Consider the following 143145-nt stretch of genomic DNA (forward strand, 5'->3'; position numbering starts at 1 on the left):
GGTGATTCATGTTGCACCAGAACTCAGTCTGGGGCCTGCTCACCTGTGAAGGTGCAGGCAAAATAGAGAGCCCAGTGAGGACCATAATAATAATGACAGTAAGTCCAGAAAGGTGACAGACAATGAAAAACTGGAGTTGCTCTAGTGTATGTTGAGGACTTTCTGACAATGTTTTTCGAGTATCTCAAGACCTGCAGTAAAGGAACAGAATGCCCTTGCTGCCCACACAGGACAAGAAATAACATACTTAGGTGCAGTGCAGGGCTCCCACAAGACACTTGGAACACTCACTAGCAGCATGAACAGCAAGGGGCTGGAGCTGTGCTGGAGAGGTGCGTGCTGTCCAAACAGCTTGCAGAATACTACATCTAACAGGTGAGGGTGACCATACTAAAAGGCTCCTTGAAAACCCCTCCAGCCTTATTTTTGTAACCTTTCCCTGGGAAGCATGGAGAGGTTCCAGAGTGAATTAACTTTGACGACTTCAGCTCTCTGGGTATCTTTGGTTTTATTCTGTAGACTCTCCTTACACGCTATGTAAGGGTGTCTGTGAGGATTCATCCCTCTATAAAAATAGTGTCAAGTATGGGTCTCTATTATGTGGGTAGAGCTCAGTTAAACACACTAGGTCTGCAAATTTTTGTCCCAAGTCTGAATTTGATTTTTGTGAACTCAATAGAAAAGGTGTTATAGAACTGACAAAGGGAAATAATGGCAAAAAACCAAAATTATTTTAACAGAAGAAAAATCACACTAAACAGCTCTACAGTTTAACTTAAAATTCAACAGAAAGTTAATTCATTAGTAAAGTCACTCAAGCTTGACTAATAACAGCCTGAGCCAGGAAATCTAGTGATTTAAAGTAAACCCTTAGCTGTGTGCATAACTTGATGCATATGATGCCAGCTGCAGAAACCGCCATTTCAAACCTCGCTCTGGGTTGGCACAATGGGAACAAATAGCTCTCAGCTGCAGGTGAAGCCTACCAGACCTTTCTCCTCAATCTTTGTATAGTGTCAGTTCTTCTTAAAAAACAGCCATTAAATTATCGCCATTGTCTTGGGGGAATGGTGATTGATGCTTCTTCTTTTATGCTAACTGAGCTTGTCTCTCTGCTCTAAATGGCCTTGTCTTCGGCACGGATGTTGGTAGCACATCATTAGGTTTCGGAATGCTCGCTGGAAGCTCGGCAAACAGGGATGTCAGACACACAACTCTCAACTCTCCAATGCAGAAAGCCACGGACTCCCACCTGTTGGGGGGTTTAGCAGGGAGTGCCCTTCCCCCCGTGAATGTTAAGGTGACAAGGTAAAACACCAGGGATTTGCGCTCCTGTTGTGTCCATTGGGTGTCATCCCAGCTGGCCTGGCAGGATGAGCACAGCAGAGTGGGAGCTACGGGAACTCCCAGGATGGCAGTGGGGACAAACGCAACCATTTCAGGTGTTTATGCTGGCATTCAGGTGCTGTTGCTTTGCACTGAAAGCGCGAGCATCTCCCAGGTGTGTTGGTCCACTGCAGAGGATGGCCTGTGCTTGTACACAGCTTGTGAAAGTGCAGCCGTGTACCTTCAGAGAAAGACTGAACTGGGAAGAGAGAACAAGGAGAAAGAGAAAGCTCTAAAGGTTTGTAAGGACAGAAAGCCTGATCTGCTAAGCCCCTGGCAAACAGAGATACTGCTGGCTGTCCCTGTGACCCTGGGTGCTTTGTGCCGTGCTGGATTCCCTGGGAAGCACGGAGAGGTTCCAGAGGTGACCCTCAGGTTCCTGCAGGCAGAGCAGAAGGTCAGCTGCCATGGTCAGGAGCAACCTCCCTGCTGCACCTCTGTGCTGGCCTGTGCTGGGACTGTGCTGGAGCTGGGAATCAGACCTGACAGAACTGCACTTTGGGATGAAGGGAGTTTTCAGTCTGAGCTATGATTGCAGATCAAGTAAATTGTTTCACTGCGTCTTCCTACAAAGCAAGAGTAACTGGGGGATACCCATCAGGTGACTTCTGAGAGCAAATTTCTGTGGGGCTGTGGGATGTCTTGACAAGGAGATTAGGTGGGCAGGGAGGACAAAGGTAGGAGTGTTTGAAGATACTTTTATTGTGTGAAAAATCTTTCTTCTAAGACTCTAAGTCTTGCAATAAAAGGGTCAGGCTTTACATCTCTCTAGTCCCATGTGCAGCATCACCCTTCACTTCACTGGTTCTTCACTGGTTCCCCCATTTTCCTCCCTTGCCGATTTTGATTGCAAGTTCTTCAAGCAGGGAAAGCTTCTTGCGACATATCTGAATCAGCATCACATGCTTCTAGTGCTGACTGCAGTTTATCAGAATAAAATGAGGCTTAAATGGTTTATTTTTTCCTTTCTGCTCCTCAAACAGCCATAGTTCGAACTAGCTGTAATCTTCACAGTTCATAGGCTCCAAACGTCCAAGTAAAGACAGCAAGCATTAAAATAAATAGGACACATCAAAATTGTTACTTAAATGGATGAAAAAACTTGACCTATCAATTACACATCCTACCTGGGGAGTGTGTGAGGCTTACCCATGTTTCTGTTCTTCAGAGATGTGTGGCCTGAGCTCAGGGGATGTTTCCTGGGCTCATATTTTTAAGCAGCCTGTCTCAGGACTATGTGTGCTGCAGCCACCAGAACATCCAGTAGATGTCACATGGACAAAATCTCTCCCACCGTGAACCTTGTTTGAACCAAAGGTGCCCAGAGGACTAGTGAGATTAGAACTACTATTAGTGAGATTACTATGGTGTTCAAGGTATAAAACAACCCTCTATATAGTGCATAATGTAGTTTCCATTTATCTCATTTAGTATTCTTTTTCATTTTCTTTTTTGGAAGAAGTGAGATTGAAAACTTTATTTCTCTCATGCTTTGACTATTGGATGCAGCTCAGCTCTCTCCATCACAAGAAGGATGTAGTAAAGTCAGAAAACATAAAAAGGCAGTGAAAATGACTCTGGGGTGAAGCAGCCAGTTCATGTGGGGACACTAAAGAGGCTCCTTAGTTTAGAGGTGAGAGGGCTGAGGGGTTATGTACAAAGTTCATAACTCTGTCAGTAACCCCAGAAACATGACTGGTAAGGCAAACTTGGAGCTGCTGTTCAGTAAATCCCTTCATGGAAGTGCCAGAGAGTGCTGAGGGGAACTTGGGGAGATGGGTTTAAAACAGAGATCAGTGCATGGCTGGTAGCAAATACCTGGAAATCGCGTCCATGGGAGGCTGCAAAGCTGAATAGTATCAGCAGGTTCCCAACAGGACTAGACTCATCTGCACACAGCAGGCTCTTTAGCTGGGGTTCAGGATCTCTTCAGGTACCTCCCACTAACATCCCATCACCTCTGGGGCTGGGGGCTTCCACAGTGAGGGATAAAAGTCCTTCCTGTGCTTTCCCTCACAGCAGCTCCTACTGCCCACAGCAGAGGAGGAGTAGATGGGCAGAGGACCTCTGCCCTGACCCACTAGGGTGTGTTTCAAGCTCACCTTCTGCACTTTTCTTCCCCAAAGAATTCTTGCTCTCCCCAGAGCCCAAAGAAAGCTCTCACAGCAGAGGGACCACCTTGGACTGGCAGGAAAGGGGAGCATGCCATGGACTAGAAGGTTCTCACGTCTCTCAATGTGGTCCTGGAGCTACTTTTATTCTGCTCTGGTGGTCAGAAACAATACTCCTTTAATAGCAACACTGTTTCAGAGTGACCCTGTTTACAGCCAACTCCAAACAGCTTTTTGCAAATGTTTTCCCAAATACAAAATAATCAGTCTTCTTTGGTGGCATTCAACTCCTTCATCATCTCATTCCTTTCCAGAGATGTGAGGGCAATATGGTTTGTTAGGATGTTCATGGACACAGAGTCTGGCAAACATGTTCCCCCATGAAGAGTCACAGTAGGAGGGATCATCTGGTGAATCTTCAAAGCTCCAGGAATTGCCCAATTGGACATTAGAAAATAGTGTCTCTAAGTTACCAGTTACAACCCAGTCAAAAAACATAAAAAAAATTAAAAAAAAGATCTTGGAAATGTGCAAAGCAATAGACAAGGAATCTGCAGACAATCCAGAGACTGCCCAGTGCTGAGCAGAACGCTATGGGGCAATAATTAAGGCAAACAAAATCCCTCTACAGATAATTTTGCAAACAAGAAAATGTTAAATAAACCAGCTCTGTTCAGGACTCTTCTAGATTTTGGAATCTTGATTTTGGACAAAAACAGAATAATAGAAAATAATGACTCAAAGGGCTGTTTTAGATTTGGTTTGGTGGGTTTTTGTCCTTACATTTGCACTGCTTCTTTTGAATGAACACTATGCCCTTGGAAGATTTCTGTGAACAACAGAATTCAATCAACAGCCATAGAAACCTTCCTCCATATCTCCATTTCTACACCTAGCCTTTCTCTAAGATGAAGTCCTGCCTTTAGCCAACACCAAAGACTTTCCATGTGTTGTTTCTGCTTCTTCCCTTCATCTTTGAGGTGATGAGATACATGAAATCATAGTTCTGTGAACTTAGAAATAGAAGCAGAGTCTACATTTTTATAGACCTACATGAAGCGGATTTAACCTGCTCCTGGACTTTCTCTTGAACATTTAAACTCATCAGTGATCCCCATATGAGCTGCTGTGTTTACTGAGTCCATTCATTTTATGGTTTAGAGCACTGAGCTCGCCCTGGTTCTGCATCAGCTCAGAGCTGGATGCATACTGCTGGAAGCTCCTGAAAAAGCATTTAGCTTCTTCAAAGCTCCTGGGAGCATTGCTTCTCTAAGGGGACCATGAAGAGCAAGCTGTGCTCAGAGGGAAAGAGGAAAAAGAGTGGGTGTTGGGATGAGTAGGAATCCAAACACAGCACAGGCTAACATCTCTCTGCTCATTCCTTTTGCTGTCTTCCCCCTCTTCTCATACTCAGTCCCCCATCTCTATAGGCACCCACCCCCTCAGCCTTTAAGGTGAGCAGGGACCCTCTCAGTTAGGAGCTGTCATCCCCAGCCCATGGGCCTGGTGTCTGGTCTGTGAGAGCCCTGGAAAAATCAGGTTTCTCCACCAGGTTATCTTGGTTTATTCCGATTGGATTATGGAGACTTCTGCCCCGTCATCACTGTTCCTCTGCTCTGCTTTGTGTTCACAGGGATGAGTTTTCAGTCACATAACCTAATACCTCTAGGCAGCTGAATCTCACTCCCAGCGCCAATCATGAGAACAATTTCTTTCTGGAAGGTTGTGCTGCCAAATACTCGGATCATGCATGATAACTTTTATTGACATTATAAAACCACAGATCTTCCTAAGGCAAGTTGTTTTTGAAGATCTGTGTGGCCTGCCATTTGACTAAAGTTTGTAGTTTGACTCATGTTTGTAATTTATTTTTATTTCACTCTACTCTTCCCATTGTAAATAAGCCATGAACCTCTGCCAGGCAATCAAGGTGACCAGTCCAATCCAGACTCACACAATGGCATCCCAGGGGAAAGACAGGGACCTTGGTGTCTGCTCTCGACCCCTTCCCCACAGGGCAGGACCTGCCTCTCTGGCCAATCTGGACCGTCCCTGCCAGTTTACACTCAGTGTCCCCCTTCTCAAGCCCACAACATCATCTGGGTCAGCCATGTGCAGGAACATCTCTGGGTCCTTCTTGCTAGGGCTGAGTGAAACCCCCAGGTTTCCAGTTTGATGTCTGAGTCCAAGTTGAAGACTAAACTGAGACTTAAACCTATGCTTATTCTGCTTATTCTCTAAAGGCCTTTGGTTTTATGTTGTGTTTGCAGGCAGACTAAACACCAGTTGTAAAACGTGATCTCCAAATGCAGAAGAAGGTTTATTTCCTGATACAGTAAAAGCTGATCACTTCCTTTTCCCAGACAGTGCAGTTGACCCTGAGCATGGCAAGAGTCTAATGTAAAGCAACAAATCCCATCCCCACCTGTCTGTGTGCTAAAGAGATTTAAATATTATTTATCTACCCCTGAACTTTGCTATGCCCTGTTGAACGGATGACTTGGGGCAAGAAAAAATGGCCAGTGGGACTGTCTGCAAGCTTCAACTTTTTTTGTCCTCGCTTGAGAGAGGGAAAGCTCTGACGAATTCCATCAAAGCTCTTGAAAAAACTGGACAAAACTGCCACTCCAGCTATAGCCCACACTTCAAATGGCCGTGAGATGGCCTTTTCTGTATGTTACATAGTTCAAGGAGGCAGTGAAGTGCTCAGTGGAAGATTTTGTATGGGAACTTTAACTTCCCATTCCATTTGACTTTTGGTCTTTAAAATACAGGTCAAATCAATGAATTTAATGAAGGCCGTGGAACACAAAGGCTTTGCCTTGCATTTTGACCTAGATAAAGGAGAGTCAGTCCAGGTCAAAAGGCTTTAGCAGCACTTTAAGTGGTTAGTACACAAATGTGACAGAGTGTTTAGACTCTCGGAGACTTGCAAGACCCAGTGACAAGCCGTTAAAAGTATTTGAAATAGCTGCTTGAATGAACTTTGATAAGGTACCGCTATTGTCTACCATTGTCTCTTTCTTTTCATACCAAAACACCCCCAAAAGAACAAGAGTCAATGAATGTATAATGCAGTCCCACATTTACTGGATTTGGGGCTTCTTTTGGCCCTTTGGACTTTTTTTGTGAACGGTTTATGCCATTTTCATTCATTTCCTCACATTAAGCCTTTCTCAGAAGCCAGTGATTAATGTGACTTGTCAGTGAGAGCTTTTAAAGTGCAATGATACTTTCAGAAGCTATAACATGTCAATCGAATCTAAGATTAAGAACAAATTAAGAATAAATTTACTCTTAGGGAACCTTCCTGAGAGATGGAGCTACCGTAAGTGAAGGTGGTGGTGGCACTTTCCAGATCCTACCTCACAGATCCAGACATCTGAGGCAGAGCTAGCTCAGAGCAGCAGACCTGTGTATTAAATTCTGGATTCATACCTTCCCCCTCACTGGGATTAAACAAGTCGGTGAGACCATCAGGCACTTAACACATGTTCACACACTCTTATGCAGGCATTTAAACTACGTGTTTGAAATTATCTTGTTGGTAAAGGTAAGTTTCTATCATCAAAAATAAGTTTATTTTAATGGTGGAAAGTGTCCTGTCAGAAAGCACAGGATCTGCCAGATCTGCCAGAAAGCAGATCCCCATTTAAATATGTAATTATTCTTCATTACCAGAAAGCATTTGTCCAAGGAAAACTGGTAAAATGTGTAACAGTTCATTATGCAGGACCAAATTTGTCTAGAAAGACCAAAATCCTAGTTAATTTGTGCAAGGCAGAAAGGTTCAGTTTTGTTTTGCTTTTCAATTTTGTTGTAAAAAGTCTGCTTCTTGAAAGCTTTCCAGGCCAGAGATCAGGTTCCCCCTTTATAATGGGAGCTATTAATGCCTGAAATGGGCCGCTCTAAAGAACCACATGTCCGTTTCACATGGTTTGATAGCTCCAAGATTTTGCTCACTGTGCTTTTGGGACTTTTCTCAGTATTCTCTATAGTGAGATTTTTATTGTATTTTACTCTTTTGTCTGGTTTTTGTGTTAGAAATTTTTCCCTTATTCATTGACCAGCAACTTTCTGTCACCCATCTTTGACTTTTCTTCTTACATCTGCATTAAAGCTGTCATTTACTTATGCTTTTTCCCCTCTCTCCATATTTGGCAGCAAAAGCCTTCATCAGCTTTTATCCCTTTTTGTTCACATTATGACATAACCTGCACAAAGTGGCACAGCTCCCCAATTCTTGTATATAAAATTTGCAACATTTTTTGAGACGGGTCAATGCCCATTTTTGGGATCCTTTTCTTTATCTGAGTACCGTGTTAAAACTTTTTGCAGATGTGAGCTATTCAGGAGCAGCCTGCGGCTGCATGCAGAGATGGGGAAAAGAAGAAAAGGCCTTCCTATTTTGTGATTGCCATAGTAACTCAAACATTGCCAGGGTGTTTGTCGGTTTGGTAGGGCACAGCCAGGGAATTTTATTTCCTGTGCAATCAAGCCCTCTACTGGAGATCATGGCTTGTATGACACAGGGTTACAGAGAGGACAGTGGGCTTGTTAGGCCTGGGATTAAGCATTTCACTTTAAAATAATACCCATTTGTATCCATTTTGTTCAACATAACAACAGCTGCTGGCCTTCGGATGACAGGCTTGCCTTTTTAACCGAAGTCTCGTATGACATTTATGAATGAGACAGACCCCATTCATTTTCACTTTGAATTCACACTGGTTATTTTTGGGGTTTTTTTGATTCTTTCTTTCTTTAACCATGTGGTCATAGTCAACACTGTTCCTGCAATTACATTTGTGGTTCATGAGAGGGCAAAATCTAGCCTTATTCAAGGTGTCAAATTGTCACTCTCATTTGGGGGGAAACAGGTTAAAAAAGAAAGGAGAAAGAAGTGAAGAAAGCATTTTATGTCAGTATAGTGGAAGCTTTTTAAACCAATGATAGAGACAGAGAAAGAAACGTTCAGGTGCAGGAGATTTTCTTCAGATCTGTACAGGAATTGCAGACTTCAGGCAGAAAAGGTTTCTGTCTTGCTGCTCCAAGAACTTCCCGTGTTTCCAGGCTGTGACAGACACCCCTACTCCCCCCATACTGTGTTTCGCATGCGCCTGCCTGCGCCGCTCTTTATCCACAGCTGCTGCCACTCCAGAGCATCCCAGCTTCCACCTGACCATGGCTTAACTGAGGGGCAACAGCTCCCCGACCTCATCTCCCAGCCACCTTCTGCAATGGATCCCAAGAGAGGACTAGAGACAGATGCACTGGTGCAGACATGGAGAGGAAAATAGCAGCTTTTGGAGAGACTCCTACAATGTCTTGATTTCAAAGGGAGTTCTATTTCCTGCTGCTTCATGGTCATGCTTTCTGCTGACCTCAGGGCTGCAGGGAAAGGACTGACCCACCTGAGAAATTCTGATGCAGCTGAGAGACACTCTTTCTACCTCACTCCTCCAAAAAAGCCTGTTGTATTGGTTCAAATGTGTAACCTGAAGCAAGTTAAAAAGTGAGGAGCTCATTGACCCTGGCAGTAAGTTTTCCATCCAGAGAATGCAGGGGAGCTCTGCAGGTGGAGGTCTCATGGTCTTTGGTGTGTCTTCAACCTGCTGTAAGGTCAACACAAGACATTCCCATTTCAGTCAGGCAGCAACAGCATTCCTACCTGGGCTAATGCAAAGGAGCAAGGCCAGGGTGAATCATGGCTGCCCTGAAGTCTTCAAGGAACTCAGGACATGGACACAAGTTTCTTGTTTCCACCAGCTCGTCTCCTGACTTACCTGCTCCTGCAGCATGGCTTTGAGAGACTCACAAAGTTATCTTGACACATCTCTCCAACCTAGGGTTCTACATTCACTGCAGAATTCCAGCTCCATTTAAATATCAGCCAAAGTAGCTGTAATCTGGCACACTGGGAAAGCTATAAGGGAAGCCTCCCTTCTATAAAGCCAGAGGTGAAATTTGACTTTCCTTTTCCTTTACATAATCCCTAGAGGAGACAGTCACCCTGGCTGGTATTTACGATCTTCCCTGACCCAGGACAGCAGCAGGAAGCAGTTTGGTGCAGGTGACCTTCAGCAGAGCCTTGCAGCTGCCTGCAGAAACAGCAGGTGGGAGAAGGGCGAGAGTTCTTGGTAACACCAGCAAGCTCTCACCAGACCCAGCCTGAGGGAGAAAAGCTACCTTACACCACACCAGATCATTAGAAAAGCTCTTTCCCTCCTCCCCTCCTCCCTTCCCTCCCTTCTAACTCTTCTCCCTTCCCACCCTGCCCTTTTTCCCCTCTCTCCCCCCTCCTTCCCTCCCCCATAGTGAGGTTCAAATTTTTCATTCCTGATTCATAAGAAAGGTTCCAAGCTAGGTAAGATCTCAAAGCTTCCTTCAGTGTTTGTGACGGAGGAAACAAAGAGGAAAACCACTTTGATGACTCCAGAGGGGCTAAAGTCTGACTCAGACAGCTGAAGTACTTGCTTGAGCTAATGTAGAACGAATGACAAAGAAAATAATGTACATTAAGATGATGGATTGGCTGCTCCTCTTAAGCCTCTATTTTTCACAAACTACCTGCTTTCAGATCGAAAATTTTAAGATTAATATTCAGATATTCCCCTGAAGCAAACAGGACTGTAGCCCACTGCCACTTGTTTAAATATGCTGAAAAACCTGGATCCAGATCACTCAGTCCACAGTATCTTAGAAGCCTGAACCAGCACATGACCCATTAATCCATGGAAGATCTTCCTCAAGGCCAGCTTTCCTCTGCATCATCCTGCTCCACTTTCTGCACTGAGGTGGCAAAGCTAATGTGGGGACTCCTGAGGAGGCTGTCCAACATGTGCATCTCCCCTGATGTGCTACCACCTGTTGGGTGGGCTGGATGGGGCTGCAGTCCATGACTTGCCCTCTCAGTGCCCACAGCTGCACAGACCCATACTGTAACCACTTGTAACTAGTAACATCACACACAGTGAGGCAGGAACATTTGGAAATACCACCTCTTTGACTGGGAGTAAGATCTATCTATACTACAAGCCCAGTTCTGCCCTGAGATCAATCCAGTGATCTCAAAAAGGCTCATGTGCATATCTTCCTTCCCAGAGGAAGATTTTCTTCATTAACACAAAGCTGTTTACATTCTGTACTCTTGTGGCCCATCTATTTTGCCAATAAATTAAATTTCCCATTTCATCTCTTTCTTCCTCCAAACCAAAGAAACAATCCCACTGGGAGAGCCACATTAGTAAAAAAAACAAAAAACATTTATGCTACCATAGTTGATGATCATAGTATTCTTTAAGTATTTTCCCATTTCCACTACCAGGAATTTTTCTTGTCTCATTAGAGCAGGTAAAAATTATTAGGGAGTTGGCATGCTTTTATGGTGTACATGACCTATGACAGTGAAATCAGTCACACTGATAAGTAAGCAGACACAAGTAAGCAGTTGATCCAATAACAAATCATCATAACATGATGCCTGGAGATACTCATAATTCCTTGCACATATTCAGAAGTCTTCTGGGCATGGTCCTGGTCAATGAGCTTTAGGTGGCCCTGCTTGAGGAAGTGGTTTGGACCAGGTGACCTCCAGAGATGCTTTCCGACTGCAGCTCCTCTGTGATGCTAGGTTGAATGCTGAGTGTTATAATAATGCTAAAAACTCTTTATGATGTTGATAAACTAATCTAATGCAGACAGTCTTCAGAAAGGAAAGGTAATAAAAATCACAAAGGATATTGAACTTTAAGGATAAAAGAGTTTACAAAATGGCTTCACTTCAAACTTGCACCAGCATAAATTCACAGTAACTCTGGTTTATGGATTTGCACAGATGTAAGAAAAGAATCCAGACCAAGTCCTACAGTTCTGAAATAAGGTGTCTTAAAGGTAAGTTAAGTGCAGCAATGCACAGAAAACCATTATTATAGAAAACCTCACTTGGAAGCCATTTGACACCTTGCCTGCTTACATTATTTGCAGAAGAATTTAACTGCTTTTCTTTTTTTTCCAAAAGGCGCTTCATTTAGAAGTTTTACAAGTCCAAGCAACTCAAAATATTGTACCTGTAAGCAGCTGCTTCCATCGTGGTCAGACCTCTAAACACAGCTCTGGTTTGGTGGGGGCATGGTCTTTCCTGCAAGCGAGATGCGATTCACTGGGCAGCAACTTTTCCCTTCTTACAGCACAGGAATTAGATGGTAGAGGTATACATTTGCCTTTAGGTTAGGAATATTAAAATTCAGGGAGTGGTGACCTCTGAAATAGAGAGTTAATATGCCTTTTATATGAATTCCCAAATTTACTCTCCCAAATTTATTTACATAAAATACCTACTCAATTCCATAACTAAATGATAGGAAAAACTTACTGAAATAACACAACACATGGTATGATCTGGTTCTAGGGTGCGCACTGACACGTCTCAGAGCTGTCTGCAAGGTACGCACATCTTCTTCACTACAGTTGCCACATTAAGATTGTTATGTAACAGCTAAAATACAGGGAAAATCAGTAGACTGCTACTGTAGCTCAGATATTTTGATATTTAGAGCTTAGAAGCTACTTCCATGCTTTTATCCTTCGCAGAGAGAAGCTTGCCGTGGGATTTAACTAAACCTCAGTACAATTCTTCACTTTGTTATTGCTTCACCAGGTACTTTAATGTGATATAAGCACAATGAAAGCCAAATAAAACCTGCAGCCAACTCGTCCTCAGCAAGGTACACAGTGTGCAGCTCGGTTGCTGCTGCTGATGGAAAAGGATGCACAGAGCAGATGCCTAATAGCACAGGAGATAGGAAAAGAGTCTGTGCTAGCCATGGCACGGCCGTAGTTGTCGCTGGCCCTGGAAGGGTTAAATTCTTTGTGGTGAGGTAGGACAAACTTCACTTAAACTCAATTCTGTGGCCAGTCCGATTGTTTTGACACCTGCACTATGTGAGGGATGGCATGGTCTCCTTTGTGGTGCATAATGACACATCTTCATTATTGTTCTAATACTCTGGAAAAAAAAAAAAAAAATCCCTAATCTTTCTGTGGTGCCAGTGACTGTAACAATGCCGGGACGTTTTATTTTCCTCCTTGCTCTCTCTTTCCCTTAACCCGCTATTGTTGCCATAGCCACGATGGTGCAGTACTGCTGGTTCGGGGAAGTTTCTGTACTGTACCGCCCTGAGCTTATTGTTTAAATCTGTATTATTCAACTGTTCTGAAGATTTACATTTTTAATGGCTCATTTATGTAATCCCATAAATAAAGTAGCAGAAAAGCATCCCACACAAATGAGTGAATTGGGGTTTGAAAAAAGCTGCTGAAGCAGGTCACTCAGGGTCTCAGCTGCGGGGCCTTGATTGGTATCAGCGATATAACCACTGTGGCAATGGACTTAAGACCACCCAGTCAGCCCCAAAATGGTGCATTACCAGGGAATAGTGGAATAGTGCTATAGTTCAATCTCCCCTATTTAACAGGGAGCAGAGTTCTGCTGCAAAAACCATTTCAGCCTCAGACTCATTTACCTTATAGCTTTGACAGCTGCACCTCTCCCGCCTTAAAGTTTAGATGATTAGCTTTTCCCTCCTTGCAGCTGATGGCGATAGGTTTCTTTTCTTAGCCAGTATATTCCTGAAGGCTGATAAATTCCCTCTGAAGAGCCTGTGAATTCAAGCACCTGTCTGAAGAATTTGTTTTACTAACTGTGCACCGAGATGGAGACACATTCTAACAATTCTAAGCTTCTGCCCACTGCTCCCCTTGCTGGCTCCCTCCCCGCGTACAAATCCTTCATGAACTGTAAAACCTCTGAGCGCAGCACATCTATTTTATTAGTCATGCTAATGAAAAGATGGGGAAGATGTTTTGTTTCCAGTCAGTTCTCACCCTTCCAAGTTGATTTTTGGTTGTTAGCTCATAGAGCAGCCTCAGGGCTGCTGCGCATTTGGGGAATTCTGCCTCAGGGCATCCACCGCAGCTCCCGAAGCATCCTGCTCTCCAGGGCAGATACCAGCAGCCAGCAGCATGGCTGACACCTCGCACCCTTACACTACTCGGCTGAGTCAGTAGGAGAAACCCACCTAATCCCAGGCTTGTGACCCTGGCACAGCTTTGGCTGCACCACGCAGCCCCGCCGCAGAAGGTGCCAGGCTCAGCGCGGGCAGCCTGCCTGGGGCTGCCCTGATGAAGGTGCTGCAGGCAGGCAGATGTGAGGCAGCATTCCTGGGGCTGAAGGATGAACCGATGTAACTGCAGAGAGCTGCTCCTCAGCACATGCCCTCATCACCGGGACAGTCTGGCCTTCAGAGGAGCTCAGGTCACAGCAAGACTGGATAGTCGGGCTGGGGAGACAAGCATCACAAATGGACCTGAGACTGGCACTCCTCATCACCCCAAGAGCTCTGCTGGGGATCCCAGTTGGCACAAGACATTTGGAGGACAGTTTGCTCTCCTATGCCCTCGAGGTGGACACCCCTGCAGCTGCAGCAGGGAAGCTTGGCAGAGGCACGAGCTGAGACCCTGCCACGGTGAGCACCTACCCCTAGGGCCTGCCAAAGCCCACCTCCCAAATGGTAAGAGGTAACAGTGACAGGTAACAGTGACAGGTAACAGTGGGCACCATCCTTCCTTTGGCAGCCAGGCCCGGTCCTCACCACGCTGCTCCCACACATTCCCTCCTCCAGGAGAACTGTGGGAGCGCACGGCTGTGAAGACAATGCCATCCATCCTCCTGGCTCTTCCCAAGGCGTTCAGGACAGGTGCCAGCGAGGACAGACGATCCCCACACAGAGCGGGAGCGACGTGACCTTGTATCCAGCACCCCATCTGCAATACCTGGTCTGCTGTTAGAGACACACCCGCGCTTCCCTCCACACACACAACTATTTCAAACACAAAGAAGAAGGCGTTTTCCCTAACTCTAAAGCAAAGCAGCTCTTCACAGAGAGAGAGCTCTCCACTTCCTGCGGGAAGCTCTGCTGGCAAACTGCAGCAATCCACAGGCGAGGGGCAGACAGACAACAGCCCTTCCTCAGTTTACCTGCTGGATCTTGTTCTGCCCGGCTGCATGGAGCGGAGTCAAAGGAAGCTGCTCGGAGGCAGGGAGCAGGCAAAGAAACAAAGGCAGGGAGAATACCAGCCAGCCCAAAGGAACAGTGGGGAAGCTGGTAATTGGGCCATGTGTGTTTGGCTTTCGCCAGACTAGCAGGTTTGTTTTTCCCAGGCTGGAGCCTAGACTGAAAGAGACACAAAATTATTAAAGAACTCAACGTAGAAAAGAGGAAAAAAAAAGGAAAAAATGTTAGCAGCAACGGCTGGAGGTGAATCTCAAGTAGTGGGAGTGCGGTGGGGGCTCACTGTTCCTTTCCAAGGGCATAGATGCCTGGGAAATTATTTTCAATGGGCAAAGAAAAATGAAGTTTGGATAAAATTCATTCCAGTTGACTTTTATTGGTAGTTTAACTCACTTCTTAGCTGGGAGCTTACTGGGCAGGATGCAGAAAGGTAGAGCTGTGCCTTCCTGGTCCCTTTCTTGTTGCAAGAAGTTTCCTGCAGAGATCCAAGTCTAAATGAGACCTGTTGATGAGGGAGATGCAGAGCCACCCTCAAGGATTCCCCCGCAGTGGGGCTGATCCTCAGTCCTTTTACCAGGCAAACATTGCAAGGAGCTGTACATTTACCTGCAGGTCTGTAACACTTTTGGCATGCAGGATGTGTGCAGGAGCTCAGCACAGAACTTCCCTGACCCACACCAGCTGAGGGTTTACTCATTGCCACACTCAGAGCCACTTCCCAAGGAGCCTATGCTTTCTCACAGAGATTTATGTAACTAGACTGACTCAGGTGCTTGACATGAAGGAGGTCTTTCCAGTAGCCATGCTCCACACAGCATCTTGCTGGAGTCCTCAGGGAGGGAGGTGGAGAGCCAGGGCATGGGAAACTTCACCTGCCTCACCTTGGGACATTCCCCAACTTAGTAAACTGATACTAGGAGAGAAAGAAGGGGTAACACTCAAACTTCTCTAGACAAAACTTCTTCTGTTCTCCAGGGATATAGCAAGTGCCCTCTGTGCATGGAGGGGTTCAGAGAGGCACTGACCATGCAGCACTGGCTGGAGGAGCAATGGCAGGTAGAGAAAACTGTATTTGAATAAAATATACAGAATCAAGACAATGTAACAGCTCATGTAGAGCCTTGGTTTTCCTTCATGTGTTTTACTCCTTCCTCAATACTCTTATTATTTAACTTAAACAACAGTTCATTACCAGCAACTGTCAGTTGTTGCTGGTCCTGATGGATTAGCTGCTTGCTGGCATTTTTCTCTGAGAAATTTTAAATGACTAGCATTAGGCAAACTTTCATCCCACGAGCGGTGCTTTAAAAGGCACAGGCAATTCTTTTCCAGGAGAAGCTGGAGAATTCAGAAGGCATAGTCTGAAGCAGAGCAGAACACCCACTCAAGTTTCCCAAAACCAGACTTTGGTTGTAGTTACACAATTGATATTGAGATGAGTGGTCATATTGCTGCTGTAGCACTTTCTGCAGGCAAAATTTTTAAGGCTTTCTTTTAATCAGTGCTATGTGCTCTTTAACATCTACCCTTGATTATTTCCTATTGACAGTCACTAAAACAAAGTGTATATTAATGCAGACAGGATTTTCATTCATAGATGGTGAGCTACAACAGGATTATTTGCAAAGTGCAAAGATCACTCACATGAATAAAGATTTGGTGGATCAGTGACTCCACTGGTAAAATGACTAAAATCCTTCTTCAAACACAATCCAGATATGTTTTCTTGCTACTTATCCAAGCAAGTCCACTTTTGTTTGTTCCAGCTTAATTAACTGAAAGCACATAATTATTTGTGAGAGCTTTAACAGGACAGGAGAGGAAACACGCTTTTTGGTGATCAACTTGCAGCCACAAAAAAACCACCCCAAAAAACCCAAACAAGTTCTGTGCAGGAAAAGCAACCCCCTCCTGCTACATTATTCCATTGATCTACAAACATTTACATCTTCTTTGTTAACTAGTTTTCTGCAGAAATTTCGTGATCACTAAGGAACACTCTTTCAACTGCACCTCAAGAAACTCCTGGTTTAAAGTGATCCAGTCTAAAAAAGAGGGTGTGTTTTTGGCTTTAAGTCATGTTATACATTAAATCTGTCAGGCTTTTCTTGGACACTCATGATTCATTGTAAATAATTCAAAATGGATTTACAAAAGAGAAGAGGCAGTACAATGAATGTAAGAACTGCACGTTACTATCTCTCTGACAGCCAAAAGTAACAAAAGCATTTCATGAAGGCTACATAAAACGTTTTCTCCTCTTTCACATTGTTTTGTGATCTACATTCAGTACCAGATTGATGAAAGTGAAAAGTTGGAGGATTTATATCCAACATAATAATAAAGTCTAATGAGCAAATTTTCTGGCTATGGCAAGAGAATAATCTCACCTGAATAAACTTTATCCACATAATGTGCACTGAAACTAAACACAGACAACATTGGCAGCTCACAGATGAACAGGGAACACCTGTGAAGTATGGATGCAGCAACACTAAGGTAAGGTACATTCCCTTCCCATAGGAGTAACTAGGGAACCTGAGACCAAGAACATACATTTTATTCATGTATTTATTTAATGACAAGGCACTTTTACAACTAACAAGTGCACAGCAGGTAATAACACATTTGGAAAAGTCATGTACATGTCTTAATTTTCAGGGTTAAATCCTATCTTTAAGTTGCCTTATAAACATGATGCTGGAGCTGCACAATATGAACAACTGCAGACAAAATACAAAACCAGCTTTGTGCACTCAAGTTCTTATTAAAAAAGTAATCACTGTGCTCCATTTCAAGTTTACCCATTCTGTGATTCTATAAAGAATTAATAACAGTTAATGAGCAGCAGAGGATTTTGGTTTTACTAACTACACTTACAAAAAACAGCAGTAAAAGATGGAATTAACCAATGCAAGATTAGTAATTCCTGTGTATTCTGTAAGTTAGAAAAATGTGGAGTTAAATCTGAACCTACCACCACCACATATGAAAAGCTTTCCCCAGTTATCAGTGCAGGCCATGTCAGATCCTTTAGCTGAGCATTTCCAGTAGGCAAACATTAACAGCAATTCAGACTAATTTTGAGAGCACGCTCTAATCAGTTTCCCTGCGTGAAAATCTGGCATAAATTAATACAGCATCAACAACAACCCTCATCCCAAAGTGGTGTTTGAAGGTCTGAAGAGCTGAAAGCTCTCTGGACAGCATATATCAGCACAAGGCAGACCAGCAAGAATTCAGAAATTTTTTTTCTGTGGAACATCTCCAGTCCAAATCCTGAACAATGGTGAGATGAATTCTCTGCTTCAAAGTCACATCCATCCAGCACTGTCACTGCAGCAGAACTCAGTCTGTATTATAGCTGCTGTCCTTCCAAAAAAGATTATTAAGGAGTGCACAACAGTGCATATAAGGACTATTGCATATAAGCAATATAAGGACTGCAAACATCATCTGTTTATTTAAACTGAAGACAATCCATATATTCTCCAAAGATACTACTTTTTCACTGATCCCACTTAAATATTTGTAAGGTTTCTGAAAGGCTGAGAGTTCTATTTTAGTGCTGTGGGTCTTGCAGGGAAATAGAGACGCTGTACGTAACTCCTCAGGGGAAATGTCCAAGTATGCCACCTGGTTGGATATGCTGACGCTGGCAGTCTCCAGAGGGCTCAGCGCCAGTATAACTACCTTCCCACTACTCAGAAGAGCAGGACCAAATCCAGCTAGAGCAGACCTCGACTTTGTCCCTCCCATGTGGCAGCCGACACAGCTCTCCGAGAGGCAGGTAAGCGCAGAGGCGAGGTGCTCACACGTCTATAGGTGGCACTCTTGCTCTGACTCAACACGGACGGGCCACGGAGCCCCGCTCCTCCCGTCCCTTAGAGCCCCTTAACGTCTCAGTTAAGACACCCATTAAAAGCATTCATTCCACACGGCACTTCCCATGAACGTTGTAGATTTTATTGTCAACACACTCAAAAACAAACCTATGTTGAAAACAATTATTTCTGAGAACAGTCAAATACAAAATATTTCACACACAGAAGTTAGTTAATGGAACACAAACAGAAGTGAGACACAGAAGATGCCAATGCCTATCATTTGTGCTCGCAGTGACAAGTTCAGGAACTGTACCACCACAGAATTGTCACATAGGCTTGGAAGTGAGCATTTGACAGTTTAAGCATCACCTCTGTATTTCTGGTATTACATATTTACTTGGAAACTTTCTAGCAGTAGACAGAAAACATGAAGATTTTGTCTTCAGGGTTTGTTTTGAAAGCACCGTGACAACAGACTGTTCCAACTACTTCCTTACAGAGGGAAGTCTAAACAGAGACAATTATTGCAGTTGCAGCTTTTTAGGGGTAATGTTTATTGTTATCTATGATAGGTTTGTGAATACATATTAACAAACAAAAACAGTATTTCCCAGAAGTCGCTCCTGGAAAGCAAAACCAGCATTGCCCATTTTAAATTTGTTCTTTTTACATTAAAGGAAGCAATTTCTTATATTCTATACAAAATGCATATCCTTGGTCAGGCACCGACCAGCTTTCTCTTCTTCTAAATTCTAACCCAAATAAGCAAAACTTCTTCATTGGTTAGCAGCAAAGAAGTTCTGCAGACTTCACACAATAAATATAATTCTGCTTAATTAAAATTTATTTCCAAAAGAGTGACATGATTTATATTAGACAGTGACACACATATCACGCTCCATCACCAGGACCCTAAGCTTAGTCAGAAGGGGAGAGAGGAATGGAGTAAAGGGAATGTCTGTTCTAAAACAATTGAATGCTTTATGCTGTACTTTGCTTTTCTCTTAAAGGTCCCAAAGAAAAGTTCCTAAAGCTACCTCAAGGTTACTTCTCACACAGGCAACTTGGTTCAAAACTCAAGTTTGAACATCAACTCTTCTTGAGAAACTGAGACACCCCCGCTTTCCTACACTTAATGACGTTCCTGACTTGTAACAACACATACTTGTCCCTCATCTCTTGCTTGATCGCTTTTCATGTTTATCCTTCGTGTGCTGGTTCCTGCTCTGGTGCCTTGGAGGAGAGTAGCTGACTCTCCTTCTGGACTGAAAGCTGGGTGTATATGGGTGAATTCTGCGTTTCTTTGGTTTTTCTTCTTTCCTGCTTTTGTTTGGCTCAGACTCCTTGTCATCTTCCTTTTGCTCACGCTCTTGGTCTTGTTCTTTTTGAGATGGCAATGTATTTTTGATGGTATTAATAAGAAATCTTTTGTTTGTACCAGCAAGAGGACATTTCAACCTGTAAAGACATTTAAAAGTTATCAAAAGAGAAGGTAAAAACATCCCAAAACAAGACTGAGATTTTAACTTCAGCGATTTTAAGACAGGTTTGTGATTTTGGCTTTCCTTGCATGCCACCTAGTGTAAACTCTCAGTACAGAAAAATAAGTTCCAGATCATCTCCATTCTCCTTTTGTCTTACTCTTTATGGGAAGAAAATTATTTTACTTCAACACAGTGAAAATCCACATGATTTTCACAAGGTAGCATGTATAGGGAGAAGTAAAGGATGACAATATGTTTTAGGTTGATGGTGCCTAATTTAGGTATTCAGAAATCAAACATTTAGTAACATATTCTAAGCCAAATCAGAATGGCTTACAGAGATCAAAGTCAACATTATCTAGTGAACTGCAATATTCAGAAAGAAAGATACACATGCATGAAGAACCCAAGCAGCTGTAGCATAAACATGTGAGACATACCAATTTAAAGTTATACTTAGCAACCACCAAAGTATTTTCTTTTTCTTAAACAGTAAATATACTTATCCAACTATTTTCCTTTTTTTCTTTTACTTTCTCCTCTCCCACCTTCAAAACTTTTGCACATAATTAATCAGCCAGTTTTAGGAAACGAGTATTGTAAATTTAATTTATCCTGTTGGTATCAGCTGTACTCTACTTACTCCCAATTTATCATCTCTTAAAGAAAGGAATAAGAAAAAACAAGTTTAAATATGTTCCTACAAAAAGAAGAAATCACTCTGAAGAATTTGTTTATAGTTGGAGTCACTGTGGTGTTTCTGAGACAGGTTATGGGACTGCTTTTAGAGATCACAGCCACTTACTGAATCAACCACAGAGTCATGGAATCCTAACACCACAATGTAAAGAACATCTATTCTACTTGAATATTTTGTTTAAGTGTAGAAATGATATCCTAACTACTCAAAAAAACCTTTGACACCTCTAAATCATCAGAACTATCAGAACAACAAGAAAGCTACAACAAAGATCACGTATGATTATTTAGCATACTTCATGACTTAACTGAACTTGGAATTTACCATGGTGTTTTGCTTCAGGTCTGCCTACTAAGCATTCCTGATAATTATTCTTGTCCTAAATCCTTCAAGAACTTAGGAGAGCACTTTTAGAAGTATAAGCCATACTGTTTTATTTCCACAAGGTATTTTCTGATACACTTCTATTGCATAGAATTTTAGAATGTTCTAAACTTTCTTCATATAAATTTACACTATTTTTCTCAAATCCCAGTTTAAAATAAATCTTTAATCTACTATAACTCTTTCATAAATTAGAGAAGCTATTTATCCATTAACTGTGTTACTGAGTAAAAACACGAGGCTAATAAATGTCAGAACAGGGTTTCTACTTCAAGCTACACCACCATGGTGCTGAACGAGTCATGGCACAGGTTACACTCAAGACATAACAGAAACCAGCCAATATTAAAGTCCTTTGTATGTCTCATGAGTGCATTAAACTATTGTACCTCAACATTTCCTACCAAGGAGGGCAGCCTTCTCTAGGCTGCATCCAGACAAAATATATTTCACATTTGTTCTTCCTCTTGCTTTTTCTTAAGAGCTAATGCACTGATTTAAGCACTAAGATATATAATGCTAGAATGAGACAACCAATCTGCCCTAAATAAATCCATCTGGCTGAACCATTTCTTTTCAACATCCTGAGTGCTACCTCAGCTATACTAAGAATGAAATCTGATGAGAAATGCTGGACTTGAGAGTCAGGTAAGAGATGCCATTAGTTTACCATCATACTGTGATTAAAGTGAGCCACCAGGCTTTCACGGAGCAGCAGTAAGTCATGGTGCTGAAGAAAAACATCAGTTCTTAGTTCTATTGACTTCAGACTTCAACAAAGCAAATCCTGTCTTTAAATCTTAAAGCAAACAAGATGCATGGTATCTTGTGCTACATTATATGCATACACAGAGCACACATTTACATATAGCCATGGTATACACGGAACTGTGCAGATTAAAAGTGAACTGTATGAATCCACTGATACCTTTGAGAGTGCCTATAATGGTGAGGAAACTGACATCTCCAAAGATCAGCCTTAGGTTTGCTGTATGGTCTGATCCTGCAGTGCTCAATTCACAAACAAGTTGGCCCTCAGGTGAGTTCTGAAGGGCTGGGACTCAATCTCAGCCTGGGCACGGTGGAACACAATACTGTTGTGATCAGCAAACAATGCCACAGAACTGACTTGAGAAGCTTTGCTTTAGAACAAACAAACCAGCCAACCAACCAGCAAAAACCAGACAAGTTAAAAGAACATTAAAGTTCAGAATTGAAATATGCCCCAGACAGACATGTTTGAGGCAAGCACACAAGCTGCAGTCTAGAGCTGTCCTGTCTACCAGACTCCAGCTCTGTAGCAGAGTATTCACCCATTGTAAGGTTCACTTTTTGCTCTGCGTGCTCCAAAAGTTAGACCAAGCTATTCTCATCAACAGAATCCTGCCTCCCTCCACAAATAAATCTCACATCCTCCAAAAGCTCTCCACAACACAATAACAAAGACAATGCAATGCATTGCATTTTGACAATTGCCTTTTCAGGAAAAAAAATTAAATCCATCACTGTGAACCCAGGTCAAATATTAACCCTATTTTTGACCCTTTAAGTCAACTTCTGTGCAGTAACACAGTATTTCCAACCAGTGCCTGTCATCCAGTGCAGCAGTGCAGCTCAGCACAGAGATGTACTACACAAGTTCTTAAAAGTAAAAATATGCTGACACCATTTAAGACCCGAGAGCACAGTGCCATGTGCCAGTCTTGTCTCTGCTGAGTAACTGGACACACCAAATAGGATTGGCACAGTCAGCCTTATCATACAGAATAAAGCACATCTTTCCAGGAAAAAAGTTCACTGTGGATGAACTGACAAACACATTCCTACCATTTCCAAACCGCGATAGAAAATATCATATTTCAATAAAAAACCAACTGAAAGGGTTGGGGGGAACCAGCTTGAGGTTGTTTTGCCAAACCAAGTAATCTATGCTGTTACTCTGTCACGGAGAACCTTACAAAAGAGGATGCTCAGAGGACACTAAAAGCTTTGAAATACTGTCTTGGCAGCCAAGTACAGATGGGAGGACTTTGTAGGATCATAGAATCATCTGATTTGTAAGGAACCTTAAAGATGATCAAGTTCCAACCCCTCAGACAATGGCACCTTTCTCTAGACCAGGTTGCTCAGAGCTCCATCCAACCTGGTCTTAAACACTTCCAGAGATGAGGCATCCAGAGCTTCTCTGGGCAATCTGTTCCACTGACGACTTAGGATGTGCCCTGATTACAAGATTTTAACATATTTACTATTCAGACTCTATCTGTACCCTGTCCCTGCTCCTCCCCGCCTCATATTCAAATGAAAGCTGAGGGGAATCACATTGCAGTGTTCCTGCACAGTCAGACAACACCCATCCAAAGATGCAACACAGCACTTCACAGTTACAGTACCCTCATCATCATGATCATTTTGCATTCTGCTGCACTTCTAACAGATTTGGTATTGAATAGAAAGCTATCTATAGGAATGAAAGCAATTTTAGGATTGCTTTACAAAAAATAGAGTTAAAAATAAATTCATGCTTCCAATTTTATTTTTTTTTGTAATTTCATCTGCTCTTACAATGCAGAGTTGAACAAACCATTCAAAAATATCCTGTTTTCCAGTTCTTACTTTACATAAGCTTTTCAAGTAAGATGAGAAGCCACATTTGATTTAGCTTTATCTCATGTTATCAGCATCTTTGAAGATCAGACCTATACACTGGAAAAAACCACATCTAGAACATTTTTCACACCTTAACTTTTGTGGCATTTTAACTGCCTTTCTTAAAGTAGAACAACTGCTTAAAATGGGACCTAACTTCACTGCTATAAAGAAGCTTATGAATTTCTCTTGGTACATAGAACCAAGAGAAAAACTTCAGGGAAGCTGAACTTCTGGCTTTATTTTAACTAGGCACAATGGAAACCCCCAAATATCCTATTTCATCTATGTCTAATAGCCTCTGATGAAACAAATTTATCTAACCATTTCAAATGTTCTTACACTATTTGTTCACAACTTCTCACTCTGGATCCAACTGATCCTTCAAATGTTAGCTTCCAGACAGCTGCTCTGATGACTTTCTCATCTCAGAAGCATCACAGCATCATCACTAGGATTCAGCGAGATTCTGCTCTGTTCTGATTAACATTTCCAGGATTAAGACACTTCAGAGAGTGTCTTAATTAAGACTTCAGAGTTCTTCCTTACCCTTCTCTCACACATTTCCTTATTTGTGATTAGCTGTACTAATGCCTGAGCCAGACACATTAGCAGCAGGATCTACATCATGTGTAAGGATTCAGGGGATTCAGGAGATTCAGGATAAGGATTCAGGAGACACCCCCCAACAAGAATCACCATGGCCACAGAGTACATACAAAAGGAATACTGCAGGAACTAGAAATACTACATTGCTGAATGAAATCTACAAATAAGAATATCCACCATTTCCTGGATAAATTTACCATGGATCTACATACTGCCTGAGCAGTCCTGAGAGTATAGAGTCGAGTGAGCAGAGAATCTTTACCAACTAAGAGATCATGCAGCCCTCTGGCAATACTGACAGTTGCTCCATGTCCAGAGAGTCTCAGATAATTTCCCTTCACACACGAACTCTTGGCCAATGCCACTGCCAACCTCCCTGCTGGTTACTTGTCCCAAACAGGGACAAGACTTTCCTCCACTAGCCTCTAAGGTTGCAGCACCTTCCCATGTCACCCCCATTAAACTTGTAAGACAATGTAAAACCAGAAAAACATTCCCAAACTGGAAGAAATACTAACAATACTGTCCCGTATTTCAAGGCTCAGTCTTTGTATGAGAGACTGGGCCATAGGTCAATTGCTTTGTACATTTTTTCTGTACCTGTCAGGTAAGCTGGCTTGGATACTTGTATTTTAGGCTCCAGCAACAGCTGATATCCATCTCAAATGATGAGACAGCAAAAGGCTAGGCATGGGTGCTTGGGGAACTTTTTCAAACAGTGTTTGAGCTATGGCAAACTAATCACTCTGGACAATAACACAGCAATGGCTTGAACCTGAAAGCAGTCCCAAAACAGTTCTGAGAGGTTGTCTGGCCAAGGTTTTGCTACCATCAACATCCACCAGGAGACACTAGTCCTTGGTAATAGCATGCACAATACAGTCACCCCACCCAGGAATGCTACTTCTCCATATACCTCCCTTTCACCAACTTCTGTCAAATGCCACTGATTCCAGAAATGTATTTCTCAGTATTCAACAGCTGCTCAAGAGCAACATAAACTGGAATCAGTGAAGTATGAGCAGTAGTAGCCTCTGCTTCTCCTTACCCAAAGACAGATAGCAGAACAAATCTTTTCTTCATAGGTTGAGCTGCTTCAACTTTCCAGTGCCAATGCAGGACTGATGGCCTTACACTAGATGTCTCCAGGATTTGTGCATCTCTTCTCCAGGACTCCTCTGACAAAGGGCTAAGGAATCCCAGAAGTCCTCATGAAACACACCTGTAAGCATTTTGAGTTTGGCAAGGAAGGAAGGTTTTGTGTTTTACCTGTTAACACTGTGCTTTTAGACAAGTTGGTGATGACCTTGTCTATGCTTCTATCAGTTATGGTTTCCTCAATCTGGTCTACCAACAAACATTTTCGTGAACTAACTTTTCTGCTCATTTCATTTGCTATCCACAGAGCTTGGAGCAGAAGTTACCTTCCTCTCAGTAGGTTACACCTAGCAAGGTTACAGGTCAAGTCCTGGATGTAATCTCTCAAGCCCTTCAGGATCAGTTACACTTGACAGCATTTTGCTAGAGTGTGATACTCAACTGAGCATAGTCAAGTTTTCTTCCAAATACCTTTTCCATTATATCTCCCATGTCTTTATGCAATACCTAGCTGTTGGGCCAGTTTAAAAACACCAGAACAGGATAACAGGGCCAGTATATTTGAATAAAAAATATTAAAGAGGTGACAGCAGTGGCAGCTTCCAGCTGCTATTCTGTCTGTTGTGCTGCAGAACTAGACAGCAAAGACTTTTGGAGAGTTTGCCTTTGGAAGGCTTTACACTTTCCTTACAGCCACATATGCCAGCCATACACTAGCTTATGCCAAACCCTACAGCAGTAGATTTGTCACAAATGGGATTGCTACCAGTCTCTCTAAAGACGAATTCAGTGAGGTAAAAATCCCTGGAGATGCGTTACATACAAAGAAATCATCTCTAAGAGCATGATATCCTGAGCTGCAGAAGAAGTACCTTGAAGAAGGTACTAGTGAGCCTATTCAAAGATATTCAGCAAAGCACTTCCTAGGCACCAGGTATGGGCCACTGATGGACACAGGGCACTACAGAGATGGATCCTTTGTTTGACCCAGTACAGCTGTTCACATGTACCTCTGTAGCTGAAAGTACTTCAACAGCCTCAGCTCAGGATATCACCATGCCAACCCCTATGTCAACAGTCCTCCCTCTGCCTGAAGCCTTCTTGACAGTCCTCTTCTCCTACAATGGCCTGGCCAGACACCATTATCCTGTGACTACTCTGAAGAACAGGTCACTCTTGCCTATCCCATTTCCCTGGCAGGCCTCAGGCACCAGGCTTCAGCAAACTGCATCCCCAGCCAATCATCATAGCCAGCTGAACAGGACCACTACCCTCTTACAAACAAGGAATAAGAAGGAGCCACAATCAGGAGCAGATGCCCATACACTCTCCTGGCAAGTACTCCAGACTGCACAAGTGGCAGCAAAATTGTACAGGGACACCTGATTACCTCCCTGCAGAAATCTTTAGTTTCCATATCTAGAATCAACTTGCAAATTCACAGTAACTCGATGCATATATCACTTCATGGTGCTAATTATGTGCACTGGGTTACCTGGCCACATGGCTAGGCTGACAGAGTCAAAGCAGGGTGGATCAGTGCAGCAATCAGTATAGCCACTCTAGGGGATTAAACCAATTAAACTATTTTAACAGGTAAGTTATGACCTGCATCCCTAGAAGAAATACTGAGTAAAACATACAGAAAATCCCAAACCTGTTTGAAAACATAAAGGAGTAACTTTATTTTCAGCAAGACACTATTTTAATCTCTTCAGAGTTACTAAAACAGACAACTGAGCTGAAAACTTCATGAACAGTGCAGGCTTATCTCTTGCTAATTGTTGATGGAGGAAGCCAAACCTTATCTACAAGTGCATTTAGTGCAGTCAACTGGTGCACTACTTGTGTGAACATGCCTAAATTAAATAGCTTCTTATCAAAGCCATATACAATATTTTATGATGAATGACTCTCCTCTGCATGTTATTACTTCTCTAATTATAATTACATGCATTACATTCCATGACAATCTAGCTATAAAATCTGGAATACTTCATTGAAGAATTAATGCTGGATTTAATTTAAGATTTAAATACTGTGATTTTTTTTCCCAGTTACAATACAAATTAGCTCCTGGGTTTTAGGGTTTTTTAGTATTAAAAAGTAACCCTCTTCCAAAACTGGATTATACTTCTGAGCTCACTGAGTCCTTTTTTTGGCTACAATTTACACATGAATTATCTACTAAAGGATAGTTCGTTGTTTTTTTAATATAAGGCTTTAGGTTTCTTTATCCAGTTATGAATTCTTTTCACTTAAAACAGTGTCCAACCCAGTAACATGTAGCCAGTATATAAGTACATGCACAATGAAGACAACCAGCGTTTTAAAGACTCATGAGATTACAACCCAAACTTTGCAATTCCATCTATCATAAGAACATATCCCAAATTTTCCAATTGCTATGTCTTCAACACATTCAGACAAGCAATTTCAGGGAGACAGAATTTACCTGACCTTCTTTCTTATTTAGACTGGGATTTTTGCCAAAATTAGTATGTGGAAGAAAACAAATTATTTAAACATGAAACACATAGAAAGGTAGAGACTTCTGTCACACATTAAAGATAAGACTGATTTTGGCATCAGCATTAATTTCCTCTTGGCATGACTTACCAACCCATAGCTCCCATTGTTTCAGCTCTGGTTCTCCCACGTTTTGCTTCTTTAAGTAACTCTTCCACAGCCTTCCTAAGTAAGAGTAAAAGAAAAAGGTCGTCACTTGTGGAACACAAGAACTTGCCACTTTATGTACTTAGGCAAATAAAACAGATAGATTTATTCACTGTAGTAAATTATATAGGAATAATATAGGAATAAAGGAGCCGCCAAAATCACCTTGACTTTAAGATAATTCAAATTCCTATGCACCATGATTAAGAGAAACATTCTGAAATATTAAAACCAACTAAAGCTGTTGCAAATACAAAAACTCTAACACTGAATGAAGCACCAGGCTTGGGGCAATTCAAATCCTTTTTAAGCAAACTTCTGCCTGTGAGTACAAGTTGTGTATCCCGTCACACCACAGGCACTCATGGAAAAGGAGTAACTCCCAGGTAAGTCATCATCTGTCAGAGATACCTTCTCCAACATGCCAAGTACAGCGTCAGCAACCTCACCAGCTACTGCTGCCTTCCCAGGTAAGAGAATTGATGGGTGTGGGATGGCTATTTGCAAGAACACCAGAAAAAGGGTGCAAAACACAGGCTGTAACACTGAAATGTGAGATGTTGCATACACAGGTCTTCGTGAAATTACAGCAAAATTTGTTTTTTCTCCAGACCCGGAATTTTCAGTCTGAGCATCCTGAGCTAGGTTATAGTGATGATGGCAGGAACATGTGGCTTTTACAGAAGCTTTCCCTGAGCCTTCTAACAGCAATGTCAGACATAGGTGAAGAAAGAGGGAAAGAAAGTGTCTGACTTTTAATTACCAGTTACCAAACTTGGTGATTCTCTTTTTAAGAAACTTGACTAAAAGATTAAAAGTCTGTCATTATTATTGTAACAATTTATAATTGAAATATAAATTTAATAATTAAAATACAAATTAAATATAAATTTAATAATTAAAATTTAAATATAAATTTATAATCTGTAACAATTTATAATTGAAATAAGAAACGAAAAAATCTGAGCTACAGAGCACTAATAAAACACACATATAGGTATTTTAAACAGCTATGATTCACTTTTAGGGAAAACATCATAATAAATTATAATGGTGACACCAATTCTATTAACTTAGGTAGGAATTACATGCCTTTAAGTAAGTATCTGAGACTTTCTTTTTTGTTATATCTAAGCTCAGACTGACTTGGTATCCATCTTAGCAGCCTTCTAGGTCCACACCTTCATTATCAAATATTGTTGCCTAATACCAGTCTTTCAACATTGCCCTTATTCACCACACCTTTACAAAGCCCTTTCAGCTTGCCCAGACAAATGAAACACAATGCCCAGATCCTCTCTGAAATAATGTTTCCACTCACTGAACTTATATCCTCTACACAAGCCAAAAGCTACTCAAACAAGTTTTTAAAATTTGCTTTTGAAGGCCTCACGGGACTCCACATTCCTTGCTCTCTTCATTTTTACAGCTTGGTTACAATACAAACAGTTCTGTGGCTGCCAGCTTCAGTTCTAAGGGCAGTAGCATGAGCAAAGGGAATGCAGAATGCAACTTTCACATGAGAACTATCCAAACTGGGGGACTGATATGAGGGAAAATTAGGAACAGGGGCACATTTAAGAATTCTTGTCATTCTGACATCTTTTATAGCAAGCCCCACTTAAAACTTGCTGTGGCAATTATTTTTGGGCAATCAAGTTGCAGAGTTACAGTAACATGAAGGTACAAGCAGTGATATTTTTATCTTCAAGAGTATGGTACAAGACCTATTTACATTTCTGAGGGATTAGACTTTTTCTCTCTATATATTCCAAGGTTACAGGCAAAGCTCCCATTTCATCTATCTTAATAACCGGTATCACAAATGCATGTGCCAAAAATATAAAATAATGTTAAAGACTCCTAGTCAGGCAAAATGAGAAGCATTTTCTATTCCTCACTCAGGGGAAGAGCTTCATCATTTTTTTCCAAAAGGTCAAATGAATAGACTGAAAAAATGAGTAATTGGTAATAAAGAGGTATGTCTGACAGTTAAAGGCAATGAAAACTCCATGTTATTACAGAGACCACCCATGATTTGTGATTACAGATGACTGTCAGGAGAAGACATATGACGCTGCATCTGACAGCCAAGAGACCAGGCAGTCACAGCTCCATGTCCAGGTCTAACCAGTAACAAGGCTGAAAATCAGCTCCTAGGAGGCAGATGCACACACCAGGCACTTAAACTGCTGGCCACATCCATCACAGACAGATACACAGCATGCTCACACCAACAGCTTCATCCTGCTCTTCTTTCCAGTTGTGTGTGGGAGCCCCCAGAACTTCAGCCCAGCTGCACTATCGGTACAGATTATCACAGAGGAGTGACTGGCATATCCTGGTCCCCCAATACCCAACCCCACTTCAGTCTTGCCTGTAGAGACACACAGGCACACATACACATCTTGCCCCTGACCCTACAGTCTCACCAGCAGATGGCCAGGACTCCCTGGTGGCCCCAACAGCTCACTCCTCCTGGCTCTTGGAGATACAAGCTCACGCTCCAGCTCTCTCCTTATTCTCCCACTTGCCAGCTATTCCAGCTTGATCTTCACCAGCAGCCACATGGTCCCTCATACACCCTTACTTGCTCCAGTACTACAACACAGATAAACACATGGCCCCAACCCCATTTCAGGGGCTAACATTTGGTTTTACTCACCCTACAAAATGTCCCCAGCTGCCAGCACCCAAGCCTCCAGCCCAGGGTCCAAGCCCAGCTGCTGGCATCCAAACCTTCACATGCTCCAGTTGTGGGCACCAAGGACACATGGTTCCTCCAACCCACAGTCTGACTGTAGCTGCTAGCAGTGAGGCATACACCCTCTCCCCTCAAACAGAGTCCTCCACCCAAGACAGAGCCAGAAAGGAATTTAACAGGAAGACAGGACAGACTGTGACGACTAGGCACAGGGCACAGCCAGACGACAGTACCAACCAGCAGCCCATACACACATGACCAGACCTTTTTATCCCCTCGTTCCTTAAGCCTACTTCCTGAGGCACTCTAGGTCCTGACAGCAAGCCACAAGCTCAGGAAAAACAATCAGCAATTTTAAAAATCAATTTTCTCAAATAAGTTTAATGCTAACTATACAACTTATTTTTAAGTCTGCATAGGACTAGAAATAGAAGTGAATGCTGGTATTCCAACTACAGTTGAATAATGAATATCAAGACCATCAGTCAAATAAGTGGCTGAAGACACTGACAGTGTTACTTAAAATTAAATCTCATGATCTGGTCCTGTCTGCTCACCTTTACTAAGAAAGCTGATAGAAATTAAAGGTAGGAATAAAGCCTAGGCCACAACTACAAGAGCAAGAATGAAAAGAAGCACAATACACCACAAGCTTCCTGACATTTGTTCAAAGGCAAAGACATTTCACATCAGGGATGTGAATACTCTCATTCTTTGCTGATCAGGTTTTGTACTTATTTAGGTATTCTACTTGTCAGTCTTGTGAGTGCTATTTGCAGTACATTTCTGTGTTGATATTCTCACCAGCCTGCCTAGTGACTGTACCACTCCATTCCAAACACCAATCCTAGCTGCAGACCACGTTTTTTTGTTTGTTTGTTTGTTTGTTTTTTGGGTTTTCTTTGCCAAGAGTATGGAATACTGAATCCTGGCACTTGACTTTAACTGTTAAAATCAATAGTAAGAACCATCAGTTTTCTCCAAGGCACAAAACTTGCTTGTTAGAAAGTGTAGCTGGGCTGCCTGTGCAGCAAAAATATTAGATTATTGATTTGTAACTCAACTACAGGCCTCTTGTTACAGAATTATAGCATTCTTTGGGATTCAGAGCAGGATCTCCTTAGGAAACACTTAATGCCAAGTAAATGATGCTCTAAACAAGCTTAGCAGGCACTTCTAATAAAGTATGATATCCAAGGTTGTGAAATACTTGTAGCTACTAAAAGACAGAATGGATTATGGAAGGATTTAGACACACAGTATAACAAAGCCACTTCCTCTGTATTTGAAGAGAAATTATGCATCTTCTGTGCTTCAAACAGACAGAACCACCAAGACAATACTTTAGGAAGCAGAATGGGAAGAAATTTTTAATTTTTTAGATAGGAATGAAATAACATATAATATCTCAATGTATATTTAGTTGAAATAAACTAGGAAAAGCACTCAGGTGCTTGCAGAGGAAAAACTGAACACTCCTACTAGCTGATTTGCAACGTTTTCCACCTCCTTCCTGGGTCATAACTTCACAATACCATTAATTATATGTTAACATAATTTAGAATTTTCTTTAGAGTCACATGGAACCTCAAGGCTCAGAGTCCTCAGGGTCTTCACTGATGTACCAGCAAATTCACAGGGGAAAATAACAGTTCATACTTCTATCAAAGGTTATTGGGTGAGATGGAGCTGATGTAGTTCAGTAGAATGTAGCAAATATTACTGCTTTACACTTCTGTTACAGCTCTTAGAGTTTAAAAATCCACAGAATGCAACAGTCAGACAGGAACTTACAAGTTAATACTCAGCTTTCTAGGCAAACTTCACTTCATATTAAAGTGAGGAAAACATCAAAAGCAAGAACAAGTGAGAGTCAGACATGGTAAAATTGAAAAATAATATCAGGAAATGTGGCAGTAAGGATAAAATAAAAGAATCTAGATGAAGAGGCTTCTCCTAAGATAGTAACAAAAATAGGGCAACTGACTTAACAGATCACTTTTTGGAATACTGGGACACAAAATTAATTTCTGACCTGAAAAATCATGCACAAAAATATTACACTTCTTTTTCCCTCCTGATAAGTTAAATAAAAACCACATGTACAAAAATGGTAAGTTTTTATTCAAGACTTGTGCATTGCAAGACAAGTCTGAATTCAGAGACAGACTGCTCAAAATATTCCAAATAAACCCATTTTTAAACACTAAAAATCCACCTAAAGTAGTTAACACTGTGGCTACAGAACATAAATGCTTTTTTTTGTATACTAAAGCCATACTATAAAACCCTTAAAAATTATAACCCTAGACTACCATTGCTACACTATTCACAGGAGAATATGATCAATAAGTTATTGAATATGAATCTGAGGCATAATGTCTGTATCACAAAGGATAAAGAAAGGTCTGTATTAGACTGGAAGGGCTCTGTACTCAAGACTGTACAGGGAAGCACTATTTAGAGTGAGTAATACCAAAGGACACCCTCTAAATGCACACAAGCTGAATTCAGGGTGCTACTACCAAACTGAGCTGTTACCAAAACTTAAGGTATGAAAAAGTAACTAATGATAGATGGATCCAGGATAGAAAGAGCTAATCATCAAATGCACTAAATTGCAGTAATAATGTGTTTGGGGCTGACTAAACACACTCTGAGGTGAGTAGTGGCATGGATTGGTGACACCACACAGCTAAACCTTACTGTGTACCCTTTGATAAGTGACACTGAGTTTCATCCTCATTGTCTACCACGCTGCCCATGGAACAGGAATAGCAAATCCCAACTTGGACTGAACCTTTGAGGAAGAGTAAAACTTGGAGTGTAGTCCCTGGGAAGAAGAGCATCAGTCAGGAGATGACTGTGGAGTCACTGGCTATAGCTGGTGAGTTCAGCTATGCTCTGCAGTGCCCAGAGAACCCCAGGTCCCCAGCACGGCAACAGCAACCATGAAGCAGCATGCAAGAACAGTGGCATAGCTTCAACTTGCCATGAATGAAAAAGGTTTAAGTTTGGAATGACACCAGTAAAAATAACATTCATGCATACACAGAAAGAAGAAAGAAGCTTTAATTATTAAACTGATGATCTGAGAGCAGCAGTAGCTTAGCAGGAATTAAAAGCCTCTTAGAAAGCATTATGCTCTCTAGCCCTTCCACTGTCTCAGTGCTATTGCTTTTGGCACATTTCAAATACATACCAGATATAAACAGAAAAAAAGTTATTTTCTGTAAGCATGCCCAGATACAGTTTCTTAAAGGAGAAAACCATGAGAAGAACAGTTCAGAAAGCTTCTGGTCATTGCTTCACTGTAACAGTTTTTTTTAAACAGCCATAGAGAAAGTGAACCACCCAGAAACAAGCTTGCCAAAAAAAAATTAAAAAAATAATCCAATCCAACAAGTAGGACTATTTCGCAAAACATTTGTGATATAAACACCAAAAGTCTATTCCTAAAACAAAGGTAAAAGGGGCGTACTTTGAGTATACAAATATAGAAATCAATGTTTTATTTGTCAGTATTTGCTTGGGAGCACTGCAAATCAAAATGCGCAGCAAGACGAATCCACTGGTCCCAATGAAATGCCAAGTGGAAAACAATTTTATTCTTTTACAAAATAACTGCCAAGCATTTTGCATTTTTTTGATACAAGAACACAATCCTAACAACTGGTCAACGGGCACATACCTAGCACTGAAAACTGAAATTCCTAACGACAGAAAGTGTTTTGGGATTTAAAAAATTTATTTCACCAAGCACGCGACTCATCAAACTGTAACTGATGAGGGGTGAACCTCTCAAGACCTTCTAATCTTGTTTCTAAGCGACATCAGCGCGCACCCGATGTTCTGTGCGGAAGACAGAAGCAGCCCCAGGCCGCGCTCCCCTCGGGGCGCACCCTGACCGCACACCCACAGGAGGGGCTGTCTGGGGCCAGCGGGCAGAGCCCGGCGGAGCCCGGGGCCCGCTCAGCACCGCGGAGCGCTCGGGCCGGGAGGAGCCGCCCCACGGCCGCCGCCGGACCCAGCCCAGCGCTGCCCGGGCCTCGCGGCGCGGGAGGCGCTGCCGGGCCCTCAGCGGCGCAGCAGCCCCGCAGAGGCCGCTCGCTCTCGGTCGAGCTGCCCCCGCTGTCACTCGTCCCTCACCTCTCCAGCTCCGGGTCCTCCTCCATGGCTCCCCCACCGTCCCCCGCTGCGGCTCCTCAGGCGCAGGCCGGCGCCATCACCCGCTGTCGGCCGGGCGGGGCGGGGCAGCGGGGCGGGCGCAGGGGACGGCGAGGACCCCGGCGGGAGGGGCCGGGGCGGTGCCAGCCGGGCCCCGCCACACCCCGCCGGCACCTGCAGCACCGGTGGTTGTGCTCCCAGCCAAAAGGAGAGCGGGGGCGGTGGGCTCCCTAAGCGGGCAGGACCCCCGTGAACCTCCGACAGGGCCGGAGAAGCAGGCGCGGGCGGCGACTGAGTGTGGGGAGGGTGGGAGCGCCTCTGGGGCTTTTAGTCACGGAGCCGCCGGGGGTTTGCTCCTCGGGCACGGCCGCAGGGCTCGGGCAGGCGGGGACAGGTCCGCGGGCAGTCCCGGGCGGGCAGCGCCCCACGCGGCCCCTCCTCCGCGCCAGCCCCGCCCGCGCTCCCCAGCGCTCCGGGCTCCGCACAGCCGATCAGGCGAGCGGCGGGGACACCCCGGCCCGGGGCTCCGCCGCGTCCCGCCCCGGCCCCGCTGCCATAGGCTGCGGTTCGCCCGGCCCCGCGCCCGGGGCCGCCGCCGGAGTGGCGGAGCGACGCTGTCACTTGGGCCGCGCCGCTGCCCGCGGCGGGGGGTGGAGGCGGGAGCACCGGCCCGGCCCGGCCCGGCGAGACACGTTCTCCAAGTGCGGCTGCCCGGAGTTTGCTTCCCCTGAGGCGGGGCGGGCGCAGCCGGCGCGGCTGAGGAGGAGAGCGCGGCGCGGTGAGTAACTTCCCTGCCCCGCGCGGTGCCGGGCGGCTCAGCCTCCCTCAGGGGCAGCGGCGCCGGGGGTCCCCGCGGGGGCGGCGGGGCCGGGCTGAGCCGCTCTGCGCGGGCAACAAGTACGGGAGAGGGGCCGGGCCCCGGAGCGTCCGTGCGGGGCTGAGGTGGGAGCTTGGGAGCAGCGTCCCCGCCCTGGAGCCCCCGGCTCGGCGGCGGGGCTGAGCTCGGCGGCGCCTGCTCCTGCAGCGCGTCTCTGCGAGGCTGAGCCGTGGGCTCGGGTGCTGGAGACCCACTCGGAAAGCGCCTGGTTCTTGGTCCCCCGATACACCTATGCTGCTCTCGTGTGGCTTCATTAAAGAAGCTCCTTCCTGGAAAAGAGTCAGATTACTGCGTGCGGGGGAGGCAGAGGAACAGCTGCGAGCGAACCCCTGCTGCAGGAGCGGGTTTCAGGTTGTGTGTTTTACAGCTGCGCCAGAGGAACTCGGGGCTGGCTGCGAAATGCCGCTGGAGTCCGTGTGGTTGGCAGCTATTTTCAAACGTTAACTCTAGCCCTCGGAGCTCTCACCCACACTCCCTGGTTTCCCCCTTCATTTGTTAGCTCTTCGCACTGGAAATGTGGTTCGAAAACTTTTCGTCTTCTATACTTTTAGCAAGGCGTATTTTAAAATTCTCATTGCTCTTGACGGAATCATGGTACTTAGTCAATTAACTGAGAAAACCGTTCCTGGAGCTCTGGTAGGAGTGAATCTGGTAGTCCCTGCTGACTTTTCTTACCGTGTTCATAATGCATAGAGCTGATTGATTACGTCTCAAAAAATCTATTAAGTACTTCTGAGCTTCCTTTAATTCCTTTTTTAATTACACGATATTAAGGGTTTGGTTTTTGTCTGTTGTGCAAAGTAAAAAATGTCTGTGAGGGATTAGCTTTGGACTACATTTGATGGTCTCTGGAAATAAATTTCCAGTCACAAATACTTTCGAACTTCTGTTCAAAATAGGACTGGTCTGAGCTGCACTCTCATTAAATAAGCACTTTGATTTACTGATTTTAATTTTTTATTCCTCTACCCACTTTTTCTGGCGTTGTAATGCTTTATTCTAAGCTGCAATCCAGCAGCAGATCAAGGAGGCTTAGGAAGAAACATCAGATGGTTTTGGTTAGTGTCCCTACCACTTGGAAAATAAACATGCTAGTACCATATGCTGCCCCGACTTTATTAAAACAAATTTCCTCAAAATGGAAACAAGTGTTTCTATATCAGTGTACTTGCTAGAACTGTAAGACTTAAGAGGAGTCCTTTATAATTACTCTTGGTTTTGTTTTTTTTTTTTTTTTCTTATTATCAGATCACTGAGTAAGAAATCCTCTCTCTTGAACACAGTACAATAGAAAATTATTAACTCCAGAGTCAGCAGGCTGCAAGAACACTATTGTGCCCCAGTAGATTTTTAAAATAAAAAAAAAAAGGTTGTAATATTATGTTTTAAAATGCTTCTACTGCTGCATTTCTAAAATCTGTGGATATTAAAAAAGCTCATAATTTTGCAATGTGTTTTCAGTACTGGATTTCTGTTTTCACCCTTAACTTTGCTTGGTGACTTCAGCAAGAGGGAGCCCAGGGCCTTGGACTCATGTCTGAGATTTGCAAACGCAGGATCTTTTTGTAACACTGCACCTGAATTTTCTGTTATCAAAACAACAAAAAATTGTGGCAGTTTAGGGACAAAACTTTGACAGAGGAATGTAAGCCAGTGATTGGGTGGAAAAATACTGTTCTCCTGAGATAGGTTAAAAAGTGAGCTTACTAAAACCTGTCTTGCCAAAAATGGTGGCTTTGACATTGCAACATTTGGCGTTTGTTTGTTGTGCGCTCCCATGGAGGCACCGATCACCTCGGTGAAAGTTTCTGTCTTTGTGAGCCTTTACCTATACTGAGTGGTCTCAATCTTGGTATATATTTATGAGCCCTTATTATTAAAAAAACCCCAGAAATTTGTTAAGTACTAGTTAAAACTGTATACTTGAAAATATGCCAAAATATCCCCTCTTCTTTCATCTCATTTTTCTATACTTCTAAAAAATGTTAACATATTTGAAAGCAACTGGCAAGAAGTTATACCAACAATATCAAAGAGAAATGTGTAAAGACATGATGTGTACTAGACATTAAATTAATATAAATCATTGCCTTGCATCAGCAAAATGTTGCTTGTTTAAAGAGCTACTAGACATTAAGAGCTGTAACTAATAAGAAAACAACATTCATTGGGTGTTAAAATTCTCCCTGGTGTACAAGGCACCAGAGGATGGTTGCCTGTTGATATGGCAGTGTCTCTGATATTTGAAAATTCTTCGTTGATTTGCTCTGCAGAAGCATTTTTAGTGTGACACCACTGAATTCCATGCTGTTTAATTGCTTTATTAGGTCAGTGGAGCTTGTTCTTTAGAAATTGTAGCGCCTTTTGAAGATGAAAATGCTTTTAAATATTAGTATTAACTTATATAATTGATAGGTCAAAGTTTCTATGGAGCAATAAAAATTAGTGATATTGTGGAGTGTGCTTTTTGTGATTTTTTTTTTTTGGTCCTAGTTCTATAGATGTTTGTGCTTGCATATGCTTAATTTAAACATCCAAGTATTCCTTTGGGAATTAGAGGGCCTGTTCTTAGGCTTAATGATAAACCTGCCTGTAAATGTTTTCAGGGTTGGGATTTATGTTCGCAAAATTCATGAGCTGAACCTGTCATGTGTTTTCCCACTGACTGCTCTGTATTCTATCATGAGATAGTGTAGGTGGCTGATAGGACTGGTCTGCACCTCGACACGTGTGGGGATGCCCCCAGCTCCACTGTTGTGTTACAGGGGATATCAGTGCTGTACCCGAGCTGACTTCATCCTTGCAACGTGCTCTGCGATACCACGGGCGTGGCTTTTATTTCTGAAGCACTTTGGTGGTACCAGAGATGTCAGTCCTTTATGTTCTCATAGATGCTTATTTCAACTGATGTCAGTTTAGCAAGTAATTTGCGGGCTGGAACAGGAGCAGAATCTCTTGCAGAGTCTCTCCTGCTGAGCTGTGTGTTAGGTGGTGAACACAAAAGCCAAGGTATGCAGCTGTTTGATATAAAGTTAGATAACTTGTGAACATACAAGATTACAAACTGCTTTGCATTTTTTCCATTCAAATAGTGGGAACTATTTTTGGCTGGAAACTTGGGGTAGCATAGCTCAGTATTTGCAGTCTCATTTTTGCTTCAAATAAACATGTTGATATTGCTCTGGAGTTGTGGCATGTTGTTAAGAATGTCTAGAATTTTCTCTGTCATCACAATAAACCAGACCAAATAGGGTAGGAAAGTAGTTGTTAGATTATAAATGAGTCAGATCAATGTTATACGGAAGGTAATTTTTACCCAGGAATAGTTGCTTCCCTTTGGGATGGAGTGGTGGTGTATTTTGCCTGGCTGTTTTTCCTTCATTCCACAGAGAGGAATCACTGAGTCATCACAGAATGGTTTGGGTAGAAATGGACCTTACAGATCATTCTTTTTCAATCCCCCTGGGAAGAGACCTGCCACTAGACCAGGTTGCTCAAAGACTCTTTTTGTTGGAGTAGGTGATCCTTGAATATTAACCAGTTTCTTTGGGCTCCTCTTCCCTCAAGGACATTATGATCCCATGATGCTCAACTGAGCAGAAGAGGCCAGTCCACTCTCTTGAAGCCCAGGGTACTGACCGTGCTATGCTCCCTGCTCGCTGCCCTAAGGTTCTCAAGCCCCACTATTCCAAGTGACTTTAGGAGGCTCCACTGTCACTGCAGCCAAGGCTCCCTCCTAGCTAGCTTCACATTTCGTACCAGACCTTCTTTGTTGGTGAGAACAAGTTTCAGCATAGCACCTCTTCTTGCTGGCACTTCTATCATTAGGAAGAGGAAGTGTTTTTGTATTTCATTGGAGAGATTTGACACACTTAACCACTGCTAGATGGGCTTTACAGAAGAACTGTTATTCTACAAACAAAATGCAATTTGCTTAAGTAGCATATCCAATATATGAACTAATCTATTTTGAAAATTTAAATGGTAGTAGTAATTAGTTCTAGATAATGAAACAGAAGGAACTATGTCTTATTTATCCTTTTTCTAGCAATAGAGCACAATGGAAAGTGGTCCATATTAAAAGAGAACCCATATGTGCCAAAGGGACAAAGGGAGGCGCCTAGTAGTTGCAGAAAAGCAATCCAGGGCTTTTGGATTGTGTTGCATGGAGTGGTGTAGTGCTGTCAGATATTATTCTGCACTGTGAGGAAAAATGAGCTACATGCTTCCTGCTTCTGCTTTGTACATTCCTTGCAGTGGGAGTGATTTTGAAGTGTGATACAGGCTGTATTCCCCAGCTCCCAAGATCACACTACCACTGCATGTTCCCATGACCTTCTCCGAAGAGGTTGCACAAGCCCAGTGGAAGATGTCAGGATGCTTGTGCTGTGCATTCCCAGGGGCTGGCTCTTTAGAAGACAATTGGGAGTAAGCACAGTTTATTATTGGGTTCCAGTCAGTGTTCTTAAATGCTGTTATCGACTCTTGCAGTTGTATGCATTGTGTTGATTTTTGTTATGTTCTTCACATGCAATTTTTGCTTGAATCTGAGCTCTCTGCCACAGACAACCCTCTCTTACTGCAGTGTCGCTGTCAAAAACTTTGGCCTTAAAAGACCAGAGAATACTGGTGATGGAGGATTTTAAGCTCTTACCTTCCTGTGGCTTTCTTTGTTCTTCACATTGGTGCTAATCCTTGTTTCAGAGTTCATACATAGGAAGAAGAAAGCTGGTGCAGCAGAGGCTTCTTGGCACAACAGAAGAAAATTGAAATTCAACTAAAGCTGATAGAGGCTGCCTTGTGTACCAAAATCGATTTGCATAGAGTCATTTTCTGTGGTTGCTGTCTTCTGCTCGGACAAGCTGTCGTGTTCTGCCACAGGAATGTTATATTTGCTTTGAAACGACCAACCCAGGACGCTTTTATTATGATACAAAGTAACATTTCAGAACCCAGGTGTCCTGATTTTTCTGGCCATCGAGTTTTGGTTGGCATTCCTGGACGAGGTCTTAATATTGAAAAACAAACAAAAAAAGCTTGGCTGGTATCAGTGAGCCACCTTTGTTGGTGCATTTTACTTTGTCATAAGTGAAAGTGCTTTTTGTCTCCATACCTTGCAGTCCCCAGATGAAATAGGCTGTATTGTAATGGCAGTAGACTAGAGCCTCTGGTGGGGGTTTCTGTGGCTATGTTATCCAAATAATTCCTCTAATTGACCAGCAAAACCAGAACACCAGGAAGAAAGCCCATAACACCTACAAGCTAACCACGTTCTGACTTCAACACAGCTGGTTCTTCCACTGCTATCTGTAACAGCTTATGCAGAACAGTACATTAGAAGTCCATCCTGCAGCCCAGTAACCTCCCTCTAGAGCAAGTCCCATTTCAAGGAGGATGCTGTAAACATTAATGTCTGGATGTGCCTCATGGATAGTGCACTGAATGTCTGTGATAGATTAAATACTTAAGTATGCATCTTACTAAGTTGCCTCTATGTGTTTGGAGGTTAAAAGTTACAGAAAAAATCCAAACTAGTTCCTGCTATTGCCACTTCATGCAGAGGAGAATTCCTTATTGTTCCTTCCAAGTTCATGCATTCATTTACCAGTGGTACACACTTCTTTGACTTCTTGCCTCTTCTTACTGGATCTATTGCCCTTCACATGTAATTTTCTCTTACATTGCTTTTTTTAAATCGAGTTGTTAAACTCTTGTTTATAACCAGAATGAATTAACCGTAAGTGGAAGTTGATCAATGTATCACAAGACCACATAGATCCTGATGTGTTGTGTGATTGTTCTGATGATGTTGAAGAGTTTCCTGTAAACCCTGTCCTGATGGAGCAGCTCTAAGGACCCTTGGCACAGTGTGTTTGCACCACAGCTCTCAGCCAAACCCACACTCTGTCCTCCTGGGGGCTGCCCCAACTCTGAATTGAAGTAACTTGCTTTTTTAAACTTGAAAAACTTTTTCAGTCAAGCTTCTTCCAGAGCAGGTTGATGAGGGTTTCCTTCTGTATGGCCTCTTTTTCCTGTTTCTTTTTAATGTCTTGTTTGTTCTAGAGCAGTTTTCTCAGCCTTTTATTGTTATTGACAGAAGCTAATGAAGGCTCACCCGGTGAATTAATAAAATAGTTCTTTCCTGCCTTTATGTTAATTAAAAATTAGTACCAGTCAATTCTTGGATTATTTTTACAATTAGTCCATAGCTTAACTGTAATTTCTGCTTCAAATGAAGACTGAAGGTTTAAAATTCACAGGGTTTCCTGCCTAGTATTTAACCAATATTGAATGCCTTCAGATTTTAGGTGTGCTTCTTAACTATTTTAATTCCTTTTAGATGTTAAAGATAAATCTAGACTCATTCAGATTCAATATTCTAAAAATGCAGATATGTTTGTGTACTTGTGGATCTGTCACGCATTTCATGCAAATGTCTTAAACCTGTGTGTAAGTTAGGTCTGTACGTACACGTAAGAGCTCCCTAAGAATGCAGTGACAGCTGCCAGAAGTTCCTTTATTTGAAATAACTAGTAAAGAAGGTATCTTTCTACTTTGGCAAAGTAACTACTCTTCTTTCCTGTTATCAGGGGGTGGCTCAGCATGTCTGTTCAGCACTGATACTTTTATATTCTGTAGCTGGAAGGGACATGAGCTGAATTGGGCTTGACCATGCGTGTAGCAGCAAATACACCTGTCATGGTGTATTTATACAGCGTAGGAATGATCCTGCATAAATAATCCTTAAGGTTTTAGTTGTGAAGAGGGGGTTTTTCCCACTTTGAAATCCATTTTGACTGTAGCTGCTAACTTTCCATTGAATGTGGCTCTCCTGCTTTTTTGCAGGGAAAATAACTTTGTGGTGAAGCAGAAGTGAAGGTGATTCAGTGGTGGTAAAAAGGAGAATCAGCAGCACAGCTTGTCTGAGCACTTGACCTGAGCTGTCTTGCCGTGTAAGCAGAAAAAGAGAATCTGTGGGAAAATTAACACTAAAGTGAGTGGTAATACAAGATTTTGGGTTACTGGAGTGTGAAATGAAAACTGTTAAGTCCTTTCTTCTGCAGTAAGGGATGTGTGCCATTGACCAGAGAAATGCTGTAGAAGTGTAATGTTTTCCTAACTCATATTTTTAAAAGTTTGGAAAGGTGTGAAGCCAGGAAATGTTCCTAAGTGTTAGGCTGTTATGAAGTCGAAGATACTTGACTAGGAATTTTTGGGTACAACTTGACTTGTTGCCTTCAACAAACAATCAGATGTGAGTTTCACAACAGGTGAAGCCTTTAACTAAGCCTCAAGTTCAGTGAAGGCGACTTATTTCACACAGTAACGTCTGCATTGTGCTAAGATTTTTATATTTGCCTCAAATTGACAAAGAGGAGAGAGTTATGTTTTAGCTGATACTGACTTTGAGGATAAAGAAAATGGTTTGTTTTAAAGTGTTCCTATAGGTGAGTCTGTCTATGCCTAATAACCTGCTAAGCAGGTTAAGTTGATATGCAGGAGAGAAGGGACTTCACCACAATGCACACATGTGTGTTAGGAGCAATTGCTATTCTGTATATATATTTTTTCAGGTGATGTATAGCATGTTGAGTCCTATTTTGGCATCCCTGTAGCTTGACAGTACAATTGAATCCACAGTAGTGACTCCATAGGGTTCTTTATGGGTGTGAGAGTCCTTTTGCCTGCTCCCAAAGAAGTCACTGAATTCAGCACAGTTATGATGATATGGTTACAACAAGGCATGCCTGATGGGCTTTCTGTTCTAAGTCTCAACTCTGTACAAGTTGCTTGTACAGATCTGGTTAACATTCTTCTTGTCATTGAACTTTACATGTGTGTCTGTATATATAAAATTAATTTCTGTAAGAAGTAAAACAGTGTAAAAAGGGGAAAACAAACCCTGAACTTTGCTTTCTTTCTTTTTCTCCTTTCAGATCTTAAAAATCCTGCCAGATTTAGCTCTAACATTAAGTATTTTTATGGAAGAATGGACTAGAAATACAGTAGTGAAAGAAATTACAGAAATCTGATCCAGGATGTTTTTAACAATTTAACTATTGTTCAGTTTTGTAGGTTTTATTTTTCAGTTGTGAAGTAAGTACTCTTCTGATGCTGTCAGCAGTTACAGCAGTGAGGAGCTTCAATCATGCACTGTTTAAATAGAAGAGCAGTACTGTTAATTGTCAACACTGATTATAGAAATTGTCATGAGCAGTTTATGGGTTTCATTGTGAGGATTTTTCACATAAATCTCCACACCAAAGCTTCGGAACACAGTAAATGGGTGATGGAAATACAGGAACCTTTGTAAGGTAAAAGGAGTTATTTTCTTAATTTTCCAGCTGATGAGTAAACATGAAAGGAAAGACATCAAATTGCTTTTGCTATCATGATATATTTTTCTTAGTACACAGGCTGTTCTGTCCTTATTTAATATTAAACTTAGTTTTCTGGCATAAAATTATCCTGCTTCTCAAATTTTAAATAAATTGGAAGCAATTAATAAATGGAATAATCAAGCAATCATTTAATCAGAATTAAAACTGCATGTAAATGTATTTAAGTATTCATCTATAAAATTGCATTTTAGTATTGTGATAACAGTCTTTATTAGAAAAAGTGCTGTAATTTAACATGAATTGACAAGGATTAGGATTTAATAATGAATTAATCACTGTTTCCTGTTTGAGGGGGAAGATGTTTTCCCCAAAGATTTTGCTTTTAATACTGCCATCTTTTTTCGCAGATGTTTTTGAATACATTCTGCATTGTTTTAAAACAACTCTAATCTTTAATGCGATTATCTGTAAATTTCCTTTGTTTACTGAGGGATTTTTTCAGATTATCAAATCATTTTATATACAAATCCTTCTTTCCTTGGTGCATACCATAACTCCCCATTGCATGCCCAAGGCAGTGCCCCAAATGAAACCAAGTGACATCAATTATTGATGATTACTCTGCCTGCTGGGAAGTGAAATCGAGTCTCCAGTCTCAATTCGAGGTTTGTTTCAAACACGAGGTAATGAGAGCAGGTGCAGGGAGACACTGGAGCGTGTGCATTGATTTGCAGTGTAAGCATAGGCAGGTGACTTATGAGTACACAGGACTGAGAAGAGAAAATGGGTAAAGCCAGAGTTCTCATTGCTTCTGAAGATCTTGGGTGGTTGTGTTTTCCTGGTACCAACACACCAAAATGAGAGAAGCTTTTTTTCTCATCATGGTGGCAATGTTTCATTACACTGGGACATGTGATAGCATTTAACAGGAGGGGAGAGTCCCTCTGTCCCAGTTCTCCATCCCACCTAAAAGGGCCTTGATTTGATTTGCTCTGACTCCATCAGGCTTCACAAGCTGAAACTGTACTCCCTATTTCTCATGCACCAATAACTGTCTTTCAGTAGGTTTTCCTAAGTGAAATCAAGCAACCTAACAGCGGAGGTATGCTTAAGCATCCCTTATGCCACTCCCTTTTTTGTCTGTCCTTTGTGTGGGATTGGGTTGCAGGGGAAAAAAAGCTTCAGAACAGAAACCAGCAACTGGGTTACAACACAGATTCAGGAGAAGTGAGAGAAAATTGAAAGGCAGTGAATGAGCTAAAAGATGGCATTTCTTAGTTTTGTAAATTAGCTCCATGTAATTGTAGGCATTGCTACGTCTCATTTTTAAACATCGTCATTTTAATGGAATAGTTGCAGCAGCTACATCATTAGTAAAATCCTTGTTGCTTATGAGGTTTAGAAGGAGCTGGCAATACTGCCTGAGCTACAAGACAGCTTAGAGACAGCTGAAAACTTTATTATCCTTTTGGGGAAAATAAGTCTGCTTGATTTTTTTTCTGGAAAACAAAATCATGAGTGAGGATTTGGGTCCAGCCAGATTTCCCACATTGCAACTTCTTTCCAATGCTGGCAGCCCCTTATGGGCCTGCCTGCCTGCCTGGGTTTCCCTGTTAAGCATTCACTCTTGCATGTTGTTTCAGTAAGCTGTTTTCAGGCTTTCAGAACAACAGATAAAAGAAGGGAAATACACATTGTTTTCAAAACCCAGTGTGGAATTTCTTGGGACAGAGCAAGCTGTGCAGAAACATAAGCATTTTCCGTGTTTGAGGTTGTCAGAATCTGTTGCAGGGGAAAAGTTCAGATATGAATACAAGAGTCTGATGTTTCCCCATCAGGACTGTCCCTCCATTCTCTGGATTCAGGAGTTCCAATTCCAAATGTTAGGTGGGAGTAAGAAGTAAGTGAAAGAGGATGCATCCTCAAAGGACAAAGCAGTGCAGTGAGAGCTTCCCTTGTTGGCAAAAGCCTGAGTAAGCAGGTGGGGCTGGCAGAATGCCCTGAAGGTTAATGCAGTCGGTCACCAAGCTGGCGGGGAAGGTGAAGCCCTCCCTTCTGCCCAGCTTCTCAAGAAAGGTGCTCTGAGCAGGCTTCTGGCTTCTGCCTCTCATTTCACCTTGGGTGCTGGGAGAATGAAATGGTAGCTAGGACCAAGACAATGCAAGGCTAAAAAAAGCCAACCAAAAAAATCAATGTATATAGTATTGATGGCATTTAGAACTGTGTTGGTTTCTTTCTTTGGTGAGCTCCAAGCATCAGCAGGGCCAGTGTTTCCTTCCTTCTGCAGCTGAGCTGCCCCAGTGGGCTGAGAGGCTGCCGTTGGCCCACCCAACTGCCCCAGCTGCCTGCTGTGCTTGCTGGGGTTTTATGATGTCTCTGAGGCTATTTCTGGATGACACGACTATATTAGAGAAATACTGACAAATTTTTTTTAGTGCTAATGCAGGAGCTGTCTAGCTGAGCACAGACAGTGGTATTGTTAATTTTCCAGGCTGTTGCTATCTTGCTCTCAACCGTCCCTAGACATCCTCACCATTTTATGTTTCCTCTCTAATGGCATGAGCCAGGATGTCATAATATTCAAAATCAAATGTACCAGAAAATATAATAAATTAGAGTTGGGCTAGCAGAGTAATTGAAGAATAAACTGAATTTAAACCGAACAGGATTGTGTTATGGACTGATTGCTATTCACAAAATGCACCAGAGGAGTGTGATTTCATCTAGATTTACTATTGATGGCAGCATTTCCTAGATGGCTATTGGCAATAAAGAAATGAAAACGGTGTGAACTTTTGGGTTAGTACCAGAACATAATAATGCAGTAAAGGAAACGTACCATTCTCGTTACACTGCAAAGTGATTCTGGAAGAAAAATTTTCCTGTGTTTTATTTATTTATCTGTTTAGGTGTATTTAGAAATCATTGAGTTTATAAAAAGGGAATGCAGGCCTTGGCATAGAAAGAACTGAATTTTCCCTCAACTCTTAATGTAATTCTTCTGTAAGAAACTACTTAGGAAATGTAGCAGTAGAGTGGGTTCCCCTCAATTCAGAAATTTGAGGTTAAGGACATTTGATGTTCTTAAGGAATTTTACAGTTGTTTACCCAGACAGTTTTACAGCAGATAGTCTGCATATTTTTCTTTGCGTAGAATTCTCTATTTTTTATTTCATTAAAACCAGGTAGTGTGCATACGCAAGACATTTTAAAAATAACCCTCCAGCTGTGATGTTAGTAGAGATGTAGGGAGATGGCATAAGATCTGAATTTGTGAGCTACAGGCTACCTGAGCTGAGCCCTGTGTTCTGTTCTCTTGAAATGTGAAATGAGATTGAGCTAGTGAAAGGCACCAGGGAAGGTTGCTCATACAACCAGAAGCCAAGGGAAAGCCTGTGGAAATGGAAGCAGTCAGCAGCAGGTACTTGCTAAAAGATAGTAAGTGTTGTCTGAGCTGCTGGGTTGAGGAATCTGCTTGGGTTGTACGAGAGCAGGCCCTGTGCTGAGCAGGGCTGTTGATGTTAAGGTAGTCAAACTCCTGGTGTACAGAGAAACTGAAAAACCATGCTGGACAATACTTTATTTTCTATTTATTCTTATTTTGAGAATGCAAAAGAAATTTTGTAAGGATGAAATTTTTGGAGGCAATGATCCAAGCTCAAGGCAAGACTCTGCTGCTTTCAAAATTATGTGCTGTGGTGGAATACCAGCAAATGTAAGGGCTTTTCAGTGGTAGAAATCAAACAAGCATTTGGTGGCAGTAGGGACAGACAGAAAAAGAGCAATATTACTTTGCCAAAAGTATTAATTTTGTAAGAATAAGCAATATGATTTGTTTAATTGAGCTGTTTTAGATTTAAAGGTTTAAGTTGTATTTAAGTGTGAAATGGTATTATTTTGATTATTCTTGTAAAATTTAAATAAGGCTCTCTACCACAAATGGTAATGAAATCCATTTGATTTTTAAACTAATACTACAGAATGATAAAAGCAGCTCTTGTGAGTTAAATACTTGAGTATATACAGTAAGGTTTAGCATTATTAAACTAATTCAAAATGCTGTTAAATCCCTTGATTTAAATTACTTCACTGTGCTATGACCTGATGGAATTAGAAATTAATCTAGAAGATGCAATTAATAGACTACTTATATCCCTCATGTAATACTTAAAATGAATTATTTTTCTGTGTGTATTTTGATCAGTTATAACTTATCTCCTTGCATCCTTTCCACTTCCTATAGAAGTAGGCTGAGGGATCACCCTGGGAGGGAGGACAGCCCCCTGCTGCCTGTCTTTCTGGGCTGACTGGGGACATAGTGAGGGCCAGTTTTATAAACAAGCTGCTGACCACCTTGGTTCTCTCTTCAAACTTGTGTAAGAGAGAACTTGGGAGAATGCTGTTATAAAGGAAAAAACAATCTTCCTAACAGTAGGGGGGAAATAGGCAGCATTTAACGCACTTAAAAAGGAACAGGCAGTTCAAGAATTCCTACAGGAAGGTTTTGAGGGAGGTAGCCTTCAAGATCTGGTATTTTTGCTTGCTGCAATGGGAAGTTATGGTATTTTGTGAAAAATTAAGAGCTCTTCTGTACTAGTGAGAACTCCCTGTTACTTTCCATCTGTCCTGCATCCCAGGTGACTTTTGGTGAATTACAAAACACTGTTTATCTTTGAGAGTTTTCCCCAACGGAGCACAACACTTGTAACGAGTATTGTATGATTAAGGTTTTTTTCTAGCTGTGGTCAGTCTCTTTCCTAATGCTTCTTACCTCGCTAACTTAGTACGTGGAATCTGTGTACTGTGGGTGGGCTCTTACTGCAGGTCAGACCACTGGAGAAACTTTGAGTGCAGTTGTTAGGGAAAAATATGATGGGTAATTGGTAAATGGAGTTGTTTCAGAGGCTTGTGGAGCATGATTTTCTTTCAAAATATGTTTGTGGCATGGGAGAAGGTAACTATTATAAAGTTCATTTCAGTAGTAAACATTAGAAACAACTCAGTTTGAGCAGTCTGGATTGTTTTGGAAGATGCAGGCAGTTGAATGATGTATGAGAATTTAAGCAGTATATTTTCTATAATATATAGAAGCAGAAAATATAAACCATTTTCACAGGGTGAATGCTTCCTAGAAACATGAAGCAGTTACCATGATGAACCACTGGAAAACACTGCTGTGCTCAGTCCTGTAGTAATGTGCCCGAAAGTCCTTTGAGGACCAAAGGAATTAGTAACAAGGAACCCAAAGGTGCTTTTGCTGGGGTGTGGGGCACAGGTGGTACCTGGGACCTGCCAGTTTCTGATGTGAATGCTTTCAGTTAGCACATGAAAGCTGGAAGGACTTTGAAAGGAAAAATACTTAGAAAAAAATATTAGACTATGCTTTATGGTATTTATTCAAGAACTCCTCTTTCTTCATCTGATTGGTAAGTGATAGTGCATAAATGTAATGGGAGCTTTCATCATATACATCTGGTGGCACAGCTGATGGGCAGCCAATCCAGCTAGGTATGCCTGGTAACTGTTTGCTACAAACTGAGTAAATATCATAAACACCTAATGATGGGAAGCCCTCAGGAGCAGTCAACATGACCAGCTAATACCAGCAAGTAAAGATTTCAGTCTTGGGTCCAGAATTACATAAATCTGTATTTAATGTGTACACATGAACTAATCCAGGTAGTTCCATAGTGCAGTGATGCTGTTGGGATCAGCATCCAGCTGCAATTTCTATTGAGGAATGCTTTTCCTGTATTAGGTGTGCAGGGAGACAATGTTAAGTCACTGATGTCATTGCATGGCAGCTGATAAGGGGGACAAGTGGGACGAGATCTGAGACTGATGTACAAGGCAGCCAAATCTGTGTACAAGCCAACCTGCTGCTGTGGTGGTGTTGGATTGCTGAGGATCATTGTATGATATGTTGTTGAATCCTGTGAAGAAAGCCTTTTAAAAGTCTGGCAAGTCAGCTTTGCCATGGAGACTTTTATGCCTGAAGAATCTCTTCAGTCTGTTATTTTAAATTATGTATGCCCCAAAGCAAGTATAAATCAGAAAGTCAGAAAATACCAGGAAGGGACCTCAAGGATCATCTGGTCCAACTTTTCTTGACAAAAGTATAGCCTAGACAAGATGGTGAAGCACCCTCTCCAGATAAATCTTGAAAATGTCCAGCATTTGGGAATCCACCATTTCCCTGGCAATGTTATTCAAATGGCTGATTGTTCTCATTGTGAAAAAATATTCCTTTTGCATCCAGTCAGAATCTTCACAGAAGTAGCTTGTAGCCATTGCCCCTCATATTTTCCATGTGTCTCCTTGTGAAATAGGAGTCTCCAGCCACCCTCTAAACACTGGAACATACTGATCAAGTCTCCCCTAAGCCTTTCCTCAAGGCTGAAGAGCCCCAGTTCTCTCAGCCTCTCCTCGTATGGCAGAATTTCCAGTCCTTTGATCATATTTCCCCTCTCTGGGCCTTCTCCAGGTTCTCCACATCTCTTTTGAACACTTCTAATGTGTCCATTAGATAGGGAGATGAACAGCTCATAAATTCAGATGTTGCTCTGTTTCATGTTCAGTCAAATAGACTTTGATGGTTGTAACGTAGTAGCACAAAGGCATTTTGAATTTTGTGAATGCAAAAAGGAATATTAATTCCAGCTTTATCCCTGAAAAGTTCAATGAAAAAGCCAGGGAAGAGCCTTTCACATGTTTTGCTACATTCTTTTCCTACCTTGGTAAGAGCTGCTTCTCTTTAGCCTTTACAAAGGATGTGGTAGCTGAAAGGAAGCTTTTTTCATGTGAAAGAAAAGAAAGTGAGAAAATGAGTTTAGAAGAAATAGCAGAAATATTTCATGGGGCTTACAGAGGATCTCTTTGTACGAATATGGGAGAACTACAGATATGAACTAAGTCCCTAAATGAGGCAATAGTTTGTTTGAAGTAGCATACCAGTAAAATTTGGGGTTTTTTCCATCTCAGCTCTTCCATATTTCTGAAGAGGGCATGGAAAAAGCCCATCAGAAAAGTTTACAAAGGTTAAAACCTTTATGATTGTCAGTGACGTAGAGATTATTGGGTAAAGGCATTAAATAAGTGGAGTGTACAGTGGCTGTATCATGGGCAGTATATTGTTCTGTTACACCTTACAAAGTTAAAATGTCGTGAGTTGAAAATGTGTTTCCTCATATTTATGCACAACATAGACCAGCACAATTGCTCAGCTAAATAAACAGGACATTTTCAATTATAAGGTGCCATTACCTTTGTGTGTTCTTGTCATTTATGAAATCAGTGGGTGGTTAATTAAATTGCTCCTTTGGACTCTCCTGAAGGCTGTGTATTAATTATATTTTAGTGGTGGTGTGCACATTTCTCAACTTTTTAATGAGGGTAAAAGTTGTTTACCTCTTCCTTTATAAATGCATTTTTTTTTTTTAGGTTAGTATAATATGGGGTTTTGTGGTAGGTTTTTCCTTCTTTCCCATAAGTCTCATTATTCAGCTACTGTTTGCAATCATGTGGCATGCCTTAGTTTAAATGAAATCTTAAAATGTTATATTTTGTATTGCAAAATAGTACTGAAGCTGCAGAGTCTATGCATTAAACCCCACGTTGTTGTAGGGAACAGGTTCAACACTCAGGAGGCTTCCTTGAGCCACTCAGGTCTTTTGAAGACACGGCTTCTGAAGGCAGTTCTGGGGCTCACACCCAGAATTCTTGTTCAGCTGAGCAGGCAGATTTCAGCTGTCCTCCTCTGCTTTCATCAGCAGAAGGAGCAGCGCTGATGCTTGTGAGTTCAGAGAGAGGGCTGGGTTGGGGAGCAGCTTTCGTGTGGCAGGGTGAGGGCTGTGCTTACACCCCCTTCCTTGGCTGCGTGGTGTTTCACCACGCCATTCCATACTGCTGAGATCCTCACGGGGAAAGTCGTGCTATTTTAGCAAATGCCATTTCCAGCTATGACTTAAATTAATGACACATGTGCCGAAGGAAGCCCATGTAGGTGTAGTACTGGTGTGCTCACAGAGGAATACAGTAGCTGGGATTGGTTTGTGTTGGTTCTTCAGCTGAAATGGGGCATTACAAGTAGATGTAAAATCTCAAAGAAAATATGGCTAGCCTAGCATAAATATTATTGACATTGTTGTTTTAATGCTGTTGGAAATGTCTCTAGCAGAGGTCAAAAGTTTTCTTAGTGCTATGTCTTTGAAATACCATCACAGGTTTTATCTCATGGGAAGCAGCAGAATGGGCCTCACTTCTGACTGGACAATTTATTTAACTGGTCTGATGGTCTCACCAGGGGTGATGTCTCATCTAGGCCATGTAGCTCTTCCGTGAACCAGAACGACATCAGTCCTCTTCATTATGCTGTTTATCCAAGCCTGTTTGTTTAAAGCCATACCAAGCCAAGAAGAGGCAGGAAAAACAGTTTTGCTGCTTTTTCATGAGGATGATTTACTTTGCAGTCATGTTTTCACAAGTGGAGGGTATTATAAAGGCCACCCTGAAGTCTTCTGAAGCATCCACTGAGACCTCAAACTGAACCCTTTGCTGCTGGAGAACACTCTTCTACTGCTCATTTATAATGGTATTTGTAGATTTGGGGGGTTTTTTCCTTCATGGAACTAAGTGAAGGAAGAGGATAGTTGTGCTGGTTTTGCATTAATTGACATTTGATGAGGAGGGAAGAAGCCACAATCCCTGGTTTAGGATTGAGCTTGAGGGATATGGTGGTTCATTTAGCTGGTCGTTGACTCCCCTGTGTGTAATTCATATTATGTCCAGTATAAGGGAAAAATAATGCTAAAGTATTCAATTTGCAAGTGAAGCTACTAGACTTTATATAAACTGCTGTGGAAGATAGTTGTTTGTAGTTTGTGAGTCTGCAAATAAGCACGATTTTATAGTATTTAAAAAGCCAGAAACTTAGTTAATTTGAAAGAATAATAATTTTTTCCCTTTCTTTTTTATTCAGCAAAAGCAAAGCAATTTCAGGATGTAAAGTGGACTTTCTGGGTTGAAAACACCTCTAGTATTGTGATACTGAATTATAAAGCTATACAGAAATTGAGACTTTTTCAGAAAGCATGTGCAGTTTTGAGAACAGTTTCAATGTTTCACTTTAAATTTCTTATTTAAAAAACCAGAATTTTCTTAAATAGAGGAGTGTAAGAAATGAAAAGAATATTACATAATCTGCTTTGTTGTTTTTCTTGCAAACATTGCATTGCTTTACATAATATTTATAGCATATAGCAGGACTCAAAATGTTCCTTCTGCGTTTTAAAGCCACCGTCCGCAAGGAGCTACTGCAAGGATTCCTGGATGGGTCATCCCTGCACACCACCAGGATGTACTGTGATGTGCTATGTGGAGTAGGAATGTTTCATTATGCATTCAAGAGAAATTGCTGGGGACGTTTTAGCCCACCATTAATTTTAATGTTAAGTTTAGGTTTTGAAAAGGACACTGTGTAAGAGAGTGCCTGCAGATCTTTTACTCTGACTTCTGCTCCGGTTAGTATTTGCTGAGACACAGCTGTTAGGGCTTCACTCATACTCGTGTGAGGTTAGGTGATTAATTTACTGCTTTAAGAAAATTAAACCCCAAGAGCTGCTTAGTGGCTTTAGGAGGAACTGGTCCTGTTTTAATTACCCATTGGTGAATTAATTTGTGTATACCAGCATGCCAACAACCTTTTTCCTTGGAATTCCCTGTTGTCATGTGATACCCCCTCCTCCAGGAGACCAACAGTATATTCTTATTTTCCTGTTGGGCAGGTGTTCTGTGTTGCCTTCTCCCCTCTGCTGGGATGGAAGGCTCAGAAATGTAATCTAAAGAGGTGATGAAGGGAAGGTGCTGCCGTGCTCCGTGTTGCAGGTTTTGTAACAGATCCTGGGTTCTGGCTGCCAAGGAATCATACCAGGGTGTTTCCAGGGCTCGGCTTGGCGTTTTAAGGATGCTTCTCTTCAGAGGCTGGGTGCCGAGTCCTTAACTGCAGGTTAGACCCTGTGATGAGAATTACAAACAAGAAGTGAGGGGGATGCTTTTGATTTAGCTTGTTTCAGATGTTAAGGCTATTCATACATGAAGTGTAAAGTGAGTCTTTTTTTAAATTAGCTGTTTTGTGCTTTTTGTTTATTTTTTGTTTATTTCTCTTTCCTAGGCTTTTTCCTAAATGAAATGGTTCTCTGGTATGTTGTTTTGTTTTTTTTTCAGCAGACTGATGCTTTGCAAAATGTTGTGGTCAGGAATCTGGATTTCACTTGACTAAATACAAAGGCTCTTTCTGGTGATTTGTATGTACATGTGTGAATTTTTAAAGATTAAAAAAATTACAGCTTTGCACAGTTGTAAAATTCAATTTTCAAAACATTTAATGAATTACATGAGATCATCTTACAGAGTATCTTTCTAGTCAAAATGTGAGAAGAAGTGAAACAAAATGAAACATTTATGCAAATACAAGCAGAGGTCTGTGTACCTTCTGCCTGAAATTAAACTAACGTCCTCCTTTCTCATGGCTATTTGTATTATTTATAATTGCATGAGATGTGTATCCAGAGGGTGGCTGGGAAATAAGCTTTTAAATGTGAAAGCTCTTTGGTCTCCTAGGATACGTATGTAGTAATAGTTGTACAGTTATCCATAAGGTTTTCCAGTAGAAACCCTGTAAACTTCCAGGTAGCCTTTATTAACCACCTTGCGAAAAAAAGGTTGCTCATTTCAGTGGGCACTGTGCAGAGCATGCACACTTTAAGTAACACAAGTCCTTTGATTAAGACTTTTTTTTAAAACCAGGAAGGGATGATATGCTTCTGAAAAATAGAATGAGAAACTGGAGATCATTCAGGCATTTTTTCCTTCTATTTTCTCTAAATCTGTCTGCCTTCAGGATTTGTTGGTGTAGGAATTTTGAAATAACTGCACTTGATGTTTCCAAGTAAAAATGTTTGTCCCGAAGAATAATTTCGCTGATTTTTCAGGATTTGAGGAGGAGAAGGAAGGGGAGGAAAGAAATGGGAGAGCAAGTGGGTTGTCAAGTCTGGCTGTCAGGAATTGTCCTTTTTAATTGAGACTGAAAGTTGGTGAGGTTGAGTGGTTTTGTTGGTGTGTTTTCTTACCCTAAGCATACTGTGTATCAATGTTAACAATAATTATTTGAGATAAGGTTTTATAGCTACTTCGTTGCTCGCCTTGATCCCCAGTTCTCCACTAGCTAGGAATCTCTAAGCCAAAGTACTTGATTGCGTTTGCAAGCTTGAAGGGAGTCAGGAGGGCTAGTGGAAAGCAGGGGTCTCCAGCAAGATGGAGCCTCAGCAGATGTGCTGTTCTCCAGATCCATCATCTAGGAAAAAAACATACCTTTTATTATATATGGGAAAGCTGCAGTGATTTATTTTCATGCAGTCAGTGGAAAAAAATAGTCTTTGTAAACTCTGTTTTAGATTCCATTTAGTAATAAGGATTGGCTAAAGCTAAAGCAACACAACGTGCTTTAACAGCAAAGTATCAGTTCAGAATTTAACTTTATTGAAACTTAATATTCAGTTAAACTGGTCTGTGTCGACAAGCACTAAATCTGAGTTCCTACATTTCTAGTCCTGAAGTTTACAAAGGGAAATGTATGCAAATTACTCCCTTCAGCCAAAGTATGGTATATTATTGCAGTAGCTTTCCAGTGTAACTCCTTAGTTCCATGAGCAGTTTTATCTTTTCCATCTTAAAATTCTTCAGCTGGGATGGCTTTTTCATGACTCCATCCCCAGTGTATCTTTTATTTAGTGTCAAGTTGCTTGGGATATTATTTATTGTTTCTGTTTTCTCATCCCATATGACTGATATTAAGAGGTAGTGTTGCTTGGAGTTGAGTCTCCTGCTTTTACAGCAAGTTGTCTCCTTTGAATGAAACTCTCATCATGTTCTTGTCTGGACTCCTGGTTTTCAGATTGCACATAGAAAGGACAGGATACAGGCTTTTAATTACCCTGTTTGCCCTCCTCTTGGTTCATTAAATTGAAATTACTAGGTTTTTCACTCTGAAAATCAGTGAAAATCAAGACAGTTTTCTTACTGCAGTAGTAAACAGTTCTTTACTGATGTGTGAAAAGTTGGGTTTCTGACCTAAACGTCTGTGTCTAGGTGGAAACTGGTAACTGTAAAGCAGATTGTTTGGGGGTTTTTGTGTGGGTTCCCTCATACTTCCCTGTATTAGAAGCTTGATGCAGAAGGGATCCTTCTCAGGATACAGCACACTTGTTTTCTGGGTATTCCTTAGCTTTTTTAGTGACTGCCAAATGAAGATGATTTGTGGCATTGTCTGTTTGACTCGCTAGCCCCTGTTCCTCGGAATCAGTGCACTACTCTGAGCTTGATGGTAAGTTTGAGTTACTTCTTAAAAGATCTGGATTTTACAAGCAGGCAGTTTGCAGGTGAATTTCTGAGTAACTCCTTGAATCCTTGTTGCTGCTGATAGGAGCAAAAAAGCTTGGAAGTTTGCTGTTTCCAAATAATCTGATGCATGAAGATATCCTGGCCTTATGAACGCAGCAGCTACTGCTGCTGCCACCTCTGTACAAAGGCTAGGCAGGTGTCTACAGCCCCTCTGGTCCTTTTGTTGCATTTCTGGCGTCCTACAGTCTGTGCATGGCACTGCTCCCTTTTTGTGTGAAAGGAAATGCATTCCATGGGAATGTGCATCCTTTTATTGGAGACACCATAATATTTTGGGATCGCTTGCACAGCTCCCAGTGGAGCAGGCGTGCTGTCTGGGGTGGTTTCTGGCTGTTAGACAATGTAGCAATTAAAAAAAAAAAAGTTTATAAAGTTTAAAAAAAATGTTTCATATAAGCATCTGGCATAAAACATGTGAAAGTGTTCAATATGAGCTGGGAGTAAAAAAAAAAGTATGGAAATAAAAGGTGGTTTGAATTTTTTATGTCTGTGAACCTAGCCTAACTTGTTGAGAAGTGCTTGGTTTGGGAAAATGAGAATTGTGGTTAGGGAGTGCAAAGAAGATGGATACTCCAGAGGGTGAGTTGTCTGCCTCTTAAAGACCTTTTACCACAAGCACTGCTAATGAAGTAATATCCTTCAAAGCAAGACTGGTATTTTAAAAGCTAGCTCTTAAGGGTAGAATACATAGAATAAATGAGGAAGCAAAAATTGTATCATCCCCCACAGATGCAAAATTTCAGCCTGCTGAGAAGAGATTGGACAGGGAGGGGGAGGAGAAGGTTGGCTCCTTCCCGATGTAGCATGTTTTTGTCAGCCTCTGTTGCTGCATCCATTTTGACCATGGATACAGAAAAGTGGTGCCTGAAGTTAGGAGTCTGAACTGGTATGGCTCTTAGCACGCTGCTCTTTTACTGCTGTCTTTCCCAAAACATGGTGAATCAGAATTTCTTGGTGATGTGAGTAAATGTCTTGTATATATTTTTCAAATCCACTGTTAACTATCTTAAGAACTGAAATGCATTTTTCTTTCATAATTGTGTGCCTTTGGTTTTTTTAAGAACTTGGGCTTTGTTTGCTTTATGAGTGTAGCAGTTGGGAATCCTGATGCCTCCTCACCTTGGCAAACTTCGGAGCTTCCCCTCTGTTTGCTTGTATCCTTCTGTGAAGACTTTACTCTTTTATTGAGCAATTTTATTCTGGTTTACTTCTTGATTTGTAGTTCTATTAATGTATCTCTTCTGTATAATTTCTGCATGTTGCTACCAGTTTGATGTTTTACATAGATGCTGCCACTTACCTGTTTTTAGTGTCATTTTTTAAATTTAGTTTGAACTTCTGCTACTTATTTAGATTGTAATTATTTAAAATTTTTGCCTTTTGTTAAGGAATGTTACCTTTTAAGGAGAACGAGACTGCCGAGAAAAGTGGACAGAAATGCTGTAACAGCAGTTCAGCTTTCCCTCTTCCACATTATTCATTCTGCAAGGGGGAGTTAGGAGATTGCTGTTTAATATTTAGCCCCTGTCACACATGTGAAAATACGTAGCAGGGCCTGCTGGCCTGCTGTGTGTGTGTGCGCTACTATGCAGCTTTGCTAACATTTCTCACTTGAATCTTAAAGAGCTGTTTTTCAACAGTGTTACCACTAAAGTAGTTTATTTCTGAGGGCACTAACAGGATTCGGAGGACTTGCTAAAGCAGCCAAACTTTGCACCAAACAGGTGAAGAGCTGCCCCATAGAAACCTCCCATGTAATAGCGAGTGAAATTCTACTTTTTAACATATGTGTGTGTCTGTATATATAATGTGCAATTAGCCAAGGTAATGGGGAATGTGAAATAAACAGCTGGCAAACATGGTTAGGGGATAGAGAAGTGTTTTGGAAAAAAAAGTCTGTTTTTTAATTTTTTTTATTCAATAACTTGTCTCTACTTTTTCTTGGTGGCTGTGTAGTTACAAGGGCTGAGGTAGAGAATATATGATCCCTACAGCAGAACTAAAAACAAATGCAGTCTTTGCTTCCATATTTTTTGTGTCTGTCAAATATGTATAACCAGACTGGATTTTACATAGTCAACTCAATGTCCAGTTCCTTTTCTGAATCCTGTCTGGAGGCCTCAGATCAAGCGCTAGTCTACTGTGTATGTAAAGACCTGTTTACATACAAAGTATTTAAATGGGTTTTATTTAAGATAATATTTGTATACTTTAAGACTACAACTTCTAGATCTGACATGTTCTTGTTATGTAAATTTTGCTGATGTGTTTTATTTTCAGTATCTGTACAGTTGTTGCAGTATGACAGGTAGCTTAACTAGAAGGTCTCAGTGTAAAGCTTTTAATTTCTGAAAAACATCATACAAAATAATATGGGGGTATTTTGCACAAGTCATGTTCTGCCTTTTTTGTGTGCCCAAAGCTGGGTCAGGCAGCTGGCTCTGAAAAGTACATTTTTACATGCATCAGAAAGAAAGTTCCTCCTGGAATTTAACTGGAAATTAAGTGATGTACAGCAGCAAAGTGAAATGTCTTCAGCCAACTTAATAGGGAAAGGCATGGCCATCATCCTAAAGTGTTAAGAATCAAAGAACTTGCCTTTATTGTGGAGTTAATTCAAGTGATGGCTAGTGCATGGCATCCTAACATAATTCCCAGGCATGAGTAGAGACTGCTCAGGCATGACAGTATTTTTGGAATGAGTCACCTACTTGTCAAGGGGTGGCCAGAGCCAGCCTAACTTTCCCTGATCCCTGGTTGTGCTGGGCTGCAGACCAATTGGGGCAGTTGGTGGGGAGTTGCATGTAATACCCCTGCTCGTAGGCAAGTCGTAATTTGACCTGCATGTAATTAGCCTGAGTTAAATACTCCTGATTATGGGCTCAAGAAGAGTCTTATTTTTCTCTTTTCTTTGTGAGTTCTGATGTGGTGATACTTGTTTTATTTCATTAGGAAGAAATAAGCATCTCTAGGCAGGGCAGACTGGTTTAGGGGGTTGTCTTAGCTCAACAATTGATGTTCCTTAGCTGCTGGGATTTGGCAGGTTGAGGCTGAAAATTGAAGCTGCAAGCTTCAGACCAAGTCTAGACCCTTCTCTGTGCTCTTTCTGCTGTACTTTGAAGCTTCTTCCTCTGGCCATGGGTTGTCATCTGTTCTTTGTGGGCCACAGGCACTCACTCCTGCAGAGGACTCTGCCTCCTTTCCTGCAGGAGGAGGACAGCGTGTGGCTTATCATGTACTTGAGCTGTCTCTTAACTGTGTCCTCTTGGCTCTGTCTTTCACAGATCTTAGAAATGCTTGTTTTCAGAGAGATTGGAGGTTTTTGTTAGCTTAGGAGGTAGTTTCATGTTTTTTTACACTAAGCTAAAAAACTGCTTAGTAACAGCATAGTTTACCTTTGAAAATAGCTTTCACCGTCACTCAAGTTATGATTGATGGGGGAAACCAGCTGTAACAAGTTATGCAAGGTGGCATACGCCTGAAGGGAGAGATGGGATGGTGTTTCTTCCTGAAAATAGTTAAGTCCTACAATTTAACTATTCAGAAAGTTCTTTTATCCTTTCCACCCCTCCACCCCCAGCTTCTCTCTGTCATCAAAGCCATTTCATGATTAATCCCAGTGCTCTCTCCCTGAATTTCCTCCATGCACACCCGTAGGGATGGGGGCTGGTTATAAAGAAGTGCAGAAAAAGAGAGCATAGCTCTCTGATTCCTTTATTTTCTTTGAATCACTACTGCTCCTTAAAATTTGAATTAATCAAATGAAATTCTCTCTGTACATATCCAGGAATGAGCTACATTTAATCTAGTTAAGTGTATTCTGTTCATCCACAAAGTCCCCTTTTCAGGGCAAAGTGCGTAGGGGAGGGCTTTCCAGAAGGTTTAGCATCTTGATGGACAGCTTTCTGCTGCCTTCATCTCTCCCAGCAGAAAGGGTGGCACATATGGCAAGGGCTGGTGGACAGATTGCACGGCAGAAAATATCCATGGCGGATAAGCAAATGTTTTATTCTTTCTTGCTCTTCTCCTCTACTCCATCAGCAAGAAGAAAGCCTCACTAATTGTCTCATTGTCATGGGTTTTTGACTGTTGGGGTACTTTTTTCACTTTCCACTGGATACAAAAGCCCACCTGTTACAGCAGCAGTAATTAAATACTGCTTTCCTTATTCTTTTTGTGCTAGGAAAGAAATTTGTCATTGGGTCTCCTGGCAGGTAAGTCTGTGTTTCTTCACTTCTATTTAATTATGTTTCTTTCTATTTACTTTTTCACTGCTGCAAAAATCCAGAAATAAGTTAAGGAACTTTGAGGTTTCTTGCAGATTTTTTTTAATATACTTAAGCCTAAAAGTTGCATACCTTCTTGATTGTTCAGAGTCCTGGGAGTATCTTGAACACCCCAGGTGCTTGACCTGTGTTTGGGGGTTCCTGCCATAGGGTGATACCTGACACAAAGCAGGGTTAGCCCCCAGAAACAGTGACTTCACTTTATTTCCACTTAAGAGAAATTTTAATGTACCTACAGAAAATAGATCTTCTTGCAAATTGTAAGGGCAGCTCCCATCTCACTTATGAAACATGATGGCAGAGAAAGGCAAATACTTGAGTAACGCTTGGATATGGTGGGCAGCAGTGCCTGCAGAAGGGAGGGTGCAAGTTCAAGTTCTTTAGTGGGGTTTGTGCTTCCTGCAGACCAGGACATCTGACTGGGCATCCAAACCTGGGTGACTCTAATCTAGCTTGGTTTGTGTATCATATTTCCTTTTTCAGAGTTACTCTTGTTCAGTACGACTGTGCAAAATTTAATCTGTAAATGTGTAGCTCTATCTTTGTTCATACTTGTCTCCTTTTCTTCTATTCTGAGATGATTTATCGGATGTGGCTCAGTATTTGCTATAAAGAGTGGCTATTTCATAGCAGGGACCTCCGTACAGTCACAGTCCTTATCTTTCCTGTCTCGTTCGAGACCAATTTGACTAAAGTAAAGCTATTTTAATCTCCTGGTCCCAAAATAGAAGCCATTCCATTTGTGCCATAGAAGATGGCTGCAAGCAGGATCTTTGCCTGTTCGAGCAAAACCTGCTGCCTGTTTGTTTTATCTCTGGGCACTGAGTCCCTCTTTCCTCCTGTCGTCCCCTGATGTCGAGCATCCCTGGCTTTGAGGTGGTGGTTTTGGGAGGTGGGCATCATCTGTCATGTCTGAAATCGAAGGATGGTCAGTCTAGTGTCTCCCCTCAGTTTCCCCATTCCAGACATCTCTTCGCTCTCTGGTGTGCTTGTTACTCAGATCCCCTTGAGCTCTGGAGGCAGCTGTGGGGCAGAGAGGGGAGCACAGGCGCTGTTCCTGCGGTCCCCCTGCCTGGCGGCATCTCACACCCTGTGCAGCAGGGACCCTTAACGTTGCGATGGTAATTAAAGCCCATAGCCCCCAGTTGCCACGGAAACGCAGCACTCCACAAATACAAAACACAACTTACAGTCCCGTTAATTTTCCCAAATGCTCCTTATTTGTCAGATTTAAGCAGGGTTTCATGTTGCATCCTTGAAAAATGCTGGACTGTGAAAATACCTGGCAAGGGAGTGCGTGTGCACTTTTTTTTGAGGAACTGCGTATAAAAACCCTCACCCCTGGGATGGGAAGGGAAAACCGTCACCTGTGACCTGTTGTCTTTGCAGGGATGATGCCACATCAACACCTGCTCTAGGGCTGACTCCTTGTCTATGAGGGCATTCCTTTGATGGAACAAAAAGACTAGCACACAGGCAAAAAAGAATCTCTGGAGAGGTGGTTTTACTGCAAGCCCAGCGTTGCCAGGTTGTGGTTCAGTGGAACAAAGTCACCATTCAGGCACTATATTATTTAGTTTGAATATAAAAATTCCAGTCATTCTGCTGAACCACTTAAAAATACGGAAGAGGTTTCTCATCGGCACAAAAAAATAGGTGTATTGGGTAATTGGCATGCAATGACAGTGGAGCTGCAGCTTTAGCAGAAAGTGTCCCAGGCTAATTGCTGTGTCCTGTGCATCTCTTGTAGATTTTTGACTTGGAGATGCCAGGTGTCATGTTTTGACAAAACTTTCATTTGTTTGCATTTTCAAAAGAGGAGGAGTCTAACAGAATTATTGCCTTATCACCTCAGACAAGGATTGAATCGGGGTTTGGTGTTTCAAGGCAGTGTAGCCCTTGGATATCAGTATAATTAACATGGATATTGTAAAGTCAATACATGTTGCTACTACTGCTTCACTTGTTTGCTATATGGCTTTAATATTAAAGTAGAGATTGCATCTAATGAGCTAGGTCATGCTTACTGGGAGATGGGAAATAACACTTTTCCCCTATGGTGATGTTTGCTAGCTATTTATTCTCATTATGGTTTTTATTAATTTCTTCTGTCTTTTATTCTTTCACTTAAGCTAGGGTCTGCTTTGAGAGTAGTTGCAAGTCATCAGCCTGATGCTGTAATTCCTGTGAAGAATACTGGACTGGGAACTAAGAGCTAATGTTTAATTAATGTTATGATGTGGTTTTAAGCAATGGTTTTAACCACTGTCTAGTTTTTCTTTCCTGGGGCTTGTGTCAATCCACTCCTGACTGCTCAGAGACGCTGTTCACAGCTGTGGCATTTGAATAAAGCAGGGGAATTTGGGAATTATGAGACCCTTCCTAGCTAGCTTAGGCAGTCAGGGACTATTGTCCATGGAGAACAAATTGTGGAAATCCTGTGACACTTAAAAATTAAGCCAACCTTTGCTGAAATCCAGGGTGACAACCATGCTGTTGTTCAGAGTTATTGATTGGTGTGTGTTATGTATTGCCTTGCAAGGTCAAATCTGCCTGGCCAGGACAAGACTGCCTCAATTTAGGGTCACACGAAACCTTTGCCATAGCTCTTACAATTTTTTCCATATGCTCCCTTGCCACACTGGAGAGGGAGAAGGAAGAATTAAGGCATTGCTGTGATGCCAGCAGGCAGCAAAATTTTTGTATCTCTTCTCCCCTGGGATGAAGAGAAGAAGCAACCAATACCCAGTGGCCTTTAATCAAGGGGAAAATACAGGTGGACAGTTTTTCACTTGCAGCTGCTTTAAACTCCACAGAAGAAATTAATCATTGTTTCAATATTAGATAGATCTCGGTGCAAATACATCCCTCTGGTTAGAGAGTTTTTAGGTGCAGAACTGAGATTTGCATCCCAGCCATTTTGGGATACAGGGACAATGGAGTCCTCCAAAGGAACAGGGTTGTCATTCATCTCAGGGTGTTCTTTTGACATTTGCTTTTGGTTGAGAAAATTGCATAGACAGTTGTAAGCAAAATAGAATATAGAAAATATTAAACATAATTTTTAGGGAGATTAGTTGGTAACATGGATATTTTTCATTGTTGTTTACTACTGGGGTGTACTTTTTCTATAAAATTTTGAATGGTCAGTTAATGGGCTGTAAATCTCTAGGATCTTAATAAGATAACTTAGAAGTAGATTGAAGCAATCTCTGAGGGCATTAATTGCAAAATACACGTTTCCATTAACTTCAAACTGGAACTAGTGTTAATTATTCATGACTTGTGTAAAGGCAACTACTGTTAAAAGGTTACCTTCTTCCTACAATTCCAGTTTGCTTGTGGTTTTCTTTTATTTTTTTTAATAGTGCCCATTCAGACAGAAGGAATAAACATTGTGAAATCTGATATAGGTATAAAGCCTGACATCTAATGCTTTTGTAAAAATGTGTTGAGCTTCTCCAGAGAATGTTTGTTCAATCAATAAATCAGAACTAGAAGAGACCTAAGGATAAGGCTGTCTTTCTCAGTCTAGAATCACTCTTGCGCGTACTTCACTTAAAGAACTAAAATAAAAATTTGCACAGTTGGATGTCCAGTCTTGCCCAGTTCCCAAGTGGATTGTAATTTAAAACTGAAAACAGGGCACCACCTGCACTATTTGACTGTTTTAATGAAGTCCTGGGAAAATTATTTTCTAGGGAATTATATGACTTGAATAACAGGCCTGGCTGGCTCTTTTACCCACTTCATATTTTTTATAATTCTAGTTATTTTTCTTGCTTGCAGCTTTCCTGGGCTGTTATCATCCCGTGGAGCTGGTGATCTGCTATGATAAGAGATACAGAAAATAATATAAGGGGATACAGTAAGAGAGTTGAAGTAGGGTAGTATAAATGGCAGTGCTCTGTTACTGTGGATTTCAGGGATATAGTACTTTGCATCAGGGAAATTTAGACCTGACCTGTCATCCCAGCTGTTGATCAGTCCACAAACTCTGTGTTTGTGAACTTTGTAAATAAATTGATATTTTGCACTGGGAACAGACGGTAAAATGTCTTGAAATCAATAACTGGCAGCCACAGTATATGCTCAATAAAAATCCTGATGATTGTTTCCTTGGTCATGGAATGGGCTTGCCCCAAGTACAGTGCAGCAGTGTGAAAGTAAAGAAACCTTGATTTTTATTTAATTTTATTTTTTGGGGGGTGGTGGGAGTGTCTTTATTTATTTATTTTTGTTGGTTTAGCGGGGTTTGGGGTTTTTTTGGTGTGTTTTTGTTTGTTTTTTTTTTGTGGTGGCAGTGAGATTTTGTTTTTCTTTTGAATCTTCATTCTGTAATGTGTCTCTTTCTTCCACAGCTCTGCTGGCAGAGGGGTGGTAGAAGGATGGTCATGTCAGCTGCAGAAGAGGTGTTGGGCTTAATTTATATGACATTTATTGATGGTTTAAGTTACCAGGGCAGCAGCAGCACGGAGGCAATGTCAGCTGTCGCCAGGAACAGCTTAGCCTGTCTCTGGCCCAGGATAGCACCTCTGCAGCAAAGCACAGCCCAGGGCATTTGTACCTGCACCAACAGCATTCAGACACTGGGATGGGTCAGCCATAGGAGCAGGTGTGTCTGCTCACCTCCTGCAGTGGTGGGCAAGCACTTGTGATCACAGTAAAGAAAGCCTGGCTCTGGGTATACCTTTCCCAAGAGAGAAGGCTTGTCATCATACTTTTTTACATGGCAGTGAATGGCTGATTGCTCAATAACTTCTCTGGTTTTACATGAAAGGAACTGGTTAAAACAGACAAAAGGATTTAATTACAGCCTCCTAAAAGAGAGGTGTGGGTATCTTTGACTATAGCCAGTTATTGAGGTCAAAGTATCTCATGGGTATATTTACTGTATGACACTGACTCATGCTCTGTCACAGGCTGCCACGTGAGTTACACAGACTTCAAAGGATAGAAATGCTAGAAGCCTTCAAGGAGGTGAATTTGGGATAGCCACACTCAGGAGTGTGTCCTAACTGGATCTCCATTACAGTAGTGCACAGAATGGTGTTGGGTTTTTCCATAGCCTCACTGATGGTCTTCAACATGCTCATGGTGGGAAGTGGAAGAGCAAGTTTCAATATTCACACTCCTCATGACCAATGACAGGGCTCAAGGAAATAGCATGAAGCTGAGGCAGGGGAGGTTTAGGCTGGATATCAGGAAAAAGTTTGTTGCCCAGAGGATGGTTGGGCACTAGAATGGTATCCCCAGGGAAGTGGTCAGTGTACTAGCCTAACATAGTTCAGGAAGTGTTTGAACAATGCTCTCTGGCACATGGTGTGATGCTGGGGGTGTCCTGTGCAGGGCCAGGAGTTGGACTTGATGATCCTGATGGATCCCTTCCAACTCAGAATATCTTATGATTCTGCATATTAGACTCAGTCCTGTTTTGGGTTTTTGGTTGCTTGGAGAAGTAGAAAGAGTCCTGGTTGTAGCCAGTAGTAGGAACAGATCTACAATTTGGGCAGCACATTTGTACAGTGGATTTTGCTGCTGATTCTTTGTGTTACTTTGCTTTGCAGGGCCTGTTGGTGTTGCAGGTACCACCAAGTACAATATAGCTCATGCCATATATTCCTCCCCTGGTGCCTTGACTGACAAAGTAATTTGGTAAAGTCACAAATCAATGCTGTGTTTTTCTAGAACATTTATCTGGTTTATTTTGCATTACATAAAGACCAGCCATTAGATGGGTCTCATCCCTTCTGCGTTAATCCAGCAGTATGAATGCAGAGCGAGAGAGCTGTGGTTTGAGCACGAGGGCCCTGTACACTGCTCAAGTCCTTATCTGCTCTCCAATCTTTGAGCTCTTACATAATATGTTTAAGGCTGTTTTTTTGACTAATCTCTTTTGGGGTCTCATTTTGCGTTCTTAGGCTCCAGCAACAAAGAACTGCTATGCTCTTCTCTTGTGAAATCCTTTCCAGAAGGTGCACATTATCTACTACAAGACAGGGCAATGATGAGCATCAATTTCCACAGCAGAATAGAAGCCAGGATTACAAATTACTATTTAATCCTTTTTGCGTCAAAGGATATAATAATCCTTGTAAAATGTGCTCTAAGTCTTGTGCTTGGCTGTGTGAGGTTAAGGGGCAAAAATCAAAATAGCGAATCTTATAAAAAGTAAGACATGGGGAAATGTATGTGTTCCACATGAATTTCAGAATGTATGTTTAGAACTGCATTTCTCTGTGTCTTTTCTATTGCTTTGCTAGAAAACAGTCTCTGTCATGAGTGTTGTTTGCTGAATTGCAATAAAGAATTTAGGTACAAAGTAAGCATTGCTCTAATTTGATTTTTTTTCTCCCCCCACAAGTGAGAACGTTTACCAAAATTAACAAATATGGAGGTGTCTTAAGACTGTGAGGAAACTTGTTTTATTTTCTAAATCATCACGTTATGTGTGTCAAGCAGTGTGATTCTGTAAGGGAGATAAGGGTAAATAAGGTTGGGAGGGATAAGGATTTAGTGTTTGAAATTGCAGACTGATGGCTGCACAACTTCCTGCCCAAGCAGCTATTTTAATAGGGGCAAAGTTTAATAACATAAAAAGTTTAGAAAATAAATCTTACGGTGACAGACCTAGAGTCCTTTCTTGCCACACTGAGTGTGTTTTTCATTAGGTAAAAAGCAAAACAAGTAAGTTGTTTGAAACCAGTTGTTTCATATGAATAGTTTATTCCATATTTTTTCTACTGGCCTCTGTACTAAATCAGATGGGGCATATTGGATAGAATCTGTCCTTCTTACTGTGTAGCAATCCACAGAGAAAACCTAGAAGTGAGTGTTGATATATCCGCAATATTACTAATGGAATGAACTGGGGTAAGCCGTTAGCTGTTATTTTCAATGCAGTGTATTTAGAACATTACTAATAACCTAATATTCTGTATAGCCAAAATCCTAAAAACAAGAGTAGGACCAGATTAAAATTGTTATCTCTCATTAAAGAACACATTTCATTATTTGATCATATAACCATCGTTCCACAATAGGATATTTTGTGCCAGATGCTAATTGCATGCTTCTAGTGTGACAATACATAATGCGATGCTCTTGCTGTCACAGAATGGTCCTCTTGCAGGTGAAGGCTGTGCACTGCACCAGCCCTCATGAAGCCATAAAATGTTTGTAAATGTTGTAAAAGGATTTGTATTTGTAACTGTTTCGTTGTTCCCCTGATCTATCTTGCTGTTGTATTTTGGTAAACCCAGAAGTCAAATGTTTTGAAGAGAACTTCCATATTTCCTGCAAAATGTATAATTTCTATTTATTTGTTTCAGAAAATGACTGAAGAATACATATAAGTCACCCTGGAAGAAGTAGCTTTGCTGTGAGCATCCCAATCCTATGAGAAGGAAGAGGAGAAGGATCCGTCAGCCTTCTTAGGTGTAAAATGGGGACTACAGGTGATGACATGGCTGCAGTGGAGCAGAATGCCTCCTTGAACCCTCTGTGCTTTGAGTGTGGCCAGCAGCACTGGACAAGGGAGAACCATCTCTACAACTACCAGAACGAAGTGGATGATGACTTGGTCTGCCACATTTGCCTTCAGCCCTTGTTGCAGCCGTTGGACACTCCCTGTGGACACACTTTCTGCTACAAGTGCCTAAGGAACTTTCTGCAGGAGAAGGATTTCTGCCCACTGGATCGAAAAAGACTCCATTTTAAACTCTGCAAAAAATCCAGTATCCTTGTTCATAAACTGTTAGACAAGCTCTTTGTTTTGTGCCCTTTCTCTTCTGTGTGTCAGGAAGTGATGCAGCGATGTGACCTGGCAGCACATCTTAAGAACAGGTGAGTGCTGCAGGTGCTTGCATTGCATTTTCCCTAAAGACTTGTTTGTGGGAAGTTTGTATACCAGTAGAAATTGTGGGCAGGAGAGGGCGAGAGAGTTGGTGGTGGCTTTTAAATTCACAGTAGAAATGGAAAGTCATTGGTCAGTCTGTAACTGTGCACAGGCAATGCACTGGATTACCCTTTTTTTGTACATCACACCAGAAAATAGCGGACACTGCTTGGTGATAGCCATAAGGAGAATGACACGGATCATTAGAGGTCTGAAGAAAATTATTTATCAAAAAAAAAATAAATACAGTGACAGTTGATTACAGTAGAGGAAAAAAGGCTGAGGAAGTGGGAAAATTAAAGATGTGCAAACTCTGTCTGCAGAGAGGAGAGAACTGGTGCATTAGGAACAAAGAAAATCAAGTTCAGATTTTAGGGGAAAAAGCTTTATAACGGTCGGGTACCGGTATAGATTGGTTAGGTGGTAATTGTCTATTCCCCATTTTCAGAAGGGTTAATAAACATGTTAAACAAACTTTCATCAGGAATAGTTACATCAGAATTGATTCTGCTTTGAGGTAGGCAGATGGACACGGTATCTCTCAGGACTGGTGGGCCTTCTCTGCCTGCCCTCAGTCCAGTCCAGGGACACTGGTGACCACTCAGACAGAAAGGTTCATTTGAGAGGTGCATGGACCTACTCCATGGACTTCTTTCCAAGTCTTGGTCTTTGTCCATTTGGAGCCTCTTGGAGACCATCTTCAGGTAGAGAGTGATGTTGCAGAGGAGCTGGGGAGCATGTGTGTGGTACAGGTGTGCCTGCTGGTGGGTGCTCTGCAGAGAAGGGGAAAAGGGCAGATATCACCTGCCTTTCATTTGTTCACATTCATATTTCCATGTGCCCTCTTTTTCCACATGTCGTGAGGGCTTCTGGGGGTTCAGAGTTTGGGAGTACCCTGGCAATGCAGAACATGCAGCAGCCCTGTTGACTGTGATGAACATGGAGCTGCCTGGGTGTTTTTGGTTGTTGTGGTATGGTGTCCATGTCAGGGAGGTACAGGGACTAATTAGGAGCCTTTCTCTTTAGGTTTTTATCTTTCTTTTTTTTTTTTTTAATTCTCCACATTGCTTCCATGTTATCTTAAGCACTTGCTTGTTTACTTGTGGCAAGTAATTTCTGATCTATATGATGACTTGGAGGTGGTGAAGAGGCCTAACTGTTTTATGATTTATAATCCTGATATTTAACTGATTTGATTTTAATGAAAGGCAAAATGCTAGCAAGACTACTACTAAATCTTCATCTTCTGCTTTCCCACTGTCATATCCCTCACCTCTTCAGTCCTTTTTCCTTGGTTGACATTATTTTGAGCATTAGGGCTGTTTACAACAGGGTCATGTAACTTATTTGTACAAAGAACACTGTGTATGCACTCTTTAAGTATACATGAAATATCCATTTACTTAATGCACAAGGTTATCATGGAATCCAAGTGAGCTGAGTCACAGGCTTTTCCCGTTTGTCGGCTGGGAAAAAGCTTTCAGTTGCAGAAGGCTGCTCATTTTCAATTCCTTCTGTTGCCTCAGTTATCTTGGCTGATACACATTTTGAGTATACGGTGATTTACAGTTTTCAATTAAGTTTATTTGCAAACATCTGAACACCCATAAATTATCACTGCTGACATAAATGGTGGCAGCAACTGCATAGTTTGAATTTAATTCTATATGGATTAGTGAATCCAGTAAACTTCTACTATTGATCATTACATTTAGGAAAGAAATAGAAAATTCAGTATTATTGTAATTGTCACAATTGATTAATACGAACCAGTTTCAACAAGCCTTTACATGAGCTGGTTTCTGTTTCTAAAGAAAGCTGTATGGTTGGTTAATTTTCACTGTCTAAAAACCTTCACACTGGGGTTTTCCAGTGTTTTTTTATTGGCTTCATTTGAGTATAAAGACTGGAAGAAAATGTCATTGTATCCACCAGGTGCCTCAGAGTGTAAGGAGCATTACTGCAGGATGTTCCCACAAGGAGATGAGAGGCATCAGACGCAAACCTGATTACTTCACAGTCGCTAATTGCACTCCGTGATACCTCACTGCACACAGAAAATAGTCTTGATTTCTCAGACTCTTGAGTTTCATTACATTCACTTGCAAACTTGGTTTTTTAAAGTTAAACACAGTGCATGTAATACAGTTCAAAGGGAAGAACCATATGAGTCATGTTGTCATGTTTTTCAGTCACTCAGTATAGAAAATTTGTTAATGTTTGGTAAAGTGTCAGTTTCATTCCCTGGAGTTCTTTTAAGGAAAGACTGGATATGGCTCTCAATGCCATGGTCTAGTTGACATGGTGATGTTTGGTCATGGATTGGATTCTGTGGTCTCAAAGGTTTTTTCCAACCTAATTGATGCTGTGATCCTGTAATTTCTAAATATCAAAGGTACATTTATGAGAAGAAAGTCTGAAAAAAAGTTAATGAGATTTTCTGTGTATGATTTTTATTGAGTTAATTCTTACAGCTTTTTCAGAAGTGAAAGAAGTCTATTGTACAAAAACATACTATGAAATTCTTACACTATATAATGAGGGGGTTGAGTAGTGTGTTTATTGCTTTGAGTTGCGTTTCAGCTTTTGTCTCCTGTATTTCCCTATGGCAGCTTAAGTTACCATTTTGGATGGAGACATTTTTCCAACTGGGTAACATTATAGATAATTTTATGTCAAATTAAGTTTGGACCTTGTATAGGATTGCATTTTTTGGAATTGAAGAAACAGTTGAGCTATTGTCCACAGCATGCCTTATATATGGATTTAGAGTAACAAAATCCATGGGAAGACAAGTTGTAAAGGTACAGGTTTTCATCATTCAGAATCATGGCAATTCCACTTATTTTGGCGTTTATGACAGTGCTGGTGAGCCCTGTTCTTCCCACTCTCTCCCATGTTAGCTGCAGGTACTGTCCCTGTCTGGCACTTTGGAGCACCAGAAGTGAAGAGGATCTATGGGATTTAACCCTGCTTTGAATAAGTGGATAGGCAACAGATCATAGTTTTTACATTCCCTGTGGACTCTACCCATTGCTGGAAAGGTACACAATCGGTGGTTGTTCTCTTCTCTGAAGCCACTTGACTCCTTCTCACCTTGTTGGGTGGGAGAGAGAAGTATGTAACAAAATCACTCTTGTTTTATTTTTCCTTAGTCTTCTCCTATTCCCAAACCTAGATAATTGCTGGTGCCTCATTTTCCCCACTTCCTTATTTTTTTGCTTTATTTTTTTTTCCTGTCAAAAGAGAAAAACTAAGACCCAGATATTCAACTTTCCAAAGCAGGACCAGGTTTTACTTTGAATTGCAGCTGTAAATCTTGCCAGAATTACTGCTTAAGGTCACTTTGCTTGCAAAGTTTTATGAGCAATAGCAAAGGCACTTGGTTTGCTTCTTTGCAGTCTTTGCTTAAACACAGCTCCTGCTTGGAAAATGATTTAGTGCAACTGCTTGGAGGTTATTTAGTGTGTTTGCTTTTATCAAACCACTAGACTGGGCAGAAGCTGATGGCGTAGGTTACAATGAATTCTTTCTTTCAGCAGTCAGTGAGCAAATGTGCTTTTCAAGCTCCTACTGTTATTCCACAGAAATACCCTGTAAACTACATCTTAATTTTGTATGAAAGCCCTTTTTATCAGTGAAGAGGGATTGCTGATAGTGTTCCAAGAAGTCAGCTTTTAAATGAGAAATCCAGCAGACTTGGCTGTAAAAAAAATACAACAAAACCCCAACCAAACAAAAAGACCCATTTTTCTTCTTTGTCTGATATGAATTAAGAGAAATTGAAGGTAAAAGCTATGCTTTGTTACCTTCCAGAAGTGAGCAGAAGCAGGTGCTGAAGAGTGTAGAGGAAGAAATTGAATATAAGCAGAAGCTAATTCTGCATTTCTAGAATAACTGCCCTTCAGTCTTCCCATTAACATCACTTGGTTGCTTTAGCTGGGTAGTTTTACTATCATAGAATAGTTTGAGTTGGAATCTTACTCGTGAGTGTCCTGATTTATGAAAGAAATTAAAGAATTTCTAAAAATTCTTAAAGCAGTCCTGCCTTAGTTCTTGCTCCTAGACAAGATACTCTGGCTTTGTATTTAGGTATGAAATACCATTTCTCAAAGTTTGAATTCAACCCTTATTTATACCATTTGTTTTATGAGAGTGTTTTTATGAGTAAAGGAATCCAGTCTTCAAAGCTTGTTTTGATCATGAGATGCCCGTATGTGTACATAAGTTGTTACAAGGTTTAGACCAAAATGCTCTTTATCCCAGATACTTGGTATTAGTGAAAGTGTGCATAGCTAGAGATTTATTGGTGCTTAATTGTTACAATTGCTATATGATTTTGCTTTTTGTGAATAATGCATTCTTACTGCCAACGAAAATCTTTTTTTGTTGCAAGTGGAAAGAAAAAAAATCTCCATATAGCTGTGCTTGAATACCAAGACAGGGCTTTGCTGCTTGGTAGGTGGCTGTTTAAAGACCTAGGAACTGGATGTGAATTAATGTCTCCACTAGACTGCTACTTTCTTGGCAATGCAGTTGCACTGTACTGGACTGAAATTCAGAGTCTTTAACAATTACCAGTTAATTTGGGGAAGAATCTGTGGAGTTTTGCCCTTTTTTGCCTCATACAGTACTGCATGAAAGGGATTCCGCTGAACTGAGTAGGTGTACTCAGGACCCTGTTTACATTTCTTGTACTAGCTTTTGAAATGATAATTAAATATCATTGGCCAAAATAAACCTCAAATCTATTTCTGTTTTGTGTGATGACTTTCATCAGCTGCCAGGTAATGACGGGAGAATGTGCTCTGTGAAGGAGGGTGGAGGAGGACCTGGCTGTGGTTTTGGAGGCTTTGACAGAAATAGGACGCTTCCAGGGATGAGTTTTATGCTGTCCTGGTTTGACACATCTTACAAAAACCCCAGAACTCTAAGGTGTGCTTTGCCACCTCGAGCAGGTCCTTTGGGCTCCTCAGGCCTTGTGAGAGATGGCTGAGTCTGAGTCAACAGCAGTACAGTGGTTTGTAGGAGGTATCTAAGAAAGTGTTTGGCTCTCAGAAATAGTCCACTAAGGCTGGACTGTGCTGTCAGGCTCAGAGGGATTGAAGCATGGTTCTCTGACAAGTGTTGGTTTTGAACTGTTTATTTACCTCTTTGCTAAGAAATCACCAGTTCTATAGCACAGCAGTTCAGGGACAGCAAGGACATGCAGCTTGGTATGGTTTTGTCCCAAATTCTTGTGAATCAGTGTGGGAGAGCATGTCTGTCAGAGCTCCCAGCAGACAAAAGTTTTTCTCTGCAAAAGCATTTACCCCTTGCTGTGTTGCTGCAGAAGTGTGTGATGTTGAATATTGTTCCTTTTTTTTTTTTCCCCTGTTGCCAATGTTAAGATTTGAGGGAGCAATGAGGCTAACCCATCAAGTTAAAGTATGTTAGAAATACTGAGGGAAGTGACAGCATCTTTCCATTTCTTGGTCTCTTGGGACTGTTGTTTTGAGGTTTGCATTGTGAAATGGTCAATGATAGAAATTTCCTGCTGATTTTCACTTGTAATTGTGTCTCTGGCCACCACACAGATATATTGGCCAATCACTTCCACTATACCAGTGGTTTTCTGTCTGGGCAAAGCCAAGAAACAGGGTTGTGTTCTATCTTTAAAATAAGAGAAACATTTTCACAAAGCAAAACCTTTCAAATAATTTTCTTTATTTCTGCTTACTTTCTTAACTTGGAAGAACAAAATTACCAGCAGTTGTTTTGGGAAAAGCCCCAAGGAGTTATTGCTGAAATGCATCATGTCATAATATGAACTGTCTCCAACATATGTTTTTATGCATCTTTTACAGAATATTTGGGTTAGCTTTCTCTAATTTTTAAACACAGAGAACACAAATCTCTGGGGAGGCCTTATAGCACCTTTCAGTACCTAAAAGGGATTCAAGAGATCTGGAGAGGGATTTTTTGTAAGGGCATGTAGTGCTAGGTAGGTTGAGGGGAATGACTTTAAACTGAAAAAGGGTAAATTTAGGTTAAATAATAGGATGAATTCCTGTATTGTGAGGGTGGAAGTATTTCTTAGAAAAGCTGCAGATGCCCCATCACGAAAAGTGTTCAAGGCCAGGCAGGATGGGGCTCTGAGAAGCCTGGTCTAGTAGAAGATGCTTCGTGCCTGTGGCAGGGGGGGTTTAAACTAGATATCTCTAAGATCCCTTCCAACCACAATGACTCTATCATTCTATGTATATAATTAAAAGAAAAAAAAGGTATCTTCAGGTATGTGTGTGTGTATATATATATATATATATGTTATGTATGTTTAACATGTCTGGGGCTCACAGAAGCTTTAACAACATTCTTTGGATCTGAAAACTTTGTTAGCAGGTTATCTTCAAAATCCATGCTGAAATAGTCTAACCATATAATTACTAAATCCCTTTTACAGAATGTCAGAACAGAATCATGATTCTTAAAACATTCTGCTTTAATAAGTTAGGATGTCATTAGGCTTCTGCTGTCTTTTGCTCTGTTAACACATTTCTTCTCTTGCAAGAATAAATAATTTCTTTTTTTGTTACAAAGATCTGCCAAGTTCCCAAACACTGAATCCTTTCAAGAATGTGGTACCTTTTTTTCTGACTGCTACAGTATGAGCATTTTTAGGTGGTCAGCAGCTTCAGAAGCAGGAGCTTTAAGGGCATCAAATACCGTAAGAAGTGATTTATCAGACACTGGCAAAACTGTCACAGGGGCAGATGTGAGATTGATGTCCACATCTAATTACGTGCATGAAAGTGCAAGACGATTTGACAAATGAAGGCTTTCCATAAATTTGCATCTGACAGCCCTTTTTTGCAATAAGCTATTGTAGGCTGTTAAACATAAGCAAAAAAAAATACTGCATTAAGAGTAATGGAAACTTGCAAAGCTGTGTTTTGAAAAGCTGTGTAGTGAAAAGCATCAAATGCTGAAGGAACATTGTTGCATAAGGGGAACAAAAATTACACCTGCCATGTGAAGTCAGAAAGAAAAAACAGGAGACAGTAGGGAGATGAGAACACCCAAGAGATGATGATGAACAGAGCTGTTACTTTTGCTAGACCTCTCATACAGATTGCTAGAGAAGCAGAATTTTCTTTCACTATTTTAACACTTAGATTGCAATATAGATAAAATTTTCATCTCTTTCCTCCTTTGAATGAGCCCAGGAAAATAGGCTGCTTAGTTCTTTTGGCTTACTAAGGTGAAAGGTGATCACTTCAGTGAGTCTCCAGTTGTGTCTTGGAACAGGGCTTCTCTTACGTGGATTTTTTTAATAATCCTGTTTAATTTTTCCAGAAGGTTATCTTCCAGAAACTGAAATGTACTAAATCCACCTTCTAGTGGAAGGTGTCCCTGTCCATGGCAGAAGGGTTGGAACTAGACGATAAACTTTAAGGCCCTTTCCAACCCAAACCATTCTGTAGTAACAGAGTAAGTCCACATTCGGAAGTTGTTACAGCACATTGAGTTCATGGCCACAATACTACCTAGTAGAAGTTTTGTGAAAAAAGCAATATTGGGATTTTGTCCACTAAAACATATTTTGGCCTTAAAATTCAGTGTGTTTGATATTTTTTTATGCTGTGTTTAAAGCTGTGGCTTTGGTTTGACTGATTTAACTTGATGAAATATTTGAGTGTTTTGGGCTACAAACAGGGCTGCAGGCTTGAAGCATGATATCACTGTTGTCTTTACAGGTGTCCTGGAGCTTCTCATCGGAGAGTTGCTCTGGAGAGAAGGAAAACGAGCAAGCTACAAGCTGAAGCAGAGGGTGAGAGTGGTCTTGGCGGGCCAGAGCAGCCCGGCAGTTTATCTCCGGACGCTGATCAGGGAATAGTGCCAGCTGAGCCGAGCTTTACCTCGCCCGCCCTGCCCGCCTGGGCAGACGAGCCCGGCATCGACAATCCGCCTTTTGAGGAGAACACAGTAACAGACAGTATGTCATCACTTATCTTCTCAAGTCTCTTTTATCAGATGTGGAAACATTTGTGGTGTCAGAGCTTGTCTCTTACCAACTGTGAATGTGCATCTTCATCTTTGGCTCTTTTCCTTTGCAGTTTCTGGAGAAATATTAGTGGGTTTTGATTATGTGCAAGTTTACAACTGAGATAAAGTCACAGGAAGGAAAGAAATATCTCAGAGTGTATGCCAGCTACTGTGGTGCTGTATCATGATTGATTGTGTCATGGTGCAGTAGTTCATGTTAATCTGTTAGTGGGACTGGCCTTACAAGTGAGATGGAAGGAGTGTAGTTCCTCTAAAATTCCAAAAGTTGTTTTCTAAGATGAGATTTGTTTTTCCCTCTTCACCATTTCTCCCCAGCTGGAGCAGCAGCCTTCTCACACAGAGTGCTGTCCTGCTCAAGCAAAAAGGCAGCTGAGGTACTCCTGCACCCATCTGCACCGAATGAGCAGTAACACCTTTAGCATCTGGGATTTTAGAGAGGAAGTGCTGAGCCTTACCACAGAGGAAGGTGGTCCCATCCCCTTTCTTCTCCTCTATATTTGTGATCCTTTAACAATCTCCTTTTTCTTCTCTATGTTTGCTTCAGAAATGGGCTTCAGTTGATCAAGTAACTCAATAGCAGCTCTTCATGCAGTTGCAAGACAAAGAATTTGTAAAATACATTTTTATCATCATCACCAAGTGCAAAAAAATATGAAATTTATTATAATGGATGGGATCCAAAGGGTTCAGAATATCCTGTTCCAATCCAAATTACCTCATTTCAGGAAGCATGGATGCTACTAAGTCATCAGTTCCTTTCTAACAAGCTAGGGGTTTCAACAAGTAGTAGAACAGATCCATTTGCACTGGTTTAGTTTTTTGTGAAATTGCTGCTTTGTGGCCTGTCTACATTATCTTTTGGTGATTTATTTTATTGGAAGTGAATGAGGTAGAAAATATATTAATTGTCTTTCTTTTTAAAAATAATTGGCAGCAAATCAACAGCCACCTACCTTGCCTGAAGGAGAGATCACTACTATTGAAATTCATCGGTCCAATCCTTATATTGAATTAGGAATTAGCATAGTGGGTGGCAATGAAACACCTTTGATCAACATTGTCATTCAAGAGGTTTATCGAGATGGGATCATTGCCAGAGATGGAAGACTTCTTGCTGGAGACCAAATACTTCAAGTATGGAACCTAATTACATATTCTGTCTGCTTGCTTTCTATTCACTCCTTGCAGAATTGTTGTTAAAATGAGATGGAAGATTTTCCTTGTCAGACTATGTTGTGTCAATGTTAGCTTTGCAATTATCAGTTGGAAAGCAAATTAATATTCAGAGCAGAGCCTGTTGTTCTAACACTTTTGGCTATCATGCTTTGTGTTGTTTGTCAGACCAGTCACTGGAATTAGCTCTCCTCCCTAGCATCTGTTGTCAACATTTAAAATACAAGTTTATTTTTCTGTTTTTAAATGTTGTGGGACTTGGTCCTTATTTCAACTTTATGCATGCATTCCGAAGGAGCCCAAGGTTATTTCTGGCTGGCAAGTTGGCGTAACTTGTCCTATGTAAAAAGCAATTTGTGGATTGCAAGGCTGGTTTCATCTAAACTGTTATTTTAATCTGGCTTCACTGGTGCCTTCCAAAAGCTGAGGCAGTTGACCAGCATCTTTCAGTATGTGTAAAAGACTCAATGATAGGTTTCAATGGAAGGATTTGAAGCAAGGTGCTCTAAGTATTTAAAGGAAAAAAAATCCAACAAAATGTAAGTTGGTTTTGACTGTGTATTTTTGTTTTGGCTTTAAGTAATTAGCCACAGGCAGTATAAAAAGATCAAATTCTATTAATTTTGAAATTTTAGCTTTTACATTATGGGAAGGGGTTGTTTATACAACACTTAAGAATGGCAGTAACTGAGTGCTACATAAACAGAACAGTCATCCAATTTCTATTTTTAATCATTCCACCTGAAACAAATACATTATTGTCAATTCAAAGTTACTTCAGTAAGAATGTTTGCTTTTGATCTGTCAGCCTAAGATCAGTACAAATGTAGTTGTAAGCCTTCACTTCACTGTTTTGAAATCAAGCCAATAGAAGTAGCATAAATACCGTAGTTACCCTTGGAATAAAATTAGTTTGCACTTCAGAAAATAAAGTCCCTTTTGAGAAATGTGCCTTTTTCCTCTCTTGGAGTGTAAGCATAGTGGCTGGCCAAGAAAACAACCCAAGAGGTTTCCAAGATGTTGCCTTTTTAACAAGTAATTGCAGACACTGGTTGAATGCTGCCTCATTTATTTTTATACTAAGGGCTCTACTGTTTGACAGAATAGGGAGCTTGAGTTCCAGTGAAGCTTTGGAAATTCCTGCTGTTTGGGCAGGTGTCAGTTACAGTTTCCAAAGCCATAAATGGCAGTGAATTGACTGTAAACAGGAATTTACTAGCTGCAGTGAGTCTTCCCTATCAACAGCCTGGCAGTGGGGCTGTCAGATGCTAAGTGGGTGTCCATGCAAGTCCTTCTCTCATGCCAAGGGAGAGGTACAGATGGTAAAACATAAATTTTGGGGGGAGGTAGAATATCTTTATTTCTTTGAATTTACCTGTGCAGATGCTGAGCTGTTGTATTAAAATGATAAGGTTCAATCTCTGCCACCTATAATTAGGTGAACTTAGGTGCAGCTCAGCATGCAGACTTTGGTTAGATGTATCTGAAAATGTCTTCCAGGGCTTTTATGAGCTGTAAAGGTGTAAAAGAAAGAACCAGAAAGGACTGTGAGATGAAACTCAGCATTTTCTTGCCCAGTCAAACAAGAAGTATTACCCTTTTAAGAGCTGTGGGAACAGCATTTAGTAACAGCTACATAAAAGCTTGTGTTGTCTGGAAGGTACAGATAGGAGCCTAACATTTTCAAAGTGCTCTACAAATTGTCTCTTTTTTGTGCTGGACTGTGACTGTAATTCATGTGAAGCATGTCCTAATGAGAATCTCTTTCCCCAAGAAGTGCTAAGGCTGTTCTATTCTGAAATTTTAAACTGCCTTATAGAAAGAAGAATAACATTTTATTGCATATATTCTTCTGTGCCCCTTGAGTGCTCCCATACTTTATGTATTTACTTTAGCTAGCTATAGTTAAAAATAAAAATGGATTTAATTTAAGGGCTCTGATGGATAAGTCCTAGTGGTTTTTGTGGGAGGCAGCTCTAAATGTTATTTCTCCTAGCTGTGCCTCTTTTCCCTCTGCACAAGGTTACAGCCTGTCCCAGGGCAGTAGCAGAGCAGGATACCAGCATGGTTTCTGTCTGAGCTCATGGTGCTGCCAGGAGCAATGGCTTTGTGCTGGGTTTTGGGCTGGAGGTGTCTCAGGGAGGGTACAGTCCTCCTTCACTGTCGGAAGCCACCACAGCCAAATGGTTCAGCAGAGACTTCTGGGATCCCCTCAGTTCAGATGTGTGGTGTAAATGTGGCAGCTGTTGTACATGAATTATTTTGTATATTTAATATTGCTGTTAGATGGTGAGAAGCAGTATGTTTGCTTAAGTTACAATGGGGAGTATTAAAAGGCTTAGGTAAGGCACATCAATCAGTATAGACCATTTGGTGTTAGTTTCTATCTGCTGAAATCGTGGGGCAGAGATTTCTCCACCAAGGCCAAGGATGAGATTCTAATGTTAACTTTGAATGCTTTCTTACAAAACAAGGCAAACACAGCTTTTGTGCTGCATTTTTTTCATACTCCTCTTTTCTGCCAAATTTCATTGTACTGTCAGTTCTTATTTTTACAGTTGCAAGAAATGACTGAAGATTACTGATCTTTGTATCATATATATGGACCATATAACAAACAATTTTTAGTTCTAGGTAGAGAAAGTATAATCTGTTTTTAATTTACAACTGAATTTTGGGTGATACAGGTTTTAAGTCTGAAACTCTGGCCGAGTTGAAATCTGTGGAAAATCTAAGTTCGTGCCAAGACTTGACAATTAGTACAACTACCTTTTTTCTACTGTATTAATGAACCAATTTCATTATTATTGACTTGAGTTTTTTTATTTTTTCACATTATTAAGGTGCTGCATATTTTAAGACACAAGCTTGCTTCAGAGATTTGGATGCATTATTTTTATAGCTATTATTTTGCAATTTCAAGTGATGCTGGTCTTGACCTTGAAAGCACATGCCATGTTCTTCTCCTGGAGAACAAACAATATAGAGATCTAAGGAAGACAAGTATAGACCAAGAGGACAAAAGCCTTGGCCTGTGGTGGCAGAGGGTGTTCATTTTTGGGGACATGTTGTCACCTTTGTGGGAAAACACGTAAAGTAGTGCCTAGGGAAAGCTTAGATTGGATATTGGGAAAAGATTCTTCACAAAAGGGTTGTTAAGCACTGGAATGGGCTGCCCAGGAAAGTGGTGGAGTCACCATCCCTGGAGCTGTTTAAAAGACGTGTTGATGTGGAACTTGGAGACATGGTTTAGTGGTGGAGTTGGCAGTGCTGGGTTAACACCTGTGCTTGATAATGTTGAGGATCTTTTCCAACCTGAAAATAGGTTGTAGACCTATTGTAGACTGAAAACCCAATGTGAATTTGCAAGAAAGAATGGAAGGACAAGAGAGGAAGCCTAGTAAGATCAGATGCATAGGTTACTCCAAGGCTGGTTTTGCAGCGAAGGAATTTACTTTGGAAAGGACTTAACTAAACATATGAAAACATCATTGTGACTTCTTTTGTTGTTGTTTTGCAGGTCAATAGCTTTGACATAAGCAACGTGTCCCACAACCACGCTCGAGCCGTGCTGTCGCAGCCGTGCTCGGTGCTGCACCTGACGGTGCTGCGGGAGCGGCGCTTCGGCAGCCGCACGCACAACCACGCGGACGCGCCGGGCTCCGGGCGGGAGGACAGCTTCCAGGTGACGCTGCACAAGCGTGACTCCAGTGAGCAGCTCGGCATCAAGCTGGTGCGCAGAACGGATGAGCCGGGGGTTTTTATCCTCGACCTCTTGGAAGGGGGTTTGGCTGCTCAGGACGGCAGGCTCTGCAGTAATGACCGTGTGCTGGCCATCAATGGACACGACTTGAAGCACGGCACACCGGAGCTTGCTGCTCAGGTTATACAGGTAATTTGCTTTCCCTACCTGAGACCTTAGCTCAGCTTTATTTCTAGAGTCTGTTCCCAGACTGAACAGCTTGTGTGAGGCCTAAAAGCCTGTGTCAATGTAACTTACAGTGATTTATGTTCTGAAAATAATAGTGAAGAACAGGATCTGCTTTGGCACCTACCAGATGAACTTCACCTCCTCAGAAGTGAAAAATACATTAGTCTTCCCTGGAATGCAGCCTAAAGCTTAGAAGACGGCTCATGTGAGCAAGGAGAGTAGCCTATTGTAGCCTATTGCTTAGCAGCAAAGAAAAAAAAAGGATGATGATTATTATTTTATGTATGTATTGTATTTTAATCTTTCAGTAAACTCTATAGAAGTGGACTTTGATTTTTATTGATTTGCCTGTGCATGGAGTTGAGTTAAAACAAGGAAGTAATTTGTCAGATGTTAGAGTCAGCAGGTAGCAGCTGGGAAATCAAATAGACATTTCCATGAGTTCTGCATGGTACAGCTCATTTTCTGAGTGTTCAGAAAAGGGCTGTTTCCAGTGTCTGGTTATGTTTTGGACACAAATATTACCCAAAGCTTGTTGCAGTGTGGCATATGACCCTTCTATGCCCCTGCAGGAAAACCTTTACTCCATGCCTTTCTCCCAACCCATAAGGAAACAGATGTAGCACTTTGCTACTTCCTGCTAATGGGATGTTGGTGAAAATGGCTCTGTTTTTAGGAAAGCTGGATTATACCATTAGTATGTTTCTGCAGTCTAGTGCAGTCATCTTTGCTTAAAGCACCACACAGAGAACTCTGATACAAATGAGTAGTGAATACTTGTTTCAGGAATAATTTCAAGAGTTCTTGCAGTGAAATTAAAATAGTCGTCTTGGGAATTGTAATTTCAGTTTCCCAATCTTTGTATACAGTGATTGGAATTTAGCATTTGGCAACTTTTACCTTTTGAGGTGTGGCTTTGCAGCAATAAAAAGGGTCGATGCTTTATTAACATCTGATAACTGGGTCTCCTAATATTCCCCAAAATCCAGAATATGATGGTATGCTCATGTTTAACATCTCCCTTGCAAGTATCTTTGAGAAGTACCAGAGGTGTTCAGAGCTTCTGGTCAAAAGCTGCAGATCTTGGAGCTATCACATAGGCATTTCTTCCATTTATTGCTTTGTGTTGCTGGAATTCACAGAGTCTGCAAATGGAATGGGATGAATTTTAATGTTTGAAGCTTTGAAACACAAAGTGAAAAATGGTCTTTTTGACGAAGGATTTTTAGCTGATGTAAAGGTAACATCAGAGGTGAAGGAGGAATATTAATTTCCTCTCCATTCTGGGGGTAATTGCAAAAAGAAGCAAGTAAGGGAGTGTGCAGTCTAAAAAGGAATTGGAAAACAAGGTCTGCTGTTGTCTTGTTTCACATTCTTATGTTTTTCTCCCTTTCTAATAATCAATATCCTGTCAAACTTGATGACTTTTGATGACCTAATGTATTCAACAGGCAAGCGGGGAGAGAGTGAACTTGATCATCTCTAGACCCCTGAAGTCACAGACAGTCAGCATTATCCGAGACACCGGGACTCACAACAGCAACTCACACCAGCACCAGTCCCAGCAGCTGTTCCACAGCAGACCTAGCTCACATAAGGTTGGTGCTTCTCCTTCTGAAAGAAAAAAACACTGGTTTACTTATGTGGTGATGTGTGTAGCAAGGCAAAGCTGGAAGGAAGGATTTTTTTTTTTAACTAATTAATAAAAAAGTGGTGATGACTTCTAGGTACTCAAGTCCTGCATCATGTCTGGAGTAGGAGCAAAAGATACACAAGAGGTTTTCAGTATGTTTTCGGATTTCACTGACTACAGTGAAAGAAGCAAGTTCTGTGAGCTCATGCAGCTGTAGTTGTTAGACCTTGTCTAAGACAGTGGCTGGTACTCCTGCATGGAAGGGCTGTCATTCAAGACTGTTACAGTTTTTGTTGCTGTTGTGCTGGCTGCAGCCAGGAAAGAGGTGTGGTGCCCACCATCCAGCACATAAAGGCCATGTTGGAGGGATGTGTCATCTCCTTAGTGAGTCAACAGTCCTGGCTGCAAGGCTGCTGAGTACTGCAGGATCTCCAGAAGGGAGAGGAAGGAAAAATGAAGGGACTTTCATGAAGCCTAGTATCAAATTATTTGGAAGACATGCAAAAATGGAGTTTGTGCTTGAGATTTTCTTCTAATTAGAAAAATACAAATCCTCACTCTTAAGAAGTTGACTTTGTGAAATAATTAGGTTGACCCTGTCAACAAATCCACCTTTCCACCTCTCCACTCTATTTGCTTTACTATTTAGTATACTTCTGTTGGGATAACTTACATGCATTGATAGTGTTTTCTTTTAAAAGTGGGGATCATTTCAGAGAAGAACAAATGAGGATCTAGGAAGGTTGTTTTCCTCCTGATGGGCAAAGGTGAGGCTCCTGAATACCATGGCTGTGTGTACTCACCACAGCAGTGGGCCATACCCACACAATTAGTTTGTTGAAGTCAGAGCTTGGAGCAAGTTTGCACATGCCAGCATGAGCTATGCTCTTACCACAGTTACAAAGCTGATCCAAAGTTTGATAAGTGGATTTCCCTCATGGATCAATGCTATCTGTGGGCTCTTTTAAAATTGGAAGTCCCATGTAACAGCAAGTGGACGTTTCTCATGTTTTGTATCATTTATCTTTCTCTCATTAACATGTGGTTGGCTTTGAAGCTTTGTGGCTTAAAATATGTTTATATGATTGTGTGGCAGCAGCCAGTCCTGAAGCCTGAAGCCTCAGAAATTAGCTGTCTTTATAAGCTATGGTGTGTTTACATATAGCTACTTCCATGATTAATGTGATTCCATGATTATGTGAGGAGGAGTGCCAGTCAAAAGAAGCACAAGGTATTGGAGGTCAAAGAAGACAATGTTGTCATTTTCCAAGAGAAGGCAGGAGAACATATACACATATATACTTTGAAGAATATCCCAGGTTATTTCTTTCATTATTTTGGATTCCTTGCAAGTATTCTGTCAATTTAAGATGCTACCTTAGGTGTATGTGCAGTGGTTTGAATCTTTTACTTAATAGCCTGAGGGAAAGGCTTCAGCAAATAAAATTTACTTTGATTTAGATTTAGTTCTTTTTTTATTGGGCAGAACTAAATACAGGCTGAACTTCATCATTCAGTTGCTGGAAAATTTAATATAGGATCTCTTCTTGTTTCAAGCTTGAGTCTTCATTATAATCATTAGGGAGACTACCCAAGGTACCCATTACAAGCCATTAGCATCAATTGGCCTTAGTTTGTGCTCTGGGAGGTTCTATATACCAGCTGCAAAAGAGAACATGATGCATAAAGACTTTAAAGGGTCCCTTACTGTCATCATGAAAACATGTTTTCATGTCTTAGGAGCTTCTTTGTAGTTCTGAAGCATATGCTACTGACAAATGAAGTAATGCTGATGTTCATGAAGACATCAAAAGATTTGTATCTGGTTCGTCTCCAGACTTTTGACCATATAGTTTTGTAGCGCAGTCCTGAAATTTAGCCTCTTCCAGTGTAAGATGTTAAGAAAAACTAGGGTAAGATTTCAAGATGGGCCTTTATAAGCTTTCTATCTATGTTTAAGTATCCACACCCATAGGGTTTTTGTTGGTGATTTGGGGTTTTTTTTTTGAGGGAGCAGGGATCTGACCTACAAGAAATCCAGCCAAAGCTGGCTTCCACTACTTAGTCCTTTTAAACTGCTCCATTAAAGTGTCAGTGTGGCTTTGGGGTGTATTTAGTTGGTTTTGGGTTGCTTGTTTTTTTCCTTAGTTTTAACAATGTTATTTATCCTTATTAAACAGGATCTGTCCCAGTGTGTTACATGCCAAGAAAAGCACATTACTGTGAAAAAAGAGCCACATGAATCTCTGGGAATGACAGTGGCAGGAGGCAGAGGCAGCAAAAGTGGTGAACTGCCCATCTTTGTGACAAGTGTGCAGCCTCACGGGTGTTTGGCAAGAGACGGCAGGATTAAACGAGGTGGGGTTTGGCTTCCCTGGTCGTGTGGCTACCTCTGGTTGCTTTTTGATCACTGCATTCTCGAGCCAGAATGTCAAAAAGTCTTCTCACAGATGTAGGAAAAAGCTTATGGATGTTTTTCTTCATGATTTAATAATGGAAATACAGTATTTAGTGTTGCACTTTCACCTTTTATTTTCACCTTTTATGGGAAGGGGATGTTTACAGCATGATAGCAGGGGAAATGGATAAGATCAGGAAATGTATGGTTAAATTCTTTAAAGCTGATGGTAATCCCCTGAGCTGAGGGTCGCTGTGATGCAGACACATCCTGTTTTTGTGTTCTAGTGGGTTGTACCACATCTCTGTCCAAGGAATTTCTGCTCCCCAGTATAATATCTGAACAGTAGAGAAGCTCTGATGACAGGCCACAGCTCACCCACACAAAATTTTCCCCAAAAGCTACCTCAGTGTTAATCCTGGTTCCCAAAGGCTTTCTTATCCTCTGGGACAGCAGGAGTTTGCTGGTCTTCAGGGGTGCTGCAACACCTGTCCTTGGTCCTTGGCTCTGTAAAAGGGAAAGAGGTGGTGGAGGTTAGGCTCAGCATAGGTGAAGGCAGTCCTGCATAATTGATAGCAAAGCATTTGATGATTAAAACATATTATGTCATATGTGAATCAGAGACTGCCTATGGGATCTCTGTGATTCACAGTTCACAGAACTACAGAATGTTTCAGGAAAGAAATTTAGGAAAAAAACTTCACAGATTGTACATTTAAAAGAACAGTGTGGGAGCATCCTTCTATGCTGAGAAAGGGAGATTTACACCCACACACCAGCAGGTATGCTTTCTTTTTCTGTACTACTATGAAAAACATACTTGATAGAAGAATCACTATTGTTCTTTCATTGTTTAACATTAAATAGCCACAGAAGCTACTGGGAGGAAAAACCTTCTGAAAACTGAGTCTCATACCAAATGTGACCCAGGTGTTTGCACTGTTGCTCTTGTTTTTCTGGCTTTCATTGGTGAGACATTGTGTGAAAAAGGAGTCTGCCACTGGATAGTTAATAACATTCTTGTTTTCATCCTGGGGCTTTTAAAAAATATAAAACTAAAATTGTGGAAATCTTTTTCTGTCTTTGACTCTTTCCAGATTATCTTTGGAGAGATGCTCCATTTCTTTCTTTGAATTAACTGAGTTTTGTGTGAAACTTCCCAGTAGTTCTTGAATTTCATTTTCTTCTCCCAAGTAACAAGTTAGTAAAATCAGATGCATTAAAGCACTCTGTGGAACCTCACCTGTCTACAATAATTGGCTACTTTGAGGTGTCTGCATTGTTCCTGCCATCATTCTTCCTTCACTTTTAAAGCTAGGGTGAACCCAAGATCCACATCTGGAAACAGTTGTGTCATGGCATCTGCAGTAGCAGTTGCAGCCGAGCTGGTGAGGTACTTCAGTGATTTGTATTTCAGATTTTTCAGGGCAGTATACGTAAGAGTCACGGTGTTTGGTGTGTTAACGTGGAAATAAATTACACTGATCCAACTTGATACAAGCTCAATACATTAAAGTTTCAAGCTGACAATATAAAGGCTTCAGAGCTATTAGTCTGTTAGTTCAGACTGTCTCAGGTCCAAAGAGTCCAGTATGGAATGAAGCCCTGGCATGGGAGGTGCTGTGGGTGGGCAGGACTGTCAGACTGATGTGCTCTCCCTCGTTGTTTGGAACAGGTGATGTGCTGCTGAACATCAACGGCATTGATCTGACCAACCTGAGTCACAGCGAGGCCGTGGCCATGCTGAAGGCTAGTGCTGCCTCTTCAGTAGTTGCCCTGAAAGCCCTGGAAGTCCAGATTGTAGAAGAGCAGCCCCAGGTTAATGAAGAACAATTGAGTACCATCAGTGAAAATGAATATGATGCCAGCTGGTCACCGTCCTGGGTCATGTGGCTGGGACTTCCAAGGTACAGAATTAATCGATTAAGTACTTACTTAGCTGTTTTAAGCTAATTCCTTCAAGAGACTTAAAGAAGCAGAGACCTCCTTAGTTGCAGCACATCTGCCCTTATTTCTGCCTGGCCATCTCAGCTGTATTCAGCTGGCAGTATGCTTAGGAAGTGGGCTGTGAACAGGAGCAATGTTTCCTTAGGAAACTCGAAGATGAATAGACTGGATTTATCCCTTCACAAACCATAGTAACTACCCATGTGGAATCTTCTGTTCAGGCACAATTGATCTTTTTTATTGCTTTATTGTACTGTAACTTTCTTTAGAATATCTAATACCAGAGCAATTGCCAATAAAACCACAAAGTATATATCCATCTGTCTCTTTGCTAATCTGCTACCTAAGTTCATGAGGCCAAATACTTAACTTCAGAATATTACATCAGATTCTGGCTATTCTGACAGACTCCTGACCTGTCCTGTGCCAAGACTGTAGTTGTCTAGCTATAGGCTCACACTGTTTTTTTTTAAGAATTCGCTACTATCTCTACCAAACACAAAAACTCTTAGAGATTTGCAGCAAGCTCCCTCACCTTAACTAATCTGCAATCTGCTGGACATCATTTGTACTCCTCACTCTCTTGAGGCTGCAGCTATAATCTCATTCTGGCATCACTTGTTATCAAGAAGAGCTCCAACTGCAGCTAGTAGAGTTGTTAACTTCAGTCAGGGCATGCAGGTTAATTCCTTTACCTCTGATGGATTTACCAGGTCTATACTTCCAGTGTAAAACTACAACACAAACCAAACAAACTGGGAGCAGAAAGCAGCTGCAGATAACACAACCATGCATTGGCCCTCCAGAGGTTTCACTTTTTCTGAGTTTAACTGTCAATTCATCTTCTGCTAAAGTATTAACAAGTAATCTCAATAAATGGCTCCCAGTGTTGGTAAATATACTTCCTTTTCATGCTTTAGCAGCAGTTTATTTCTTACCTAATGGTTTATTTCTTTCATGCTACAGATGCCTCTGTATGGCTCCTAATACTACGTTATGCATTGTGCTTTAAAGCACTGTCAAACAACGGTAAAGAACTTGGCATCTTTTTCCTGAATAGCTAATTTCTATGTCTGTTTGTTTTTTAAATTACAATCATTGCCAACTTCACTCACAAGAATTAATTTTCACTAGGGTTGATAACATATAGCAGTAGAGTGTGATCTGAATTATTTACATTCTGTGTAATAAAATGGTTAGTCATTTATATTTTCATTACTGGTGATGAATCAGTACAGAGGTAATGAAGATTGTGCATGGATTTTTAATTTTTACTTAAAGTAGAAAAAGCTTAAACTAGCTGGGGGTGGAAGACAAATGCTCTGCATTTTTGACTTGCAAACTGAACACATCAGGTATTGATTTTCCACCCACATTGTTGCCACCTGTGAAATCCCTAAAATGCAGTTCTACTACTGTCAGTTTGCAGAGTTAACTGTATTTAAGTAATTACTCAACCACTGCATTACTTTTGTTAAAACACTTTTCTGTCTCAAGATCACGGGGGATTTTTGCCAATTGGTTTGAATATTGCAAAATTACTCTGGGAACAGAGGTCTAATCACCATCCCTCCCCTTCTTTTCCACACTTAGAGCAGTGGTAATGATGAGATAGCAGCTGTTGTGCCTACTGTAAAACTGTACATGGCCTTTTCTCTTGGTATCCTGTGCTTCCGTCCCACAGCTGCCTGCACAGCTGCCATGACGTGGTGCTGCGGCGGAGCAATTTGGGGAGCTGGGGCTTCAGCATCGTCGGTGGCTACGAGGAGAACCACACAAACCAGCCTTTCTTCATTAAAACCATTGTTCTTGGAACTCCTGCCTACTTTGATGGAAGATTAAAGTAAGCCAGAGTAACAATGGGAGAAATAATAATAATAGAAATAACATCAACAGTTAACGAACCACTTTAAAATAGTTATGTGCAACTAATTGCTTAAGGAAATATACGGTAGGATCTTGTGCTGCTGGATCATGCAGCCCTGTAGTCCTTTGCCTCCCTGATGAGTGGCATGCAGACCAATAACAGGGTGTTCCTGCTGGGGAAGGGGCATCTCAGAGGTGATTGCATCTCCTGTACCCTTCCCCAGCTGTGCTGCTGATGTCACCTGCTGTCTCCCTGTTGAACTCCACTTCAGGCCAAGAGACAATGTACACTGTATGTGTGTAGAACTAGCTAGTTTTTGTCTTCCTCTAGAACAGCTGAAAGTTAGAACTTCTGCAGAATGGGAAAAACTGCTTTATGCTTTCACATAGCCTTCTAAAGCCACTGCTGGAAACTGATACTGAAGATGGGTGCTGCTGCTTTAATAGAAGGGCAAGAAAGTTGATAATAAAGATTTCTGAAAAAGATTGTTAGGGAGCCAAGTCCCCATGGCATTACCTTGTCATTAGTAGGCAGGAAAGTCACTGATAAATGAAGGAAGTTCAGCAGAAGCCCCTGAGATGGTGGAGATGGAGCACTTGCCCCACAAGGAGAAGGCTTCAGGGGCAGCTAGCAGCCCCTTCCAGTACTTACCTGGACATTATTGAGGAGACAGAGGCAGGCTTTTCAGTGGTGCAGGGTGAAAGGATGAGTGACAACAGGCACAAATAGAACAAAAGAGCTTGTGACTGGTTGTGAGGAGAAACCATTTCCCTATGAGCATGGTCACGCAGTAGTGTAAGTTGCACGGTCTCTGCCCTTGGAGGTTTCTGAGACTTCTGGGTAAAGCCCTGAGAGTCCTGGTCAGAGCTTACAACTGACCTTGCTTGCAGTAGAAGGTTGGGCTGTAGACCTCCTGAGGTCCCTTCTGACCTTAAAGATCATATGATTTTACTTGAATGTTACATTTGGATGCAGCCCCCAGGTTTAGTATCCAGATATATATACTAGCCTCATGTAGGATTAGTTCAGAACTAGGACTTAAAATATTCCCATTAAGGGTGCTCTTGTTCATAAACTTGATTTTTTGTGAAGGTGGCAGTCAAGAATATGCAACTTGAAGTTTAGTGGCATGATTTTTACATGCAGATTTTCATAAAAAGTGACTTAAGAAAAGAATGTACTTATGCCTAGAGCCTTGACAGTAATTGATTTTTCAGTTCAGTGACTAAATAAATAAATGAAAAAATAACTTGGTTGAACACAAAATTACTTTTTTTTTCTTTTCGACTGTGGAACAGTTTGGATTAAATTAAAGATCTCAGTTCAACTCAAATTAAATAATTTCAGGTTGGGGACTTAACAACTAGAAGCCTTCACACAAATGGAAATTCAAGCATCATTCCTAAAAAGAGTGGAAGAATCATCATGGTCAAATTTACCTCCTTGTAACATATGGAAAATACACTCTTGTGTGATAATGTGACATAGTACTCTCTTTTCAAATGTACTGTTCCACTGAAAATACAGACTTAAAAACGGGCCATCAGCAAGGGAGAGCCCCTTAGAACCTGTACCTTGAGTTACTGTGGGGCAGGTCTCTTCTAAACCTGTTCTGTTTTTTTCTGTAAATTATCTAAATGTTGGTCTGGAGAGGAAGGGAGTAAATAACTTCACAGTTCAATAGTTCAGACAGTTTTCTGCTTACATGATCTGTCTGGTGGGTTTTTATAGAAGGCAAAATTACTTCCTTGGAAAGGCTGTGGGAGTGAGATGTCATTCAGTGAATTGCAGCACTTTGGTTTGGGTGATGGGGTTCCTTGGTTCAGGCAGAAAAGGACTTTTGAGTGCACATTTCACTGGTGTTGATAACTTTGCCTCCTCTGCTCTTCCCTAAGGAAAGCTCGGGAGAGCATCTTTTTGCCCCCATTTTGGTGACATCAATACTGGAGTGGATCAGTTTCAAGAAGAGTCCTGTTTGATCTCCAAGTCACATTTGACTGCTTTGGGGAATGACACGCACTCAAGTTGCAGAGTTGTCTAGAGAAAGAATATGCTCAATACACAATGAAATTAGGTGCATTTTTGTAGTTTCTCTTAAGGTTTTAAAAACCAGAACTTAACCCTTCAAGGTCAATTTTCTCAGGGCCAGGAAATGGCACCCTCACAAATTTGTTACCAATTTCAAAATGCAGAGATGCTGCAGTTGAACCATCTGCTGAGGGAGATTTCAAGCCAAATGGTTATATTTGACAAAATCATAAGCCACTGAAAACAAGGTTCTTAGTTGGAATGTGGTTGGTTGGTAACCATAAGTATCTTTACTTACACCTCCCACAGTAAAGGCATGTTTGGTATAAATGTGTTATAATCCACACAAACAAACAGAAATGCTTCTGTCATGCACATGCTATCTCATCTTCTCTTGACTCCATTAGGTCTTTCCAAATGTCTCTTCTCATGTTTCTGTACAGGTCAGCTCTTAATGCAGAACTATCTTGATACTAGAATTGAAATAGAGTGATTTGAGAATTTCCCAGATGAGTTCTGTATTAATCCTAGAATAGCTGGATGTTGGAAGGGACCTTTTTAAAAGTTATCTAGTCCAACGCTCTTACAATGAGCAGGGGCATCTTTCAGTAGTAGGACAGACTTCAAATTGAACTGCTTTGGGAATTTTAGCGACACTTTCCAGCCTGATGCAAACCTACCACCCCAGCAGTGACATGCTGTTTGTTGGTGTGTGCTAATTACTGCAGAGCAGGACTCCTAATGTGTTCTTTTTTCCTCTTGTGTTTTTTAGGTGTGGTGATATGATTGTTGCTGTAAATGGACTATCCACTGTTGGAATGAGTCATTCTGCACTCGTTCCCATGCTGAAGGAGCAGAGGAACAAAGTGACTTTAACTGTGATTTGCTGGCCTGGAAGCCTCATATAGAGTTGTGAATCACTTCGGTTCAAGCAGCATCTTTCTCTAGATAGCTGGCACAAATCTCCTCTATCTTTTTTTCCCTATTGATACAGCTGGTTAAAAACAGGGCCAAAACTGCTGTATTTTCCTTTTTTACAGGCCTCTCAGACTTACTCTACCTGTTTTGCCATCCTGAAATAGCTATTTCTGTTTGCTTTGTCTATTGCTGACACAAATGCAAATATACTCAAGCTCACAGAGAAACCCCCACTCCAATATGGCTATCATTGAGCTTTTCCCCATTAGGCTTGTAGGGTGTGCAGAAGAACTTAGGGGTTCTTTGGGTTTCTCTGCAAAGTCCTCAAGTTGTATTGTGATATATAAATGTAACATTCGTGTGTCCGCTCTTCCCGGCAAAGAGACCGTGTGTCAGTTCCAGAACGACACATCTGTCTGCTGCTATGAACCAAAACGTGTTTCCAAAGGTTACATCTCTTCATTTCGTAAACCTTTCCATTTTTGATTCCATATTTTGGACTGATTCAAGTATTCCATCTTACTCATCAGAAATTGCTTGGTCCCCCAGATTTTTCTTGCAGAGCATCAATGTTCATAGAAAAGTAGGACAAAAGCCTGATACTAGTAGAATTTTTATAAAGTGCAATAATTGGACTCTTTGTTAGGAAACTTTAATATATTACAGAGTTTGTACCCTATAATGGCAAGAAATATGGAAGTAATTCCCGTTGCAATGCTGGCAAGGATTCATGTGCCCAAGGTCGCCTTTGAGTGAATGGCTTGCAGTATTAGACTTTACTTTACAAATGAATGTTTTGCTATGTCAAAGAATTTTGATGAACATTTTTATGAAGATCATTTTTACCGTTTCTATTGTAGTTGTCAGCTCTCTTTATTCAAGTGTGGAAACAAAACTCTGACTTGTACTTTCTAAATGAGAGAATTATTTCCAGGGAAAAAAAGTAAGCATTAAGAAACTGTATGTTATGGTTTACAGGTGAGCAGACTAGAAGGAAAGCTCTTTGATTTCAAGTCCAACTGCAAATAAGCTGCAAAGTTCACTCTTACTGTCACCTCCTGACAAATGTGCAAATGCCTTGATATCAAATGCTGAAAAGATCGCTTTTGCATTTCAGGATTTTTTATTTTTTTTTTCCTTTAGAGGGCACCTGCTATTAAGTTGTCAGTAACACTGTTTGTCTTGGATTGTATTTAGTATTTTTACAAACCAACCTGTAACTTCTAGACTTTGCCTTTCCATGTGTACAGGCTAAGAACCCACTCGTTTAAGAAAAGACAGGTGGAGCACAGAAAGAAATGTGCTGACCTGGAGCTAACCCTGTGTGTTGTCAGTGTTCTCAATATTTGAAAAGAGCTTCATTTATAAACCAGGTTCCCAACCTGAACTGATTCTATGAATGACCTCTGTATTGTATTATTAATTACCAGAGAATGTATTTGAGAGTCACAGCATATTTCAATTGTGAAGCATGAACTTTGTTTTCAAACTTAGCTGGTATAATATCAGGGCATATTATCGCATGTCATTAATTCCAGTAGCTTTGTTTTCAAAAGAAATAAAGTTACTCTTTTGCAAAAAAAAAAAAAAAAAAAAAAGAAAAAAAAAGTTAAAAATATCATATGAATGGTTTTATTCCTCTCTGTAATGTATATTATTGGTTTGATTTCATAATATTATAATACAGAAGATTGTCCTTTCCAGTATATTACTGTAGTGAAAAATCCTTGTTTCTGAAGCAAACACCAAATTTATTTGATACTCTAACTGATTTAAAAACCAGTTTTCTCCCATCCCCAGATGGTGTTTAACTGTATGCTTTGCCCTTAATGCAGACTTTTTTGTGAAGTACATCTTAGTGCGTAGGCTTTAGGGAAGTTTTTGACATATGTACTAGATTTAGTGTTTTTTATTTTAAAAATCACACTTTTCATTCAAAATCCTGCAAAAAATATTTTTAGATCTTTTTTCCCTTTTATATGTTAAGTGTAATAAAAGCATGGGTTAGTTTAAACTGTGCAGTTCTGTTTCTGTGTGCTGTAGCTTTTGATCAGAATATCTAAGCGATAAAACTTTTCGGAATAAATTCGCTTCCTGAATAATTTTTTACCCTTTCTCTTGTAGCAGCATAGTTGGGTTTGGTTTTCTGTGCCTTCTGTTTTAAATTATTTCAAGATTATTTTTTTTCCAAATATTGCTATCTAATTGTATGGTATTAATGAAGGATGAATGAAAATAAAAGTTCATTCTACACATTGTAATAACTCCAAAGTATCGTCTCACTCTTTGCAAAAGATATGGGGAGCTTGGTACAAACTCAGTTTAAAGATAATTTTTTTTCTCTTGTGATTTATCATAAATTACAATTAGTGAATGTTACCATAAGGGTCTGAGGGTATGCTCAGCCTGCCAGGGTGACCTACCAGCTGTTTAACCATTAATCCCAGCACTGAGAAGTCTTCCTAAAGTGGAGGTAAGATCTGTGCTTTATGGTGCTTTGCCACAAGTAGTGCTTCCTCTTTCCCCCTCCATGCCAGCTGGTACCGATCAGCTGGAGGATGTTTTCACAGCAGAGACTTGATGCAAGAAGACAGTCTTGCTGGAAACATCAGTTTTACAACTGAAACTTGAGCCTCCTGGTTATCAGCTCCCATCTCCATCTCCTGCAGGCAAGGATGCTCTATCCTTAGATGTCTGCAATGCTAGAATGAATCTAAAAGCAATTTCTTAGTCATTTGCAGTAAAGTTGCCCAGACTCTGTACTGTTGCTCCTTGCAGTAGTTATGAATAGTTGAGTTCCTTTAAAATAGAACTATGCCTGTGTAGAGAAATGCAGAAGAAATCTGCCTTGCCTGCTGGTAGATTATGAGGCCTTGTATTTCTTGTAAGGTAGGAGCCAGACCATCAGAGTTTTGATTTACAGACAGATGAAGGAGTTAATTGCTGCAGGGGGAGGTGCACAGAGCTTTGTGTAAGGTGGTGAACTTGGTCATCTGCATGTTGGAGCTTCATGGGAGGAACACCTTTCCCAAACAACCCTGGGGATCTCTGGTTAAGAATGTAAAAGTGTTTATTCTGCGTCACAGCATGCCAGTCGAGTGAAATGTAGGAAGCTCGTTTGCCACACTAAACTTTCTCTTTACAGTCATGAACAACCGAGGGGAAAATCAGTGTCACAGAAGAATTAAAAATATATATTAAGAATATATTTCTAAATTCTATAATAGGTCTGGGGTGGATATGATTAAAATATCTGATTCTGGTTCTCAGAATGTGACCCAGACAACATCAGAAGCAAGGCAAGTTCCTTTTTTAAAAGAAACTTGACCATTTACTTCTGAGCCAATTTCAATGGGTCATAAACGTTTATTAACAAACTGAGGTAGGAGATCCCGATGGCTTAAAATTTATGTGTATGCCAGGCAGGGACAGCAGCAATGGCAAACACTGGATGAAGGCAATACATGCAACATGACCCGAGAAAAAAGGTGGCATAATGCCGAGGAAGGTCAGTGAACACCCTCTTCCCAGGTGTCTCAGGCAACTTCCAGTGTCAGGGTGTGACATTGGTGGCTTGGTTCTGTTCCCCAGGACCGAGACTGACGAGAGAGAGAGAGACTTGTTTTCTTGTGTTTGGGCTCAGTTGTTTATTCTTTTATCGTTATTACATATTTACAAAGAGCTATGTACACTAAGGAAGCAAGGTGCAAAATGGAGAATGAAGAATCTCCAAGGTCTTTTATGTGTCTATTTGTCCAAAAATGAAGTGCCAAGTAAATTATTTATTTTAGCGACCCAATGACCCAACACCTGTGTGCTGCACTGCCGATTTCTTTGTCCAATATCTCATTATTACCCAAAACCCCTTAGAATAAGAAAGAAGAAGGAGAAAGGGACAACACCCTAAATCCTCCATATTGTCTCTTATTCACTAATACCTAAACTCTAACTTTCTCACCCAGTGACTTAAGAAAACTCTAACTTACATTATTAGTTTAACTTAGCTTTAAAAGCTGTCTCCATGGTTTTAGGCTAAACTCAGCACTCTCCTGGGTGTCAGAACCAGGCACCACAGATAAAGGCCTATTTTCTGTGTCTCTGACCCCAACATCTAGGTGAGCTTACTTACCTAAAAAGTGGTTCTTTGTAGACACATGGAGAGGGACATTGTCACACCTGAAATAAATCTGTCTCACTAGTGAAGAACAATTCTTAAATCACTTGCTGCTCAGAAGATAAGAAGGGTTTAGACTTTTTACTTCTGGAACAATTCAAATAACATTATATGGATAGGAGAACTTACTCTTCACTAAATGTTGATGTTATCCTTCTGTTTGTTGGATGAGTCTCCTGAGTACCAGCAGAGCAGTATGGATGCAACACCCATGTCAGTGATGCACTGCAGCTGATACAGTGGTGATGGAATCCCATCTGTAGAGCCGCACAGGAAACTCAGAAATCAAATTGGCTCAAGAGTCTGGTTACAGGCAGCCTGCTCAGCATCAGCTGTGGCATCCACTGGGCCTGAAACTGGTTAGAAGGAGAAGGAATGTGTTGGGCTTGGGGGTTGTTTTTGTTGTTGAGCTATGCTGGTAAAGGCTGGCTGGGGAATTCCGTGGGTTGCGAGCACAGCCAAACCAACAGCGTGCTCCTTAGTGGGGAAAGCCAAGTTTGTTTGCACAAGGGGGGGGTGAGGGCCAAGTGCTCCCATCACAGGCTGGGGAGGAATTGGGCAAGAAATAGCAGGGCAGAGCCTGTGGGGCTGCCCCTTTTTGTTCTCCCCTTTGTTCTCTCCTTGCTTAGCAACATCAACCAGGTGTAGAGACCCTGTAGAGACTCAGGTTTAGAGAGAAGAGGCAGTAGCTTTGAGGCCAGTTTGTATCCCATAGCAGCCAGCCATGCTGGCAAATACCAGCTTCACCTACATGGGAGCTGGTGGTCCCCGTGGTGACCCAGTTTTGGGGGATCTTGGAGAGAGGTGGTCTGCAGAACGACCACCCCCCACTTTTAAGATGCAGGTGCAGGGGTTGATACAGACGTATCAGGAGCACTCGGTAACTCGGGTCTTGGAGCTATGCTTGCTAATCCTATGGATCCATAGCACACAGAATAACCTCTGCTGTGTAGGGGGCTCATCTGCAACTCTCTTTTAACCCCAAAGCACAGTGCATGGTGATGCAAAACCATCAGGCAGCAACACCCAAAATGCCTTTTTGCTGCCCATGAACAGGCAGCTATTGAGCCTTAAGCAGCCTTGGGGCAAGCCTGGGCATCTGATTCCACAGCCCTTTCTCAGTGAACAGCTCCACTAAAGCTAAACAAGCTGGGCTTGCAGTTTGGACACAGCTTTGTAGGGTAAGGAATTAAGTACACAATTAAGGAATCCATTTGATATTTTGTTTGATCTGGGACAAACCAAAGTGCTGGTCGCTTTGCTCCTAGGTTTTGATATAAAGTGATTGTGGAAAGCTACAGAAGAGAAGCCTTTTAATCAGATTAGAATAGATAAAGAGTATAACCCCTTGGTTATACAATTGAGCTTTCTAATCATATTAAACTTTAATACCGGCATCACTGCCATATTGGAACAACAATAGCAAAAAGCTGTAAGCATAAAATATTACAGATCCTTAAACATATTACAAAAATGTCATCCACTAAAGTTAAAAAATGTTATCGTGTTTGGAGAAATGTGCCAGCTGAAAAAAAAAACCAAACAACACCCGCGAGGCTGAAGTCCTGTGTACATGTGCAGATTAAATGCAGCACAGCAGAGGCAAGGCTTGACCTTTTTGTTTCTTACATTTTTATTAATTAAATTGCTTCCCAAGCAGCTACTTCTGTCGTGGCTATTACCCACCTTAGCCCTCATCTACCAAGGTGCTAAGTACACTTAACTCTTTTTGCAATCAGTTAAAGTGTCCCTTGTTGTAGGATGCAGCGAAAGGTGGCTCCTCTTTACTGGTGAAACCCCTGGAAAGAAACATCTTCAGCTCTCTTGCCCCTCCACTGCTGCAGCCAGTGCTCAGCATCCAGCAGTGCTTAAAGCCAGAGAGGACTAAAGCCAAGAGCCAAAGGAAAGGGATGTTAATGCACTTCAAACGCCTGATTTAAGCGGGTTGATTTTCTGGCATCTCTGTGTTCCTACAGATCTGAATTTCCTCTGTGAGTCAGGTTTGTGAGTACAAAGGACCCTGCTTGGAGTCAGTGGTCTTGCACTGAACCTCTGCCCGTGGCTGCGAGTCCTGCCAGGACACCTCCGGGCTGCAGCCGCCTTGAATCGTAGCAGATGATTGTGGCTGTGCCTCCTTGGCTGTGCCAAGCAATAATTCAAAACTGAAGGTTTTCCTTTCGTCTTCCCTCCAGCTGGAGTTGCCTCTTCCCCCAGACGTGCCGGAGGTGCTGCGTGGTTTGTTTGGATTGAGCAGAGTCAAGGCACCAAAGACCTCAGATTTCAACCAGGCAGTCCCTTCTGGCTGTGGTGTGAGTGTGGCTGGCAGCTTGGCACGGGGTGATGGCTGAGAGTGGCCAGGAGCCACCATGCCACTTCAGCCCTCATCCCATCCTGTGGAGCTGGTCAGGGATGCTGGGTCAGCTGTCCAGGTGCAGCAGTTTTTTCCTGTTTTCACCCCAGGGTGAAAACCACATCAACCCATCTGTGGTTTTCACCTTGGGGTGAAATTTTATTCAGCTGGATATTTTGCACCTCACAGAGTCTTTCTCACCCTCCAACTAAGTAGCATTTACCTTCAGATATTTCTTCCCAAACTTTCCACTATTTCTTCTGTCCCTTTTGAGTATTTCTGGACCACTGTCCCTCTGCAGTCCCTCCAACTGCTGCTTCCCTACAACTGCTGCTTCCTTTCATCTTCCCTTGGCTGCTTCTCTACAACTGTCTCAAGTGCTTTTTTTTTCCAAGGCATCTTCCAGCCCACTAATGCCTCCTCCAGGCTCCCAGGGTATCTCTGCACCATCCTCTGACACGTAGCACACAGGGAGGTGTAGAGGCTACTTTGGCCTAGGGGTTCAGGGTGGCACCAGGACAACTGCTGGATCTTCTGCTCCCCACCCAGGGGAAGACTGGGACCCATCACAGCTGGTTCTTGGAGAGATCCCCCACCTCTGGTGCCCACCCCAGAACCCCACACACCAGTGGCCCCAGGCCTCTCTAGCAGCCTGGGAAGTTTGGCTCTTTGTGTTTCTTTGCCATTGGCGCCCTGGTAATTATGCACCTTATGAAGATATCTGATGTAATCATACCCTTCTAAAAATGCCTCGGATTAAAAGCTTTTCCTGGGTCTTTAGGTGATGGGCCTGCAATTACAGAAAATGAACTGCATTTTAGCTTTCCATTGAAATTAATAACAGTGCTTCTCCAGTTGACTCTGTGAGTAGTTAATGGAACAAACTGGATGCTCCACTACAATGAGGGTTTTAAAGCTATTTGAGAGAGATTCTGTGTTTCAAATAGGAAAATAATTCGCACGATGCAAAATCATTTTGTGTTTGCATCTTTGAGAAATAATGGCTCTGTGTAGATGCAACTATTTACCAATAATTGTTTCAATGTGCTCTTCCATCCTTTGCTGCACTGGAAAAGAATGACCTGCAGAGAACTCTGGAAAAAGAAAAACAAGTCAAGGAATTAATGATGCAGAAAGGAGCTCCAGCCTGGGCTGAGCTCCATGAGGGGGTTTTACCACAAATCTTGAAAAACAGATTTGTGTGAGTTCGTGCAGGGTGGAACAACAAATATTCTGAGACTTGTTGAATTTCAGTTACTCCAGCTCAGCTCAGTTAAACTCAGCCTCTGAGAACTGGCAAATTTTGGAGTGCTGCTGGTGAGTTGCAGCCCATATCAGGGAAAAAGGAGGCAGCCTCTCTCCTGGTTAACCCGCCCCACAGGCAGGGGCAAAATAGCTCACACATCTTCTGCTGCATCAGCTTCCTTTCATAGATCCTTTCCCACAGAGTAGAAGTGCATTTAGTGCATCATTCTCCAGGGGAGTGGAAATGCAAGTGGTCCCTCTGTCCCCAGTGCTTTTTTCACATGAACTGGGTGGAGGATGGACCAGGATCCAGCTCTGCACCTCTCACGGTGAAACCAGTCCCACTGCTCCTCTGCCCTGGGGATACTGGGGGTTCAGAGCAGGTTCAGACCATTCTTCCCATGGAGCAGATGTACTGCAGAGCCACCCTATCTTTACAGACACGATTTCAGTGTCCCCAGCTTTATCTCCCACCCATTGAACACCTTTTCGCCATGATACTGCAGCAGAAAAGGCAGCGAGTGCCACAAGCAGCTCCCTGGGATTGACACCAGGGCTGGCTCCCTGATCCTGGGTCCTTTAGCAAGGCAAGAAGAGCTCTGGGTATTCCCTCCTCCTGCCCAAGCAGTCCTTCCCTTGGGCTCTCCTCCCAGCCCAGGGTGTGGGCTGGGTCCTTGCTCCCACATGCTATATCCTGCCAGCAGCTGCTCATCTCTCAGTAGTGCCAGTTTTACTGCCTTTTCCCTGGATGATGGCATCACCTATGTAAGTTTTACTACATCCCTGACATCAAAAATAGTTCTCTTGTCAGGGCAAGACTCTCAGCTGTGCAAAGCAACCTGAGCTGCAATCTAAAGAAACTGTATTTTGCATGGAGTTCCTTGAATTAAACATTCACTCTTTTTTGTCTGTTTTTTTTCCCCTCCAAATCTCTGCCAGAAATCCAGTGAGGCAATCAATCACAGAGGAATTATTTCCATCAGCTGAGTCTCCTGGGACTCACACAATCACAGGAAAATGTTCCCTCTATCAGTGCCCATGTACACAAACCTGTAATTCACCTGCCTCTTCAGGTACTCTCGGGAAAAGGGTGAGAGGCACCAATTTCTAGCAACAACCTAAAATCTCTGGCCTGGGCCCAGAACCACTTGTAACAGCAGTTCTTGCACAAGAACAGGTTTTGGCAATCTCTTGCTTCCCAGCCAGGCTGGATGTGATCAAGAATGAGGTTTTGTAATTAACCAAAACCTCAGGACATGAGAGTGTAGGTATTTTTCCAGCACGTTCATAGGTAATATATTTTCATGGCCTATATATTACTTATTACCCATATATTACAATTACCCCTAAAACTACCTAAAACATATAGGTTACAAATTGTGGATAATTACCTAAAGGTTTGCAGTTTTGGTGGCTTGGTGGGCACAACAGAACTTTGCTTGCTTGTTCTCCTTCCAGACTTGCAGCTCCTCAAGGCTCTGCTTCCTTACCCAGCTGTAAATCAGCCTAAGCTAGGCTAAAAAAACCACCCACACTCTTCTTTCCTTTTTCTCCTTCTCTCCTAATTCACCTTTCCTTCCCTATTTGTACAGCCTGCCTTTTCCAAAGGACCAAGACCTGGGAAGGTCTGACCCCACCACCCTGGCCCAGAACTGCTGCTGTGAGTACAGCCAGGACAGGTGGTTCAGCCCCAGCACAGGCTTTGAAGGCATCCAGCAGCAATGCTTCTGTCTACACTTAATTGATTTTACGTCTGTGTCTCATTATTTTTGTTGGCAAGGAAGGCACAAAGAGGGGTTTTTCATCAGGAGTGGAGTCAATCAAGAAGCACCACAGAAACATCTTTTGGCAGCTGCTGCTGCTGCAATCCTATCTTCCATGAGGCAGAGGAAATCTTGCCTAATCTAATGAAGTGTTTACTTTTAGAAAATCCTTTATTGCTATGATTGGTTAATTCTGTTGGCAAATAGATTAACTACACCCACGTCTTCATGTGTGTGTTACGGTCTCGTGTGCCACAGGGCTACCCTGCACCTGGATTATCAGCAGGAGGTCTCTGTAATGTGCCTTAACTCATGCTCTGCCAGCACAAGGAGCCACAGCTCCCCAGCTATTGCTGGTGGTCATGGCTGGAGCACTCCAATTCCTGTTCTTGGAGATACAATTACACAAATAAACTCCTCTGTGCAGAGCTCAGAGTAGACCAGCCTTTACACACATGTACTAAAGTCATGGAAGAGGAGGTTTTAGTGGCAGTGCTGCCAGTGCCCTGCTCAGAGCCACTCTGAAGGCTGGCCTCACAGTCATGACACTGCCCAGTGCTGGTGGCCTTGTGGTGGCCATTGGCCGCCCCAGGCTGGCAGGCTTTTCCTGGGGACCAGCCACAGCTCCTTGTCAGGCACTCCAGGTAGTCAGAGTGAATGAGAGGTGAGGCTCAGGCTCATCCCTCGGTTGTTATTTTCCAAATGAGCAGGCAGATGGACATCTTCCGTGGTTTATGGTAAATGCCTTGGCAGCCCTTCCCTTCAGATGCTGTGTTGCTCTCCCCCTCGGCTCCCATTCGCAGGAGATGCTCACCTGAGCTTACGAGTGTTTGATTACCAATCCTACGGGTTCTGATGCTGAAATGGGAAACCTATCTACTTTATCTCGGGATGGAAGGCTGAGCACAGAGATGCATCTTTGTGATGCAAATTTCCCCTTTGTTTAGCGTTATTTTTCATTGTGGAACAGATAAAAGCTAAGCAGGGAGCAAGGAGCAAACCTGGCATGTTGTGACAGGCACTTGCAAACAACAGACAAAATGTGCCGATTCCAGCTTCAGCCAGGTGTGTCTGACTGTCACTCGGTGAGTCTTTGGAATCTTTGAGTAGCAGATATTTTAATTACAAATGCTCAGCCAAGCCAATACCTTTCTCAGAACAAAAGCAGTAACAGATAAAAAAAAAAAAAAAAAAGGATTTTCTTAAAATTCATCATGCACAGCAACATCTGCAAAATTTAAAAAAAAGATAAGCACAACTTTAAAAAAAAAGGTAAATTAAAACTCATATAAACGAACCAGAAAGAGCAAAATACACCTATAGGGAGGCTGCAAGTAAGCTTCAGCCCAGACTTGGAAAGATACATAAGCCTTGGAAGTCTGGAAAAGCTTGCCATTGTGTAATTATGCTGCACTCCCGTACCTAGAAGTAAAACAGAGCTGTGCAATCTTTGGGCTACCCAGGACCTTCACAGGGTCATCTTCTCATGACGGAGAAGAATTGTAGCAGATGAACATCCCTCCCACCCACTGCCTGGGAGGGAGGCACAAGGATAGAGATGCTTTGCCCAGGCACAGGCATCTGTCATGTTGGTGCCCAATGTTTATTGGAGCTTGTGGGCTCCCTTTCTCTTCAATGGACAGAAGCTGGCCCTTTTAGGTGCTGTTTGTCTCATCCTAGTGCAGCTGTCTAAAACAAATCAGATGACTCACACTGTGGGCACAGCTTTTCTTCTCCCCTCTCTTGAAAGGGAGCGAGGAGGAGCAGAGCAGCTTTTGCACAGCAGTGTCTAAAGCTCGCTGAGAGGAATCCTACCAAAGACAGCAGGAGTTTCCCAAGTGAGTCAGATGTAGAGCCCCTGAGAAGGGCTGCTTTGAGAACAGCCAGGAAAGCGTGCCCTCTGACTGATGAGGGGGTTAGCTGAGCCCTAAACCCTGATGAGGGGGGCCCATCATCACACTGCCACAACCAAGCAACAGTGCTGGGATGTAGGCTTAGAGAGCAGACATTTACATCAGGAATAAGCAGTGGTTGATTTTAAACACAAAAATAATGCATTGGTTTGACTATGGTGGGCCACATGTTCTCAGGGCCACATGTTGCCTAAACTGAAGAAATATCAACTTGCACCTTGAAGATATTCAGAAGCTGGCTGGACATGGTTCTAGAGAACTGGCTTGAGGTGCGGGACTGAATGACCTCCAGAGTCACCTCAAACCTTCTGTGATCCTTTGAAATAAAGTAATTTCATTATGAAAAACAGTACAGAAATTAAGAATGTTCTCAATCAGGATTTTTCTGAAAGACAACCGAGGTTTTCAAAAATAGTTCCATCACTCGGGAGCACTTTGTGTTTGGAATTTCATGAAAATACACATGGAAGCCTGCCAAGATCCATAGCTCACTGAGCACTTTCCAGCAGAAGGGATCATCCTCCTCCCACCTGGCAGGACAGGGGGTCATCACCTCCTGCCCAGCAGGGAGGCAGCACCAGGGCATTGCCCCCTCCCCAGGGCACTCCCTCCCCTCCTGGCCCACCCCTGCTCCCTGCCACATGAAGGTGCCAAGCATCCCCCCACAGTCACCCCACAGCAGCCAGCCTCCAGTCTCCCTCCTTCTGTCTGGACAGCAAATCCTCATCCCTTCCTCTCCTTCCATGGCTCTGCACCTGGAGGGGAAGAGGATTCTGATGTTGTTTAGAGACAAAGGTAAAAAAGAAAGAAAAGGAGCAGGAGGCAAAATTATTCTTCCCCGATGGAAAGCTCTCTTGTTTGTTCAGATCATTACCATATCAGCAAACCCACATAAAAGTACAGTTGATTTTAATACTTTCCCAAGACTAATTAGGTTTAAATTGGGTAGAAAATATTGTGCAAATAACTAGCCATGCATAAAACCCTCGGTGAAGTTTAATCAGGAGGAGGAGAAAACAGGGAAAATAGTTTTTATTAATGCATTTACACCATCTTAGAATTTCTCTGAATTGTGTTTTACCTTGGCTATAAAAATGAAAACATTTAAATTTCTTTAAAATTACATTTGACTTAATTACAGCCAATCCCTAATACCAGCAAACAACCCATTTTGCCTACTTTTCAGCATAAATAGCCACCAGCCTCATCATTTCATAAAGAGTTGTTTTCCTACATGATGTTCTCTATGTGCAGAATGTTAATAGCTACTATAGCTGAATATGAATAGGCTTTGTAGCTCCACTTGAAATATAGAAAAATGGCCCAGACATTAAAAAAGATAAAAGGGAAAAGGGCAGTAATGAATTTAGAGGAAAATGAACATTAATGGTACTAGCATTACCTCATGTTCCACATAACAAATTATTGGAAATCTGTCAAGCACACCAAATTATCTACTCATCTGCTGTTGTGGGGCCCTTTGGAGCCATCCAAAACCAGCAAAAGCAAGACAATTTAAGCTAATTTTACTATTTATAACAATAGAACAGACCATTAAGATAAATTAATGTCATTATCAAGTTTCTATGAAAATGACAAATACCGCTATTTCAAGCAGCTTTAGAAGCTGTTGACTATAATGAAATCTGCTGTACAGGTACTAAAAAGAAACACTCCAAGTAATTATTTTCTAGTAGCTTGTTTGTTTCCTTCACATTCATTTACTTTCACCACAATTAGTTCTGTACACAATATATGGTAACTAAACAGTCAACACTACGCAGCATTAGGACTAATTAGACAATTATGATGCAGTTTTCAGCCTTTTAGGTCCTAGAGAGAGCCAGGAGTAAACATTTTAGAGGCAAAAATAGCGGCACCGCATCGATGTGCGGGTTTGGAGTTTGAAGGAATACAAAGCAATGCGAGAAATAAAGCCAGGTGAAATGCTTTGCACAAAACAGCCTGAATTGAGATGGTTATTGAACGATCTAATTGCTGAGGCTCCAAGCACGAGGCTGGACATGGCCACCAGAAGCCAGCCGGAGTGCGGGTGCTGGAGCAGGCCGGCTCCCAGCGAGGCTGTGGAGCTTGGGGTGAGGGCAATGCCGGGTCAGTGCTGGCAGCACAGGGCTCGGACCAAGGCAGCCAGCTGACCAACAGCCAGTGTGGCACCAGTTGTGGATGGTGGGTGGAAAAAATGCACTTCCTGGGAAGATTTTCATGAATTCTTTCAAAACTTCCTTGGTGCTGTGACTCTGAGTGTCCCATAGTTACCTCCCCATCCCTCCAAAGCTCTGGCACCACTGTGCTGGACAAACAATTCTGCAAAAAAATTTATTTTCTTACTGCCAGTCTTGACTTGCTGCTTCAGAGGATAAAGAAAACAGAAGCTCCTGGTGCCTCCTTCTCTACCACTCAGGATTTCCTGGACAAGGCTGGGAAGGATCCACGTGAACTGCAAACACAGCACAGATGCCACTTGGTGCATGAACACATTCCAGCCAAAGTATCCCTGTTCAGCTGCATTAACCAAGCACAGTGGAGGTAGACATGCAGTGCTAGGTGGAGATGTCACGCTTTCCCTGGCCAGCCTTGAGTCTTTTTCCCCACTTCACTCACTCACACAGAGGGCAGAAATAGGATGAGGAAGCTTAGCATCCCTCTTTGAACTCCTTTTCACTTTCACCATTTCTGTAGCTGCCAAGCTTTTATCTGCTCTGTGAGTGCCACTTCGTGCCAGCAACATAAGGAAATAATTTGCATATTTGCACATAATTTCCAGGGAACCATCTCCAACTTTGAAGCCCCTGTAGGGCTGGGTTGTGGGGCCAGGGCAAGTTGCAGGAATTGCTTCCCCAGTGCAATGCCCTGGGAGCAAAGCTCTGCCTTCATCCCTGCTTGGGGACAAGCAAGTTGTGCCAGGAGCCTCCTTCTTGCTTCAAACACAGCAAGGGGCTGAGCTGGGCCCCCCCAGATTCCTGTGGTGCACACCACAGTCCTCGCTCTCAGCTCCCTGCTGCAAGGGGAATGCTGCACAGGGCAGACCACACCTGGGGACAAGCTGTGCCAGAGAACTCCCAAGAGCCTGAGGACAGGGTCCCCTCCTCCCAGGGCCACAATGTCATCTCCAGCCCAGAAACCAGCAAGGAAGGCACCAAAACCAGCTGCTGGCAAGAAGATCCCTCCTTTCTCCTTTTCCTCCCGGCCTTTTCCTGCCCTGCATCTGGCAACACCACCATGACACCAAGATATCTTAGTTTGGGTGCTTATCAGTTCTGTGCTAATGATAATGAAAGGTAATTAGTCTACAAAAGCATTATCACAACATTCATTGTTATTTATGACATTTTACTAGAACTATCAGTCAGGGATTTTATGAAGCAGAGGTTTTCTTTTTCCTTAATTAGACGATTATGAGAGAGTATCAAATGTGACAGTCCATTTAGGAATTTATTACAGAATAAAGAGCTGAAAGCCAGATTTGGTTTATATGACTGGTTTTGCACTGGATTTAACAGAAGCTGCATCTATCTGCAAATTTGACTCAATGTCCCTGTGATGGACTATGCATCCATCAAATTAAGGAAGGCTGAACCATCCACCCTGCTCAAAGCTGCTTCTGAAGGCTGGAGATGTTCAGTTTGTGTGGGCATGTAAGAGCAAAGGTCCTGGGAGCACCTGCACCAGGATATTTTCTAATGCTTTTTTATTTTTTTTACAGTAAGTGCCCAAGTAAGTGCCTTAAAAAAGTGCTTAAAACCTTCCTAAAGCTCTCCCAGGAGCAGCTGGAGCTCGGCAGCCATCACACAGCAGGGGCTTCGTGAGCTCAGTCACTTGGATGGATGCCTGAGACCTCGGGACCTTCACTTTGGTTTCTGTCTTGTTACAGTCTTTGGTCCCTGTGCTTTGTCCTGCATTTTTCATTACCTGGACAGATACTTGCATTGCTCCACCTCAGAAAGATGCTAAAAGGAATTAAAATTCGGCACCTGAAAGGGGTGATGACCTGGCTGCTGGTCCCTCACCCAGCAGCTGTCAGCAGCACCAGGACACTCGGCAGCCGGGGGCAGGATGGGGTGGCTTCGACAGGAGACAGCAGGGACTGGCAGCTCCTCTGGGGACCAGGAGAGCAGCACCTTTCCAGGAGGCTCAGGAGCAGCTGGAAGGCACAGGACAGCCAAGCTGGACTTCTCAGTCTGCCAAGCCCTCTAAAGAAAAGGCTTTTGAAGCCTGGAATTAGATGCAGAGCAGTGGGGAAGGGAGCAGGACAGCAGGACATCCCTGTCCAAGCAGGGATGAGGAATTCAGGGAAAAAGCAAGAAACCATGTCCATTGTGTGCCTACATGGTCTCCGGTCTTGTGATCCAAAGGAGCTGAAAGGGGTATTTTAACTGTGCACATTGATCGCTGTATCCACTTCTCACCTCTGCAATTCTGGAAGCTGTTCAATATTTAAGAAGTTACAGTAAAAAAAACAAAAAACAAACCATAAGCATTTCAAGACTTGGAGAGAACACTACTGTGAAAAACCCAAAGTGCTTATAAAGGATAGTGAGAGCTGACCTCGCTGCAATTTGTACGAACTTTTGTTCAGGGAGAAAATTGAGGTTGCGAAGGAACAGATAGAGAAGAGAAAGTCATAACAAAAACAGAGGAATGAAGCTGCAGCCACACAGATTCAGCCTGGAAGTGGAGGGCAAACCTCCACCAGCCAGGATGCTTAACCACTAACTCTCAGTGCCAAAGGCAATAGCTCTTGCCAGCTCAAGGCTGGATGCCTGTATTCCCACACAAGTGACCGACAGACAGAGGTGAGCAAATGAAATGTAATAGCCTGTGATGGACAGGCAGTCTGCCCAAGCCATTTGAGGATCTGTTCTGCCCTTAAACACTGCGGGTTTGTGAGAAGGATCTGCAGGCTGGAGAGCTGGGCCAGCAAGGAGCTCACCTGGGCACGCACTGAAAACAGACACTAGAAAGGACCGGGATGGAAATACCACAACAGTCACACATTTGCCGATGTTTCCAGAATTTCAGCTCTGAAAATAAAATACACCCTGGGAAATTTCTGAGAAAGCAGGATTTTATTATTATTATTACTATTATTATTATTATTATTATTATTATTATTATTATTTTTGTGTGTGGTCCTCTGTGTGGAGGATTGTGGCAGAGGCAGGAAGGGAGAGATTTACCACACGCTTCAATTCCAACCCTCCTTGTTCCACTACAAACAGATGAAACCCCACCGACACTCATCTTTGCCTCCGATAAAGGCAGCTGGAGGTCAGCTCAGCTTTGGCAGCCGCGGATGCAGCTCCTGCCGTCGGTGCAGAGCAGCAGGCCCAGCCAAAAAGCGTCAGATGCCCGACAGGCGACCAGCCCCATGTCTCGCACCTCAGCTGCGCTGCCAGGCGCCTGGGGCTGCTCTCTCCTCCCGGAGGCTGCTCAGCATCTCCTTTATGCAATAGTAATACAAATTAACACTTTTTCCGCGGCAACAGACCCGAGTAGGGAAACGAATATTCTTCTCCGATCCTTCATCTCGCCTCTTGACAAAAGTGCTTTTATCTGTGCGTGTGTGTTACGGAGAGGGACACAGAAAGACGATGGAAAAAGCTGCAGGAGCACTGGTGAGGATAGAGAGAAGGACAGAACAGAGCTTCTCCCCATTTCTCTATGCTTTAGCAGGAGATGCAGGAATGCAGGACACCATGGCTGGCTTTTTCCTCCTGCCCCCGCCTTTGCTTGTGCAAAATCCAGAAAGCCCCAGTTCACCTGGGAAGTCTCTCTGCCATGACATATAGTACAGAAAATTATCAGCAGATTTCCTGTCCATCAAGCTATGCTTTGCAATAGATCCAGACTGAATAACCCAGAAAACCATGTGCTCACTGGTTTATGTTGTTCTGGACTTTTCTGAGTTTGCACTTAAACTTTCCCTCTACACCCCAGAAGCACAACCTGAGTAGTGACAAAGAAATCTCTTCCTCCCACAAGTATTTGTTCTTTCCCCCTGCTTATAGATATACAAGCATGCCAAGATGAAGGGAAAGAGATGGTGGTCAAAGCCTGCAGGCAGCCTGGCACGAGCCACTCCAAGGCATGGGCTAGCACAGTAATTTAAGCAGCAGTGCAGTAAAATCCAAAGTCACCTATGTGCACCTTACTGAAAATGGAAGCTTGTGAGCACAGAGACAATGCAGGAGTGCACTGGCAAGCCAAAGAGCATCAAACCGATCCTGTCACATAGGTATGGTCAGGTGAGTATCATCAGAGCTCTCCACTTTAAGAAACAGATGGATTTTCAAGGACTTTTCCATTCAAAGAGCGCAGGCAGCAGGAACCTGGTGCAGAGCTGACAAGCAGCTCACTGCGGTGCTCAGCAACCTGCAGACATGATGCTAATAGCAGCTTATTACATCTTTCTCCAGGCTGGATGCAGACACTCAGCCTCTTTTGCAGGAAAATGATCCATAGTACAGGGTGTGCCAGTACTATGTACTAAAGGAAAAACTCTAGTCTCCTTAATTGTCTTTAAGCATCTCTCCTTCTTCCAGGAGAAATTAACCACCATTCCGTTCTGAAGACAGACAAAATTGTGTTCCCTACCATAAAACCAACAAAAGATTACAACTACTGAACACAGTTGCCCCCCCGGATGAAGCAGTCACCTGGCAGTAATTGCTGTCCCTGCACTGATGGAGCTTTTTAATCCCAGCTATTCTTCCTGCTCCCTCCAGAGAAGCCCCCTGAGAAGGCTGCCGAGCTGGGTCTCTAGGCTACAGCCCACATTTGCTGCCCCTGTGAGCAGGTGACCTTGGAGAGGCTTTGCCATGGAGTGTATTTCATGCCCAGGGAGTGACAGTGGATTGCCTTTTCCTTCACAGCCTCTGCCTGCAGGCAGTGCCAGGCTCTCCAAGCCTCTCTCCAGTGCCCTGTTACCAGCAGGAGCTTCCGTGCCTTTGATGGCCACGCCATGCCTGGGATGTCCCAGCACTTCACCCGCACTAGATGCCACTGGGCTCTGCAGTCCTCAGAGCTGGGAATGCTCTCAGAAGGATCCACCTGGGTGTTCTTGGCCTGAGAGAGATTTGGGGGACTGCACAGTCTGTGTGACTTATAGCCAGCTTGGAACAAACTACTTTAAACTGAAAAATTATTTGGTCCAAGAGTTTGGGAGCAGTGTTGGGTGACATGGGGATTATATATGACTTCCTCCAGCAAGTTAAGGAAAGGAGCTGGCACAAAAGTTGTCTAGAGAAGCAGATTTCTGATGTACCTGCCTGTGGGGAGATGAGCAGCTCGTGCCATGCCTGAGGGGACCCTGACCTGCCTGCTTCAGGGCTGTGGGAGGGACCTGCAGTCCCAACCCCAGCAGAGCTCTGCTGGCACGCAGGGTAGACACCTTGCTGAGACAGAGGGCTCAGGGGCACCCACAGGCTGTCAACTTCCACAGCTTATCTGTGTGTGTGCCTGAGCTCATGGGGAGGGCTGGGGCACCGACTGACCCTGCCCACAGTGAGGGGGGAAAGGCACACACACACACAGAAAGCTGACATGGAAACCTGCTAAGCAGCCTTGTCTTGTGTCTCGTGTCCTGGAAATGGCTTCTGCCTGAAGAGCAGAGGGAAAGGCGCTGGCATGGCCACATCAGTGTGCCACTGTGGTATTTGAACTAAGCACTCTATCACACAGCAGCTGTGGGACACAAGAACATGTGCACAAAGACTCTCAGGCATCAGGGGCAGCCACTGATGTGTCTGGGCTCCAGAGGAGGGATGGGGGCACACAGATACCCTGGAGGTATCACAAGTCCAAACATTCCTGATACCAGCGCTGCCTGGGGGATTCTGGCATCTCCATGTGAGACACGGTAGGACCTTGGAAACACGGGAAGCACAGAGTGTGATTCCTGGGTTGTACACATTTGAAATGTATTTGTATTGTGTGCATTTCTAATTGCTACTAACAAGACAACGAATCCATACTTCCTCCCAAATCCATCTTCAGCCTTTGCTTCTGCTCCTGGTCTCCCCACCAATTGTGCCAGCGTAGTCATTTGTGAACACAGGGTGAACAGGACCACTGTACTCACTTGGATGACAAATAACCCACCTTTTTGCAGAGTCATTTTTCAGCTGTTTGGCTCAGCAGTCATGAAGCTGCTTGTGCCAGTACAGCACAGGTGGTAGCATGGTGGGTGGGCATGAAAGGGCAGGGAAAGGAGAGGAGAGCAGCGGCTGATGAGAACTGTCTCCGCATGAGGCTGCGGCTTTGTGGCAAGCAGCAACGCATCTCTGCCCCCTCATTCCTGCAGCACATTCCTTTGCCCACCTGGTACCCTGGTACCTCATGGATCTGGAGCAACAATTTTGCAGCCACGCTGGGAATTGAGTCGGTGCTTTTTGCCTTACCTCTTAAAAAAAAAAAAAACCTGCAAAAAATATTTCTTTTTAAACAGGATCAGCTTTTTAGTCACGATTCCCAGCACAGACGTAAGTTTCCCACTCAATTCAATGGGTGGTGTGACATAGCATGAGCTGGAACAAGGGAAATGCAATTTACAGCAGCTGCCGAGACTGCTTCATAGAGTAACACCATTGAGCACTCCAAGTCAGGACCAAAGTGGGACGTGTGGGTCCACAAAAGACTTCACAACAATAATCACAACATTCTTCAACACCCCCACACCCCTTTAAGCTTAGCAAGTGCAATCTGCTGAATGGCTAATGATGTAAGGCTTCTTAAAGGAGTCTGTGTTTCTTTTAAGATTGGTGTGATAAAAACAAAGGAAGCAGGAGATGTACATTGTCACACTTCGTGACAGGGCCTGAAGAGATAAACATGGAATATAAATTGTTTTGTGAAATTGTGGTCCCTGAACTTTATCTCAAAAATCAAGCCCTATAAATAAATAAATAAATAAATTAAAATAATAAATAAGCCTTAACAAATAAATCTTGTCAGCTCCAAGATGGACCTGCTGCTGACCAGGGCTGAGCCCATCAGACATGGTAGTAATGCCTCTGTGATAACATATTTAAGAAGGAAAAAGTTATTTTGCAGAAGCAATTGCAGCCAGAGAAGAGAGGAGTGAAAATATGTGAGAGAAACAGCTCTGCTGACACCAAGGTCAGTGAAGAAAGAGGGAGAGGAGGTGCTCCAGGTGCTGGCACTGAGATTCCCCGGCAGCCTGTGGTGCAGACCATGGTGAGGCAGCTGTGCCCTTGCTGTCCAGGGAGAATCGGAGAAGAGCTGATGCTCTTTCCTCAGTGGGCCTATCTGCTCACTGCTGTGCCCTTTCAGTTAGGAAATAAATCCTCCTCTCCACTACCAGGCGTACCAGAGTGATGAACTGCACCCCGGAGCCTCAGTCCCACCTGGGGAGCTCACCTCACTCTCCAGAACAGAACATTTTGCACAGCACCTTTGCCACTGGCCTGAAGGACACAAGCAAGTCATGACTAAATCATGAAATGGCAGCTTGAATTAAACATTAATTCACTTTCTTAGAGCCCATTAATAGCAGGCCATCTCTAATTGCGATAATTTGTGGTAATAAATGACAATTAATATCAGATTTGACTGGGAGAAAGTTAATTTTCCATCTAAAATGAGGGACATGAAATAAATTATTATGCAGGTGCTGCTCAAAGATATGATTTGGGTTGCTCATGGGCACCATCCCAGGCTAGGCCAATGCTATCTTCGGTCAGGACAGCTACATGACAAATGAAACATTCAGAGTTGCAACTGCTGTGGATGCAGCCTATGGACTTTGCACTGGCTGCTGGAAAGTATGATTTAAAACATGGATCTTAGGGCTTTCTTCAACCAGAGTCTGAATCTCTGCAAGGACTGAGATTTTCTGGCTGCCTGGGAGAACATCCTGTCTCCATGGAGCATCTTTACATCCAAGGAGTTGCCTTAGATATTTCATTCCCCACTTGCTTTCATCTCAGTTTGGGTACAACAAGGCCAGTTAGGAGCTTTGCTTCACCCACCTTCATAGTACTTTTCCCTCTGGGCAGAAGGAACATTGTGCTGTTACCTTTTTTTTTTTTTCTCTTCTTTTCTCCAAAAAGCTCCCACTCAGGTCCCTCATGAAGAATCTTACAGAAGTGGGGCTGTCACAAAAGATCCTCCTATGAGGATTAATGACTAATCTAAAGTGGTTAAAAGAAGTGAAACAAAAGGTGAAAAAGATGAGACAGTTTTTCACAGTGAAGGAGATAACCACTGGGGAGATGTGCTGGCCAAGATTTTCATAAGTGATTTGGACAAGGGGTGAAAAGTGAGGTGACAAAGTTTGCTGATGATGCAAAATTGCCTGGGAGTAGCAATGACAACTGGGTATGAAGAGCTGCAGATGGATTTTATGCTGTGCAGTGACTTTGAGGATAAAACAGAAGATGAAATTCAACGCTGAAAAACGCCAAGTAATGTGCATGAGGGGAAAAAAATCCTAACTATGGATGCTCAGTGATGGGCTCTAAATTATGTATTATCACCAGGGAAGAGATCTTTGAACAGCTCTCTGAAATAAAAGCTCATTACTCAGTGGTGGTCAAGAAGGTAAATATGATGTCAGGAGTTATCAGGAAGCAAAGAGACAGCAAAACAGAAAACACCATTATGCCCTGGTATGGATGTACTCAGACCCTGGATATTCTATCAGTTCTGTCTCACTACCCTAAAAGCATGTGCTAGAGCTGACAAATGATAAGGATATTAAAGCTATGGAACTACTTTTATGGGAAGTGACTACAAATATGAGGACACTGAAATTTACAAAAAAAAAAAAAAAGAAGACTGATATTGATAAATTATTAATAAATTATAATTAATAATACCATTGAGTAAACAAAATAGAATGGCTATTTGCTGCTTCTCAACAGATTTTGAAAGGAACAGAAAAATACTTAAAATTTGGCAATTGCCACCAGATATGAGATACATAAAGGCACAGATGTGTTGTAAAAGGGATAAAATACAAATAACATCAGAAAAAAATCAAACTCTATTAAAAAAAAATAAGAAGAAAATGCAATTTTTAGCTCAAGAAAACAGAAATGGACATTTTCACAAACAGGGATGTATATGTAAGTACAAACATGTACGTGAATGCACACAAACACAACTATTCCGAAGCCAAAAGGGTACACCAAAGGAAGAAACACCATGTACTCTGTCAGTACATCCTTCTGTAAACATCCAACCTGAGCACTGTCAGGAGCCTCTCTCTCCCAAAACTCATCCCTGTGTCCCTCCCTTTTTTTTCAGGATCACTGTCACAGATGTCAAGCACTGTTCTCTGCCCTCAAGTCTCACTGGAATTGATTCTTCACATACAACTGCTTCCTGGGACACTGGCAGCTGCCTTGAGCATTTAGCAAGAGAAGGTGCTTTTGTTTGTGACCATCTTTGTTCACAGAACAGCATCTGTGCATTAATAAGAAGGGAGTGGTAAAAAAGAAAAAAAAAATCCACAATTTATTCATTTGCTGATTACTCCTGCCAGAAGGACACTAAATCACAAAATCCTGAATTCTGCTGTGATCTGACAGGTAAGAACATTGCTTTTCTGTCCTCATATGGAGATTTGGAATCTTGTATGACAAAATTAAGTCAATAAATACCATGTTTACAGAACAAAGAGCTAGCAAACACCAGGAGGAGGGTCCAAGTCTCCTTGGACCTGCAAGGGCAGGATTGATGCTTGCAAACAAATATTTCAGTCTATGTCACACTCCCAGCTTCTCTTATAGCCAAAGTGAGCACCCTGTTGCTCTTTTCCTTTTATGACACAAAATAAACCTTGTGACTGGGAGGTGCAGGCTGGCAGGAATGTCAGACTGCTCTAATGACACTGCACGTTCATTCTTTCCTCATGATTCAATGGACAGGTCTGGAAAAGGTGAACATAAAAAAGGGCACCGCAGTTCCATACTACTGAGAAATGAATAATGCATTGGAAAGCAAGTATAAGCATCATTTCTCTTCTAATCAGTATCTGGTGATTTGACCTGGGCTGGATGCCAGGTGTCCACCAAAGCTGCTTTGTCATCACCCTTCTCAGCTGGGATGGGGAGAGAAAATATAACAAAAGACTTATGGGTCGAGATAAGGGCAGGGAGGGATCACTCACTGGTGACCATCACGGGCAAAACAGCCTCAGCTAGAGCGGGGTGGGGGGGAATAATTTATCACCAATCAAGTCAAAGTAGGATAATAAGAAATAAACACAAATCTTCAGACACCTTCCCCTGACCCCTCCCTTCTTCCTGGGCCTAACCTTATTCCTGATATTCTCTACCTTCCCCCCACAGGTGGCTCAGAGAGCTGGGGAATGGGGGCTGCAGTCAATTCATGTTGTCTCTGCCACTGCTTCCTCCTCTGGGAGAGTACTCCTGCAGCTCTTCCCCTACTCCAGAGTGGGATCCCTCCCACAGCAGACAGCTCTCCATGAACTCCTCCAGTGTGAGTCCTTCCCATGGGCTGCAGTTCTTCACAAACAGCTCAGGCATGGATCCTTCCACAGGGTGCAATCCTTCAGGAATTGCTCCAGCGTGGGTCCCCATGGGGTCACAGCTCCTGCCATCAAACCTGCTCCAGCGCAGACCTCCCACAGGTCACAGACTTCCCTGGGGCACCCACCTGCTCTGCTGTGGGGCCCTCCATGGGCTGCAGGTGGGTCTCTGCTCCACAATAGTGTTCACCACAGGCTGCAGGGGAATCCTTTCCCTGGTGCCTGGAGCACCTTCTACCTTTCCTTCCTCACTGGCCTTGGTGCCTGCTGAGCAGTTCCTCCTCTCTGCTTCCTGTTTACTTCTGCCCAGCATCTTTTTTGTCTCTACTTAACTGTGTTGTCCCAGAGGCACGGCTGCCATCACGGATGGGTGTCAGGTCTGCTTGGAGCTGGCTGGCATTGCCTCTGATGGACATTGGAGAAGCTTCTGGCAGCTCCTCACAGACACTCCTGTGGGCCCCCACTACCAAAACCTCACCATGCAAATCCTACAGAGTGTCATGAAGCACACTACAAATTAACCACTTTCCCCAGACACTTGGTGTATTAAGTAGCTCTAGGCCAGGCCTCTGTTAGGGTGGACCATGCCATCTGCATTTAGAAAATTGCCCATACATTTACTGAAGTGAAATTCACCCATAAATTAGTCCTGTCAGCGTTTTCCCTGGAAACTGTCATTAGCACATTGAGCTAATTACTACAACTAACAGCACTAGTGGGTGTGTGTATGTGCAGGGTGGGGAGGAGGAAAGGCTATTGTAACTAAATAATGGAAAGGACACCTCATTCTTACATTTACATGAAAATCTAAATTCAGAATAACATTGGAATGAGATAAACCCGCCATTTTATTTACCTTCCATACTGGAATCTGTGCTGGAGGTAGAAAAAAATATTGAAAGCATGGCAGAAATCTTCTGCACCTGATAAATCAGAAGGAACAAGATTCATCTAGTTATCCATTCATACAGAACTCTGTGATGCTAAGTGTATTTTGACCTAAGAAAAGGAAGCTGGATTTGTGTAACACTACTGGGTTCAATACCACAGCAATGCTCCCCAGGTCCTTTTCTACAGATATCCTTGTTCAGGATGTTTTCCTACTTGCTTGTGTGAAGACCCTGGCTGAATAGGAGGACTTGAACGTACCACAGAGTTATCTTGATCTGCCCAGCTCCTCCTGAGAGGTGAGCCAGGGGGGAATGTGGCAAGGTCTTGGTGTGGTAGAACCAACCAGCAGCATTAACATGAACCTTTTTCATTGAAGTGTGCATTAAAAGATTTTCCTTGGGCATCCCACAGGTTAGGAGAGGCTGTGTAGTCAGGGAACTGTGGCTCAGTTGATGGACAGCCTTTTTTAATGCCAAGGCAGCTGTGTATCCCTATGATGAAGGTCACTGCATGAACATCAAGTGAAACACAGTGAAAACTCCTCGGGGAGCCTGCTGGCTAACCCAACAAGGCAACAGGTGAGAGGGGAAATAGCACTATAGAGAAATTAAATTACTTTTAAAGACCTTGGGGTAAGAGGAGGCAAATACTAAATCCAGGAACCTTAACTTCTCATTGAGTCAGTGTCATGGTTTTGTCTGGGACAGAGTTAGTTTTCTTAGCAGCTGGTACAACTCCGTGTTTCAGATTCAGTGTGAGAATGATGTCGATAACGCAGCGATGTTTTGGTTGTTGCTAAGTAGTGCTTACCCTAAGTCAAGGACTTTCTCAGTGTCACATGCTGTGCCAGTGGGGAGCTGAACAAGAAGCTGTGGAGAGCATGGCCAGGACATCTAACCTGAACATGCCAAAGGGCTATTCCATACCATGGAGCATCATACTCAGTATATTAACTGGGGAGTGTTGGCTGGGAGCGGGGTTGGCTGCAGCTCAGGCACAGCCAGTGGGTGGTGAGCAGTGGTGTTGTGCATCATTTGTGTTTCTCGGGGGTTTTCACCCTCTCTCCCTCTCCTTTCTATTATTAATTGAATTAGCATTACCATTATATTTTATTTTGTTTCATAATTATAATTTTTATTTTATTTTGTTCTTATCTCAGCCCACGAGTTCTATTTTCTTTTCTTTCCTCACTCCTCTCCCCATCCCACAGGTGAAGAGTGTGTGTGTGTGTGTGTGTGTGGGAGAGGGAGAGGGTGTGTGTGAAGAGAGTGAGCAGGTGTGTGGTGCTTAGCTGCCAGCTGGGGTTAAATCACAGCAGCCACCTTGCCAGCACACACAGTTGCCCACCCTAAGCAAGATTTTTTCCTTTTTCAGAAATTCACCTTACGCTGCACGTGGATACAAAGGAAAAATAATTTTAGCAACTCCTCTCCATCACACTCTTGTGGTGTAATTGCAAATACAGCTGTAGCTGCCAGCATTGCCCCCAACCTTCCACATGAACAGCCCTCCACCTGCAAAATGGGAGCAGTTGGGAGGGGAATGGCAATAGTCAGATGATTCACAGCAAAATACAGATGGCAGATGGGCCCAGGACATGCACGGGGAGAATGCCACAGCAATACCCACACATGTGGGCTATCCAGAGTCACATAACAAAAGAGGGAGGGATCTGAAAGCATTTGGTAAAAGTGAATGTTTAGAGACCCAAATTCAGAACTGATGTGTGTGCTGGGAACTATGTCAAGCTCCACAGGCCTGCATCCTCAAGAGAGAGGAATAACTGCTGGTCATGCTATCCATGGATTACACAAGAGTCAGGACTGAGGATCCTCTCTTCTCAAGACACTGCAGAACACAGCCCAGATTTGTAAGCAAGAGACTATATAAGGTCATTGTAAAGTACCATTCCACTCCAGTTAAACATCATTTGCTTTTACTAATTTCACTGTAGTACAATTCCTTGTAACTACAACTATCCTAAGCTCCAAGCAAAGATTTGTGCAGGTACATGCCAATGAGCCCCTCAGTAGTCCCAGCTCTTCAGCACTCTCCTGCATACATAACTTTTCTCAAGCCTTTTATGCCTTCAAAGTCAGTAGGACAGTCCCTATGTGTAAAGCAGTTCTAACACACAGAATCAGACCTTAAGTAATGCTTTGTTAACCCAAAAGCATTTTCTATTTGATAAAGACTAGCAAAAAGTTTCTTTTTCAATGAAAAATACTTTTCAATACAAAAATACTTTAAATGAAATCAGATCTCTGACCTCAAATTGATTACTAAATCCTCAAACTGGATTACTTAAACTTGCTAGGATTTTCACTTGGACTCCCTTGCCTTCTAATACTGACAAATTTCAGCTGTATTCCTACAGCAACAAATTGATTCTCCTGTGGCTAAAATAATTGTATAAATAGGGTTGCTAATGTACTCCTTTCAGCTGATTAATACCAAGTCGTAGAGACAGTGAGTTCAGCTTGTACTTGTGTAATAAGATCTATTAACTTCTGCCCCCAATCTCTATGTGAAGATACTCCAGAAGAGAAGTAACATGAAATAAGCACAAGGTGCAAAACAATTCTGGCGTTGAAAAATGAAAAGAAGAAAAAATTAAGGAAGAACTTAATCTGTGTCATTCATGCCAGATGGCTGCTTATTTAAGTAATCAAGTTAAGCAAGATGTATTTAGGACTATCTTGTTTAATTTGATTATTTAACTGAATAAACTGCCTTTAAGGCAGTGGGGCTCTGCACATACAATCAGGTCACATTCAACTCTGGTTCATATTTGCTGATTTTGATATGGTTAGTTTATAATTTCTCTATGTAGCCAAACTGTTTTGCTTACATGAGGAATGTTTTAGATGAGATGAGAATTACTCCGAGGCACCAACAGATATTATGTTAATGCCTAGCAGATTAATGCTCCAGCAAATTTGCATATAATGAACACAGATCATAACCCTTTGCTGAAGTGCACATCCCTGTGTGCCTGCCCCAGGTAATGGGCCCTTTTCCTATCAACAGGGAGCTGGGAAGGGACGAGAAGGAGGTTCTTTAATTCCTCTTTTATGCATTCAACAAAACTACCACCATAACTGCAGAGGTATTGAGTAGTTACTGCTACAGGAGTGATTATGCAAATGACATTATGCAATTCCAGTGACTGAAGTAGGAATCCATCCTAGGACTCTACATTTGTTCAGTCTACAGCAGATATTTCCAACCCATATAGTCTTCAACAAAGACAAGTGCTTATATGGTCAATAAACAATGATGTTCTGCCCTTTTTCCTGGCAAACTTTGTGAGCAGTTATTATCATGGGGATATCCAAATTTTCCACTGAAACTGTTTTTATGAAAAACTTCAAGTTAAAACTGAACAGCTTTTTTTTTTTTTTTTTTTTTTTTTTTTTACTGAAAGGACATGTCCTGTCTGTGGAATATTGTCCCCCTTCTGCCCCAGTGAACTGTGTCCTAAACAAAGCACATTTTCATGGGGATATGCTATTCTGAATATTCAGAGAAACTTAGAGTTTGGATCCTTTGAGCTGAGTGGGTTGACTCACCACAGGGTGGTCAAACACTGGAGCAGGTTTCACCTGCTGGGAGGTGAAACACCACCTGGGAGGTGGCTGATGCCCCAAGCCCACCAGTGATCAAGAGGCATTTGGACAATGCCCCTATAACATTCTTTAACATTTGGTCAGCCCTGAAGAGGTCAGGCAGTTGGATTGGATGATTGCTGTAGGTCCCTTCCAACTTAAATTATTCTATTTCTATTTCTATTTCTATTTCAATCTTAATCTTTTCAAGGCTCAGCTTCACTACTGAGGCACAATTTACTGAAATTAGTAATTGGTTTACTTAATGAAATTTAGTTCAGCTAGAAAACCCAGCCTGCAGAGGGCAATGACGGTATGAAGAGCCTCAGGGGAATTTCCATATCAAATCATTCGGCTCTACACTTTGACAAAATCTGTTCCAGATTTTGTCCACTGTACAAAAATATATTGACTGCCAACCAAAAGCTAATTGCTTAATTTCATTGACTACATCCAAATCTGGAAATTGTGGATGCTTTTTCTGTTTCTCCTGCAGTCAGTTTGTGAACTGTGGGAATGTGGAAAACTAAGTTCACCTAGCCTGGAGCAATGAGAGATCACAAATCTTGATATGAAGCTGATAGAGTGAAAACTTGAACCTATCTTTTGCTCCTCTTGAGCAAAGCCTTTGGCTCCATTGAAATGTTACATCACATACTATATTTAATTTTATCAGAAATGCACCAAAGGATCTACGATCAATACAATTAAAACTAAATAAAATACAGTGGGACAGACTCTATATATTTATTCAGACATTTGTTACATTTCCTCTATATAAATCACTTTTCTTGGCTCATGACTGGAGTTTTTTGACATAATTGGAAGAAACTGTTTACCTTTAAGGGCATCAGTTAATTATACTTCAAGCTCACAAATTACAGTTGTTTTTCATTATCCACATATGGAACTGTAAAAGCAAAGCAAATGCTACTGTTATAACACAGCATTCCTCTCCAAAGTTTACAAAAGCAGGGTGAGCTAATGGAAAAAGAGCCACTAAATAAAGCACCAACTGGCCCGGTTTCTAGGCTTGCTTTTAACTTTTTCCCTTTTTTGGCCATTTCAGGAAAGATACTGTGATTTGTCCCACTTTATTTTTAACCAGACATGAAATAGCTAACAAGAACCCTTATCTTTTTCAGAGACATGTTGAAACATGTTGGTTCAGATTAATGAGATTTGCATCTTAAAAAAATTATTCCATCTCTGTTGCTCTACTTCCTTGTAAATAAGCAGACAAACAAGAAACTTCAGTTTCTCTATGTATGCTCATGCCCATACTTGTTAGGGCCAGACACTAAATTTACACTACACTGAACACACAGAAATGCTATATAGCTGCAGATTAATAAATTCAGATAGTGTTGTGGTCAATAATACTTACAGAACGTCTTATTAGCATATTTTGCAGAATGATTTTCCTTCTACATATTTACACAGAATAAATGTACGTGAGCCTTTACAGCATGAATAAATGCTCAGTCCTTCCAACACCATCTATGTTTGATGGTTACTTGGTCTTAGCTGAATATGGAAATAATTTGTTTGATTTCTGAGTACAATTACATGTTCTGATGCAGAGCTAGTTTCTGAATTCCTTATAAAAACAATTACCTCCTGCTGTTCTTTAAAGAAAAAATTATGACTCATTTCCATGGCTCCATCATCCATGTTTAATTTATGTAAATAACTTATGGTCTGATACCATGCAAGCATCACTGGCATATGAATCCAAATAAATATATAAACTGACTGGAATGCAGAGTTGTCTCTGCACAACTAAAGTACTTCAAAATTATTAACAAATCTTCAATGTCCTAGCCAAATGCAGATTATTTTCTTATTTTGAGGTGGACTGAGCTTGTAGGACTGTAATTGCTTCTAAAAATATATATATATACATAAGGGTCTCCACCCTTCATTGGAATGTTACAGGGTGGCATGTAGAATCACTCAGGTCATGCTGATTCCTGAACTGATTCACAGATAAGTAAGGGGATTTTTTGTCACCCAAGTTGAGGTCACAGTCCAAAATTCTTAGTATACCATTGGAGCAGATGACTCCCCTGAGGTCCCTTCCAACCCAAATTATTCTCCAATTCTGCACTTCTATCACAAAGTACTAAATTGTCTTTGACAGCCCTTTCTCCTGAAGGCAAAAACTTGTTCTTATAATCCTGTATGATGCCGAGGGAGGGCAGAAGGGAAAAGGGAGGGAGACTATCAAAGTTAAACATGAGGTAATGCACTGTAGGATCTGGAACCACAACTGTACAAACTCTGGGATCAGACAATTTATGCAGGATGCTGAAAGCTGACACAGCTGTGAGAGGTTTGCTGTAGATGCTGCCTAAGAGCACACCTGATGTAAAATCAAAGGACTCTACACTGTAGGAAAATGTGAAACACAAAACTCTGAATGATGAGTTTCCCTACAGATCTCATGGAAAAATCCAGCCTGAATTCTGGCTGGAACAGAAGGAGATGCAAGGGCAGATATGGATGATTGGTATGCATGCTTTATTGCTGAAGGATGTAATTTTTTTTTTCCCCAAGAGCATATAGTAGGGTTTTTCACATGATGCTGACATCTTGGACCATGTAGAGCAGCATATACAAGGAAACTTGAACTTGAACATAGCAAATTTTGCTGAGCTCACATTGCAGAGCCAGTTATCCTGGCACTGGACCCCATCCTTATGAGGATAAAATAGAGTAGATTTCAGAGGTACTTCGTAATTAATTCTGAAGGAGGCTTTGTCCCTAGTCTCAGGCACATGAACTGCACCTCCACAAAAGAGCAAAATTAAGGAAAGCCTATCAAAACGAGTAAGATATACAGCAGCATGCTGGTTTATAATTCACTTTGAAGAAAATTAGGCACTGTGAAGTACTGAAGTTACTGCTGCGATTTCAGGAACAAAAAATATGTTACCAATAATCAGGAAGTGTGGAATACTATAAATCATTATCTTCTGACAACCCAGGGATCAGAATTTATGTTTTCTCTTGTTCAAGATGTTACAGAAAAAGCAGGCAGTTGCGCAGTAGGCAGGAACACTCAGTCTTTTGTTTTATTAAGGTTGTCAGTGAAATCCTGAGATAACAGGAGAATCCTAGTGACGTGCTCAGTGCGGGATTTCTTTATGGTTCGCTCAGACAATAGCAGTGCCTAACCTGAGAGCACAGCTGCACACGGTACAGATGAATAATTAGGGAAAGACACTGCAAGGAAAAGGGGAGAGAGATTCTAAGTGAGCAAAAAGATGAGAGGAGAAGCACAGGGATGAACAGACTTGTCCAAGGTCACAGGGCACGTCAGCACTGCAGACAAAACTCACATCTCCTGACTCCCAATCCAAGAATCAACCAGACAACAGAAGCATGAGACAAAAGACGTAGCTGAACTTTAGGCTGTGTGAATCCAGGGCTCTCTGGGCTGCTCTAACTCTCCTTCTCTGCTGCTCCATCATTAAAAGCAGGCTACGATCACTGACTTGTAACAAACAAATAACCTTGCTTCCGTGTCTGCAGCCATCACCCTCACAACTTACTTCACAATTCTCCTCCCCAAGCTTCCACTCAGCCTGGACTGTTTGATCCCTGCTGCTTTTGTGAAGCTTTTGAAATTAATGCTTTAAAGCCTGTAAGAGCAGCTCAGAAGGAAAAAAAAACCAAAAAAGACAGTTTTACATTTTTAAAAAGATGCTCTTATTCTCCTCACAGCTGAGTTTTGGTGGCAGCTTGTGAGCAGAATAGTAAGTGGGAGTTTTTGTTATGTTTTTCCAGGCCAGTCTGTCTGGGCTGTGGAGATCCATACTTTTTCTCGTTTGTTTTTCACTGCCTTTCAAAGTCACCTCCTCAGCAGAGGCTGCCCCTGTGTGGACCAAAGAGAGCGGGGTACACAGTGCTCAACTGCTTGAGCTGGATTGTGCCACATTCCCCATCTTTGGGGACAGAGAAGGCCCTGTATTTCTCCACTCCCTCTTCCCCTTCTCTAGTCCTTAGCCAGTCAAGAGTCTAAACACCTGCCTGTACACCATACCAGTGCAAATGCTTCTATGATCTGCACAGCCTTTCTCTAGATGTGCTAGCTGTCTCTCAGGGAAGAATTAATTCTACACCAGCAAAAGGGTTCATACTAACTGAATCTGAACAGAACCTTCCCAGAAAAGTCGAAGTGATCATGTGCACCAAAAGGCATAATCCAGCTCTTTGGAGAGCAAAACCAGCTCTTGGTTCTACATCTGGGAACCCACTGCTAGCCTGAGTGAACAGCAAGTGCATTGGAAATTTCTAGCCCTCATCACACTGGTAACAATGACACCACAAATCAGATGGAATTCCTCCTGTGAGCAAATGAACACTGAAGTAACTGATGCTTGAATTGTTGAGGTTTATGTTGTCAGCTCCCAGTCTTCTTACCTCCTATAGCAGACCTACAGTATCAAATACCAAGATTACAGATCCAAATCACCCCAGCACATCCCCTACACCTCCCAATTGCTATTAGAATGCTCAGGCTCCTTCTCCTATCTCAAAATCCCCCTTAGCCTAACATATCACCCATGTAGCCCCTGAGCAGCTGGTAAGGCAAAAGACACTGTGGACTGTAGCTGATTATGGCATCACAGAATTATAGAGTGGTTTGGGTTGGAAGGGACATTAAAGGTAATTTAGTTCCAACCCCTCTGTCAAAGGTAGTGATGCTACCCACTAAATTGTGTTGCTCAGGGTCTCATACAACCTGGTCTTGAAGACTTCCAGGGATGGGGCATCCACAACTTCTCTGGAAAACCTGTGCCAGTGTCCCACTACCCTCTTGAGTAAAGAAATTCTTCCTAACTCTAAATCTCTCCTCTTAGTTTAAAACATTCCCTATGCCCTATGTCTATCTGCCAGTGTAAAAAGTTACTTTTCCTCTTTTTTTACAAGCCCTCTTTAAGTACTGATAGGCCACAGTCTGGTCTGATAACATCTGTGTGCTACCTGGGCAGCCCACACACATACACAGCCTGGTCAGCTGGATGAACCCTTCTGCCAGAAAAAAGACACCAGGTTGAGGTGAGGTCAGAAACAAAAAAGGTCTCTCCACTGTTTTCACAAAATTTGTCAGAAATACATATAGTTACTATAAATGTACAATCTTTGAGGCTCCTGCTTCTTTGCCAAACTGGGCTGAAGTGTCCAAGCAATTAAAACTGCTGAGAGAACTCGCAGAGAGACAGATGGATAGGGAGACAGGATGATAAAATAAGCTTTTTTTTCCCTTGAGGAAAACATGTTAAAGAGGAAAAAAAAAAAGCTACCAAAATGCATTGTTTGTATTTATGAATTGTTATCAGACTTAATTAAATTTTGACTTCAGTTCTTTAGTTTGTATCAGGATAAAACAACAAAAAGTGTTGTATTAATTTTGATCTAAAAAATTGTCGTAAGATGATCTGTACAGAAATGTACAAAAGCGTGAAAAATGCTACTGAACCTTTTAAAAATTATTTTTCTTCAATAATTTTCAGAAAGACTTAAACCTTCCTCATTTTGCATTCCAAGAATTTGACTGAGAACCTAACACTGCAGCTACACTGAGTGCATTTTCTACTTTCTTCTTCTTCACTAAATTGTGAGTAAAAACCACAAAAAACATTATAGACTAAAATATCTTGAAGGGAGATGATGAAGATTGTTGTTAAAGGCATTTGACTTTGATAATCTTTAGAGGGTGATAAAAAAGAAAATAAGATTACCTTGGAAAAAAATACGTATAAAATCAGGCAGATTGTAAGGCTCCCGATAAAACACTACTCTTGGCAAACTATACTGGAGAAAAAAAAAAAGGCAGTTCCTCTGTCCATAATGTGCATTTTTTTTAACATTTACAAATTATTTTTGACTTAGCCACGCAGGGAGCCTACTTTCAACCCTCAATTTGAAAATCATGGAGGCTTTATAAAGTCTTCCACCTGCATCTCTTTTTTGCATCGCAGTTCTTTATCCTCTAAAGGATGAAAACCCTGGCATATAAAAACTTTGTTAAGCTGTCACTATCAATAGAGTAAAAAAAAATAATGGTTGACAAAGAAGAAACAAATTGCATCTTCGAATAAGTTTCCTTCATGCTCTTGTTAAAAGCTATAACCTCTGATGTTAACTAAATTTAACCCATTCTGACCCTTGCAGTGGCCCTTAACCTCTTCTTTATTCTGCTTCCTGTGATTGCTGAAGAAAACTGGCCCAGTCATTGGAAAAGCGCTCTCTGTTGCACACAAAGCCCCAGCCTGGCTGCTAGTCTGTCAGGAGGGATAGAATAGACGGGGAGGTCAGCACCTGTGCTGAGAAGCAGGTGACAGGGAACTGCTTGGACCATTCTAGGGCAAGTTGTAATAGTTTCTACCCTTTAAATATCGCACTGTAGTTTCGGGTATTCAAGGCAGCGAAGTTCACAATTTCTTTGTGAATGCAGACTTTAAACAAATTAATCTATTGCTGTTCAACTGACTGTAAAATTAGTAGATTTACTGTTGCAAAAAAAAAAAAAAAAAAAAAAAAAAAAAAAAAGAGCTTTCACTTCCACTTTAATAAGGTCACGGATGTGTCCTAGGCTGCCAACAAAAGCAGCTTTTAAAATCTTCGCAGCTGAACCCAACAACTTGCAAAGGCTGTAGAACAATGTCTTCAATGTACAGTGGAAACTCCTCTCCCTACAGTCAAGATGTAAAACTAGACAGTTAAAAAACTTTCTATACTGTGAACTTTTAACTCTAATTGCATCTCGCCCCAGGGACCCACAGGCTTGCCTCTATGATTAACATTTTAACAAATTCAGTCAGCCTTGCTTTTCAGGGAGCAAAATTGGTTCTTTGCCTGGATTCAGTAATTCAGCCCAAGCAATTTAATGGCAGAGCATGCATCTTCAAAAGATTTGTTTTAATTCCCACAACATGGGCAGGTCTCAGAAATCAAACAAAACTTTATCTGTTTCAACAATATTTGTATATTCTGCTCAGGGATCAGTTAGCAGTGACCATTTACCACTCACTACAACAAAATTTTGGGGTTTGCTTTAAATTTTTACAGTCTTTTGCTAGAATAAAAATAGAGAAGTTTGTGTAGGAAGCAGCTTTCAAAAGCTGTGGATGGAAAAAGGAGTAAATGAGCTACCACAGATCCAGAAATCTGGACCTACTACACACCCAGAATTTCTGTGTCCTTTAAATACATGTTTACTCTGACGTGTTCTCTGCCATATGGCAATGCTCAGCTCAGCACAAGGGAGTTTTTCATCTGAGTTATGTGCAAAAGTCTTTCATAAACACTGACAGGAAAAGGAACACTAAGGAGTGTAAAAGGGAGGCTGCGGCCCCTCTCTGAACCAGGGGTCTGCAGAAATACACAGCCACGATTATAACCAGCAGGAAGGTGGAGGGGGGCCATGCCAGCTGCCAGCAGGACTGGGGAGTGGGGAGGAGTAAGAGACTCTGTCCAAGTCTTCCCCAAAGCTTCCCTGCTGAAATGCCCTGTGAAGGAGGGAATTTTACAGAAAAAACAGAAAAACAGAGGTGCACAGGGTAAGCAGCCCTCCAGATGCTCAGTACTTTTGTAAGCACAAGTGTGCAGGAGACTAATCACAGGTTTAGTAATAAGGGTGAAAAACCCTGCTGTCCCACCCACTGCTCCTGCTCCATGCCCAAGGGTCCCAGGCATTGCTAAACCCAAAAAATATCAGTAATAAATTCCTGATGATCTTGTTTGGCCCTTGAAATTTTTTTGACCAGATATTTGTAAGCACATTTCCAGTTCAGGAAGCAGCAAGATATTCACTGTGGACCAAGGAAAGACCAGCCCTCCACCCAGAGCCAGCAGGGAAGAGCTCCTTGCAAGTGTAAGGCACTTCAGCAGCTTGCTTCCTGCTCCCACAAAATGAGGGATGAAGTCTGAATGACAGTAAACTATAGCCTCGGGTCTCCAGATGAGCACACTGTCATCCAGCTAAGGGCATCCTCACTCTCTGCTGGGCATTCCAAACTGATCACTGTACCCATAATGAATAACACCAGAGAGAGATTTTAAGTGGGGACTATGTTGATGCTGGGTTGATTGCTAAACTAGATGATCTTGAAGGTCTCTTCCAACTTGGATGATTCTGTGATTCTTCGATTTTGAAACCAACCCCAAAACACAGAAGAACTAGAACCAGTTTCCAGCATCCTCAGGGAATACTGAAATCACCCCCCAAAGGTCAGTTGTTAATGTGGATGAAGTTTCTCAGCAGCATCTTGAGGCTAATAATTACTAACATTAATAACATCCACACTAGCAGATGACTGCACTGCTCATGCACGAGGACCAGAAATCTCTCCATCCACCTATTCTTTGCCCTTCTCACATATTTGCATGTAAAATTATCTGGGGAATTAAATGTCTATGGTCTGGCACAAGGGCTAGCAGAACAGGCCTTAATATGGCACAAAAAATAACAAAGTGAAAACAACTTTGTAAGTAAATGTCAAAAAAAAAAAAAAAAAGAAAACAACTTTGTAAGTAAATGTCAAAAAAAAAAAAAAAAGAAGAGAAAAAGAAGGCAGATGAAGATTTAGGAATTTAAAAGCAAATAAATGACTGAGTGTATTGTCAGGGGTGGGCAGAAGATGATGTGCATCAAGCAAAGTAAAAGGAAGAAAGTTATTATTAACTGCACTTATTATGATAGTGACTTTCAAATAATTAAGACTGCAATCTCGCAGTGGCAGGCACATATAAAAACATGGCCCCAGGACAATCACACTGTAAACAGACATGAGACAAAGAACAAGGAGAAAGAGTACAATGAACCCCCAGAAAGATGAAGTTAATTGAGGACAAACAGAATTAGAAGGCTGCACTATTTCTTGGCACACTATATTTAATTAGAAAGGCATGAAGTAAAACAAGCATCAGGTTTAAACTTAACAAAATTAAACAATGCGAAGAGAGGAGGAATGCGAGTTGTGTGCTCTGAAGCACCTTGCTTTCATGCAGGTAGTTTTTATCACAGTGAAGAGGATTATTAGCTTTATTGCTGCTACTAAAACTGCTGAAAATTATCTGTCTTGTGGGGATGGTTCTCAGAGTGGCAACAGTCGCTAACTGCAAGGAGGCTGCTGACACGGTCTCTTCTAATGCATATTGCAGAGCTGATGATGAAAAAAATACCTCTCCAGGCCTCAGCTCTGCCAAAATTTCCCTTCATGCTTATTCAAATTCCACACTTGATTTCCAGACCATGAAAAGAGCAGTAAAAGGCTTTTTTGTCTCGCCTTTTCTTATTGTGGAATATTTCACTCTCCATGACTGGATACTGTAGAATTTCAATAATTTATGTTTCAATAGCATCAAACTGAGATCCAGCTTGCTTAGGCATTCTACTGATGTAAGTTACAGTAATCTCTGCTCCCAAAGAGCTTACAACTCTAAAGGCATAAAGCCTGAGTGAAATTTTAAAAAAGCACAAAAGAGCAGGATGGAAAAAATTCAGCTCTATTTGCATATAATAGGAGACGCTACAGTTGTCATTCAGGGTCTTAACACAGCTCGCCATCTACTTGGCTAATTCTATTACTGGCATTTTTCCAAATTCATTACTGCCAGCGAGGGCTTTTAATGAGGATAAGGTGATATGAATGAACTTCAGACTGTGAACTGATTTACTAAAGTTTTTTGGGCTTGCACACGATTACCATATGATGTTTTCTGGTACGATGCAGAGCATGAAGCAATGACAGACCTTTTTTTACATGGATGTACCACAGTGACAAAACGAAAACAGCAAGCATATGAAACGAAACCATTCTAAGACCATAGTTAAGAACAGAAAGCTTTCAACTCAAAAACATAAAAGTCGGGTTTTTATTGCATTTCTTCTTCCTGGACAGAAGAGGGGGAGAGGGACGAAGAGTCAGTTGTGGTCTAAAGCATATAAGCTAAAAGGTTGTGACTGATTTTAGTCAAGGACAGCAGCTTCCCATAGCTTCATTTTGTCTTAAATTCTGAACTCAAGCACACTTTCAGTCTGAGTGTTGTTCCAGCTCCTGTCTCGATGTCTAAACACATCACTCGATAGGCAAGAACCCCGGGAAAAGGTCCTCAGCAAACTCCCTTGCTGTTCGGTGGCCGACTGCCTCAGCGTGTTCCTTACAGCTGCGGACACGACTCTCGCACACGAATTCCAGCTTCTCTTTCAAAGGTTTCTGTGTCCAAATTGGACGGAGGAGCTCGCAAACCCGAGGCAGAGCGTCTCCTACCAAAGAAGGTAAGAAATCCAAGCATCCGAGACGCTTTGGGACTGCCTCACGGCGCGGCAGAGCCGCACACTGAGGTTGCTGACCCGGCAGCCTCAGCTGTGCCGAGCGCTGGCCGCACACACAGCCCGGCCCGCAGCCCCGCCGCGGGGCCAGGGACACCGGTGCTGCCGTGTCACACAGCAGCCGGCTCGGGGGCACCAGCACGGGAGGGACACGGACCCGCTGGAGCCAGCCCGCAGGAGGGACACGAAGATGTTCTGAGGGCTGGAGCACCTCTCCTGTGGAGACAGGCTGAGAGAACGGGGGGGGGGGACACCTCACAGCAGCTTCCAGTGCCTAAAGGGGGCCTGTAAAAAACACGGGTACGGACTTTGTGGCAGGGCCTGTAGTGACAGGACAAGGGGTTACGGTTTTAAACTGAAAGAGGGGAGATCCAGACTAGAGGTAAAGAAGAAGTTTTTGCAGGGAAGGTCACAGGTTGCCCAGAGGGGTGGTTGGGTGGATGCCCCGTACCAGAAACATTCAAGGTCAGGACACACAGGGCTCAGAGCAACCTGACCGAGTTGAAGACGTTCCTGCTCTCCTGCTTATTGCAGAGGGATTAGAGTAGATGAGCTTTAAAAATCCTTTCCAACCTAAACGCAGATTCTATGCCTCAAAACACACACAAAAAGCACTCAGCACCCACATAATCCCACATATGGCCCTGCTGCGGTGGCCCCTGGGCACAGTGCGGACCCCGTCCCAGCTGCGACCCTCACACCCAGGGCAGCGTGCCGAAGGCACACCGGGAGGCCGCAGAGCGAGGCAGGGGAACAGCAGCTCCCAGCACGGCGCACACAGACCCGGGCACGCCACGTGTGTCGGCCTGGCAATGCGGGAGCACACCGGCACACAGGGAGCGGCCACACGGACCCCGCTCGCACCCACCACGCGCGCTCCCGCGGGCGCTCACGGGCACGCGCGGGGCGTGGGCGAGAGGCGGAGGCGAGCAAGGAGGAAGAGGAAGAGGAGGAGCAGGAGGAAAAGGAAGAGGGGGAGGCGGGGCGTTCCGCAACTTCCCGGCGGCTCGGGCCGGTCCCTCGGCTGCTTCGGCAGGCCGGCGCCGGCGGTTCGGCTGGGTTCGGCCCGGCCCGGCCCGGCCCGCAGGTAAGGGCGGATCCCAAGGAGTGCGGGTCACGCACACGGGCACGCGCAGTGACCTTCGCCACACGCACAGGCGGGAACGCGGACACGACACGGTCACACACCACGTACAGCCCCTTCTTCCCTGTTTGCGGGAGGAAGACCCTCAGGAAGCAGGCCGTCTCCCACGGGATGCGGCCCCGCTCCCTCCCGTGACGGCCGCCTGGCACGGGAAGCGAGGCTGCTCCTGCGGTCCCCGGTGTGCCCTCTCCTTAGAGCTCCCACCCGGCAGAGTCAGCCGGCCTTGCCAGCGCAGAGGTGACCGAAAAGCACAACGCGAAACACACGTATCTGCCGTGTTAGGCGAAGAACAGCCCTTCCGTAAAAAAAGGGTTGTTTTCTTTCAGACAGCTAAGGGTAGATTTATTATACTTAAATAGCATCAGGGAATGAAGGAGAATACCAACGACTTAATGTGTTTAGCAGAGTAACATTTCCTTAAAACAAGCTACTCTTCCGTTGCTGAGATACTGTTACTTAGTTTTATAAATCAGTAGGTCTCAGAGGCAAGCCAGGCATCTCTGAAATGAAGATAAATTTAATTATATCATTCAATAATGGAGCTGTGATGCCCAGATTGTAGAACAAGTCTGCAGTGCTGGTTTATGAAACCATTTAAAAGAATAAGGATGTCGTGGCTTTTGTGCGGCTGCACTGATGATGCACAAAAATACTTGGGTGTTGGCGGTGGGTGTTTAGTCACAGGGCTGTTGTCACAGCCAGACAAAAAGCTGTTTTCACAGGGGTCTGGACTGGGCAGAGGCAGAGCCCAGGCCAGGAAGGGCAGTAGCTCTACCAGCTGTTTTTTGGCTGCTGTGGAAATCCTGTTGCTTTTTTTCTGTGCCTTGTGGCTAGCTTCAGCTCTGGACCCAGCTGTAGCACACAGCTGTTATCAGGCTGCCCTGTTCATGAACTCATCTGGCTCCTTCTTCAAGTAGTTTGCATGGACATTGTCCCTACTGCTGAGGTATGAAGTCCATCCAAGGCTCCAGACTGTCCCCTTTTCAGACTAAGTTTATTCACAGGCAAGTCATTTTACTTGTTCCTGTGCCTACCCTGTTTAGAATTATAAATAAAAGCTTTTTTGCTGATGGTTTACACCCTTCCCATGTATATGCATGCACGTGGATGCACGTTTACACAATGTCATATATGTGTGTGTGTGTATATGTGTGTATGTATGCATGTATTTATAGAGCAGAGTCACATTCCCTCCTGGGCAAAAGAGGTCTCACTCTTGCCAGCTCCTCTGGTATGAAATGTGTTTGGTTTCCTGCACCATCCTTGGCTTTTCCTGTAATTGCTCCCTTTAAAACATAAAATAGGAAAACTGCACAGAATACTCACAGTTTGCTCTTTAGTTCCAAGGTTTTCTGCAGCTGTTAGAAAATGGACAATTTGTGAAGGTCTGAACAAAATGCAAATAATGGTCAGCTGCACCAAAATTACCAGGGGGATTTAATGAATCGAGAAAGAATGGGGAAAAAAAATCCAATGGAAGAAATGTCTCAAAGATGGGTTTCAGTAGTCTTCAAGCACGGGCATATTTTAAAGCATGTTTGAAAGTTTATAGCTTTGTGAGTACCGTGTCAGGATAGATGCCTGTAACTATTTAGATTTAAATTTGAAAATGAGGAGAAAGTAACTAGAAGTGTTAGATTCTTTAAAGGGGAGTTCAGGCTCAGATTTTAAAATACTGAAGGGACCATCAACACATACATTTTGCTCATTTGTCAGGTTTTCTCTCTGGGTTAAATCTTTGTTACTGTAAAATGACTGTTGATTGCTCAGTCCCAATAATAGCACCATATATCACTTAAAAAAATTAGTTACAAACACTAGAGTTTACTGAACTGGAGTCAAGTCATTCTAATATAACCAGAAGAAACTGACTGACTGATTTGTTTTTTCTTCTTCCTTAGAATGTCTGCCTTGTTCACAATTAAACATTTATGTCAAGCAACAAGAAGTGAGAACAAATATACAAAAAGATTCTTTGGTATTCTTCTGACACAGACAGCACAAAAGTGGCTCTTTTCTCCATTCTGGATAGTGGTACCTAACCCTAGGAAGACAGCTGTCTTTGGGCTTACTCAATCATTTTGTACAGATGAAAAATCTCACGCACAATCAAAAAGGAAAGCAGCATTTGGAAGTGTTGGGCGAAGAATTCCCTATCGAATTTTGCACCTAATCAACCAGGATGGAGAGAGCTTAGGAAACATGCACCGAGCAGAGGCACTCAAACTTATGGATCAACACGGCCTGAAACTGGTTCTGCTTCGTGATAATGTAGAACCTCCAGTTTATAAACTAATGACTGGGCAGCAGATTCACGAAGAACAGCTTAAACGTGCAGAGAAGAAAAAATCAAGTCCAAAGCCAGGTATGTGCACTGTAAACACTGCAACACTGAGGACTTTGAAAAATGCTGCATTAAAAGTGGTTTCAACAGATTAAATCCTCTTACTTGTATTTGTGTAAATCCAAAGCAATGTCACAGCAGCCCACACTATTAAGGATTTGCAGTGGTGAAAATAAAATTTTGGATTAGTCCGGTCTTCCACACAGAAGCCTTCTATTGCCCTCTTAGGATTTGCTATTTTGGCATCTGCTGACTTCTTAAAAAAGTATCTTTATTTGAGTGAATATAACTAGGCTGAGGTTCCATGAGACTCACTGAATTTCTGTTCTTTTACTAAGGCATGGAGTGATGGGCAGTTTTACAAACTAAGGGCCAGATAACACCAATATAATTATATAGTTTGTCACCAGCAGTAATGAAGCACTTTCTTCCTCATTTGGTGCTAGGAAGACAAAGTCTGAAGTTCTTTCTTGTACAGAATAAGATATTTTTTTTCAATATTTAACACTTTTAATTTTGTTTTTTTCTTAAGACCACCTGCTCCAGCAGTTTAACAAACTGAGTTTGGCAAAGAGGTTTAAGAAAAGGCTTGTGACCTTGTATCCTCTCATATCCTCAGGCTAATGAAGATAGCTGTGCTTTAGGTAGACTTCTGATTTTAGAGGACAGCATTATAATGGTAGTGAGTTGCTCTGCTCAAGAAACCACAAAAATATTATTCAGATGGTAACTACTTTAGAGAAACTATAAGGAGGAAGAGACTGTAGATTGTTCAAATACATGACAAGGCATCATCGTACTTCCAGTTGAATATTGCACTGCACCGTTCAATAAAATGGGCTTGAGATAAAGAGCTATCTAACGTCAAAGCTTTTACCTTCAACTGTCCTGAACACAGGAATTTGCACACTAAGTCTTTAATTCCACATCCAATGCTTACCTGTTTGTTAGACCTACATTGTGGATCATATGAACAAGACCGTAATTAAAAATACCTTAAGCCTTCTGACCCTGAAGAGATTTCCCTGTGTGCCTCAAACATGCACTCAGTCTCCCAGTTAGGGCAGTGAGTGTGAGAGTATCAAGCAGCCACTCTCACAGGTGAGAGTGGTGCGTGCTGAGACAATGAGATCAGGGTGCTCTGAGAGTGCAGCGTGGGAGGAGGGAGTCAAGCACACAAATCACCATAAGCTGATAAAGCAACTAGTACAGGTTTGTGAAATGTTAAACAAACGCAGTTTCAGTTCTGTTTTAAACAGGGGTGGTTCAGAAGGAGTTATCGTTTTCTTCAGCTATTGCCAAGAACGACTTAGAGACCAAGACTAAACAGATAGCACAGTGGATTGAAAAGAAACACCACGTGAAAGTTACCATCCGACAAGCAAAAGGTAGCAGTACAGACATGGTAAGTGCACTTCTGAAAGTTGGACCAGTCAGTGTCATTAAATAGCTGCACCTGTATTGACCTTCCCTACTGGGTACTCCCAACATTTTTAGTATCTCAGTGAAGATCTGGGTCCCACTCAAGTAATGAATCCCTGCCCTAAGCTGCTTCTGTTCACTAGTGCAGAAGTAGTCCCAGAGAGACAATTCAAATACTATCCTTCCTTAAGAATCCAGCTGCAGTACTGGCTTGGACAGCAGAGTCTAAGCAATTCCTACTCCTATGCACCTTGTTAATGGGACCAATGAAATTTTCTTACCTGTGGCATTAGCCATCTCAGCCACTCAAAACAGTGTGCTTTAAAAAAATGTTTGTATTTTAACTGGATTGTTTCACCAACAGTTCTTCTGGTGCTGCATTTATGCAACTTTGGCTAAAGTTAGTTGTCCATTCCTACATGAAAAACTACTGGAATGGTGTTCCAAGACTAGCAAAGTGAACATCACAAAAAACGTTAAGAAGCTGATGGCAACTTCCCAGTATAATTGCAGGGTCTTGCAATTATATCAGAGACTTAACTGTCATTCATAAAAATGGATTTTTTATAAGTATTCTGTGAAAGACTTTTTTTTTTTTTCTCCTCCTTGTAATGTCTGTAGTGAATTAGGTGTTATTGACGATTGTCTCAAATAATTTTTGGGGAAAACTGTGATTTCATCCAAAAAAGAACAAAACTTTCTGTAGAAAGTTAAATTCACTGGGAAGGGATAACAGGAAGAACTGATGAAGGGAGGGAACAGAACATTTCACGACGTAGTCCTGATTTACACTGTCCTTAAATAAAGGCTTACTATTGAGATTAGTAATTTCTCGTGTTGCATGAATGCACTGTCACCACTCAGTTCAATACTACCAGGTCCTGCTAACCTTAGAATACTACCCCTTAAGAGAAAAGCCTCATAGAACAATATATCTGAATCTAGAGGGAAAGGAGGGTGAAGTCAGATTCAGACCACTCTCACAGACACCCTTAAAGAGCAAAACACCATGAGTTAGCAGTCCAGCCTAAATGTTAGGAAGTGGCTGAATCCTCCACTAGTGACTTGACTAAACCTGCTTATGAGTAAAGAACAGTTAAGAAAGGACAAGCTGAAGTGCTCAAACTAGGACTAGCAACTAGCTTGTTTCAGCTAATAGCTAAACTAAGCAGATCATGTTATTACAGAGTAGATTGAAACATTTTTCTGCCTGTATTTGTGCATTCATTTAGTTCCATTTTTCTCCTTCTTTTTAGTTTATGGTTTTTGATCACATTTTGGAGACTCTGTCTGAGAAAGCCACTTATCTTTCCAAGCCAAAAGTTGCTAGAGAAGGAGTGAGTACCTGTGTTTTGAGGCACATGTCTGACAAAGAGTTGAAAGAACACCAGAAAATGGAAATCAAGAAAAACAATACAGTAAAGGAAGATGAAAACAAAGATCTGAAGTCAAAGGAGTTACATCAGTGACTTTCTGAAGCGGTGTAAACAATATATATTTATTTAAAAATAATAAAAACAATTAACTCTATTAGATAAAGTTATTTTTGAGCTTTGCATTGGTCATTCCATGAAGAACACTCACTTGGTTAACCTTTGCTACAGAGTCCGAATTTCAGCAGCTGGTATTCCATTTTCCATGAGCTTATCCACTGTCTTGCTTTCCATCAGAACCTCGTCCTTTCCTGGCTGCTTTTTAGGAGGAATATATCCACTGAGATGAGAGGCTAAGCTCCTCTTGGGACGAGAACGTCTTGGCTGGCAGAAATAGATCCAGAATTAGTAAACTTAACATACCTGTGGAGCAAAGACTACTGCTGTGGTAGGGAAAAAAAGAAATCAATGTACAACCCAGGACTGCATTATCTAAAGGAGCTTCATAAATTAAGACTCTAACAAATTACCTAGATATTTGACCCGTTTTCCTTCTTGAAGTCACATTCTAAAACAGGTAACGTTTACCCTCCTTTGCAGTGACAGGGTAGGGGTGAGAAGATTTTTCCAAGAGTTTAACTTACTTTCAAGTTCAGCTTTCTCTTTTCAGGATCATGTACGACTGCATGCCTTGCTAGGCTCTGCTACAGTTACAAACAGCCGGGGGAGGGAAAAAGGAGTTAAATTTATAATTTCAGATTATGGGATTCAGATAAGAAGTTACAAAAACACATACCTTCATTGCAAACACTTTTCCACAGCCTGGATAATCACAAGAGAATGGTTTTTTCTCCTCATGAAAAGAGAGGATATGGCTTTGAAGGTTAAATAAAGTTGTGTAAGTTCTTCCACATCCTTCTCTGGGGCAGTGCCAGACTTCCCTCTCCACAGCATGTGTCTTTTGATGCTGCTTCAGGTAATCCTTCCGTTTTAAAGTTTTGTTACATTCACTGCAGACTACTGGCTCTAAGTGGGGGAAAGAAAGGCAGAACATAAATAACAGTTTCTTACAGAAGCTCAGAATCGAACCCTAGGGGTCTATTAGAACAATGCTAAAATCAACATGAAATGCAAGGAACTTAGAGACTTCAGGAGGATAATGCAGTATGAATTATCCAGATCTGAAATCCTACATAAAACAATTTTTTGTTAACTGAATCACAAAGTTAAGTCAGTATATTGAGCAGCATTTTCATCAAAGGTCTAGCTGGAGTGACAGCCACTTTACCTACCAATAAAGTTACTAGACAAGTTTGGGACACACTGACAAGTTGATGAAATGAGTACAACAAGCACTCCTCTTCAGATTAGCAGGTGGTTTCCTATTTGTATCATAAGTTTACAAAAGCACTTGGAATTTACCTGTATGGCTGACTTTATTATGTTTCAGAAGCTCTGTCCAAGTTTTTCCGATATATGAGCAGTTTTCCTTCTTGCATGCATAGCCTGTTAGACAGGACAGATGTTTACAATCACAAAGGGTCTGGCAAACAGTCCAGTTTTACAAGGGGGAACTCTACCCCTAGCATTTGAAAATTAAAACCCAGTTATTCCTCCCTTACTGCACAGGAATAGGATAAGAGACAACATTCAACACAAGTTAGAACAAGAGAAAATCCTACCAGTTTGAAGTAGGAAACCTTGTATCACTGAAACCAATCGTCCAGAGAGGCTGTGGAAGCCCTAGCACTGGAATCATTCAACACCACTGGATGCAGTACACAACAACCTGGTCTAACTGGCCCCACCTTGAGCAGGGAGCTGGAACAGATGACCTCCAGAGAGCCTTTCTGACCTAAATGATTTTGTGAAATTCTTTCCTTGCTTCAGTAAAGCTACTTCCTCCCAGCCATACACTTTCTCTCAAATAGATGAAAATAACTATAATATATATTACTTCTATATAAATATTTGTCTTGCATATTAAAAAGAAATATTGACCATACAGTAATATTCCGAAGTCCAAAGAGATTCTACCATTCTATCGAGCAGGCAGGAACCACAGAAAGCCAACACTATTTAAATCCCAAGACTGGAATGCTCAAAATCCTGTGAACAAGTCCTTGTCTTAAGAAAAGGGAATCACAGTACAAATCACAACCTTCTGGTTACTCTTCCTAGTCTATTGGGTTTGTTTGGTTTGGTTTTTGTTCTATCACTGGAAAGCTGGGTACCTGTCAGTGAAAGAATGGATAGGAGGGCAGCAGGATTAGCTCAGCATACACATCACGATGATTTCACTTAAAAGCCTGTCACATAGGTTCACTAATAACTAATAATACACATGGTTCTGCCAAGGCTCCATAGGAAAATTTGTGGCAGAACTGGCAACTTATCCTAAGCTCTGGACATCTAGGCTAATGCCTTAACGACCTCCAAAAGATGGATTATTTGCCAGAAAGCACCTCAGGAGAAGAAATAACTGAAGGAATCCTGAGCTCTGCACAGACTAACACCAACACCATAACTGAACACTGCAATGCCCTGCAGTTATATCCCACTACTATTCAAAACAGGTGTTCTTGTCTTGTCTGGATCACTAGGCCCAGAACACTTTCAGATCTGTCACACATCCGTGCATACTCTGCACTGGAAACAGTCCTTTTTCCTTTGCTGAAATGTAACTTAAAAAGAAAAGTTTTACCTTCATGTATCTTCTCGTGCCGCTTTAGTCGACTTGGCGTAGAGAAATACTTTCCACATCCTTCTTTATTACATCTAGGTACAAAATAGCAGTGGTTTCATTTCTTTCATAGTATCTATGTATTTTTCATTAAGTCAAGAACAATTAAAATGAGCAAAATAATCCAAGTTTCCCTTTGCCTACAGATCTGTGTGTCCCCCCACCCTGTAAAAGGAAATTCCATAATAGTTTTTTAATAGACTTGGATGACTTTGAGAGTTAGAACTACAGTATGATTTCCAAATATACAGCAAGAGTCAAGCCTTGTATCATCCCTACACAGCAGGCTCATCAAACATAAAAGAAGGACAGAAAGTGGAAGGTTTAAGTGGCTTGTACAGAACCAGCAGAACACTGACATTTTTGTCTGTCATCCAACCAAAGTAGTGCATTTCACTTAAGTGGAATGAACACTCACACTAAGTGTGACCCACCTGTAAGAAATACAAGACTGAAGTAAAAGTGTTACCCAAATAGAGTTGCAATGCACAGCTTCCTAGATTAGTGTCAAAGTCTCTCCCCTTTTTCTAGGTACTACTCACATCAATGTCAGCCAAGTCACTGCTTCTTATTGGGAAATAAAGGTAACTGCCTTTTTCATTATTGTGCAAGCTCTTATGCTTGTATTTCAAACTATGAACTAAAAACTGGGGACTGGGGGGGAGTTGTGTTATTTTTTTATAAAACTGCTGGAATGCTGAAGATACAGAGCACCAAGATTGCTGCTCAAAACAGATCAGTGAGCAAAGGTCATACTTGAAGCCCTGACTACAAACAGATTTTATTTTTTTTTACTGCCAAATCAATGAAAAGGCTGAGAAAATGCACCTGTTTTCATCTACAGTGTTTAAGTTCAGTATTAAAATTATCCACATACTTGAAGGGAGGTTCATTGGTGTGGTGACACTGATGAACTTTAAGTTGTTGATGCTTCTTGAAAGACTCGTTACAGCCTTCAAAGTCACACTATTAAGGAAATTAAATTATCATTAGAGGCCAAATAAATAGAGTTCATGTGGTTGCTGAAATCCCAGTCATGGTATTTGAACTTACACAAGAACTACATAATGACAAGTCCAGATACACAAGAAGGAACTTGTTTGGCCTCCATTGTACAGTACAAAGGTAATTACTCACCACATACTGCTTTTGCTGATTTTGATGCTTGCGCTGAACATGCTTCCTCATGTTTGATTTTGTTCCAAATTTCTCATTGCATCCCTCAGCTGTGCACCTGCAAATGGACTGTATTTTTTATTACTGCTGTCAAACAGTGATTTTTCCCTAGGCAGATACAGAAATCATTGTACAAGAAGAACACACAGAAGAATTACTGAAAAGGCAGAGGCTAAGTTCATCTTCTAATAATGTATTTTTAGGGGAGATCTGCCCATTCCTTTAAACATATTAAAGTTACAGATCACTGCCAGATCACGGGGTTTGATCCCACCCTGTGTGCACACTGTTACGGCAATGCCCATGACACAAAAGCCCTATACCACCGCCACGTTTGAACTTCCTTTCCTTACGAACAACCGCACTTAGCTGTAGAAGCAAAAACTCGGGCCTTACTGGAACGGCTTTTCCCCGGTGTGCGTGAGGAGGTGTCGGGCGCGGTGGAAATCCCTCGTGAACCTTTTGCCGCAGCCTTCATAATCGCAAACATAGGGCCTCTGAAAGAGAGGAGTTGTTCCAGGGGCAAACCCACCCCCTCCGGGGCTCGGCCGCCGCGGGGAGGCCGCCGCCAGCGTGATGTCCCGGCCGCGGACACAGCCCGCGGCGCCCGCCGCGCCGTGGCACCCCCGAGAAGGCGAAGCGGCCTGCCCGGTTACCCGCGGGGTCCCACGGCTCGGTGACACAGAGCCGTCCCTTACAGCCGGCGCGGCTCACCTCGCCCGTGTGGCGGCAGAGGTGGGCGGACAGCCGCCAGGCCTTGTTAAAGGTGGCGTCGCAGCCGGGGAAGGAGCAGATGTACGGGCGCACGGGGTCACGGCTCGCGCCGCCGCCGTCCCCGCGCGCGTCAGCCATGCCGCAGGGCACGTGACCAAGCAGGAGGGCGGGGCGGCGGCCGCGCGTGCTCGGTGGGGCGAGGCTCGGGGGGGCCTGAGGGGTTCGTGGGGAGCTGCGGGGCCCCAGCACGGAACCACCGGATATCCCGAGTTGGGAGGACTTACAAGCATCATCGAGACCAGCTCCCGGCCCTAAAGAGCACCATCTGCAAGAGTCGCACCATGGGCCTGAGAGTGTTGTCCAAACACTTCTTGAACTCTGCCAGGCTGGTGCTGTGACCACTGCCCTGAGGAGCCTGGTCCAGTGCTCACAGAGAGGAGACCAGAGTCTGCCCCTTCCCCTCATGAGGAAGCTGCAGCCGCAATGAGCTCTCCCTGCGGTCTCCTCCAGCCCGAACAGACCAATGGCTGAACAGCAGCTCCTCATAGGGCTTCTCCTCCAGACCCTTCACCGTCTTCATTGCCCTCCTTCGGATGCTCTTTAACAACTTAATATATGGCACCCGAAATTATACTGTGGCACCCAGAACTGCCCCCAGCACTCGAGGTGAGGCCGCCTCAGCCCAGAGCAGAGCAGGACAATCCCCTCCCTTGCCCGGCTGTGATGCTGTGCCTGATGC

At 42.2% G+C, this 143145-nt stretch overlaps 4 protein-coding genes and 1 long non-coding RNA gene across 13 annotated transcripts; 2 read left to right on the top strand and 3 right to left on the bottom strand.

The window, feature by feature from the left end:
- Nucleotides 1–19217: 19217 nt before the first annotated feature.
- Nucleotides 19218–34973, bottom strand: LOC107212876 (protein POLR1D). Its single transcript, XM_015646693.3, has 3 exons — nucleotides 34850–34973; nucleotides 27940–28014; nucleotides 19218–19854 (listed from the first exon to the last, which is right to left on the bottom strand). The coding sequence occupies exons 1-3, from the start codon at nucleotides 34873–34875 to the stop codon at nucleotides 19569–19571; spliced, it is 387 nt and encodes a 128-aa protein (XP_015502179.1). The 5' UTR covers nucleotides 34876–34973; the 3' UTR covers nucleotides 19218–19568.
- Nucleotides 34974–35485: 512 nt separating this feature from the next.
- LNX2 (ligand of numb-protein X 2) lies at nucleotides 35486–94931 on the top strand. 5 transcript variants are annotated; one of them, XM_033515411.1, is made up of 11 exons: nucleotides 57455–57501; nucleotides 60726–60756; nucleotides 68160–68673; nucleotides 76462–76700; nucleotides 77706–77905; nucleotides 81465–81836; nucleotides 83327–83473; nucleotides 85689–85866; nucleotides 87582–87813; nucleotides 89538–89696; nucleotides 92521–94931. In XM_033515411.1, exons 3-11 carry the CDS (start codon nucleotides 68273–68275, stop codon nucleotides 92654–92656), a joined length of 2064 nt encoding a protein of 687 aa, XP_033371302.1. In that variant the 5' UTR covers nucleotides 57455–57501; nucleotides 60726–60756; nucleotides 68160–68272; the 3' UTR covers nucleotides 92657–94931. The 5 variants fall into 5 exon arrangements, with proteins under 5 accessions (XP_015497746.1, XP_015497781.1, XP_015497772.1 ...); XM_015642260.2 differs by lacking the exons at nucleotides 57455–57501; nucleotides 60726–60756 and adding an exon at nucleotides 35486–35645; XM_015642295.3 differs by lacking the exons at nucleotides 57455–57501; nucleotides 60726–60756 and adding an exon at nucleotides 42605–42738.
- Nucleotides 94932–130825: 35894 nt separating this feature from the next.
- Nucleotides 130826–132285, bottom strand: LOC117244604. The gene is made up of 2 exons (XR_004498040.1): nucleotides 131648–132285; nucleotides 130826–131424 (listed from the first exon to the last, which is right to left on the bottom strand). It is a non-coding gene; the product is annotated as an uncharacterized LOC117244604 (long non-coding RNA).
- On the top strand, nucleotides 131245–137943 carry MTIF3 (mitochondrial translational initiation factor 3). Of its 4 annotated transcripts, none has more exons than XM_033515424.1 (4): nucleotides 131245–131436; nucleotides 134536–134999; nucleotides 136238–136383; nucleotides 137657–137943. In XM_033515424.1, the coding sequence occupies exons 2-4, from the start codon at nucleotides 134537–134539 to the stop codon at nucleotides 137867–137869; spliced, it is 822 nt and encodes a 273-aa protein (XP_033371315.1). In that variant the 5' UTR covers nucleotides 131245–131436; nucleotide 134536; the 3' UTR covers nucleotides 137870–137943. The 4 variants fall into 4 exon arrangements, with proteins under 4 accessions (XP_033371315.1, XP_015501112.2, XP_015501122.1 ...); XM_015645626.3 differs by lacking the exon at nucleotides 131245–131436 and adding an exon at nucleotides 132288–132577; XM_015645636.2 differs by lacking the exon at nucleotides 131245–131436 and adding an exon at nucleotides 133486–133638.
- On the bottom strand, nucleotides 137879–142553 carry GTF3A (general transcription factor IIIA). 2 transcript variants are annotated; one of them, XM_015645648.3, is made up of 9 exons: nucleotides 142407–142553; nucleotides 142089–142189; nucleotides 141654–141750; nucleotides 141394–141482; nucleotides 140478–140551; nucleotides 139196–139279; nucleotides 138570–138799; nucleotides 138418–138477; nucleotides 137879–138157 (listed from the first exon to the last, which is right to left on the bottom strand). In XM_015645648.3, exons 1-9 carry the CDS (start codon nucleotides 142542–142544, stop codon nucleotides 137999–138001), a joined length of 1032 nt encoding a protein of 343 aa, XP_015501134.1. In that variant the 5' UTR covers nucleotides 142545–142553; the 3' UTR covers nucleotides 137879–137998. The 2 variants fall into 2 exon arrangements, with proteins under 2 accessions (XP_015501134.1, XP_015501150.1); XM_015645664.3 differs by lacking the exon at nucleotides 138418–138477.
- Nucleotides 142554–143145: the final 592 nt, after the last annotated feature.

Source organism: Parus major, chromosome 1 (genome assembly GCF_001522545.3).
Source record: "Parus major isolate Abel chromosome 1, Parus_major1.1, whole genome shotgun sequence".
Taxonomy (NCBI): Eukaryota; Metazoa; Chordata; class Aves; order Passeriformes; family Paridae; genus Parus; species Parus major.

What these genes read in the sequence shown, in the direction of transcription:
- GTF3A (XM_015645648.3), bottom strand. Translation starts at nt 142,544, where the DNA reads ATGGCTGACGCGCGCGGGGACGGCGGCGGCGCGAGCCGTGACCCCGTG. An exon ending in ATCAGCAAAAGCAGTATGTG is followed by an intron (nt 141,483 to 141,653) that starts GTGAGTAATTAC and finishes TTTCCTTAATAG; the next exon opens with TGTGACTTTGAAGGCTGTAA. An exon ending in GAAAAGTGTTTGCAATGAAG is followed by an intron (nt 138,478 to 138,569) that starts GTATGTGTTTTT and finishes TTGTAACTGTAG; the next exon opens with CAGAGCCTAGCAAGGCATGC.
- LNX2 (XM_015642260.2), top strand. Translation starts at nt 68,273, where the DNA reads ATGGGGACTACAGGTGATGACATGGCTGCAGTGGAGCAGAATGCCTCC. An exon ending in GGAGAACACAGTAACAGACA is followed by an intron (nt 76,701 to 77,705) that starts GTATGTCATCAC and finishes AATAATTGGCAG; the next exon opens with CAAATCAACAGCCACCTACC. An exon ending in TACTTTGATGGAAGATTAAA is followed by an intron (nt 89,697 to 92,520) that starts GTAAGCCAGAGT and finishes TGTGTTTTTTAG; the next exon opens with GTGTGGTGATATGATTGTTG.
- MTIF3 (XM_015645626.3), top strand. Translation starts at nt 132,303, where the DNA reads ATGCGGGAGCACACCGGCACACAGGGAGCGGCCACACGGACCCCGCTC. An exon ending in CGGCCCGGCCCGGCCCGCAG is followed by an intron (nt 132,578 to 134,535) that starts GTAAGGGCGGAT and finishes CTTCTTCCTTAG; the next exon opens with AATGTCTGCCTTGTTCACAA. An exon ending in AAGGTAGCAGTACAGACATG is followed by an intron (nt 136,384 to 137,656) that starts GTAAGTGCACTT and finishes CCTTCTTTTTAG; the next exon opens with TTTATGGTTTTTGATCACAT.
- LOC107212876 (XM_015646693.3), bottom strand. Translation starts at nt 34,875, where the DNA reads ATGGAGGAGGACCCGGAGCTGGAGAG. An exon ending in GAGGACCCGGAGCTGGAGAG is followed by an intron (nt 28,015 to 34,849) that starts GTGAGGGACGAG and finishes ACTCTTACTTAG; the next exon opens with GAAGGCTGTGGAAGAGTTAC. An exon ending in ACAATGGGAGCTATGGGTTG is followed by an intron (nt 19,855 to 27,939) that starts GTAAGTCATGCC and finishes ATGTCTTTACAG; the next exon opens with GTTGAAATGTCCTCTTGCTG.